The sequence below is a fragment of the Sphaeramia orbicularis genome, chromosome 5 (assembly GCF_902148855.1).
Source record: "Sphaeramia orbicularis chromosome 5, fSphaOr1.1, whole genome shotgun sequence".
NCBI lineage: Eukaryota > Metazoa > Chordata > Actinopteri > Kurtiformes > Apogonidae > Sphaeramia > Sphaeramia orbicularis.
In genome coordinates, this window is record NC_043961.1 from 50,410,066 (window position 1) to 50,553,439 (window position 143,374).

The 143,374-nt window shown below is 37.0% G+C and overlaps 7 protein-coding genes across 9 annotated transcripts; 5 read left to right on the forward strand and 2 right to left on the reverse strand.

The window, feature by feature from the left end:
- Positions 1-7,536: 7,536 nt before the first annotated feature.
- On the forward strand, positions 7,537-16,792 carry LOC115418810 (glycerol-3-phosphate dehydrogenase [NAD(+)], cytoplasmic). Its single transcript, XM_030133297.1, has 8 exons — positions 7,537-7,641; positions 10,712-10,889; positions 12,258-12,398; positions 12,523-12,661; positions 12,978-13,090; positions 15,730-15,966; positions 16,064-16,170; positions 16,333-16,792. Exons 1-8 carry the CDS (start codon positions 7,598-7,600, stop codon positions 16,427-16,429), a joined length of 1,056 nt encoding a protein of 351 aa, XP_029989157.1. The 5' UTR covers positions 7,537-7,597; the 3' UTR covers positions 16,430-16,792.
- Positions 16,793-19,121: 2,329 nt separating this feature from the next.
- On the forward strand, positions 19,122-60,570 carry cers5 (ceramide synthase 5). Its single transcript, XM_030134882.1, has 10 exons — positions 19,122-19,429; positions 35,889-35,994; positions 42,374-42,504; positions 42,761-42,818; positions 42,944-42,994; positions 44,705-44,797; positions 48,839-48,967; positions 49,165-49,271; positions 55,286-55,442; positions 59,339-60,570. Exons 1-10 carry the CDS (start codon positions 19,257-19,259, stop codon positions 59,507-59,509), a joined length of 1,176 nt encoding a protein of 391 aa, XP_029990742.1. The 5' UTR covers positions 19,122-19,256; the 3' UTR covers positions 59,510-60,570.
- On the reverse strand, positions 60,442-62,873 carry cox14 (cytochrome c oxidase assembly factor COX14). Of its 2 annotated transcripts, none has more exons than XM_030134884.1 (2): positions 62,765-62,873; positions 60,442-60,901 (listed from the first exon to the last, which is right to left on the reverse strand). In XM_030134884.1, the coding sequence occupies exon 2, from the start codon at positions 60,889-60,891 to the stop codon at positions 60,715-60,717; it is 177 nt and encodes a 58-aa protein (XP_029990744.1). In that variant the 5' UTR covers positions 60,892-60,901; positions 62,765-62,873; the 3' UTR covers positions 60,442-60,714. The 2 variants fall into 2 exon arrangements, with proteins under 2 accessions (XP_029990744.1, XP_029990745.1); XM_030134885.1 differs by having other exon boundaries at positions 62,755-62,867.
- A 1,981-nt stretch (positions 62,874-64,854) lies between these two features.
- bcdin3d (BCDIN3 domain containing) lies at positions 64,855-68,553 on the forward strand. Of its 2 annotated transcripts, XR_003935370.1 has the most exons (3): positions 64,855-65,094; positions 66,806-67,447; positions 68,255-68,553. XR_003935370.1 is itself a non-coding variant. In XM_030133466.1 (2 exons), exons 1-2 carry the CDS (start codon positions 64,891-64,893, stop codon positions 67,334-67,336), a joined length of 735 nt encoding a protein of 244 aa, XP_029989326.1. In that variant the 5' UTR covers positions 64,855-64,890; the 3' UTR covers positions 67,337-67,541. The 2 variants fall into 2 exon arrangements, 1 of the variants encoding a protein (XP_029989326.1); XM_030133466.1 differs by lacking the exon at positions 68,255-68,553 and having other exon boundaries at positions 66,806-67,541.
- A 4,681-nt stretch (positions 68,554-73,234) lies between these two features.
- ppp4r1l (protein phosphatase 4, regulatory subunit 1-like) lies at positions 73,235-92,849 on the reverse strand. The gene is made up of 20 exons (XM_030133680.1): positions 92,738-92,849; positions 90,963-91,007; positions 90,337-90,466; positions 88,580-88,686; positions 88,187-88,329; positions 87,890-88,036; positions 87,074-87,181; positions 86,526-86,591; positions 86,110-86,268; positions 85,506-85,630; positions 84,418-84,929; positions 83,149-83,447; positions 82,341-82,427; positions 82,009-82,194; positions 80,371-80,532; positions 80,027-80,127; positions 78,900-79,020; positions 78,031-78,165; positions 75,835-75,976; positions 73,235-75,008 (listed from the first exon to the last, which is right to left on the reverse strand). Exons 1-20 carry the CDS (start codon positions 92,742-92,744, stop codon positions 74,863-74,865), a joined length of 2,928 nt encoding a protein of 975 aa, XP_029989540.1. The 5' UTR covers positions 92,745-92,849; the 3' UTR covers positions 73,235-74,862.
- Positions 92,850-93,198: 349 nt separating this feature from the next.
- On the forward strand, positions 93,199-105,174 carry rab22a (RAB22A, member RAS oncogene family). The gene is made up of 7 exons (XM_030133681.1): positions 93,199-93,332; positions 94,511-94,590; positions 94,988-95,069; positions 98,809-98,880; positions 98,978-99,084; positions 100,515-100,624; positions 102,244-105,174. The coding sequence occupies exons 1-7, from the start codon at positions 93,297-93,299 to the stop codon at positions 102,339-102,341; spliced, it is 585 nt and encodes a 194-aa protein (XP_029989541.1). The 5' UTR covers positions 93,199-93,296; the 3' UTR covers positions 102,342-105,174.
- Positions 105,175-110,135: 4,961 nt separating this feature from the next.
- vapb (VAMP (vesicle-associated membrane protein)-associated protein B and C) lies at positions 110,136-131,413 on the forward strand. The gene is made up of 6 exons (XM_030134383.1): positions 110,136-110,387; positions 118,238-118,390; positions 124,068-124,171; positions 125,793-125,873; positions 126,697-126,873; positions 128,786-131,413. Exons 1-6 carry the CDS (start codon positions 110,330-110,332, stop codon positions 128,939-128,941), a joined length of 729 nt encoding a protein of 242 aa, XP_029990243.1. The 5' UTR covers positions 110,136-110,329; the 3' UTR covers positions 128,942-131,413.
- Positions 131,414-143,374: the final 11,961 nt, after the last annotated feature.

The window sequence follows — 143,374 nt, forward strand, 5'->3', positions numbered from 1 at the left end:
CCAAAACTAGGGCCCAGAACCAGCTGATCCAAAGTGCATTTACAGAAGACCACGTACTGACCCCAGTGAATATATGCATGATCTACTGGTACTGAGATTTATGTCTAGTTCAGATCAAGAACTTTATACAACACAGATACTACTGCTGTGGACCAGCAGGGTACGACTTTATTCTTACAATATTATGGCTTTATTGTCGGAATGTGATGACTTTGATCTCATAAACGAATGACATTTTTGTTAAATTATGAGGGTTTTTTTTATGACTACAACTTTATTCTCACTGTCGTAGCTTTATTCTCCAGTTCCCCCATATTTGAAAAACTAGGTTAGCCTCAGTTTAAGTTAGTTTACTAATCATGTAGGAGCACAAGGTTCAGAATCACAAAATGAAGACAAAAACCATGAAAGATCTGATCATGAAACCAAGAGCTTTACTAAGAAGTAACGTTAGCCAAAACAATACATCATTTAAAGTATGATTTTACCCAAAAAATGCAGCATAAATTAATGTTACCTGACACGAAACGGGATCCACAGATCTAGGTTTGGTTTCCTGGATTTGTGGATCCATCTACTTCTCTTTTCTTTGTCTTTCGGTGTCTGTAAAACGATAGCATCGACTGCTTTTCAAACCTGTTCATGCAATCAATTGCACAACAGCTCTTCCCCATTCTTTATTAAATATAGTTCTTCAGTTTAGACAGTATTGAAGCCAACACCGTCACTCATCTCCCTCTTTCTGTCACTCAGTGGGCGGAACCACAGTGACTTCCGCTAGCGGTGACATCATGTGCATACCCTCTATGGTCTCGTGGTGATTAGGTCATTTCCGTCGTCAGAGTGGTGATTAGGTCACTTACGGTCTCGGATCAGATCGTTTTCACACTGCAACGTACTGTACTGGAGTCCATGCAGTCCATACCCAGGACTACCTTCTCAGCTGGACTCAGGTACGGTACTCGAACACGGAACGTTTGCTTTCACATTGATAAAATTAAGCGGACTTTGGGGTCCAGGGTACTCAGATACCGACTCAGGTACGCAGTGTGAAAACAGCCTAAGGAGCCATGTTACAAACTGATACAGACTAGGAACAGAATGCTGACAGCTGATTGGCTGGAATCCTCTCACTTTACAGTGGCTTGCAAAAGTATTCATACCCCTTGACATTTTCCACATTTTGTCACGTTACAACCACAAACATAAATATATTTTTATTGGAATTTTATGTCAAAGACCAACACAAAGTGGCATACAATTGTAAAGCAGAAAGAAAATGATATATGATTTCAGTTTTTGTTTTTTTTTTTTTTTTAACAAATAAAAAAGTGTGGTGTGCAAAAGTATTCACCCCCCCCCCCCCCCCCCCCGAGTCAATACTTTGTGGAACCACCTTTTGCTGCAATTACAGCTGCAAGTCTTTTGGGGTATGTCTCTATCAGCTTCGCACATCTAGAGACTGAAATTTTTGCCCATTCTTCTTTGCAAAACAGTTCAAGTTCGGTCAGATTAGATGGAGAGCGTTTGTGAACCTCAGTTCTCAGATCTTGCCACAGATTCTCAATTGGATTTAGATCTGGACTTGGACTGGGCCATTCTAACACATGAATATGTTTTGTTTTAAACCATTCCATTGTAGCCCTGGCTTTATGTTTAGGGTCGTTGTCCTGCTGGAAGGTGAACCTCCGCCCCAGTCTCAAGTCTTTTGCAGACTCCAACAGGTTTTCTTCCAAGATTGCCTTGTATTTGGCTCCATCCATCTTCCTATCAACTCTGACCATTCTCCCTGTCCCTGCTGAGGAGAAGCCCCCCCAGAGCAGGATGCTGCCACCACCATGTGTGACAGTGGGGATGGTTTGTTCAGAGTGATGTGCAGTGTTAGTTTTCCACCACACGTAGCGTTTGGCATTTAGGCCAAAAAGTTCAATTTTGGACTCATCTGACCAGAGCACCTTCTTCCACATGTCTGCTGTGTCTCCCACATGGCTTCTGGCAAACTGCAAACAGGACTTCTCGTGGTTTTCTTTTAACAAAGGCTGTCTTCTTGCCACTTTTCCATAAAGACCAGATTAGTGCAGTGCATGAATAATAGTTGTCCTGTGAACAGATTCCCCCACCTGAGCTGTGGATCTGTGCAGTTCGTCCAGGGTCACCATGGGCCTCTTGGCTGCATCTCTGATCAGTACTCTGCTTGTTCGGGTGGACGGCTGTGTCTTTGGCAGATTTGCAGTTGTGCCATACTCTTTCCATTTCTGGAAGATGGATTGAACAGTGCTTTGTGAGATGTTCAAAGCTTGGGAAATCTTTTTATAGCCTAACCCTACTTTAAACTTCTCCACAACTTTATCCCTGACCTGTCTGGTGTGTTCCTTGGACTTCATGATGCTGTTTGCTTCCCAATATTCTCTTAACAAACTGAGGCCATCACAGAACAGCTGTATTTGTACTGAGATTAGATTACACATAGGTGGACTCTATTTACTCATTTAGTCAACATTTGATCATCAGGCAACTTCTGAAGGCAACTGGTTGCACTCAGAGAACAGGGGTTGAATACTTTTGTGCACTGCACTTTTCAGTTTTCTATTTGTAAAACAATATTAAAATCACATATATTTTCTTTCTACTTCACAATTGTATTCCACTTTGTGTTGGTCTTTCACATAAAATTCCAATAAAATATATTTATGTTTGTGGTCGTAGCCTGACAAAATGTGGAAAAGCTCAAGGGGTATGAATACTTTTGCAAGCTACTGTAACTTGCAGTGGAGAGGCTTGGCTTTTATATTAGAAAATCTAGAAACAACTCTTCATAACTTTCACATTTCTGGGATTCATGGCTGAAGTGGTTATTTTTTTGGATGATGGTATGATGTTTATCAGCCTTTTTATGTCATTTTTATTTTCAGTATTTCACACCTTGAGTGACAGTTGTAGTTCCAACAATGTCTTACCAGTTATCTGCATTCATAAGAAGTCTGTAATCCACTGTTTCCTGTTGTCAAAATTAAAGCGCCACCAGAGCTGATTTTCATATAGGCAGAATAAGTGTCCTACCCTTCTTTAATGTTACCCTGTTGTACATTTTTGCAACATCTAAAAGCTTAGTGAAGAAAACTTAAACTCTATGGTATTTTCAAAGTAAATGCTTATTAATGCAGAATCATGACCATGAAAAACTCTTCTGCCCTTCTATGACCAAATGCTTAACTGTTCATGCAGTTTCAATTTATTCAAACTGATTTTCTCTTACAGACACACACGCATACAGACACAGTAAGGATTTTCAAGATAAAAGCCTTATTAAATGCCTAAATCAGGGTTCTCAAACATGCGGCCCTTGGGATGAATTTGCAAAGTGCAAGAATTCCACCGTCAAGGCTGTCGAATTTATTTTTACTGAAGGTTCCACATACAGACCAATATGCTCTACAGTAAAATAATAGCATAATAACCTATAAAAAATAATGACTCCATATTTTCTTCTTGCTTTGATGTGAGAAAAATATTACATTATGCCTATAAATAATACAATCTTCAAATTTTTGTCTTTGTTTTGGTGCAAAAAAATAACATTAAATTATGGAACTATTTACATTTACAAACTATCCTGTAACAATAAAATGTGAATAACCTGAACAAATATGAACAACCTGAAATGTCTAAAGAAAATTAAGCACAAATTTAACAGTTTTCTGCCTGTTACTAAGTGTTTAGTGTCTTTGTAGATCTGATCCATAAAGCACACGTAGAAATGATCAGTTGAGGCAGAATATTGTTAAAATAGCACTACATTTTCTTAAGTTTTTTTTTAATTTAAATTTCATTTTTTTCAGGTTATTCACTTTTTTTTTTTTTTTTTTTTGATAGTTTATAAAAGTAAGTATTTTCATAATTTAATTGTTTTGTTTTTTTTTGCATTAAAACAAAAACAAAAATTTGGAGTTAACATTATTTCTAGGTTATTATACTATTATTTTTTCTGGTCCGGCCCACTTGAGATCAAATCGGGCTGAATGTGGCCCCTGAAAGAAAATGAGTTTGAGACCCCTGGCCTAAATGATGGTAATAATAGCCCCCCCACACCCCCACTTTTATGACATACTCAACTGTTTGCAAAATTCCAATTAATTTAAATTGATTCTCTCTCTCTCTCTCTCTCTCTCTCTCTCTCTCTCTCTCTCTCTCTCTCTCTCTCTCTCTCTCTGTCTCTCACACACACACACACACACAGAAATAAAAGCCTCATTATAAGGTAATGGTGGTTTCAGGAGAGGGGGAGCTGATGTTCTGGAGGGATGACAGGGGAGGGACATGAAAAGGTGGGGGCTGGAGCTGGGACAGAGAGGTGTGAGTGGAGCTGAGGTGTCGACGGTGACAGGAGGCAGAACCAGGCTGGAGAGCAAGGTCCCGCCCAATGCTGCTTGCAGCTTTAATTTCGTTTGTTTTTTGGGGTGCAGGTCCTTGTATCGAGTGCATTAAAGTATTTGTTGTAATTTACTGTTAATTTCCTTTCATGTGAGAACCACATGTCTCTAAAGAGCCAACATTTCTAGAACTCAGAATAATGGGCCTGTTTTCAACAATGTATAAAAAATTTCTTCAAAACTACAGAGTTAATTTGTTGCTCCTGACCTCAGACAGTTTGTAAGGTAGTCTAATACGTAATACACTGTCACTGCATTAGAATTCTATTCCAAAAAATTCTTGGACCGTTCAATTTAATCTGTAAAATCCCTGCAAATGGTGTTGGTAAACTCAAATATTTTCAGCTTGTATGACAACGAGGATCTTTAACAGTGGGTAAAGTAACTTAAGTCTGTTTCAGTTTTAACTGTAACAGATTGCACTGATTTGGATCACATGAACCCTGATACTTTTCACTATACCGTATGTCCCAAAAAAATTACAATAGGACTTTTGCAATGATAACTTTAAAAATAGTGAATCAATCAAAATACAATTTCAGGGCATGAAACTATAACTTATTACCTACATCTTGCAGAAAACCCCATTCCATTTGCTTCTGTGGTCACAGAGAAATGGGGACATACGTAAAGCATGTCAGAAGTCCCTTCCCTCCAAGTTTTGTAAGGAGACGCGTTGTCCATTGTGTTCACATCTTACAAATACAAAGTTGTTCATTGTGTTCTCGCACAAAAATATCTCTTTTGAAAAAGTGACGAAATGAATAATGAATTACATCAAAAAGGAAGCAGATTTCTGAGTTTTGCAAAAGTTGGTAAGGTGCAAAAATGAATGATTAAAGAAAGATATTAAATTATGGAAGACTGGATTGAGCTCTTCCTCCTTTTTGGCTTTCTGTTTTCTTTGTCTTTTTTCTCTCTTTTGTCATCAAGATGATCATGAACGATAATATTTACATTTTTACATATTTACACTGAACTCTTCCCTTAAAAACTAAAAATATTGGTTCTCTGTTAAAACAAAATAATATAAACGCTCAGCTTAGCACATTAATTAAAGTTAATCTTAACACTTGACAAAACTAAATTATTTCCTGGCAGACCTGCCCTCAACCTGATGGCCATCTAGCCGTATGCACGTCTATGCTCTTTCAACCATGTGAAACATGGCACGACAGACGAGAGATCAATACATCTTTCAACAACAAAACCTCACACGGTATACACTATGGATATAATGTTACGCACAGAATTTTAATTCATTTGTTAGTTGCCCTGTCAGTTGTGAGCAAAATATTTTCATTCATATGGATGCCAAGAGCATCCAAGTGCCAAACTTGGGACAAACAAACCCATGACATGCTTTAAAAAGATTCACATTTCTCCGTGACCACTGAACCAAATTAAATGGAGTTTTCTGCAAGATGTAGGCAACAAGTTATAGTTCAAAAATCTGTAAAAAAAAAAAAAAAAAAAAAAAACAGAAAATTTCTTTAAAGTGTGTGCAAACTTTATAGACATTATTCAAAGGAAGCATATTCATTCATTTATTTTCTGAACTCGCTTTATCCTCACTAGGGTCACGGGGGTCGTTGGAGCCTATCCCAGCTACTTATGGACAAAGGCGGGGTACACTCTGGACATGTCACCAGTTCATCGCAGGGCTGAAATATAGAGACAAACAATCACTCTCACATTCACACCTATGGACAATTTAGATCAGGGATCTCAAACTCATTTTCCTTTAGGGGCCACATTGAACACAATTTGGTCTCAAGTGGGCCAGACCAGTAAAGTAATAGCATGATAAGCTATAAATAATGACTTTGTTTTAGTACAAAAAAACCAAAACATTAAATTATGAAAATAGTCACTTTTATAAACTTTCCAAACCTGAAAAAAATTAAATTTCTTCAGAAAAATCAGTGCATGTTTAACAATATTATGCCTCAACTTATCATTTATACATGTGTATTATGAATCAGATCTACAAAGACACTAAACACTTAGTAACAGGCAGAAAAATTGTTAAAATTGTACTTAATTTTCTTTAGATATTTCAGGTTGTTCATATTTGTTCAGGTTATTCACATTTTATTGTTACAGGATAGTTTGAAAAGGTAAATATTTTCATAATTTAATGTTATTTTTTGCACTAAAACAAAGACAAAAATTTGAAGATTGTATTATTTATAGACTTAATGTAATAGTAGTTTTTTCACATTAAACCGAGAAGAATATATGGAGTCATTATTTTTTGTAGGTTGTTATGCTATTATATTTTACAGTAGATCATATTGGTCTGTATGTGGAACCTGAACTAAAATGAGTTCCACAGCCTTGACGGAGGAATTTTTTGCATTTTGCAAATTCATCCCACGGGCCGCATTGGAACCTTTGGCATTTGGCATTTGGCCCCCGGGCCACATGTTTGAGACCCCTGATTTAGATTAACCAACTAACCGATCAGTGCACGTCTTTGGACACTACATATAGAATTTGAAATAAATCCGACTTGTAGTTTTGTTTGAGAAGATGTTTGAAGAAATTGCTAACGAAGATGATGACAACGAAGATCATGCCAGACACAATGGCTTCACAATAGCTCATCAGCCGGTGAGCAAAAAAGTGCAGTAGACTGGCAAACACTCAAGAGTGAATATTTATGAGATTTAATCACTACATTCTGTTTTTATTTATATTTTACACAACATTTCAACTTTTTGGAATTGTACTATGAATCTGCAAAACACCTCCTAGGCCTAATTTAACAAAGGCTGTCAGACAAATGTAGTGGATGACCCAAATACAACATCTTCTGTCCTATTATGGTGTAAGTATCTGAGTGAATGTACCAGTCACATTGTACCACTGCTGTAACAGAGTGTATCACTTCTGCATCCATTTCCACTTGTATTTAAGTGTTCACTATAAACCAGCAGTAAGGCTGTGAAGGATCTGGTTTCTTGTATATGTGAGTGGCTATTTGACCCCGACAGAGGCAACAGGGAGGGTCAGCCCACAGAGGAGGAGGAGGAGGAGGAGGAGGAAGAAGAGGAGGGTGTGCCTCTGCTCTGCTCAGCAGCGTGTCGGGTATAAATAGGTTTAGTCCCAGGTTCAGTCGTCTTTGCACCGGCAACAGCTCCGTCTGGAAGGTCAGACACACGATGGCAGCTCCAAGGAAAGTCTGTGTGGTGGGCTCTGGTAACTGGTGAGTCCACGCCTTCTCCTGCATTCATGCACATGAAGCTGCTTCACATTTACAGTCTGAGTCTAGGCCTAGTAAGGTATCATAAACCTACTGGAGACATTTCTGTGGCTTGGATTTGCCTCCTCATTCCACTTGTTTCCCCAGTGAATGCAGTGTGAACGTTGGCAAACTTGAAAGTGAGATATTTTTCATAAAGGGGATAAAGTAGTCTTTCGTAACATAAGATAAATAATTCATGAAGTTCATAAACTCGCCTGCTGTTTTGCAATACTGCAGCAGAGTTTTCACTTTGCAGAATAGAGGTCCTCAGAGACAGGCTGTGACTGAGGAGCTTTGACCTTTTGACGGCTCAACAAAAGCTCAATGATGAAGAACGGCCAGTGCCTTTATTATTCTACAAACTGCACTGCTGCTGAATCATCATTCATGTAGTGTTGATGATCATCCACAGCCGGGATGACATTTTAATGTTGCTCTGTCAACTGACAGAGGATCTGCAAATAAAGGCCAACATACTAACACTTACAGTATCAGTCACTGTAGGAGGTGCATGGAAATAAACCAGCAGTTTAACTATATAACATAATATTTACAGTGATTTTGTTGTTCCATGTAACACGGTTAGTGGTTAGTATAGTGCAGGGGTGTCAAACTCATTTTGGTTCAGGGGCCATATTTAGCCCAATTTGGTCTCAAGCAGGCCAGACCAGTAAAGTAATGACTTAACCTATAAATAAATTACAACAAATCCAAGTTTTTCTTTTTGTTTTAGTACAAAAAAACCTCAATTAAATTATGAAAATATTTACATTTTTTACAAAAAAGATGTGAATAACCTGAAAAAACAGAAGTTTCATTTGAAAAATTAGTGCAATTTTAACAAAATTATACCTCCACTTATTATTTATGCATGTACGTTACACACAATGTTATATAAACATTTGGTAACAAACATAATATTGTTAAAATTTTGGAGTTTGGAACTAAAATTTGAACAATTTCTACAATATTACGTCTGTTAATATTAACACAACTCCAGATCACAGTGGCTCCATAAATGCACAAAACATTTAGTAAGAGGCAGAATATTGTTCAAATTGCACATTTCAGGTTGTTCATCTTTGTTTTTATTTATGTATTTATTTGCATTTTATTGTGAAAGAATAGTTTTGTAAATGTTAATATTTTCACAGTGTAATGTTATTTTTTTCACTTGAATTTTTCCACATAATTTTTCACAAAGAAAATTTGTCATTGTCATTATTTATGGGTTATTGTGTCGTTATTTTTACTGGAGATCACATTGGTCTGTATGTGGAACCTGAACCAAAATGATTTTTGACAACTTTGACTGTTCAGGTACATTTTTGCTCTTTCATCCTGTGGGCCGGAATGGACCCTTTGGCAGGCCAGATTTGGTCCCCGGGCCGCATGTTTGACACCTGTGGTATAGTGGTTCAGGTAACTTAAATATTTGCTATCTTCTGTGTAGTTACCCAGCTACTAAAAGTTCAGTTCACAGATTTTGGCTCAAAAAATGAATCATGGGGAACAAATCTCTAGGTCTAGTGCCCCATGTCATGAAATAAAGAATGCATTAACTTTAAGCAGCACTATTTAGTGACATACGTACAATGGCCAGAGGTGGAGACAAACCTCCAGGTTAATTTCAAAATTAACATGGAACATTTGAAACTAAAACTGACAGTATTGGCTACCTGTTGAGTTTACATGTAATAATAGTTGGTAATGATGATTTCATAATATGTTAATTAGAATAATATAATGAGGGAGACATTATGTACATGACAGAGATTATATTTTATCAAAATCCCAATAATGCTTGGTTGGACTATAAACAAAACAATGCACAATTACTACTGTGTGTCATTTAAATATTTTGTGTTCAACCAGTGACCCTTAGTTTCTGTGTTGTATTGTTTGTTGATAAAAACCAATAGAAATAAAGTATATAAAAAAATTCCAATAATGCTATAACTAATGGTTTTTTTCACTGTCAATTAATCTGGGGATTAGTATCTTCATTATCCTGTTAATATCTTGATATCTAAATTGATTAATGGTTATAAAATACTGATCAGTGTTTCCCCAACCTGTCACTCTGTCCTTAAATGTCTTGTTTGACCCAAAACCCCAAAGATATTCAGTTTACTGTCACAGAGGAGGGTGGAAACCAAAAAAAATTCACATTTAAGCAGCTGGAATCAGAGAATTTTCATGTGCCTTTACTTTGAATAATGGGCCAAATCATTAATCAAATAGTTGTCGACAACTAATGATTAATCGATTAATCACTACAGGTCTAAATGCTTTAGGCTGTTACCTGTGTTTTTATATTCCCAATCTGATCTGACTTTATGTTGTTTTCTTCACTGAGGCTTAGTAAATGAAACTACATTTCTTCCTTAGTGTAACTTTGGTCTAGTTCCACTTGTGTGAATTAGTCATAGCTGTGTTTTCAAGGTAGTTTCCTCTACTCTGTCCTTTATGGAACTTAAAGTGGAATGTCTCATCTTGGACTTGTACATACATAACCTGTGTTTAAACCTTTCGACCTCATTGTACAAAAATAGTCTGGTCAACTTGTTTTTGTTTTCACCTGTTATTCTTGTCCAAAACTATGCTAGTAATGTGACCCTAAATTTCTTTACTACAATCTAGAAGTATGTGAGAGGTGGGGAGAATCACAGGTCCAACAATTGATGTTCAATTCTAAGTACATCATTATATTTAATTGCTTAGATCGTCAAGAAATGTGTAACTGATTTATTTTTACATTCATATTTCTGAAACTGTGGTCCGTTTGTGCTGACTGTGGATCATTAGTGAGAATCACAAACTCAGCACTGGTTAAAAGTTACATTAAACTAAATCTAGTGTCACTCCTACAGTTCCATTAGATATTAACTGTGTGATCATCACTTCAGAGTATCACAGCAGGACCACAGCATTCACACTGAGACACTGAAACCTGCTCAGTCCCACATTAAATTCAGCTGTTTCTTATCCTGACACCAAAGTGATGATCTTCATGTCTCACTGTCCGCAGGGGCTCTGCCATTGCCAAAATTGTGGGTGCCAACGCTGCCAAATATGACAAGTTTGACACCACAGTAAACATGTGGGTGTTTGAGGAGATGGTGAATGGCCGTAAACTCACAGAAATCATCAACACAGACCACGAAAATGTCAAATATCTTCCTGGTCACAAGCTGCCCCCCAATGTGGTAAGAACAAAACCGCCCTTTGGTCTGGGGAGAATAACATTACAATACATGCATTTTAAAGACACTCATCTACTGACTGAACAAGTGACAGAGGAAATTTTGTTTTTACCCATAAAGACCCAGTGCTACTTTAGCAGCAATTCCAGAAATGATTTGTTCTGTCTATGTAGCCTTTCTTAAGTGATTTATCACCATTTATTATTACATTATCCTCTGCATTTTTAAAAAAAGTGAAAATCAGGTATTTTTTCCGTTTTTAATTTACTGATAATGTAGATCAGGGGTCTCAAACATGTGGCACGGGGGCCAAATGCGGCCCGCCAAAGGTTCCAATCTGACCCGTGAGATGAATTTGCAAAGTGCAAAAACCCCACAGATTCATTTTAGTTCAGGTTCCACATCCAGACCAATATGATTTCAAGTAAAATATCCTACAAAAAATAATGACTCTATATTTTCTTCTGGGTTTGATGTGAAAAAAATATTACATTATGTCTTGAAATAATGACAACTTCAAATTTTTGTCTTTGTTTTAGTGTAAAAAATACAATAGATTATGAAAATATTTACAAACTATCCTGTAACAATAAAATGTGAATCACCTGAAGTGTCTTAAGAAAATTAAGCACAGTTTTAACAGTTTTCTGCCTGTTATGAAGTGTTTAGTGTCTTTGTAGATCCGTTCCATAATGCACATGTAAAAATGTTAAGTTGAGGAATAATATTTTTAATATTGTGCTTATTTTTCTTGAGAAATTTCAGTTTTTTCAGGTTATTCATATCTTTTTTTGTTTGGATAGTTTATATAAGTAAGTATTTTCATAATTTAATTGGATTTTTTTTTGCACTAAAAAAAAGACAAAAATTTGGAGTTGTCTTATTTATCGGTTATTTTGTTATTATTTTACTGGTCCGGCCCACTGGAGATCAAATCGGGCCGAATGTGGCCCCTGAAAGAAAATGAGTTTGAGACCCCTGATGTAGATGTTCATTAAAGCTCAGATTAAAGTTGAAGGTTATTATGTCAGGAATAGCGAAAAGTAAAGAAAAAGTGACTTTTGCAGTAAAATCTATCATTAACTGAACATAAACCCAGTGTGTCCATCCACTGTCACTGATCTAACTCCATGGGTTTTACTGGTGAATCAATGTTGAAGAAGATGACGGTGTTTCCACGTTCAAATAGGTCATATCTGATAACCATAAAAACATGACAAACTGCATTTTACACCAATTACTTACATGCATTGATAGGTTTAGTGGATCAGAAGTTACTAAACATTTTAGACTGGTAGATGCTATTGGTCACCAGTGGCTGTTTGGGTCTTTATGGGTTAAATGTCACCATGGTTTCTGTGTCTTCCTCAGGTCGCCGTTCCAGACCTGACAGAGGCTGCGAAGGGAGCTGACATCCTGATCTTCGTCGTCCCTCACCAGTTCATTGTCAGAGTGTGCGATACCATCAAAGATCACATCAAGAAAGACGCTATAGGAATGTCTCTCATCAAGGTAGCGTTGTGTATTCATACAACACAGTAACAAAGGTGTCCCTGTGAGATCCCCTTCTGTTGATACACAGGTTTCAGGAGTGCTCTAATTATGCATGGGAACTGTGTGAACTTATCTCCTTTAGGGTGTCGATGCAAGTCCAGAGGGTCTAAAGCTGATCTCAGAGGTCATTCGAGCCAAACTGGGCATCACAATGACGGTCCTCATGGGAGCAAACATCGCCAACGAGGTCGCCGATGAGAAGTTCTGTGAAACAACCATCGGTATGCAGAAGAAACTGACATTTAAAGAGTTTAATTCTTAAATTAAATATGCATCATTTGGGGGGTATTTACCCTTTGAAGATGACATTTGTTGAGAAAGTGAAGCACAGGATGGATTCTGCACACAGCTATCTTTTAAAGATTAATTTTATGCTTTTTGAGTATTTACATAGTGATTAGGATGCAGAGTTTATCCGCAGAAAACAACATGACAAATAGATATGTGATATTTAATCAAAGCATATTTTGGATTCATTGAAAGAATTTGTGCTCTGCAGACACTGGCTCATTATTTTTGGTGTATGTTTGGACACAGGGTGCACAGACAAAGCACATGGGCCCATGTTAAAGGAGCTGATGCAGACCACCAACTTCCGTGTGACTGTGGTGGAAGAATCGGATGTTGTTGAAATCTGCGGAGCGCTCAAGGTTAGCTATTCACCTCAATGCAAACAATTACTCCTTTACTTTGAAAAGGTGTAATTCACATCAATATAAGCTTGTTTCTATGCTCTTGTAAATGCATTGTAGAGGTTATGCAGGTGATGCAACAGAAAGCTGAAACACACATTGAGTAGCAGGCAGGAAGTCTACACTGTAAAAAAAAAAATAATAATAAAAAAACTGTATTATTCCAGCAGCAGGGGTGCCAAAAAAATACTGTAACATAACAGAAAATAACCATCTCATAAAAATCTGGTAATTTTCCATATTTAAAATACAGTTTTTTGCCCTAACTTTACATGAGATTTTGCATGTTTTTTAAAACTTTTTAATGTTTAATAATTAATATTTTCATGTATTAAAACAATCAAATTACCTATGAATATATATATGTAAATAATTTTCAATGAGACTAAGTTGTACAATCTACTGGTAAAAACTGTATTTGGACAGTTTATCAGTGCTTATACATGTTATACAATCACAAAAATACATTTATTCAACATTTTTGTTGTGAAACCTCCTGTAATTACAAAAGATATTTCTCAATTAACAAACAAGTCTTGTTAAAATTACAGAACGAATACTTTTACAGTTAATTGTCAGTAATTTTATTTCATTTTTTTTTACAGTATTAAACTTTAAGTTAACAGTGTAATTTCATAAATAGAAAATAAGTATTTGTGAAATTACGAAACATTTGCAAATGTATTTTAACTGTATTTTTCTGTAAAAAAAGAAAAAAAAGAAAAGAATTCTTTTAAAAAATTTAAGTTTTATGGTTATTCTAAGTTCCAGTTTTTTTCATGTTATTTTACATTTGACATGTAAAATCACAGTCTATTTTTGTAATTTCATTGGTATTTTCCTGTCTCTTGAAAATACAGGAAAAATCTTTAAAATAAACAGTGAAAATTCTGTTAAATTACAGATTTTTTTTTTTTACAGTGTAATGTAAAGAGCAACAGCCCAAAAGCACAAAAAAAACACATCTAAAATGGTCAAGAGCCTCTGAGCTCCTGCAGAGAAATGCAAATATTGGGTCTGTTATACAGGGTGTATCCAAAAAAAAAAACAAACTATACATTTTGAAAAATTATCCCCAGTTTGATAATTTTTTGAATTTTCTTTTATGGACGTTGGTAGGTAGGGGATTGGTGGATATTTGTCCAAATTTACAGACCCAGGTTTTCATGCATGAGTGAGCATGGGCAAATTGCGCAATCCAAGTTAAAGCTGGTTTGCATGAAGTAGCGGTGGGATTTAAATTCAATCAAAGGTCATGGGAGGGGACAATGGGCATCCATCTTGTTTTCCACAAAATTGCCAGGTTACAGCATTAACACTTTGGCCACCATGTCAGTTTCATTTCTTTACCCATGACAGCTGTTCCTGCCTTTCAAAGTTAGTTCAACTTGTTTAAGCCTGAAAATGTCACTGAGGACAGACTTAGTTAGGGTTAGGGTTAATTACCTGGCAATTTTGTGGAAAACAAGATGGATGCCCATTGTCCCCTCCCATGACCTTTGATTGGATTTAAATCCCACCGCTACTTCGCCAAACCAGTTTTAACTTGGATTGCGCAATTTGCCCCTGCTCACTCATGCATGAAAACCTGAGTCTGTAAATTTGGACAAATATCCACCAATCCCCTACCTACCAACATCCATAAAAGAAAATTCCAAAAATTATCAAATGCATAACTGGGGTAATTTTTCAAAATGTATAGGGTTTTTTTTTTTGATACACCCTGTATAATTGAAATTACCTTCACATATTTACAAATGCTGTTTAATCGAACAATAAGCTAATAGCCTCATCATACATGTATTACATCACTATTGTTGCCTCAAAATACACACAAAGTAGTATTACTTTCTATGTTGTATTATTCCAAATTTATTTAATGTTGGAGGAAATGGTGGCCTACTGTCAAAGACTTTAAAAGGCTTCAGGCTCTGCTTTATGTATTTTCCTGCCTTTGAAATCAGGTTTATATTCCTAGTTACATGTAAATGTCCATACACAAGTGGTTCTTTTGTAAGTTGTAAGGATCACTGTCAACTCCAACTGCCAGTAATTTAAAAAGACAATCATTAATTTTATCCCCAGTTACATAGTTTGCTTGGCTAAAAGTTTTCATGTTGTAGCATGTTTTGCCTCACGGTCCAGGAAACGGGTGTGTGTTCTAGTCAGAATGTGACATCAGTGCAAACACTCTTTCACATGATGCATTAAAACATGTCAGGGTAAAAAGGTCAGCTGTCTGTGCATGTTTTTACTGGTCTTTTCTGCAAAGGTTAACAAGGTAAATAACAAAAAAAAAAAAAAAAAAAAAAAAGATGCCGAGCAGATATATTTGTTTTGAAATAAAGTTTTCAAATAGTAAATCAAAATGTAAAAATATTTTTTAATAATTACTGAAAAAAAATTCAACCAAGCATTTGCATCAGAAATACTTAATACAACTTCCTGTTTGTTCACAATGAGCATAGATCATTTGTTGAAAATCGATGCAATTGGACAAAATCTTTTTCTTTTCTAACCCACAACATTTGTCACAGCAGAAAATAAGAAAAGTGTAATAAAGTGACATCATCCTCTGCTCTGTACTATTATCACAGAATATTGTAGCAGTGGGTGCAGGTTTCTGTGATGGCCTGGGATTTGGCGACAACACCAAGGCAGCAGTGATTCGTCTCGGCCTGATGGAGATGATTGCTTTCGCCAAGGTTTTCTGCACCAACTGTCCCGTGTCTCCGGCCACTTTCCTGGAGAGCTGCGGCATCGCTGACCTCATCACAACCTGCTACGGTGGACGCAACCGTAAAATCGGGGAAGCGTTTGCCAAAACAGGAAAAGTATGTGGAACAGCTGCTCTTTCCCCTCTGTTTCCCTTTGATACCGTCAGTCAGTTTATCTTCATGAAAATATAATCTAAACTATCTTTCTGTTTAGACAATTGAACAGTTAGAGAATGAGCTGCTCAACGGTCAGAAACTCCAAGGTCCTGCAACAGCAAGTGAGGTCCATCAAGTCCTGACACAGAAAAACATGGTGGCAAAGTAAGTGTATTTCTTCTTTTATTTTATTTTCATTATAATTATGATAATTATCTTTGTGTGTAATCATAATGGCCCCGCAGAGTGGTTGATATGAATGTCATCTTGACATTTTAAGGAATTAATTTATTCTGATTATTCACAACTGTCTGTTCCTCTCTCCAGGTTTCCTCTTTTCACTGCTGTTTATGAGATCTGCTTTAACGGCCATCCAGTCACAGAGTTTATCAGCTGTTTGCAAAACCATCCAGAGCACTTGTAAAGGACTGACACGCAGGCTGATGAACACAATGACTGTTCACTGATTTAACTGTATACACACTAGATGAAAACAGACTGAATGGAGAAAATGAAAAAAACCTAGAGTGGAGTTTCTCTCCATCTTCTGGAGCTGCTGTTGCTGTATTACATGTACTACTGTAAAACCATACATGTATAGGTATTTATTTCTCAAAAACATTTTACTAATTTAAAGTAAACTTTCTTACACAAACCAAAGACCCTGTCAAGAATATGAATGTACAATGTACTGATAAAAGTGCCTTAATCTGCCTTTGGGCAGAGATATAGATACTTATATTACTGAGCAAGATTTATTTTGGAATAAAGGATTGAACTAATTGCTTTTGGGTCTAGTTTCATGCTTAATGTTTTGTGTTTTCTTTCAAAGTGCCTGCAGGACCTCTGCACTGCAGACACTTTGCTGCCCTCTCTGTAACCTGAGCTGAGCTTAATCAGACTGCCACTCTAAACTCTTCACCTTTACCATTTTCTTCACCGTTGACTTTAACCTTTCTTTAAGACCCCGTCCTCATTTAGTCACAGACCTCATAGGTGATGAACATGGGACTCAGAGTGGATTATGACTAATACATTAATTTCTCCATATTCAAATAATATTCTAAAATGGTTTGACTAACAGGTCTTGTAATCTGTTAATTTATTCAAAAACTATCTGTCTTTGTGGATTCTGACAGTGTGTTCATTAACAACCATCTGTCTGTCACCATATGCCAGTGCATCTCATTAATTCCCAGCCCCTGTGAGGAACCATAATTTAGATTGTCAATTAAATGCAGTATACATACCCTTCCCTATAAGAATAATAATCTCCAAAACCTGTTTGAGCAAGGAAGCGCTTCCTAAGTTGACTAGTGAACTGGAGTTACATCATTTGCCACTTGTTTAAAATTGGATTCCATGGCTGAAATCGCTTGCATAGTTATTGAGTCAACTGTCCTGTGAGATCTCTAATAATACCACACTCCAGAGGGGCAAATGTCTGTCTATAATTAGATACTGGAGTCCACTGCAGCTGCCTCATCCATGCAGATGGAGGGATGCCCCTACTGAAGACACTGTACACAAGCATTGTGACGCATCATAGTTTCTCATGTTTTACGCAAAATGTTTTGAAATATAGCCTAAATTATAAGATACAGAGTATGTATGATCCCTTAAAATAGACACATAAATACTTTGCAGCTTCTACTTTTACAGGTCAAGTTGTTGCATAATATTTAACGATTTGTAGTTGTAATAGACGTAATGGCCACTTGGCTGTGCCATTACATCAATCACATCAGCCTTGTCAGCTCTGTGTACCTTTGACATCCAAAGCCTGAAGCCCATCTGTGGAATTAAACAGATCATTTATTAAAGGTTGACACAGTTGAATAAATGACCTCTGCTGTTGGACTATGTGGCTCTGCTCCTCCAATAAACAAACAGTTAAGCTATGGAGATGGAGGTCATGCATGCATTACACCCATCCCTTCAGCGGGAAGGCGGGACTCCCCTCACTTCCTCAATTCCAGTTCCCACTCATCTGAGAACTGCAGCCAACAAGTGTCAAACACACTGTGACAGGCGAGGTGCACCGGAAAAGACAACTTCAATGTCAAAATAAAAACTTAAATCGGTGGTCCCCACTCCTTTGGCTGCGCTCCAACCGAGAGTTGATTGGGAGTTATTATTTATAAATAATGAATGCATTTTATTTAGTTATCATTTTAACCCTTTCATGCATGAATTATAAGAACCTTAGGCAAATAAAAAAAAATTCTTGAGTATTTTTATTCCTCCTTGGGCATGAAAAAAACCAATGCAATCGATTTTTTTTTTTTCATTGAGTTGCAAAAATGTCCGTGCATTACATTTTTGAAGTAAAGAAACGTGTTTAAATCCCAATATCAGAAAGTGATACGAAAACAATGAAATGAAAACATTTTTAATGCTGCTAATCTGATGTTTTCTCACATTTTAACATATTCTAATGTTAGTTATTACTCACTTCATGGAGATAATATGCAAAAAAAAAAAAAAATCCAACAATTGACAACTGATTCATACTTAAACATGTTAGTGCAGATCAGGTTTTATCAAGAACAGCAAAGTTACAGTAATGGAATGAATTGCAGTGTATGAGATGATGCATAAGTGTCTATTGTGTTGGCTGATATGGAACTAAAACATCAAAAACCCATGAATATACAACAGTTTGGAATAACTGTCCACTGTAGTGACCACTATGCATGAAAGGCTTAATGTAGCTGGAGAAGCATTTCTGTAATTTAATTCTGCGCAGTTGTCACATCAGCATAACAGGTAAAATGCATTAAAACACAAACAATTCTGCCAAATGCACACTTCACTTACACATAAAAATATTCTAAAACAAGGAAAACCATACGCACAGTGCTTTTTAATGGAATTCACTGCATTTCTTTTGCACAGGAAACACAAAGCAGCACATAATATATTCAGTCATTTTATAGCGCCAAACCAGACTCGTGTCTTAAAGTCTTAGCAGCACATAAAACTAATTAAAACGTATTCAATTTCAGAAATAGTGAAAAAATATCAAAATACTTCAAAGTTTCTCGAGTCTTATTTTGTAGGGGTAAACCGGAAGTGCCTCTCTGTGTTTTCGTTACTTTACGCTGTTGCGGTAAAGTTGAGTGTGCTAAGTTAGTCATCACAGAGTGGCCGAGGGTCAGAGGAGGCTTTCAATAAGTTATATACATCTTTTTTGTCTGGGTAATAAACGTATTTGTTGTGTCCGTCCGGGGACAGGAACTCTGTGAAACATGGCTGCTCTTTCAGCCTGGTTTTGGAACGAGAGATTTTGGCTGCCACACAACGTAACCTGGGCGGATCTGGCGGACCCAGCTCCCGGGGTGGAGTATCCTAAAGCTGGACACTTGTTTACTGCTTTACCGGTGGCTTTGGGAATTTTCGCCGTCCGGATATTCTTTGAGAGGTTCGTACTTCAAGTGTTTGTTTGTTTGTTTTTTTTCTTATAACGGGACAGAGTAATGTCCTTAAAGGAAGTTTAACGGACATTTTTTCCGCAGTAGTTCAGTGATGGGTAGCTAGCTGTGGGAGGACCAGAACCCTGTTGAGAACCCAAGACTTCACCCACTTTCCTCTTGTCGGAAACCCCCATTTCTTCACTGACAGCCTTTAACAAATGTTTATTATTTAGCTCTCCTTCACCCTATTTTTAAAGACAAATTATGCTATACTTACCAACTAGTTAGCTAAACTTTGTCTGTTTTAGGGCTAACTAACATAAGTAAAGTCAACTCTTTTCAAATGAAGCTAATCCTTCACCCTTATACTGAGGAATTTGGGGCTATTTCTTTCTATTTTTATACACGTTAAATATCTGTTATGTATGTCTTGTAATGTCCTTGAGTGATGTTGCCCTGCTCATGTGAAAATGTCACATCTCCTTCTGAGGATCTCCATCCACTCTCCCTGTAAAGGTTAACTTGTGCTTTTGTTCAGGCTGCAAAGGTGGAGAGGGTAATAATGTGGTGACATGGCATCCAACACACACTTTTACACTCCCAGACTTGGCACACACTTGGATGCCTGCCAGCTGCAGGCCTGGTAGCACAAACAGAGTGGAGATGTCCTCGAGGCATTCTACTTTTACAAACCAGATGAATGAGTTTTGATCATACCTCTGACTGTTGTTTCAGAGAAGTTATCGCCTTCCTGACCTGACCCTCTTCCTCAAATAATGATAAGACATGTCAGAACTTACTACTATAATGCTGATAAGAAAAGAAGTAGTGGGATTTCTTGTTCGCCAGTTGCAGTGTAGAGATAGGCTTTTGTACTTTAGGGATAGGAACTGATAAGATTTCATTGATACAACGTCATTGTTGAATCTGTTTGTTGTTCCATTTCTTTACCTATTCGTCAAATTCCTGTGTGAGCTGAAAAAATCAGCCTACGTGGATTTTAAGGATTCAGTAGTGGCATTTGTGCACAAGTGTGCCAAAAACAATTGCATTACAGGAATATAAGCCGATGTTGCATAGAAAGATTTGACCTGCTTCCCTGGGGAGGGTAAATGTCATATTGGATTTGATCATCCAGAAGCGTTTTTCCTGCAAAACAGTTAAAAACTGTTTTTGCCCCAACGCCGAAGACGAAACAGTTAAGGAGTTGTTGTTTTTTTTGTTCTTCTGTCTCATCTCTCCAGGAAGTTGCACATGCATCATAATTATGACTATTAACTCTATAATTTATTGTAGTTTGGTAAGCATTAATGCGTAAAACAACTTTCATTGTTGCAAGTAAAACATTGACTTCAAGCAAGTAGTGTTCTTGACCCACTAGCCACATGAAATTGAAAATTACTGTGAACCCCTCATATATTTCAGCATGTTACTGTGGTTTCGACATTACAGCCTGGTTTCCTATTCCTTCATTGTGAAATGATGCCATACAATGGACTGTTCTCTTCCGCTATGTTTCTTGACTCTGAGTTGCATGCACTAGCACTGAGTAATGAATTGAAATATTATAGAAACTGCAAAATGGCTTTAGGCGTTACATCCAAATGGCAAAAGCTGATTTTTTTATTTTTATTTTTTTCATAAAGTTAAATTGAGTCAAAACATAACAAAGCACTGTGATTTTTGGTGCCCAAAAATCAGTTCTCTAAATGTTCTCTAAAAACTTCTCAGCATCATTTTATCTATATCATCATTAAAGTTACCATTAAAAGCAACACATTTATATAGAATCAGTTTAATGTTATAGTTTTGAGCAACTGTTACAAACTCATGCTACTGCTGATGGAATCTATAACCTTGAAGGCATACAATTTCAGTGGAATCTGCTCTTAACTGGAATCTGTTCTCAGTTTGCACCCCTGGTTGGGTAACTCTGCAGTGTCACGTATGGTGGGTGTGGTGTGATGTGCCAATAAGTACTAGTTCCACTCATTTGTGTCCTGAGACAGATCTTTGTCGCTGAGTTTCAGTGTCTTATCTAGCCTGTTGGTCTCAGAAGAGGGGGAGGGAAGAGAACAAGTTTTACAAACCCTTAACTGAGGTCAAAACTCATTAACATTAAGATCACTGGGACCTTAGTAGTGGTGGGCGCATCAATTCTGCAGTATCAATATATCAATACTCACACACTATTCATTTGAGGATCGATTATGCTAATAAGGTATCGGTATTAATTAATAAATGCAAAATATAAGTGCCTGTGTGACATCTGAATCATATAGGGTAACTTATTCCATGTTTTGTACTGACACCCCACCCATCTCTGGCAGCATAAAATTGAATTAGTCCATCCATGTCATGTGACCAGAAGTGTGGCGATTCCAGGTAGCTGTTTTTAGCCTGTTAGCAACAGTTCAGTCTGCAGCTGCGCATGTCTGAAAAGAGAGCATGGCTGAGACAATGAGAGTGTGATGTGGGCATACTTTACACATCTGGATAAAACTATGGCAAAGTGTAGTCTGTGTAGTAAAAATGTACAACACCGCAGCAACACAAGCAACCTTTTTAAACACCTGAAAATTAGCCCAGTTCTGTCAGAATTGCAGTCAATTTTATGCTTTTCTAACTTTGTGTTGTTATAAAAATGCGAAATGTGTTAGGAAAAAAAAAGGTCTTTGGAGTTGTGACCATTTCATTGAATTCAATGAATAGCTATATTCAAATTATGTCATTTTTTATTCATGTGCGTTATTTCTTTATTTGTATGTAATTCAAATGTGTTATTTATTTATTATTTATGTATTTATTTTGACATTTTTATTTAATTCATATTTATATTTATTTGTGTTTTATTTTTATATTTTAATTAATCTTTATCTTAAATATTTATTATTTATGTGTTTTTCTGAATTTATTTCATTGCTTAAAAAAATGGCCACCAAAAGTTATGCACATTTATGCTGTTAAATGGACAGTATTTGTCATGTGAGATGTCTTTTAAGTGTAACATTTTCATTTGTAAAAAAAAATCACTGAAAGTATTGGTATCGGGTATCTAATATATATATGCCAATAAAGCAATCGGTATCATATTGAATCATAAAAGTGTGGTATCGCTCAGCACTAAACTAGGTCTCTCGCATGCATCTAAGTTGCCCACTGACACAGTAGCAAAACCACTTCCACTACTGAAACACTAAATATGGCAGTGTCACAGGTGCTATCACCATACACAGGCTTGACTCTAATCTTTCATCATCTCATAAGTCTCACGAACTTACATTGGTTCTTCTTCATATAATTTTGGTCATAAGTGATAGCAAATCTAATCTAGAGGACACCATAGAGGCCAATACATATCGCCTCTAATATCAAATTATCATTAAGATGAATTAAAGAAACAACCAAGAATAAAATTCTTTTGAAAATTAGATTGGTCAAACTTTCACTGCTTTCTCAAACTATAACCAGAGTTTATTGTTTGTAAAATACTGACACATTTTTGTGGTGGAGTATCAGTATGTTGGAAAGTATTCTGCGATACAATTGTTAGATTTTCTTTTGAAAATCTGTGATAAAATTGAGCAATGTGTGCAAAGGGCATTCTGTAGTGATCACACATAATCATGTACGAGGGACAACACTTTATGTAGCACAGAAGCAATGCAACAATGCTTTTATTTAAATATTACCGGTTTGAGTCCATGACCTAAATATTCCTGCAACTCTTAAGTGTTAATGTTGCAGCAGAGGGAGCGTTGGCACTTTGGTTTTAGATGTAATAACTACAGAGCAGCTTCAAACGCCAAATTAAGCACTGTTTGACTTGGATGTGGTCAACTGGGTGTAAATAAGAAAGCAATCAGATAATGGAGATGTTCACAGTGTCACTGAGGCATTGGATAAGATGCACACTGCCTGGGTCACCCGACGCAGGAGGCTGGCCTAGTGAGAGTCTGGCCTAAGCCAGAGCGATGTTATCACAGAGCGTCAGTAGTGGAAGCCTTCAGATCATTTATCTTCTAGGGAAAAGTATGGATACCACACTGGGGAAATGCATCACTTCAGATTCTGCGTTCAAAACTATACATAAGAGTATAGAAAGTGGAAGTAGTCATTGTGCAGTCAAATGGAACCTGCTACAGATGGTGAGCTCTTTTAGCCACTTTTTGTACCATTGGTAGTTTCAGCTACAGAAATGCAGAATTTTCTCAAAGATCTTTGCATGGATATAGAATTACTGTCCTGGAAGATCCTGTCAGTCAACATTTTATAAGCTCAGGAAAGAGGCTGTGTTTCAGCAGTGTGACATTTGTCGCATTTTCAATAAAATAGAAATACTCATGTAAAACACAAGTATGTCAAATGTGTACTTAAGTACAATAGTTGAGTAAAAGCACTACATTCCATTTCACCACTGGATAGCATTTGCTGCGTCACTGTCCAACACTTCAGCCAGCAGTCTGCTTCATTCATTTATTTATCAGGGAAAAAACATCACAGCTTGATTTCCTACTCAAGAACAACCCAAGCACAGACCATGCTGTTTGACACATGCACGCGCACACACACACACACACACACACACACACACACACACACACACACACACACACACACACACACACAGTTAACACTCTGATGACATTACATTTTTCTGTGAGTGTTTTTTTTGACACATCCTGCTACAATCTGGTTATGTTTCATCTCTTAATTGTTGTTGTATTCATCCATGGCTTCATTAGAAATTTGTGGTTGACTGAATTGGGTTTTTATAATGGCCAATGCAATATGTAGTGACTTGATGGCAATGTATAAATTAAATTTTATGTATTTATTTTGCATCTGATAATTCATCAACAATAATAATAATAGTTCAGTAATTCACTTCAATAATAATGATAATATATGAGACGAAATGCTGAACTTAACTGACACGTAACAGCATTATCTGGTCATTGTTTCTGTTAAGACAGATCTATTTTCCCTTCTGTATACGCTTACTACTTTTTAAAAAGAAATATAGCAGCATCATTGACCGATGTTTTACATCAGAATAATGAAATTAACCCAAGTGGAGCACCAGCATGGTTGAATAGCAGCCCCACTGACAACACTGCCTTCCGTGGTATATACAGCCTGTTTTTCTGATGCGTCTGTGTTCATCGTCTGTACTGGCATTTAATTGGCGTAATTAATCTGTTTGCCGCACTACCTTTCAGAAGCTGCACAATTAATCAAGTTGCAGTGAATTAAATGAAAACATGTGAATGTGATAACCTGTTCACTGTTTGCAATCTGTTTATTACCTCCGCCTGCAACAAATAAATGACTAATCAGTCACTGTTCGCTCAGTGAGGCGTGTGCAGTGTCTGGCCACATGACCATCTGCTGTGTAGACTGGGTGAAATGGATGCCAATGAGCACACTAATGCTGAACTGGTGGCCAAAAAGAAAAACACAACCATAGAGTGAGATGTTTGGATTCAATGACACTGACCTTGATAACGGAATGAGTTGACGTATGATAGGGGGGGATACAGTGTCAGAAAGAATAGTGGCTGGTCCGGTAAAGTCTTGCAGCTGATACTTATACGAACATTTTTTCTTAAAGCTGCAGGATGTAAAAGTCTGGAGGCAAAAACACTAGAATTTCATGATGCAAACCTTCCCTCTGCAGCTCAGTCCTCTCTGTCCAAATCCTCACACTAAATATTAAGACAGATGACCTGACACTTTTTCACTCCTCTGTGGAAAAGTGAATCCAAAACATGAAGGTTATAAGAGTCACCATGTTGCTTCTGTGACAGACCCAGAAATTGGTAATTTAAGATGTCAATCACATATTGAACACCCTACAACAGTGATTAGTCATCTACCCCCTCATTATCTGTCACAGTCATTTTTCTGTTGCCTGTAAACAGAGTCAAGAGGAGGTGCAGAATTCTTGTTTCTTCTCTGACTACTTCAATCATAATATAATAAAAGGTAACTATGGATTTTCTTAAATCCCAAATAATCTAGAAACTCTACCATGTACTAGGGGTTTAACCTCACTTTATTGCCTTATATCACAATTGAATTATGACTCCTGTGTCATGATAGGTATTATGTTGCTTTAGAAATGATCACATTTTGTGCAGGGTTCTTCATTTACCTGCAGGCAAACATCTCTCTGCATAATATGAATGCTGTCCTCAGTCCAACCAGGCTTAGTTTAGACCAGTTTCTTCTTGTTTGATCATAATCATTACTTTGCTGTTGGCAGTGCCTTTGCAGGCTGTTGTGGTGTGTGTGCAAGCCTAGGCCTTTCTAAGCCGTGTCATGGGTTTGAGCAGTGTTCACTACAAACTGAGATGTGCATGAGATTTAAAGCAGCCACAGTTGAATTATGATCTGTTGTTGCTCTCTTTGAATGTTTTCTACTTAAAGGACTGGGGACACTGCCTGTCAAAGGAAGGAAGTTGGGCTAGACACCGTAAAGAAAATGTTGATAGGTCACCCTAAACATCCTCCCTCATGTGCACTGTCTCTGTTTATTCCCCACATAATTTGCCATTGTCTCTGGTCACGTTTCTTCTGTTTTGCTGTCAGTTCCTTTTTTGTTTTGTGTTGAAACATACTGTAGCTTAACAAAATCAAATGAGCACCACAATTATTTCCAGCACTGTGCTATGAATAGAACAGTGCCTGTGCCTCAGCTCATAGGCCTCGGTACTGGGAAGTTTTCCCCCTTTGAGGTTGTAACTTGCCTTCACGTCCATCTGAGCCACTACAGCGTAGTCTGGTACTCAGCCCATACTGAGGGTGTCTCGTAGTAACAGATTGTGTGTAGGTTGTATCAGTGGGGGTCTGAGAAGGAACAGGCATGTTTTGACGTTTGACTTTAAATAGATTAGTTTGCATATCTTACTTTTCTCCCTTGTTTCTCCCTTGCTGCTGTCTATCAGTTAGCACTACAGGCTCAGGCTTGCGTGGGCTATTTTGGGTCACTTCATCCTGTCGTTGTCAGAAATGTGAAAGGCCCATGCTTACACGATAACACAAACTGTTGCTTTTATCAGGGATGAATTATCTTTCATCTAATGTGGATGTAATGCAGGTACTTCAGTGGTTCCTCTCTACCTTCAGTACAGCTGTGGTGATTTGAATAGCAATTCTTGCTGTTTGCAGCTTAGTTTAAAGCTTAGATTATTATGTTAAAATCTTATTATATATAATTACTTTGTAAAAAGTAGTTGTAAAACATCTGGATTACACTGAGTTTATATATAGTTATAGAGCTAAATTACAATGCTTGCATGTGTTTGTGGTAGTGGTAATTTCCTTGCTTTAGAAACACTGGAGTCAGCTTCAAGTTTGTTTTTTTTAAATCGCGAACATTTTATGCAATAATGCCCAGAATGCTTCACAGGAAGATTAAAACAGCACAAACAAGGAGATAAGAATTAATCTACTTCTACGAGACAACAAGTCAGTGAAGTAAAAGGAAAGGATTCCAAAATATGCCAGCTAATGATTGAAACCAAACTAAACTAAACAACAAAAGAGGAAGCACTTTAATTAAAAGCCAAGTAAAAACTTATATAACTTAAGTTTCTTTTGAATTGTACTTGTGGAATTAATTCATTCTGAGCCAGGCTTCACATTCAGCAGTGGCGTCCTTGAATTTTTAAGTGATCAAATTGTTAAACACTGAATTCTGAATGTTGCCTTTGCTTGTAAAAGTGTTCTATGCTCAAAGTGCACTTAAACTGTTAAAATGAGGAGTTATGTCGATTGTCTTGAGTAATGTTTAACACCATAGTTTTACATAAAACTAATCTCTTCAGTCTATCTTCTCTGCAGAATATGTTATAATGTGTTGCACTTGAACTTGCACCTGAGAGCCACAAAGTCAAGAGTCTAATGCAGTTTTGGACTCTTTCAGTCATGACGTACAATATTCCAAGTGTCTCACAGTTTGGAAAAACTAAGTATATAAAATGAGTAGATCCAGATTTAAATGGAAGCAGAGCTCTGTTGCACAATTAGTAGTGTTTGTTTACCAAATCCAAATTTATGTGATGACATAAACTAAAATGAAACACAGTTTAGTCATAATAGAGAGAGAGAGAATAGGTTTATTGTCATTTGACAACACAGTACAATGTACAGTACGTCAAACGAAATTAAGATCGATGTAGGGCATCGAGCCGCTGCAACCTAGTGCGTCGCCACAGACCCCCTTCTTCGAAGATTACAGTGAAAGAACAGAGAGGATAATGCAAGCACAAACATAAGACATCATACATTATAAACACAGTACATGTGGTCACATGGTGGAACTTTTTCACTGGATTTGGTGGGAGTTGGGGAGGGGGACAGGAGGAAAGAAATAGGATGAGGGCAGACGGGATGGGAGGGGGGAACATGCATGTGTGTTTATGTGAGTCCTTGGAATAGAGATGCTTGTGACGAAAAGGGCTAAAGCACTTGTGTACGCCTTCACAATAAAACATTAGGCTTGTTCAACTTGAGCCAAATGTGCGTCTATCCCATAATCAAACAGCTGATTGGTTCAGAGGTCAGACAGAAACATGACGAACTGTACAAAGTCCACACTGGTTCTGTCAGTGTTTATTTTTATTACAAACAAATTTTGTGTGTTTAACAAAAACTGTTTCCAAGCAGAAAATGAGAAAATCTGTATTAGAAGAAATGAGGACATTCATGTAAATCTTCTGGAATTACACCAAAACTTTGCCTGTAGATTGAATTTTAATTTCTGTAGGAAGTGAATATATTTGGATGATACTCCCTGTTACACAACTCTTGACAAACTGAGTAAATTAACAGGGAGCTTCAGAGTAAAAATGAATGAATAGATGGATAAAAAAGTGAGGTTTTCCAGGCATAGTCTGTCAGGGCAGGGGTGTCAAACATCAGGTCTGTGAGCCAAAACTGGCCCACCAAAGGGTCTGATCCGGCCCATGGGATGAATTTGTGAAATGCAAAAATTACACTGAAGATTTTAACAATCAATGGTGTCAAAATCATTTTAGTTCAGGTTCCACAAACAGACCAGTATGATCTCAAGTGGGTGAAAAAAAAAAAAAAAGCATAATTACCTTTAATCCTGGCTTTATTTTACCCACTTTATCCACCTTATTCAAGCAATCACATGTTTTTTAAAAATTGTACACAGTTGCTCTTTTTATTACTATTTTTTTTTCTTTTTTACTTTAATACTTTACTCTTTTATACTTTTACTTTAACTGTATTTAATTTTTTAAAAATCTATTTCTTGAGTTGTATTAAAGCACCGTACTGCTTACATATGCCCTTACATTGCCCCTGGGGTCTAATAAAGTTTTTTTGAATTTAATTGAACTGAATTGCCTTTTACTAAATGCTTTTTGTAATAATAATACACGTGTAAATAATAAATTGAGGCATAATATTGCTAAATGTGCTTTTTTTTCTTAAGAAATTTCAGGTTGTTGTGCTTACTCATTGTTTGTTAAAGGGTATTTTGTAAATGTAAATATTTTCATTATTTAATTTAACTTTTTTGCACCGAAACAAAGAGGAAAATTTGCAATTGTCATTATTTATTATAGACTCTTATGCTAATGTTTTACTGGTCTGGCCCACTTGAGATCAAATTGGCCTGAATGTGGCCCCTGAACTAAAATAAATTTGACACTCCTGGTCAATGTGATCTAGGACTGTGAATCTCAGGGTATGTCACGATACGATACACGACACGATATGCGATACATGGCTCACATCTCATATCTCAATATGGCGATATTGTGATTATGATATATTGCTCTTAATAACCTACAATATATTTGTGTGTTTATAGGGGTGAAACAAAAAAACAAAACTAAATAAATTTCATAGTTTATATTTTGCAGCATAATTTAACTAGAGTACAAACAGCAGTAGTGTAAAAACACTGACACTGTTTAAGTGCAACATAACTGTAAATAGGATTTTCTTGAGGTGTCTGACAAACAGTGACACTATTTTAAAGTAATTCAGAAAACACATCTCATGTTTCTCAAGTGTGCATGTTTGTCATGCCACCTGTGTATTGTATTTTTGTGTGACAGTTCTTGCATACTGCAAAGTCCTTTTCCAGCTTTGTTCCATCCACACTATAAAAGCCAAAGTGAGTCCATACTTTTGAATTAAATGAACTGGTGCATCTTTCAGTTTAACTTCACTGCTCAAATCTGCCATATTGGCACCATTGTTTGTTTTTTCTTCTTCTCTGACTTCTGCCCATTTGGATGACATGTAAAACAGTGATTCGACTCACTAAGGAGGAACAATGAAAGAAGTTTATAGTGGCTATATTTTGATAATAATTTTAAAAAAGCATACATGTAAGATTAAATATCACGGTAGTTCGCCATATCAATATTTTGTCACACTCCTAATGTGAGCTGTAAGCTATGTCTAACTTAAGTTAATCATAATTTTTAGATTTTTATGAAGAAAAATATGAAGGTGCAGCTTAATTTGAAGTTAAACCATGATTAAATCAGGTTTTAAAATGAATCTCATTTGTTGTAGTCCAGCCTTAATACACTAAGTCAGGAGACATCTGGAGAAATATTGCCAAAGGAAATGGGCTCTAAGCATATTCTCTTTTAGGTTTTAAAAGCATCATTGTCTTTTCTAAACTTGAGAAGTTTAATTTAGATGCAGACGTTGACTCAAATGTTGTGTAAGATTCCCACACAGTCTCTTTAATCTACATACCTGCCATTTCTCTAAACAAAATGTTACCTCAGGACAAGAAGAACTAAGAGCTGAGCTGTAAAGCAGGTTCTTTAAGCGAGAGTAGAAAAAACAAAAAAAAAACAGGGAGTGTAAGGAGTGTAAGTGGTTTTGCCCCAGACAAAAGGTGTTTTTTTGCTGATAATAATGAAACACAATGGCTGTTTCGTGTTGAGTGTCAGATTCCCACCACGAGGAACCCTCTCCTCGAACATGACATTTCATCACGTAGAGGATCTGACATGGTTCAGTGCAGGTCGGTTTTGTTCCCACTGAAAACATGTTTATATCCCAGCCAAGTTGAAAATGGCAAAAATGACACAAAAAAACCTCCCTTAAGGTTTTTGTTCTTTGGTTTCTGATGCTTTAGAATCAGAATCAGTTTAATATCAGCTGTACTTCCAGTATTAATATAGCAGGAATGATTTGTGTTTTTTTCCCATGGTAATTTGGCATTTACCCAGTTAATACAAGGAAATGATAATATATTTGCCTCAGTGATCACTTGTCGTCATATTTTCTTCCTCAAAGGTTAATTCATCTGTCATTTTAATAACAGGTGTAATTACCACTCAGTCAGCTCGTAAACCAACTGTAAGCATTAAAGTATTGAAGCATTTCTGACATGGATGAAAGCCAGTTTGTGCCTGTCACTTTTTCCTTCCTCGTTTATTTTTAGACTAACAACTTTGAAAATGTTATTAAAATCGGCTGTGTCACATTTGATCGAGGTTTTCTGAAAATGTGCTGATGTGCAGAAGAAAAACTGCACATTGTATACTGGGATTCAAGGTACTGTTTTCCGCTCCACTCGGGCTAAAAGTGGTCAGTCTGATTATCATTTGTCAGATTTGCCTGAAAACAAGTCATCTGTTAACACTGTTTCATAGATATACATACTGTTTTCATAGATAATACATACTGTTAATATTGTTAATGTCAGTCATAGATATACATACTGTCACATACTGTTAATACTGTAAATTGTGTCAGTTCATATTTTGTCCATCTTTATTTTTTATTCTACTGAGCTCTATTCTTATGTCACTTTGTAAAATTGATTCTATTTTTATATCTTATTTTTAGTCTTTGAAATTTTATATTTACTCTATTCTTATAATAGCTATTCTATTCTATTCTATTCTATTCTATTCTATTCTATTCTATTCTATTCTACTCTATTCTATTCTTCATTGAAGTATTTTAGTAGACCTGACACCAAGTGTAGGCTTGCATTTAAAACTGTATCTGTTTCATTTAAAGCATTATACAGAACATTCCTGCAGCTGCCATGCTGCAGTATATTCTTAGACCAGTGTGACATGCTCATATAATTCTGTGACATTTCAAATTGTAGGTGGGTGTTTTTTCTCACCGGTGTCTGACTCACTTGTCATAAAGTTCCTCAACTAGTCTACTCTCTACTCAGATCCATGAACAATGTTGACATTCCTTGTTAACACTGACACTTCACCCCACACTTCAGTCTAGTGGATATTAAGTCAGCAGGGCAGTTCATGAATTTCATGGAATAAATTTGGAAATGTAGCCAGAATTGTGGCCCAGAATATTCTAATATTGAAATGCACATCCTGTGAGGAATTTTTCTTGGTTGTGTAGCAACAGTCTGCCTTTGAAAGTGAAGTAACATCTGGGTTTTATTAGTCTCTTGCATTGGTTTATTGCTTTAGCTTTGTGTAGTGAAAGCGTAAATATCTGTCTCTAAATCAGTGACATAGCAAAAACTTATCTACTCTAATGAAAATAACTTGTGATTTGGACTTGTAGATGCCAAACCAACTTTGTCTGAAATGTTTTTATTTTATTAAAGCAATTTAAAGCCTGATCCAGAAGAGACGTTTACCACATCAATGCGATCAATCCTAGCACTACTGTGTTTGTGAAGTCGTCTTTCCATTTTTTTAAAATCAGACAAGTCCATGAGTCTGAATTTCACAGCTCAAGGCAAAAAATGTGTTTTTTTAACATGTTCTGTCGAGGTCCCTGCGAAGGTGCACAACTGTGTAAATGATTGATCTGACATTTTTATTCTACCTGCCAATAAAACCAACATTTAAGGAGACAGCTCAGATGGTCTCAACATGAGTTTCACCAGTAGTAATATCACTTTATATACATCAGCTTCAGCATGATAAAGTTGTGGTTGATGTGAGGAAAATCTTTGATATTCAATACTATGATGACAATATGATTTGCAATAAACAAATGGGTTCACATCAGCTATTACAGACAGATCAATGAACTGTCATTAAAAGGATGTTTTTAACAACTATCATATCAGTAGAATGTGGTTAGTGGCTGATGGCTAATATTGCTATAGCTGTCCCACTGATATTGCTTAGTTTGATGAAAAATAATAGCAAAAAAGCTAAAAAATAAACCAAGTCTTAACAATCAGTTTCGTGGTTCTCCCCACCATTATAAGGCTTAGGTGTAGGTGTGGCACCCAAAGCAAATTTTATTGTGTCTGTGTGTGTGTGTGTGCATGTGTATAGATATAGATATATATTTGATGTATGCATATACAGTATCTCACAAAAGTGAGTACACCCCTCACATTTCTGCAAATATTTATCTTTTCATGGGACAACGCTGAGGAAATGACGCTTTGATACAATGTAAAGTAGTCAGTGTACAGCTTGTATAACAGTGTAAATTTACTGTCCCCTCAAAATAACTCAACACACAGCCATTAATGTCTAAAAAGCTTGCAACAAAAGTGAGTACACCCCTAATTGAAAATGTCCAAATTGGGCCCAAAGTGTTAATATTTTGTGTGGCCACCATTATTTTCCTGCACTGCCATAACCCTTTTGGGCCACCAGAGCTTCACAGGTTGCCACAGGAATCCTCTTCCACTCCTTCATGATGACATTACAGAGCTGGTGGGCGGTAGAGTCCTTGCGTACTTCCACTTTCCGTTTGAGGATGCCCCACAGATGCTCAATAGGGTTTAGGTCTGGAGACATTGGGCTATACAAATAAAATTGAATTGAACTGAATTGAATTGGAGACATGCTTGGCCACTCCATCACCTTTACCAACAGCTTCTTTAGCAAGGCAGTGGTCATCTTGGAGGTGTGTTTGGGGTCATTATCATGTTGGAATACTGCCCTGTGGCCCAGTTTCCAAAGGGAGGGGATCGTGTTTTGCTGCAGTATGTCACAGTACATGTTGGCATTCATGGTTCCCTCAATGAACTGTAGCTCCCCGGTGCCAGCAGTACTCATGCAGCCCTAGACCATGACACTTCCACCACTATGCTTGACTGAAGGGAAGACACACTTGTCTTTGTACTCCTCACCTGGTTTCCACCACACAAGCTTGACACCATCTTAACCAAAGATGATGCTTAAGAAAGCCCGCAAACAGTTTGCTAAAGACAAGCATATTAAGGACATGGATTACTGGAACCATGTCCTGTGGTCTGATGAGACCTAGATAAACTTATTTGGTTCAGATGATGTGAAACGTGTGGCAGCAACCACCATAATGGAATTTCTATGACCCTGTCTGTCAAAATGATGTGTGTGTGTGTGTGTGTGTGTGTGTGTGTGTATATATATATATATATATGTTTGTATATTTAGAGCTTCATATATTTTTCTTTTTCTGTTGTATTGCTACTTTTTATTATACTTCAATGGAACGACTGTAAGACCCAATAATTTCCCCCTGGGATTAATAAAGTATTCTGATTCTGATGATTGAAATTAATATAATGTCAGTTTGGAGAATATCAAAACTAATTAAATGAGGTTTTCCAGTTGCAGTTTGTACAGACTGGACTTCTTGTCATAACAATAGTCCAAATGTAGTGGAACTATATTTTACTTTTTTGAAGAACTATTCTTGCAGATAGACCCCCATAACCCTTTACCAAATTACCCACCTTTACCGTAGACTTGGGAAAAGTGGTTTAACTGAGACTTCTAATGGCACTGAAAACCTGAGCTCAACCCTGGAGCTACTGATTAATTTGAGCTTCATGTTCATTTAAGCAGATACTCATTTTCTAATGAAGGTAGTTTATAAAGATAGTTTATTTCCAACACTACTGATTTTTTGGGAAGGATGAAAGTATGACCATATTGGCCAGTTAATCGTCTTTTTCCTCCAAACTGTTTTCATAATATTGACCCTAAAAACCCATAATTGTTCAATCTCTACCAGGTTTACAGATCCAGTGTCTTTCTGCTAAACAGCCTCCACCCACTGAATAACAAAATTAAACTATTCCAACCATGCTTTTATTGGACAAATTGAACTTGAATACCTAACCCATTAAATGGATTACATTTCTACAGTCCATGTCCATGCATGTGATAGTTCGAGCATGTGAGCGTATGGCATGTGTAAATCAAATGAGTTGACTTATTCATCAGGCAGCCTTTATCGTTTATATTCATACAGAGGTGGTGATGAAAATCTGATTTGTCAGCACTAAAGTGTTTGGAGATGTTTAACCAGAGGACTTATTGGTCAGACTCAGAACAACAGCACACCAGATGGTATCATTATGTACAAGCAGCATTATGTGCAATCCATTTTTTAACCTTCCTCTAGATCACCTTTCTTTCTGCTGATTCACTCTCCTGTCACACATCTTGGTAACTAGAGCTATGTTGGCCAGCCAATTATCATGCACTAAGGACAATTGTTCCACCCTGGCAATTTGGAATATGTTATATGAAGAGACCTAGACCTAGTTTACACTTACAGATGTAACACAAGCCTGACGGGGCTTAATCATGTAAATACAGTAGTGCTGTAGAGAGACATGGTATATGATCATTACCAGACTTATTAAGGCAGGGGTGTCAAATATGCAACCCGTGGGCCAAAACCGGGTCAACGAATGTTCAGTCTGGCCTGTGGGATGAATTGCAAAGTGGAAAAATTACACTAAAGATATTACCAGTCAATGGTGTCGAACTCGTTATAGCTCAGGATCTCAAGTAAAATAATAGCATAATAACCTATACATAATGACAAATCCAAATTTTCTTCTTGGTTTAATGTGAAAAAAATAATACTACATTATGAAAATATTTACATTTATAAATTATCCTTTAACAAGAAAACGTGAAAAACCTAAATAAAAACAATCTGAGATATCTAAAGGAAAGAAAGTAATTTTAACAATATTCTGCCTGTTACTAAAAAATTCGTGCTTTTGTAGTTCTGTTGTAGTTCTGATCCATAAAACACAAGTATAAGATGAGGTATAATATTGTTAAAATTGAAAAGAAATATAATTTTTTTTCAAGGTATTGACATTTTTTGTGAAAGGATAGTTTGCAAATGTAAATATTTTCATAATTTGCAAGTTATTAAGTTATTCATATGTATTTTTTTTTTTTTTTTTTACACAAGAACAAAGAAAAATTTGGACTTGTCATCATTTATAGGCTATTATGCTATTATTTTAGTGGTCTGACCCACTTGAGATCAAATTGGGCCGAATGAGTTTAATACCCATGTATAAAGCCCTTTGTGTTTTATGATTATTTTTTCTTCACAAGTTCATGACAGCTCATGAGTCATTCAAGATCTTGAAAAAGTAAGATTGTTGTCTTAAAAAAAGACCCAAGTGGTTTGAAATGTCTTTTTTTTAAACCACATTTCAGCTAAGACTGACCATCATGTATCCCATCTTCACCTCTGATACAGATTTATTGCCAGTACCTGTGCCCGGAGTCTCCACATTCAGCCAGATATTGGAAGAAGAGCTCAACCCAATGCAGTGCTGGAGAAAGTGTTTACATCCATCACAAAGGTTTGGGGCATTTCATAACCTAGTATCTTTTTTTTAAAAATCTTTCTTTAAAAATGTGTGTCTTAGGGCCGTTTCATAGTCAATGCAAGGGCATGCAGACGCGAACACATTGCGAAGCATCGAGACGCATTGACCGCCATGATGCATGTTTGCGTCTCAAAATGTGTTGTTCTTTTTTTTTTTTTTTTATACATGATGTAGCGAACGGTTTAATACCATACGTCACGGGCGGGGGCAATACGCGAGCAATGTAGTTTAATTCAACACATTGTTATATTTACAGAAGAAGATGACGGTGATTCACTGAAGTCTCCGGCAGAAAGCGAGCCACTCAAGCCAGCATTCGAAAATATTGGAAATGCCTCTCCCCGTCTAGAATTCGCGTAGACCTAACAAGAGATTGGAATTCCCTGTCCTGAGTCCGTCTCTGCTGCAGTTCAGAGGCCGGACATACCACCGTCTATATATGGCATGTTTTTTTTGTGCCACCGATTCAAAATCAACATTGTTACGTATTACAGCCTGTCATATATTCTTTGCGCTCTTAAACTGAAGGGTCAAACAGGATGTTTACTAATAAAAAGTGACATGGGCTCAGTCAGGTCCGGTCGAACGTTACCGATGGCTGTGTATGTGATTATTCTCCCTTCAGTTAGGCGAGTTACCATGGTATTCCTACCCTTAAAATGTCCAGTGCAACAAACATCAGAATACTCTCTTCTTCAGTAGCCATTTTGATTTGAATATCACCCGGTTTGACACCTGGTCTGGACTCAGAGCTACCCCCTATTGCACGAGTGATGTGTTTCATTTTTTGCGTCGCTCGGCCCGCTTGTGTTCAATGTGTGGACTATGAAAGGAAATGCACGCATTAACTATGTAGACAGTCTTATAGCTATAACAGCTGCTTCCACAATTCACTCAGTCCCAACACTCTGTCTCTTTTGATACATGATCCAACTGTCCTTTGAGGCAAACATGGAAGCTGTTTTTAAAAAGTCACATCAGTGCACGTACTTTTATCGGAAACTCCAGCATTTTAATGTGGACAGGAATTTTATGAAGATTTTTTATTGTTATTTTATTGAGTCAGTTTTAACCTTTTCTTTTCGAGATTCCAGAATTTTTATTGACATAATGTGTACCAATAACGAAATTAAGGCAGGTAGATCTCAGCTAAGGTGCAAGTTAAATACAAAAAAGCAAGATGAAATATCACTCACTATAACAGGGGTCTCAAACATGCAGCCCGCCAAAGGTTCCAGTCCAGCCCCTGGGATGAATTTGCAAAGTGCAAAAATTCCACAGTCAAGGCTGTTGAGCTAATTTTAGTTCAGGTTCCACATACAGACCAATGTGATCTACAGTAAAATAGCATAATAATCTACAAAAAATAATGAATCCATATTTACTTACATTATGTCTGTAACTAGTGACAGCTTCAAATTTTTGTCTTTGTTTTAGTGCAAAAAATAACATTAAATTATAAAAATATTTACATTTACAAACTATCCTTTAACAATAAAACGTGAATAACCTGAACAAATATGAACAACCTGAAAGAAAGAAAGAAAATTAAGCACAATTTTAACTATTTCCTGCCTGTTACTAAGTGTTTAGTGACTTTGTAGACCCGATCCATAATGCATATGTATAAATGATAAGTTGAGGCATAATGTTGTTAAAATTGCACTTATTTTTCTAAGGAAATTTCAGTTTTTTCAGGTTATTAACATCTTTTTTGTTTGGATAGTTTATAAAAGTAAGTATTTTCAGAATGTAATGTTTTTTTCTTTTGCACTAAAACAAAGACAAAAATTTGGAGTTGTCATTATTTACTATAGGTTATTATGCTATTATTTTACTGGTCCGGCCCACTTGAGATCAAATCAGGCTGAATGTGGCCCCTGAAAGAAAATGAGTTTGAGACCCCTGCACTATAATATATATACATCGTGTATATTAAAAAGAAACAAAAAAGTAAAATTCTATGGACAGTGGTAAAAACAGTATGAACAGTATCTGCTGGTTTGGTCTACTTACTATCAAAGATAAAAGCAGACTTCAGGGTATTGTGAAGGTGTGCAGCAGAATCACAGGAGTGACTTTAGATGACCTGACACACAAGGTCAGAACCTTGAAGGCCCGGCCGGTCCTGAATGACCCCACCCTCTATAGTCGGAGTTCACGCTGCTTCAGTCTGGTTGCAGACCCACCCAACCATGTAGCAGAACCAATAGGCACAAGAACTCTTTTATTCCTGCTGCTATCAGGCTTCTGAATAGTGAATAGTGTGTGATTTGTGTTTTTGTATTGTATCTGTCATTTGTTTTTGATGTGTGTACTGCTAGCTGTACAATAATTTGCCCCTAGGGGATAAAAAAGTACCTTTAGGGTGCCTGCGCAGGTCTTGAAAGTCTTAAAAAGTATGGAATTTTGAAACGCTTTTCCCAGACCTTGAAATGTGTGGAATTTTGTGTGTAAGTTTTAATGAAGTATGGAAAAAAGTTTCTCTCACAGTTGAATTTTAGAGTATGTACAAAGGCACATAATCTTGTATGATAATAAATACATGAGGAAAGCGTATAAAAAACTTTTTCACTAACTGGTCGGTACTGGAATGTTTATAGTGAAACTTGTTTGTGTGATATTCATGCACTTTTGTGATCTCGATAGGTTTTGAAAACATCTCTGTCAGTAAAACATAATTTACTGTGAATTATGTGTTAATTCATTCATTCGTTCATACATTTATTAAAAGGAACATTTCTACTACACACAACAGATGCAATATCAACCAAAAAAGTAGGCACACAAGTATAAAAGTACATAAAGGCAAGGTCTTGGGGGGGAAAAAAAATAGCAGGTTTTAAAAAGTCTGGAATTTTTATTTGGATAAAGAGCAAACACCCTGACCCTGAACCTTGACCTTTGATAGAGTAAGTGAAATTGTTGCGATCTCAGATGTTTCCAGAGATTAGTACCTTGTCCAAGTGTCCTGAGAACAGCATAACGGCAGTGCAGGATCCACTGCAAAAATACCAAGGATGTGAAACATGCAGGACTAAAACCAATCTATTTTATTAAACATTCTGAGTAATACTTATTAGTATCAGTATTGTAACTTTTCTAGATTTAATCAGTTCATGCTTTTTCTGTATTTTCAGTAATTAAAGAAAAGAGAAGTGCTTTTTACTAAATAGAGTAAAATATCTCATTATAGTAGACAAGACCAAGAAAAAAGCCCCACTTGTAAGAGTTCAAATGCATTAGTAAAGGGGAAACTACTGTCCTGTAACTTTTGCTGATCCTGAATTAGTTTTTTGGCTCGACTGTATGGAAGACAAAGGCTTTGGGGTGTCTGGCATGTGACTCAGATGGGCCGGATCCTGGCAGTTTATAAATCAACTCATTGTAATTGGCAACCTGATGAAAAGAAAAAGTCACATGAATTTGGTTCTGCAGACTGAAATTCCACTAAAAGAACTGAACATGGGCATGGAAGTCTGTGACGAAGCAATTACACAAGTGCACATTTTTGTCCCAATTATCATTCTGAGACTAGGGCTGTGTATCAGCAAGAATCTGGCGATACAATTCAAATCACAATACTAGGATCACAATACAATAATATCACGATATATCATGATAGTGTTAAAATGGCAATTTTTTTAATTTTTCTTTTTTTTTAAATGATAATTTCCTTGAAGAATTGAATTACACCATAAATCTCCACAAATACTAAACACATTTTTATTTGATCTGAACAGGATCTAATGCTATATCACAAACTTTTCCTGTGTTCAAACTGAAATTCTGTTTTACAGACATTACAGTTTAAGATCCTGTTCAAATGTTCATATTCTATTAGTTCAGAACTAACATCAGAACATTATTTTAGTTCAATCCCAACAAAGGAACTAACATTATTTAATAAGAGAGTGTTAAATAATAATAAATAAAATATAAACAAAAGAAAAGGAACCTCCACAAAATCTGAATAAATACCTAAAAATATCGATACAGTACTTTTTAATATCGATATAGTATTGTGAAATGAAATATTGCGATAAATTGCAGAATCGATGTTTTCTTACACCCCTGTCTGAGACAGTGTTTCACTTCACTTCTGCTGTGGCCTACTGTTTGGACTGAAACACTGAGTGTAGATGTGATCAAGATCTGATGTCTTTATTTCCTGGCTTATATCCGCTTGTTGAGTAAGGCTACATTCAGACACCAGGTCTTAATGCACAATTCAGATTTTTTGGTGAAATCCCACTTTTTTGTGTGCTTGTTCATATTATGCATTAAATTTGAGTGCTGTCGGTTTTGAGTATGAACTGAATGCAACCCTGAAGTGACCCGCATGCACAAAAGAGGTCCTGATGTACTACGTGACCACACAGGCACGCATTGTGTTTACGAAAGTAAATATATTTTTCCCGCCACTCCTCCTCCTGGGATGGAGAATTGTGATGTTTGTCGGTTAAATGCGACCTGACTGTTCAGACTGAAGTCGCATTGGAAAATATCAAATACATATTGGTTTTAGGACCACATATGAAAGTGACCTGGGTCAGATTTGAAAAAAATGGATTTGTGCTGTTCAAACTGTCTTTAACAGATTGTATTCAAATCACATATGGGCAAAAAAAAAATCAGATTTGGGCCACATTTGCCTGTCATCTGAACATAGTTTATTCGTTATTGAAATATGAGTCATCTGGGTGGTTATTAAGGAAGAGGTGCAGATGTCTGATCATTTTGATGTGTATTTTTAGACTCAAACATACTAATATGAACGAGTATAAAAACATACAAGAACTTCTATATCTTTGTGCACAGCGTCAGTGTTTCAGTTGCAGCCTTTTTGCTAATATATAACTGCACCCACTGACAATGCAAATGCTTTTCATTTCAATATGTAATTCTAGGAGAAGTCATAAAAGAACCACAACAATGATATGTAACCAGCAAAATTATATTATTATCAAAATTATGTATATAAAATATTATGCAAAGGTAATGATGAAGGTCTTAGCTGTTTTTTAGTCCAACACTCACATTGAAATTATTTTAACCTTGATTCACTAATCACAAAAGGATCTGATGAATTATTGATATCAGTTGTCGTCCATCTGTTGTCTGTAAACAATTTTTCAAGAATCTTCTCCTCTGAAACCGTCAGTCAGAATGACTTAATATTTGTTGTGGAACATCTTTGGGGCAAGGTCTACCGAGTTTGTTCAAAGAATTGAGAAATATAGATTTTTAAATTTTTTATGAATTTTTGAAATGTTAAAAATCCCCATTGGTTTATAATTGGACACATTTCAAAGTGCTATAACTTGAAAACAGTGTAAGATATTGTTATAATTACTATTGGCAATAGATAGGAAGTCACATATGGGCTTTCATTTGGTGCCATGACCTTTTGACCTTGAGTGACCTTGACAGGTCAAACAAATGTCAATTAATGTATTTAAATATGCCATTGGACTACAGGACCCTTGGTCATATTTTTAAATTTTTAGCTCACCGGCTGATAAACCATGAGCTGTTGTGAAGGCACTGTTGTCGGCAGCGTCTTTGTAGCAATTTTTCCAAACATCTTCTCTGACAAAACTGCTGGTTGAGCTCATTTCAAATTTTACATATAGCTTCCTTGGGACAGTGACTTCAAAGTTTGTTCACTATTTTGAGATATTTAGATTTTTGAAGAATTTTTTAAATAGCAAAAATTTGCCTTTACTGATAATGGGCCATATTTTCTTGGTTTATAACATGGAAATGGTCAGAGATGTCTGTAGTTACTATTGAGCACTGATAGTAAGTCATGTATGGACTTTAATTTGGGTCCATGACCTTTGACCTTGAAGGGTCAAAGTCAAGGTCACCAACGTCTACATTTCAACAATCTTCTTCTCCAAAACTACTGGTCAGATTTATTTCAAATTTTACATGTAGCTTACTTGGGACAATGTCTACAAAGTTTCTTCACAGTTTTGAAAAATTTTGATTTTTGAATATTCGAAATATTAAACATTTGCCTTTACCTATAATGGGCCATATTTTGATGGTTTATAAAATGGAAATGGTTACAGATATCAATATAGTTACTGTTAAGCACTGATAGGAAGTCATATATGGACTTTTATTTAATTAGTTGAGTTCTCCTCCAGTGGAAGTACCACCCACTTCTACTGGGAGATTGATCTCCTGCATCAAGACCACAGAACTCTAACATAGCAGCAGAACCTGAAAACCTTACAAATTCAAGTTATTGATTCTTTATAGAACATGGTGGTGAGATACAGGGCCATTGGTCCTATTGTTAACTGTTAACATGTTTTCTGCATCTTGTGTCTTCTCACAGAATCCAGACTCTCGCCATCTGGATGGTCTCTCTAAGCAGCTGGACTGGGAGGTGCGAAAGGTCCAGCGCTGGTTCAGACATCGCAGGAACCAGGATAAACCAAGCACACACACTAAATTCTGCGAAAGCATGTAGGTTTATTTCTGCTATGTTCACCTTAGGCTTCTATGCAGGCTTAAGAACGCGCCGGCTGCATAGTTATGTGTGTGTAGATTTATATCTACATGTTTGATTGATTGTTGTTTCTTCGGAACGTGTTATTGTCAGATAAAGTACTGAGGAGGAATTTGTAGTTCATAGTCAGGTCATTCCATTCTGTCGTAACACATTGTTGCACTTCCAGTTTGGAATTTTCTCATAATTCTTGGACTTTTTGTTTGTTTCTAGGTGGAGGTTTACATTTTATTTGTGCATTTTTACCTATGGGTTCCGTTTTCTCTGGCAGGTGAGCAATGATTTTTCATATTTTTGTGGCCTCAATAGTATTATTATTTCCATAGAGAACAGTCATGCTGTTTTTTTTTTTTTTGTTTGTTAACGTGTAGTTTGTTCTTGTTGGTGTATTTGTAGTCACCTTGGATGTGGGATACACGGCGTTGCTGGTATGGCTACCCCTATCAGGTATGATCCATATTTTGTTAATATAATCTAAATATTAACTATAAACTAAGAAATGACCTCAAAAATAAAAAGAAACAGCGCATCAGCACCTGGTCTCTTTTTACAAGCAAAACACCTGTGCAGAAAAGTGAACTGTGAGTTATTTTCCTCTCCAACCTAACAGTGGTTTAACTGGCTCAGTGCCTCGAGAAACCTCGTCCGTTTGCTTTTACTTCACCTTTTCCCTGTTCTTGTGTAAATACTGATGTGCCATAAAAAAGCAATTTACCATGTACCCATATTGCATAAACATCCTTGTGTTGCAGCTGTTGTCTTACATTGTTGCAGTGTTAAATCATTTAGCATATGTTTCATTTATATGCTCTGTTCAGATTGATAAGGGGGAATTTAAAATATGTTATAATATGTCATCTTCTAGCATAACAATTATCCATCAACCATTGCTGAAAATACTACTAAAGAAACTATCTGTTAATATATAACTGAGTTGTTGCTTGGTGACCTTCTAGTTGTGTTAGTTGTGTTGAGTTAGTAATAGAATAAATCAAAATGGCACATACTATCATCAGTTACAAACCATATTGTATTTGGCAGTAATCACAGTCACTTTACATTCATATGCATCTAGACCAGGGGTGTCAAACTTATCTAATTTCAGGGGCCACATACAGCCCAGTGTGATCTCAAGTGGGACAGACCAGTAAAATATTAACCTATAAATAATAATTCAGATTTTTCTCCTTGTTTTAGTTCAATTACATTATAAAAATGTGAATTACCTGAACAACCACGTACACCCTGAAATAACTTTAAAAAAAAAAAAAAAAAAAAAGAAGAAGTGCAATTTCAACAATATTATGTCTCAGCTTATTATTAACGCAGTGGATCTACAAATGCAGAAAACAACATTTAGTAACAGGTATAATATTGTTAAAATTGCACTTGGGTTTCAGATTCTTCATATTTGTTCAGGTTATTCAAACTTTATTGTGACAGGATAATTTGTAAATGTAAATATTTTCATAATGGAATTTAACTTTTTTCATATTAGACCAAGGAAACAATTTGGAGGTGTCAATATTTATAGGTTATGTTATTATTTTACTTGAGATAAGATAAGATACAATGAGCTATTCCTTTATTAGTCCCTCAAGGGGAAATTCCAAATTTACAGCAGCAAGAGTGGAGTACAACAAAGCACACAAGAGTAAAAGATCACACTGACTTGTATGAACACCCTTAACTGTTAATATTGTCAGTGTAATTTTTGCACTTCGCAAATTCATCCCCGCGGGCCGGGTCGAATGATTTGGTAGGCCAGTTTTGGCCTGCGGGCCTTATGTTTAACACCCCTGATCTAGACTGAAGATGTAAAAGATGTAAAATGTGAATACAATCATAAAGGATTCATCTGGTCTAATGCTCATGTAGATTAAACATGACTGGATGCAGACTTTTATGGTTTTGTAAAATATTTGATTGTGTAGACTTGAGTCTGACTCAGATCAGTGTTTTATCTCACATAGTCAGAAGTGTGGGTTTTTACACACTATTGCTTCATTAACTGTCGACAGGACCATGATTCATTTAAAGAGGAAGTGATATCACAGCACAGTAATGATCACATGGAATCTTTTTACTCATCACAAAAAACTGTATATTGAATCAGATTTTTGTCAGCTGTGTTGAACCTTTCTTTGACCCCTTCAGGTGATGACTCCAGGTCTTTACCACTACTACATATCAGAACTGGCTTTCTACTGGTCACTCATGTTCTCCCAGTTCACCGACATTAAAAGAAAGGTGAGGTTAAAAACACTTTCACTCTCTCAGATGCCACTCCCTGTTTAGCATATGTTAAAGTATGTTTTGTTGCAGTGTGTTTCTGGCAGTGTGTGTATATTTGTGCTTTTGTACAGCTCTGGCTCAGATGCAAATTGTATGAAGTCATTAAATCAACTCGTATGTTTCCTTTGTTTCTCTTCAAGTCGTGTTGTGTTGGACGGTCACATGTTTTTGTTTTTAGAGGAGAGGCGGGGCACGGCTGCAGCTCAGTCAGTGAATGCCTTATATTCTCAGCATGAGGGCACCCGTTGTCATGTGATTGCAGGATGGAACAGGCCTAACTCTATTAGAATTACACAAATTCCTCAGTATGCCAGAGTATTGCAGATGGAGTTAGTTGCAGCCACAGACACTCGCCTTTTTATGTTTTACATGTTTTATGTTGTAAATGTGACCTGGATCAATTAGGCCAGAGCTACTTGTTTGGAATTAATGTTTGTCACAGTCCAAATCAATTTCAAGAAGCATCTATAGTCTGATTTTTCTTCTTCATTTATTTGGTTTCATTCTTCTTTTTAATGATACAAGTTCAGATAAAGCAGTTGAGACTTGTCCACCGCTGATTGTTTCAGGAGATTTAAAGGCCTTTATTGACAGAGGAAATTGCAGCGGGTATTTCTCATTCGCATAGTTTCATTGTGATTCTCTTTCTGCTTGCTCTAAACCACAATGTCTGTATATATATATATATGTACAAAAGTTTTATGATCTCTTTCCAAATGGGTCAAAATTCTCCACATTCTAGTAAGTTCTTGTTATTTTCATATGCAACTGGTCGGTAAGAATAATTGCCAAGCTTCAAGATGTTCCAGGGAGATTTTTTATAAAGGTGGACATTGATCTTTGCTGGCTTCTGCAAACTCTGTTTATTTTAGGTAGAAATTCAGTTTTAGTTAATACCCCACATTCAGCTGGTCAGATCCTTGTGTAAAAATATAGAAACTCTGTAATTATTGCTGTCTTTAAGGTCTACTGTGGTTTTATTGTTTCTATTTTCTAGTTTGAACAAAGTAATTCTTATGAAACACCTTACCCTGTGAAAATAATTTTACCAAATAAACTTTACTTACTTACCTATTCCATTTTACATGCACATAAATGGCCCTGAGTTTACAACAGACCATTAAACCTGTTGAATATTATTCAAACGTGTTAATGTTAAACAAGACAAAGGCTGAGACATTACCAGCCCAACCTCAACTGAGGTATTTAACAAAACACAGGCAGTGGATTTTTGACCAAATCTGTTGTTGACCTGATTCTGTTTGCAGTCTGTTTGTCTGTCCAGCTCTGTATTGTGCTGCTGTCAGTCCAGGTGACTTGCCTGTCAGCTGCACATGTTCTGTTCCACTCTTTGTCTTTGCTGGTTCATTAGAGGTCTGGCTGTACTGTTAATCTTTCACCTATATCCTCTTCCTCTGTCAGAGGCTGCATTAATTGAACACCTCCGTTGAGTCATATATTTTTTTTTAGTGTAGTTCAGTTCTCAGCCCATTTCCTCAGAAGTGAACACTGTTAAGATAGAAGTTGTGTTGAAATGTAGTGCAGTTTTTGCAGGGCTCTGCGCTGTCTATTAAGTGTGTATTTGTTTCACTTTCTCTATTTTTGTGTGTAATCCTGACAGTTTGTCTGAATGCATAACTTTGCTATGAATAATGATGTGATCTGCAGGATGGAGAAAGTCTTTTTTTTCCTTCTGTGGCATCGCTGCCAATAGGATGCATGGTCTTCTTTCTAACAGAGCTGTTCACCTCTCTGTTTAGGCCAGAATGTTGTAACCAGACACTCATAAACACACATTACGCAGCACATTTTTATGCTTTTATCCAAACAAAACATGTGCCACGGACTCTGACGTTTACAACGTTTACAAGCTGAGTTCAGTTCAGAGTCAAGATGAATGAGGTTAAGGTTTAGCCTTCATAAAAAACGCCCCCGTCTTTCACTGTGGCTTCTTTTAAATCACAACCTTAAGAGGAATTACTTGTATAAACTAGTATTGCAGGAGACGTTTCTCCCTTTGAGCTGCTGCAGTCTATTATTTAGACAGTCAATCTGCATGCATGCACTTGTATCGTCTTCCAGTTTTTAATTATATTTGGCTCTTCTTTGGTATCTACTATTTACATTCTCTGTGTACTCAGATAAGATGTTGGCCAGATATTATTTTGTGTACTTTTGTAATTTCTTTAGAATCTTGTATCTTTTTACTGTAAGGTGTTTAACAACTATCTTTTTAAGTGCCATGTTCTGATGATTGACTGTCTGTGTGTAATCAGGCTTTTTTTGGCTGTGTCTAACAGTGTAAACACACACAGGAAATATTAATAAAATACTCTTTACCAGAGTATGAAACTAAGTATATTAGGATTCTTAAACATCTTGCGTGTCTTCTTATAATGTTCTCTTTTTGTGTCAGTTACATCATTTTCTTCTTGTTAGTTCACACTCATCTTGATATCTTATTTTGTTCAGGCCTGGTTTTTGTCTTTTGTGTCGTTTCACTCTCGTTACATCTTGTTCTGTTGTTTTCATCTAATTGTGTCTCATTCTTGTTAAGCAATTTTCATGTTATCTTTTATGTCATGTTTGTCTTCTTACATGCTTTTGTTTCATTTTCATCTTGTTATAGTGTTTTCATATTGTGTATGATATGAATTAATGGATACAGAAAAGGCGCAGCTATTTTGGTGTATTACAGTCCCATTCTTTTTGGTTGACTTTAGCGTTGATCAGCCAATTCTGCAAAGTAAAACTAATCAATAATTCCCTTCAGATGCATTAAAACTAAGGTTTGTTTTAAAATGTTGAGTACAAAGCAAAGTACAAATAACTGAAAGCTCTACTAAAGTGAAGTAACGGTAAGCCTGTTTACATGCACAACAATACTCCAATCAGAATAATCATAATCCGATGTCTTTAGCTGTCAGATTATTTAAGTGATAATATAAACGGGATAATCTCATGTTTTATCAGATAACGGCAGCAATCTGATAATGAGAAATCGGATTAACACACCTGGATTTATACACCTCCCCAACACTCCAATGTCTTCCACGGGTTAAGATGATTTATTTTGTTTTTTATGTCTGCGTATGTGTAAACACAATTAAAATCATAAAGAATGGAAGTTACGTAATCAAATGTGAGCAGAAGACAATAACAGGAAGTTTAAGTCTACCATCACTACACACATATATAATCAGAAAGAAATCCGATAATGGACCAGTGTCTAAACCAGGGTTTTTGAACCCATAAAGACCCAAATATACACCAGTGTCCAGAAGCATCTACTGAGCTGAAATGTTTAATAACTTTGGACCCACTAATCCTATCAATACATGTAAATAATCAGTGTAAAATGAAGTTTGTCATCTTTTCATGGTCATCAGATATGACCCATTTGAACGTTCAGAGGCTCGGTAGTGAACGTGGAAACACTGTCTTCCTCTACAACACTGATTCACCAGTAAAACTCATAGAGTTTGATAAATGACTGTGAATGGAGACACTTGGTTTATGTTCAGTTAATGATATATTTTACTGAAAATGTCACTTTTTCTCAAGTTTTCTCTGTTTTTGGTATGATAACCCTCAAATGTAATCTCAGAATGATGATTAAAGTGCATGATCAGTAAAATAAATATAGAAAAACATGGGATTTTCATTGAAAAAAATCTAAAATGGAGAAGATAATATTATGATAAATGTTGATAAATCACTTAAGAAAGGTTAAATAGAGAGAAAAAAATATTTGGGAACTGTCACAAAAGTAGCACTGGGTCTTCATGGGTTAATTATCACATTTCCTAAGTGTATGTAAATGTGTTAGATGTGACTATTACAGTTATTCGATTACTCCCAGATACCGGACTTTTATGGTCATGTAAACAGGCTCAGTGTATTTGTGCCTAGTTTCCTCCTACCTCTGTACAAGACACATTTCTAGGTCAGTAGTAGGCAGTAAACCCTAACCAGTCGCTGTCATTTTAATTGCAGGACTTTCTGATCATGTTCATCCATCACCTCGCCACAGTCGGTCTCATCAGCTTTTCTTATGTCAACAACATGGCGCGAGTGGGAAGCCTGGTGCTATGTGTCCATGATGCTTCTGACTTTCTGCTGGAGGTCAGTAAAACCCAGCGGTGACTGGAAACTCCTGTTCTCACAGTCCCACCTCACAAGCCAACACAAAACACACACTTGGCTCCCACCCATACACATTAGAATAACCAGCTCTGAGAAGGCTTGTGTGTAGCGATAGAAAAGTCTGATCTTTAGAACACTTCTCAATGTGCCATTTGTTTGCTTCTCTCATTCCACAGGCGGCCAAGCTGGCCAACTATGCCAAGTATCAGCGATTGTGTGACTTCCTCTTCATCGTGTTTAGTGTGGTATTCTTCATCACTCGACTTGTTATATATCCAGTATGGTAAGTTGTCAACAACAGCTGTGTTACTAAAATAAAGATGACAAATACTCTAGCTTGTTTTGTTAGTAATGGGAAGACTGCAGAGTTAAAATGTTGTACTTGAATACACCATATTATTGTGTCTTAAACTCTTAAGTGCTGAGGGCATTTTACTGAACAGCAGTCGTCAAAATCAGTGATTTTACAAGTATAATTGCAGAATGTAGTTCAGGGGTGTCAAACTCATTTCAGTTCAGTGGCCACATTCAGCCTAATATGATCTAAAGTGGGCCAGACCAGAGAAATAATATAAATAATAGGATAAGAACTTATAAATAATGTCAACTCCAAAGTTTTCAGTATGTTTTTGAGTGAAAAAAGTAAAATTCCATAATGAAAATGTTTACACCTACGAACTGTACTTTAACATAACATGAACAAATATGAACAACCTGAAAGTTCTTCAGAAAAAGAGTGCAATGTTACCAATATTACGCCTAAATTGATAATTTATACATGTGCATCACAACTTAAAGATTTAGTAAAAGGCAGAATATAGTTAAAATTCCACATACTTCTCTTAAGACATTTCAGATTGTTCCTATTTGTTCAGGATATTCATATTTTTTGTAAAAAGGATAGTCTGTAAATGTAACTTTTTTTTTTCCTACTTTTACTTTTTTTATTCTAAAACAAAGAGGAAAATTTGCAGTTTTCATTATTTATAGGTTATCATGATAATATTTTACTAGTCTGATCCACTTTAGATTGAATTGACCTAAAATTATTTCAACATCCTTGATTATTAATATCTTCAGTGTAATTTTTGTATTTCACAAATTCATCCCAGGGGCTGGATTGAACCCTTTGGCGGGCCAGATTTGGCCCCCGGGCCGCATGTTTGACACCTGTGATGTAGTTCATTAATGGGAGATATGAGTTGTATTCACCTGGTGTTGGATACATGATAATAAACTGACAGATGATGGATTCAAGACTTTTAGTGCCTATATTTAGGTTGAAATCATCCATCTGATTTGTTTTAGGATTACTTAAATACATGCTACATAGTCTAAATAATGACATATTTTTAGTGAGTGAGACAGATGTGAGCCAGTGGCCCACCATAAACCACCAACAGTGGGAGAATGAAGCAGATGAATGAAGTATGTTTCAGTTTGTGCTGCATTGTTCATTAATATCTTGAATTCCTTTTCATGTTATGTTCATTTCATGTAATGGGATTACCTTTTTACTGCCAGTTTTAGTTTTAGTCTTCATCTTTGTTAACAGTAATAGCCCTGTCAGGGACATGTCGAGGCCTCTCATGTGACTTATATTTGTGAATAGACTCAAGTAGAGCTGCAGTTTTCAATTGTTTTTGTAATTGATTAATCTGTCAATTATTGTCCTCAATTCAATTTGATTTAACCATTGTTCGAATAGGTGAAAAATAGTAAAGATGTGAAAAAGACTTGTCTGAAAATGATAAACAACTTGTCCTTTATTCCAGAACTAGATGAAACAACCACAAAAAGTATAGAAGTCAAAGGATATATATAAAAAATATCTGTAGATCTACTAACAGTATGTGAACTACAGTCTTCAACACATTTGTATAAAACGTATTTCAGATGTTACCAACATACAACTTAAAAAAATTAAGACAAATATTTTTTATGCTAAAGCTTAAAAGTTTAAATTTGTAAGTGATGGTTACAATGAAGAAAAAAATGACTTTTTCTGCCTTTTTGTCCTCGTCTCTTCTGAGCGAAATTCCATGTTGTTTGTGTTGATCCTGGGGTCATGTGCGTCACAATAAGTGTCCGTGTGAAACACAACAGCAGAACCAATGTTTAGCGGCAGCGAAATTAAGGAAACGAAGCTTCAATTCAGGAAAATTGTAATTGAATAATTTTGTTGATTAATTGTTTTGGTTCTAGATTCAAGTCCCATCCAGGGATCTGTGTTAGTAATGTAATACTTTTGCATTATCAGGATTAAAACATGTCCTTTCGTTCATGCTAAATTTACTTGACACAAACAGAGGCCTGATTTTCCACCCACATACTTTGGATATTAGATACAAAAAGCCTCAGATCAGACGCCAATTTTGGTGCCTGCTCCCCTGAGTGATGCTTACTGTGTGTGAAAAGATATGTTCTGAGAAATGCGCCAAAGCATCACAGCCCCCTGGAGATAACTAACAGCTTAAACACTGGACTTGTCTGAGAGTCCAAATCCTCAAGTGTGAAATGTGTTCTGCTGCTGCAATGATAGCAGTGATGACCTGCAGCCAACGAGGGCACAAACCCCTCCGCCATCATCCACAGAAGCTCCATGAACCCACTCTCATCATGAGTACAAATAGACTTATGATGAGAGAGAGAGGGGGAGCACACAAATGGCTTCTTTCAGAGTAAATATAAGATAGATAGATAGATAGATAGATAGATAGATAGATAGATAGATAGATAGATAGATAGATAGATAGATAGATAGATAGATAGATAGATAGATAGATAGATAGATAGATACATAGATAGATAGATAGATAGATAGATAGATAGATACTTTATTAATCCTGAGGGAAATTCAAGTATTCAGCAGCTTTACATACAGCACAAGAAAACAAAAAACAGACAGACCAAAACACAACACAACAGCGGGTTAGTAGCCAGGTTGACATTAAGGTTAGTGTATATACTCTAAAAGACACTTGCTAAATAACTAAAGAACTACCTCTAAAAGAGCTTCCTGTACAATACTGTAAATAAAGACTTTTGGTTGTATTTACACATTTCAGGGCAGTGATATAATGTGAGACAGTGATATAAAGTGAATCAGTGATGTAAGTGTAACAGTTATTTAAGTGATCTACGGTGGTTTGAAAAGTAGGTGTAGACCAACTACATAAGGTGCTTGGATATTTTAAAGTCTCTTCGTATCAGTCCTGATGTGGTCATGTCTGAGACTGAGACCGAGACCCCCCCTGACCACTCAGTGATGAGTTGTACAGTCTGATGGCCAGGGGTAGAATAGAATAGAATAGAATAGGTCTTTATTGTCACTGTCACAGGAACGATGAAAATCAGTTTAGCAGCTCTGTTCTATTTAGCAGCAAAAACACATAGTCCAAAAAGGACTGTATAAAAATATCAAAGAAAATGCTGAAGAAAATGTAGGCATGTGCAAAGGCTCCAGAATAAAATATTAAACACACATGCTGCTACAGTACTACTAGAACTACTGAAATATACAAAATGTAACTCTAAAATCTAATGAGAAATATGTACAACAAATAAGGATATATGCAGGGAAAATAGGATATGTACAAGGTAGATTAAGAAAAACAAGGTGCATATGTTGTGGCTATTGCACTGAGGTATGGTGAGTATTATATCCATCAATATAGACAGATGGATGGACTTTATTTATCCCAAACTGGGAAACTACAGTGTAGCAGCAGCATGACACACATACAATAAAAATAGAGAACCTCAGCATGCACGAGTAAAAAAAGAAATACAACACAAGAGCAAACACTACACAGTGTTGTAGTCAAAATCGACTAGACCGAGACCAAGACAAGACCGAGACCAAATGAGTTGAGTCCGTGACAAGACCGTGACCACAAAAAATAGGTCTTGAAACCAAGACCAGTCTTGAGACCAACATCATTAGTGGACTGTGGAGGGCTGGCATTGTCTGTTGAGAAAATTTATACAATGTAACATGTTTTTAGAATAGATGCCTCTGACTGGTTGCATTTGAAGAGTGTGTGTAGTAAATAATGATACTATTCTGTGACGATGCGGTTTTTGTACAAATCCCATTGAGACCGCTATGTCTGAGACCAAGACAAGGCAGAGACCAAATGAGTTGAGTCTGTGACAAGACCAGGACCACAAAAATTTGGCCTTGAGACCAACATTGGTCTTGAGAACTACATCACTACGACATACTGTACATAATAAATTCAAAGTATAAAAAGATCTGGGTAGAATCTGAATCAATCAATCAGTCAAATTTTATTTAAATAGCACCAAATCAAAACAAAAGTCATCACATGACACTTTAAGAGCTGGTTGAAACCAGACTCTCAAATAATAATGGATAGTAACTGTAACAGTAATCTGCTACATAAAACTGTAATGTGCAAATGAAGCTGTAGTATTCAGAATGAGAAGGATAAGAAATATGCATACATATGAACTAAAGGAAATAAAACACACATTTTAGTGTGAAATTACAGGACACACAACAACAGGACTACCTGTATTCATAGTGAAGTTATTTATTGACCTCCTCATACAGTCTTTACTCTTGTGTTTTTACTTGACATGCAAAGAAGACAGACCCTTTTTTTGCAGGGTTTTATTTCCCACATCACTTTATGTGTGTTTTGTTCTTAAATGTACTTCAATACAACAGAGCTGTCACGGTCAATTAGTATATTCTATTGAAAATTCTTGTAATGTGTGACACCTTGTCACTAACCGCTTGTGTAATGTGCAAACCATTACACCTTCAAAATACCCTGTCGTAGTTCACAGCAGTACAGAAATCTGAAGTCATAAAGGATGGAGGTGTCCTTAACGCTACAGTAGACTGAAATCATAGAAGAAAGAGCAGAGTTTCATTATATACATCCACCTCTATCTTAAGACCTAAACTGTATATGAACTGTGAGGCAGGTTCATGCTGCTATAGAAAAGTGAAGCCAAAATTAAAAGTTCAATAAGGTAGATTTTCATGTCCTTGTGTGTTTATGAGTTGTTGCTGCTGGTCTTCTTTTTTTTCTTTTAGATTAGTTAACTGCGTTTCTATGTTTCTAGTTTTGCGGTCTGTTGTAGAGGAGCAGAAGGGAGGCAAAGAAGAACAAGGGGGCAAGGGTGATGACTTTCCAACCTGAAACAATTGAGATCATTGTTCTCTTAGGAATTGAGTTAGGAAATATACAAAAAGCACATGAGTGTGAATTACGGTGACTTTTACATGTACCAGCTTTGGTATTTGATTTCCTGGTTTTCTTAACCCTGAAAGCAGAGCCAAGAGGAGGCTCGGGGGTTTCATTTCCTCTCAGAATTACAAGATGCTGAAAGGCGATTATGGAATTTCATTCCCTGCCAAAAAATATTGCCTTCTGAAGCTTTAATGAAGGTCATTTGAGATCTGCTCTGATTGTAAAATGTGACCATAACAAATGTTTTGAGCTTTGATTTGTTTTTATTTTTTTAAGCTGCAAAGCAGTGTAACAGAAAATTGAATCCATCATTTTTACTTTGTGGCATTTTAGTGCATATATTATCACCACAGTCATTAATTCACATTGATTTGCCGCCTGCTGTCTGCTCTCTCTAAATGTATTCCTTCATGCTCTGTGTAATATGATGCAACACTGACCAGTTTGTAACTCAGATGAGGCAACTTCACTCCCGCCTTCCAATGTGACTCACAGATTCATCATCCTCTTTATGCCGAGAGCATTAAGTTCTCTCCGCTGATGTTTAGATAGCAACAGTTTAGATAGCAACTGCTCCTCGACAGAGACCTGGACGATGAAGCGCAACCTCTAGTGAGAAGGACAATAGGGAACCTATGACTGGCAAAAGTAACCTGAGCAGCTATATTCAGTGTCTTGGTGTGGATGAGTGATAAAGCTAGTGTTGCCAGTACAGGTGCCTGGACTGAAATCTATACCTCTGCTGGGGGAGGTGGGTCCGTTGACAAACTCCTGTCACTCACCTGCATTTACAGGAAGACGTGACCTCAGCAGCCGCTCACCTAAAATTACGCAACCTGCATGATACATACCGACCCGCCACCGGCATCCAGGGGGTCATGAGGGAATTACAATCTGTGCTTTTCCAGTAGTCCTCATTAAAACTCTACCTCTCAACAATCTGATCCAAATAACACTTTACTCCCCTCTGGGACAAATGTTTGTGTGCACACAAGTACTGATTGCACTGACAATAAACTGAGTCATTCTGTGCCTTCACATGTATCTACTTGCCCGTGTCATTTTTCAGGATCTTGAACTCCACTATGTTTGAGAGCTGGGCCATAGTGGGGCCGTTCCCCTCCTGGTGGCTCTTCAACTTCCTACTGCTGGTTCTCCAAGTTCTACATGTCATCTGGTCCTACCTCATAGCCCGGATAGCTGTGAAAGCAATGCTACGGGGAAAGGTGGGTCACAGCCCACACAGCTGGACGGTTTTAGATCCTACTTACATGGCTTTTTCTGACAAAAGAGAAGTGATATCTTTCAGCCGTTTTAACATGGCAAATATATTTTCCTACACGGTCTAGATTTGTAGTAACTACACCTGCTAGTTTCAGGTTTACATTTGCATAAACCACTAGTGACTAGTTTCATATTTAGGTACTGTTGGTTTCATTCATTCAGCAGTACATTACACGAGTAATAATGAATAGTAAATAAGTAGTAACAGTTAATTTATATTTCAATTTAGTCTCTGGTTTATGTTTTAATTTTTAATTTTACAAGTACAATAGTAGGTTTTTCAGGTATTTGGAAGGAAAGTCATGATTTATTGAAGATGAAAAAGTTAGTATTATGAATGACTGACATCACATAATTATTTAAAAATGGGGTTAGCTTTTTACTGCTGTTTTTAGTCTTTGTTAACAGTAATAACCCTGTCAGTGACATGTCAAGGCCTGTCATGTGACTTGTATCTATGGATAGATTCAAGTCCCACGTAGGGATCTGTGTACAGCCACAGAATGTTTACTGAAATGTACAACATAACACTGAAGCTATTTTTGGTGATGGATGTGCTGCCTCTAGACGTTTTTCCCATCTGTCCCTGACTCTTTCTCATTCTCTCTGCAGACGCTGTGTGTTTCCTCTCGCTCTGGAATGAGAGAGGGCGACCCTGTGTTTCTGTCTGTCTTTGTCCACTGATCCCTCCTCCACTACTCTGTCCCTTCTCTCCATCTCTTTCCGCTTGACAACTTTACCTTCCCTTGTTTTTTCGCTGTAAGTTTCTTCATTCTTTGAATCCTGTCTGTTGTGATTCCTTTCACACATTTGCTGATTTTTCCTTCCCTGTCCTGTTTCCAAGATTCACTGTAGCTGCAGTATAAGTTATTGGACAACTGTTGCAATAAATTAACACTGAGATTGAATCCAGCTTCGAAAAACAGCAGCAGTGAATGATGAATAATGTTGTAATAGTGTCATGAATGTCAGGTATGTCCAACTGTTTTGCATTAGTATGGGAACGTGTTCACAACGTCCCACAACACCACCCTGTGGTTATGATGAACAGAGGTGATTTGCATGAGTAGTGGGAGATGGTTTCTTTCACACAGCTATTTGGTTTATAAATATGAGCAAGTTCTGCACTTTCTCCTAATTTTACCTTGTATACTACAGTTACACTTACATCACTCTCTGTTAGTGTACAGTAGAGCCACACAGAATGTAGAAAAGAAAGAAAGGTAACGCCTGCACACTCTAAACTGTAAAGTTTACCAGTGGGCATGTTTCAGAGCTACCAGAGCCTTTATTAGGTCAGAATGTTTGAAAAATGGAAAACACACCTATGTTTATAGATCATATACACCAACACGCACACAAATTTGATGAGGGGGGGTGTGGTTCATAAAACTCCTGTAGCACTTAAAAATCCAATATAGTGCATAAAAGAAAGTACATAAAACACAGTAATGCAGTGTTTTTCATCATTGGGGTTGGAACCCCACATGGGGTCACCTGGAATTCCAGTGGGGTTGCCTGAAATTTCTAGTAATTGATAAAAAAAAAATTTTAAATTACTAACAAAAAATATATAGCAAAAGACATGACAAACTCTGAAGCTGAAACTGAAGCACTGTGGTACTGCTTATCTTTCAAATGTTCATTATGGTTGGTTTATGCAGCTCTTTCATAATTCATAGTTTGAGTTCTTGTTTGTTCAGTATTAATTGTCAGCCTTGTGAATACAAGCTGGACTGACTGTACATATTCTGACCAAGGAAAATAAAATTCTCACTTTGTGCAGTAATCTACATCTGGCTTTTCTGCCTCCGTTCATAATAATATACATTATATAGACTAATTGTTATCAAAAATTAATGTTTATTTGCAACATAGTATAGCAAACTATTGTATGATCAAAAATAAATTCATTTTAGCAAAAAAAAAAAAAAAAAAAAAGCTCCGTTTTGAATGTCTGGGGTCGCCAGAAATTTTCGATGTTAAAATGGGGTCAGGAGCCAAAAAAGGTTGGGAACCACTGCAGTAATGCAACAGCTAAACATTTACATCTTATATGTCAGACAGTCATTAAACATTCATGGTCATATATTCATGTACAGTATCAACATCTGTCAATCAATCAATCAACCAATCAGATTTTATTTATATAGCACCAAATCATAACAAAACCTATCTCATGACACTTATATTTAGAGCTGGTCTAAACCATCACCTACTTTCTAATGTACAGTTTTCTGTTGGCAGTTTAATACTGACAATTTTAGCACAGAATAAAGATCCCAATTCCAATGTGATAACATGGGTTGAATTTTTATTTATTTTTGGTATTTTGCAAAGGTCGCACCTCAAAAAATAGACCTCGAGAGCTGTAGAATTTGTTTTTTTTAAATGAAAGTTGACAGACATTAATTAGCACAGACTAGATAAAAACAACAGCATATTCTTAACTTCAGTGGAGTTTAGCACAATGTTTATAGCTGAACAAAAAATCTTTATTATGCAGCACAACTGTGGTTAAAATCACTGCATATTAAAAAAGTCTTTATATTCAGCAAATTTGGATACATTTGCAAAAATGCGTAACAGGAACTTGTTGTGAATCGTTTTCTCCATGAAGCCAGTGTGATAGCAGGGGAGGTCGTTGTTGCAGGGAAATTCTGGTGTCATGTTGGGGTTTTGTTCCGAGAGCGTTCTAGTTTTCGATGTACATTTAACAGCCACACCCGCCGTCCCTGGACCACATGGTGTAGACATACGGGTGTGTTTTCCATTTTTCAAACAGTCTGACCTGATAAACATCCCAGCAGAACCAAAACACTGGCACTTTTACACTGTAATGGATTTGTGGATGTGCAGATGTTACCTTTTTAATGTATTTTGTGCGGCTCAAAAATAACTGATGGTGATGTAACTGTAATTAAACCTGGCATTTTAATGGCACAAATGGTAGATGGACTCTAGTAACAAGATGCTTACTTTATTTGTGTGGCTTGGAGTGAAAATGTAGACGTTACATTTTTTCCACAGATGCTGTTTTGGATAAATACTAAATACATATGGATATTTAGTACTACAACTCAATTTGCAACTGAAACCACGAAACATGACACATTTTGTTTTGGATCATCCACCTACAGAGCATTTTTAACATTTCAGCCAGTTATTAGTGGACCTTCAACAATTGGGCTGGTTTGTTTTGCCTGTATGTGAACTATCAAACTACTATGGCTAATGTTTGATGAGATACATTTTTATTGCCCCACACAGCGCAAGAGAGAAGGCACTCAACAATAAAAATCTATGCAACAATAAGAACAGAACACAGTCTACACCGAATAAAATCAATATGTGCAAAATAAATAAATACAGTGTGTAATAGTTTCTTGGGGATGGCCCACTGTCAATAGAAAAGCACCTAGTCATATCCGAACTTACTATGTTTATTAATTAGGCCTATTGTAAAAACTTGACAGTGGCTTTGGCTCCCTTTCATGCATGAATTACGAGATTTTTTTAAAGATTGTTTTTCTTAAAATCAGTGTTCACACTGAAACACATTTTAACCTAAACTAAATGCCAAAGTAGAAGTTGAATATAAGCTCTCTGTAGGCAGACTATGCAAATAAAGTCTTGTCAAGTAATCTAAAAATTTAGTGGAAAATGCTCAGAACTCATAGTTCTGTATTAACAATCATAAACACAGCTGCAGGAGTATAAAACTCAGGACTTTGAAACACTGGTTTGTGGTTGCTGTTACTCATCTCATCTCCGTTTGCTATTAAAAGAACTGTATGTTACAGGTTCTTATCAGTATTTCCTCTCATCTTCTTTGTAGGTGTGTAATGACGTCCGCAGCGACATTGAAAGCAGCTCAGAAGACGAGGTTGACGCACCCACAGAAGGCCACAAGGCCTCTTCTCATTCCACTAAAACAGGAGAAAACGGCACCAACGGACACTGCGCCTCCATCGCCAAACCTCGAGTGCAAAACCACAGCAGCTGGTGACACGGAGGCTGACGCCGGTAGCACCCTGCACTTCATCCGTCTGTCACGTCTCCAAGAGCTGTCTGTCTTATGACGTTCCCCTTGATGTACAAGGCTCACGCCCACATACACACACACACACACATACACACACACACACATACAAACACAGTTGTCACATTTTACACTGACAGTGACTGTGCACAGATTCTTACGTTGGTGAACTGATGATGCAAATGCAGACACTGACAATGGATACAGAAGCTCCAGGAGCTCTGGGAGTAATGACGCATACAACTCGAGGTGACACGAAAACAGAAATGATCTGAAAATCAGTTGAAGAAAGTGATTTGCATAACCTTATTTACAGACAATGGGATTTATTTTGTGCTGAGTTTGGCTGCAGATACTGATTGGTTTCAATGTTCTCTCCCAGTTTTATTGGTCAGATGAACTTGATTTTTTTTTGTGTTTTATTTTGTAAGGACTAATCCACACTATATCACACAGAGCGAGAGGTGCTACTGGGGTGGGTTCAAACCTGCGTATATGTTGCACCTGAGACTGCATCCCAATTATATATATCAGAATTAAATAACTGTATTCTATCAGAATTATTAAAAGTATGTATGTGTGGTCAGAAGTGCAGTAAGCTTTAATTTTCACAAAGCAGCACTTCTTGCTCTTTGCAATTTATTGTGGATTTACTCTTTAACATTGTTTGGCTACTTTGTTTAGTTCTGTTTTACCATTTTTTTTTTACTACTCCTGAGACCAAATGTTTATGAAACTTTGTCACTGTCTATAGTGGAATCCAGGTATAAGGACTATACTAAATGTCTGGCATCACGTTCTCACTTGAGTGCCTTGTAAAAATGCATTTCCAAATATATTCCTTCATTGAAATACATCCTCTTTCTTATAGTCGTGTACATAAACCTCACATTACACTATGTGGTTAAAGGCATTTAATATAATACAAACAATTCCAGCTGTGATCACCAAAGACAAGATGTGGCTCACAACACTGTCGTGACCCAAATCATGGATGCAAATAAGGTTTTTTCTCAGTTTGCTTCATATGCAAAACATTTTCCACCCTCACAATCAAACCCAACGGACTGCCATGGGAAAATAAACATCCTCACAATTTATCAACAGACAACAAAGCAAGTCTGAGAAATGTCCACGAGTGTGCAAAAGGAGAACAGTCCATCTCTCCAATGTCAGTCTTTAATGGCCTCAGGGTCCTGGTTTTCTGCTGCCAGTTTCAGTTGTTTTTGCTTTTCCATGTAGCGATATCCTCGCAACACACACAGGTAACCTCCATAAACCGTCAGCAGCATCATGGACGCAGAAAAAGCTCGATATCCTATGTCAGCCAGACGCTTTCCAGTCACCATGGTGAGGATCCTGAAAGAACCACAACAGTCAGTCAGTTAATCAGAAAAATGGAAATGCAAATATGAAAGTAGCAGGATGTTTTTATGGTCATATTGGCAATAGTGGAGTGAAAATATTATTTGTCAAGTAATATACCCCAGTGTTTCCATTTCACTCCACTAGTTAAAATTTGACAGCCGTTATTCCATTTCAGATTTTTTTTTTTTTTTTTAATAGCCTTCTAGTTCGATTAAAACTAAGCATCTCAAAATGTGTTTATTTTGAATATCTGTGGTAATCAGGTGATTTTTAACTGGTAAAAGTTTAAGTGTTCCTTTATGGCACTGGTGTCAAACATCCGGCCCCTGGGATGAATTTGTGCAAAAATGCAAAAATTACACTAAGATATTAACAATCCTTCTAGTTCAGGTTCCACATTCAGACCAATTCAATCTCAAGTGGGCAGGATTCAGTCAAATACTATCATATAAATAATGACAACTCCCAATTTTTTCTCTTTGTAAATGTAAATATTTTCATGTATTTACACTAAAACAAAGTATAATTACGCAAAAAATGTGAATAACCTGAACAAATATGAACCTGAGATTTTTTTTTTAAGAAAAGCAAGTACAATTTTAACAAGATTCTGCCTGTTACTAAATGTTTTGTGTCTTTGTAGATCCACTGTGATCTGTAAGTTCTAATGTACATGTGTAAATGATAAACTGAGGCAGAATATTGTTAAAATTACACTTATTTTTTCAGTTTGTTCATGTTATTCACATCTTTTGAAAGGATAGTTTGTAGATGTAAACCTTTTCATAATGTGAATTTACTTCTTTCGCTCTAAAACATAGAGAAAAGTTTGGAGTTGACATTATTTACATATTATTATGTTATTATTTTACTGGTTCGGCCCACTTCAGATCAAATTTAGCTGAATGTGGCCCCTGAACTAAAATGAGTTTGACACCCCTGCTTTATGGGAACATATAATCCTGAAGAACCTTCTTGGATTAGCAGGAAATGAGCCATAACAGGGCTGTATTTTTAACAAATATAGGATGATCTAGGAGAATATGATAATAATTTAAAAAAAAATCATCAACAGAATACACAGTAGTTCTGATTAGAAATGAGCCCAATATTAAACAAGCACAGAAGAACAAAATGCAACACACATTAATGTAATATCAGTTGTAAGATTCCAAAAACATCAAAAGTAATAGGGAAACACTGACTGATTTATTGCACGTCTACTTTGTTCTTTCTCATGTTTACGTAAGGTTTGAAATTCACATTACTTTTACGTCTCCCTGAGTATTTTTATAGTGTTTATTAGTACTTTTATTCAGGCAAAAGATTAAACAGTAATTCCATCACTGCTCTATTTAATACTGTTGAACTACGACTGTAATGATAACGATTTCGTCTATAAAACGCTTTCTTTTTTAAGTCTATTCATTCGTATAAAAACAGATACTTTCCAAAACCAAGGTCTGCAGAATGCAAATCCAAAACGCAAATTATACTTCATATCTTGCCATGTACAATACAGATGAAAAGTTAAAACTGGGAGGGGGGACATTTCGTGAAAAAGATATAACATTATACGTCTGTAATGGGTTAATAGTTTATTTTAAAGTCATCGTATGATCCAATGTTTACATTATTTAACTCTGTCTTCTAACGCCGTCAGCTGAATGTGATTTAATATGTAAAAAAAAACAGCCTTTATGAAATTCTACACAAGCGTCCCCTTCACTATGAACTCCACCACATTAGACGGTCGGTTAACTACGAAATGACATGTTAGTCTCTAAATCTGATCATCTTCTAAACGGATACAGTCCGTTACAAACCATCTCCAAATTTTAATCCTTATTTTACCTTGTATTTTTTAAATGCGTCAGATCCTGAATGATGTAGAGTCCAATGTCAGCAGCAGACCAATGTGTGAAGCTAGCAGTTAAGCTAATTCACCTTTGGTTTCGTAAAGTACGGCATCTCAGAAGGGTCAATTTATTTGTATCGACTAACGATTGCAGAGCGCCTACTACTGGCCCGGAGGGAGAATGCATTCATTAGTGAATTATTATTATTATTATTATTATTTTAATTACTACTAAGATGTCTAAGAGGACTAAGATGTGGTGGCCCAGAGGTACAACAGCCCAAAAAATTATTCACTATAAGAAAAAAAGAGAACAGCCCAAAAAATTATCCACTATAAGAAAAAAAAGAGAACAACCTGAAAAATTATCCACTATAAAAAAGAGAGAGCAGCCCAAAAAATGATCCACTATAAGAAAAAAAGAGAACCTGAAAAATTATCCACTATAAGAAAAAAAGAGAGCAGCCCAAAAAATTATGCACTATAAGAAAAAAAAAGAGAACCTGAAGAATTATCCATTATAAGAAAAAAAAAGAGAGCAGGCCAAAAAAAATTATCCACTATAAGAAAAAGAAAGAGAACAGCTCGCAAAATTATCCACTATTTAAAAAAGAGAGAGAGAACAGCCCGAAAAATTATCCACTGGGCCAAAAAATTATCCACTATCAGAAAAAAAGAGAACAGCCCAAAAAATTATCCACTATAAGACAAAAAAAAAGAACCGTCCAAAAAACTATCCACTATACTTTTTTCTTATGGTGGTAAATTTTTTGGGCTGTTCTCTTTTTTTCTTATAGTGGATAATTTTTTGGACCAGTGGATAATTTTTGTGCTGTTCTCTTTTTTTCTTATAGTGGATAATTTTTTGGCCTGGTGCATACTTTTTTGGCTGTTCTCTTTTTTTTTCTTATAATGGATAATTTTTTGGGCTGTTCTCTTTTTTTTTTTCTTATAATTGATAATTTTTTTGGCTGTTCTCTTTTTTTCTTATAATGGATAATTTTTTGGGCTGTTCTCTTTTTTTCTTATAGTGGATAATTTTCTGGGCTAGTGGATAATTTTTTTGGCTGTTCTTTTTTTTTCTTACAGTGGGTAATTTTTTGGGCTGTTCTCTTTTCTTCTTATAATGGATAATTTTTTGGGCTGTTCTCCTTTTTTCTTATAGTGGATAATTTTCTGGGCTAGTGGATAATTTTTTTGGCTGTTGTCTTTTTTTTCTTACAGTGGGTAATTTTTTGGGCTGTTCTCTTTTCTTCTTATAATGGATAATTTTTTAGGCTTTTCTCTTTTTTTCTTATAGTGGATAATTTTTTGGGCTGTTCTCTTTTTTGCTTATAGTGGATAATTTTTTGGGCTGTTCTCCTTTTTTCTTATAGTGGATAATTTTCTGGGCTAGTGGATAATTTTTTTGGCTGTTCTCTTTTTTTTCTTAGAATGGATAATTTTTTTTGGGCTGTTCTCTTTTTTTCTTATAGTGGATAATTTTCTGGGCTAGTGGATAAATTTTTTTGGCTGTTCTCTTTTTTTTCTTACAGTGGGTAATTTTTTTTTGGCTGTTCTCTTTTCTTCTTATAATGGATAATTTTTTGGGCTGTTCTCTTTTTTTCTTATAGTGGATAATTTTTTGGGCTGTTCTTTTTTCTTATAGTGGATAATTTTCTGGGCTAGTGGATAATTTTTTTGGCTGTTCTCTTTTTTTTTTTTTTTTTTTTTTTTCTTACAGTTGATAATTTTTTGGCTGTTCTCTTTTTATCTCATAGTGGATAATTTTCTGGGCTGTTGCACCTCTGGGCCACCATACTAAGAACTAAGCACATAAATTAATTTGTCTTTAACCACCATCTTAAACTGTTCACTTTCTGTAGGGTTTGCAACATGTTAAAAGTCAATTTATTTAATCACTGTCAAAGCACTGTAGTGATATTATTTTATATTTGGCTTTTTTGTGTATTTAAAGCTGAGTAAAAATAGCTGTTTGGCCATCGAGTACATACTAGCAATATAGCGTAATGGAAACAGGAAGACAGAAGATTTAATACTGTTTATAAAATCACCAACAAACTTAGACGGATCTAAAATGCTAGTTTCTACCCGGAACCACTTTGAAGGTGCACGCGGTACAATGGCAACATGTTCGACGAACAGTGAAACTGTTAATGAAATAAACGATCCCGGTGCTGCTCCTTATGGCAATTTTATCAACTATTACACCTTCAATCCTCCGGAAAACCGTTTAAGTCTGATTCCAGTCACTCTGCTTCAGGATTTAGGTTATAACGACCATCACCAGACCACACTCCTGCTGGACGTGGGGTGTAATTCAGGGGTATGTCACTCCTTAAACTGTTGTAAATGATTTGAGGAACACTCGCCAGGTTTTTAACTTTACCAAAGATGGAATGCGACGAAGTTTTTTTTTTTTTTTTTTTTTGGCCATGTATTGCATTTGTTTTTTTGTTAGCTTATTAAAGTATCCCCTAAAGAATTTACTAAACTCTTTACTTACTAAATTTCTATCCTTCTGAGACCCAGCAGTGCATGTCATTTTTGTCTTCTGGATGGGGACAAGAGTTTCAGTTTTACAAAAAAAAAAAAAAAAAAAGCTGTCCACTTCTAAGGAGATTCCATTAAAATTATGTATTTGAAAAACTGTAGTATCATGCTGTTTCCAATCAAGGCAATTGTTTAATGTAAACAGAAGCCCAAACTTGTACTTTTCTGGGTCTCAGGAGGATATTTATAGGAATCAAAGTATAATAACATTTTACTGCACTTTGACTTTTTTTTTTTTTTTTTACTTGAGTTATATTTTGGTGTTGAATAAAGATACAAAACATTAACTTGTAATGGATTCTTTTAACACTTTTTTATACTGAACTATAGGATCATAATATTTCTCTCACTATTGGACATAATACAGTAAAACTTACAACGGCTAAAATTTGCTTACCTTAAGAGGTCTTATTTATGTCTTTGTGCATAAGAAATCAATATAAGTGAGTCCCCAAAGGAACTTTGTGTTGGTAAATGCAAGTTATGCAAATTTACAGAATTTCATTTCTGTTACATGTTGATGGTCATATGAACTATGTTTTCAGGTCAAAAATGTCCAATTTCATCACAATTAATGCTATATTTTCATGTCACAAATGGCCAAGTTATATTTTAACTGAATTTACCTGAAAAACATGTATTCTATTCTTTTAGATTCCCCAATTTTTCTTACAATATTATATACTACATATCACGTTTTATTTTTACAGGTTGCAATATGGAGTATGGTGCTGATCCATCCTGCTTATGTTATGCAAATACATACATTAAGAATGTCACGCGTCACTTTTTAAATCAACAGTTTTCTAATAATAAGCATTTTTATAAAGAAATAACAATTCTATATTGTTATTTACTCTTATTATAATGATAAACTATACAATAAATAATTCTGATCCTAGTTTTTGCACAGGGATCATTTGTGGAAATGGTGACATGGCTGCCGAGCATCAGTATGATGGGATCTGTAACAACCATGTCACATCAACAACACTGCCACATTTTGTGTTTTTGTGTCAGCTGTTATTGTTTTAGATCCACAACACTAACATTTATGAATAAGAGGAGAATTAGCAATAGTAAGTCTATAAGTTTATTACTAATAAAGTACTGGTACTGACCAGATCATCATGGGTAATGTCACGTCCGTCCACCAGTAAAAGTTTTCACATACACGTGCTATTCAAAATCTAATATTTCTGAAAATATAGCTTCCATTGTCAAATAATATCAGTAGTCTGTGCACAAATGTATTAGCATTATTTCAACACAGATCTATGCATTTCTTACAACTTTTTTTTTTTTTTTTTTGACAAAAATGGCCACTCATTTGAACCCCTAAGTAAATTTTAGCCAACAAACATATAAGCTCTTAGTTCAGACTTATCCTTTTTATATGTTTACAGACTAACCTATATGAGCATTTCAGAGTAGGACTGAAGAGGATTACGCAAGTGAATGTTTCCCCTTTCCTCCGACTGCAGGAGCTGAGTGTGGCCTTTTATAAACACCTGGTTCCTTCAGACCTGAGGACAGTTCACCTTCTGGGGTTCGACTTGGATGAGAGTCTGATTGAGCGCGCTCAGCAGACCAACCCTCTGCCCGGCAGCATCTCCTTCATCCCTCTGGACATCACCGCAGACACTCGTCAGCTGCAGGATTACCTCCGTCACCACGGCTGCTCCCACTTCCACTTGTGCCTGTGTCTGGCCGTCACCATGTGGGTCCACCTAAACCACGGAGACTCGGGGCTGCTGCAGCTGCTCTCTCACCTGGCCTCCATCAGCGACCACCTTCTGCTGGAGGCTCAGCCCTGGAAGTGCTACCGCTCCGCAGCCCGCCGCCTCAGGAAGCTGGGCCGCTCAGACTTTGACCACTTTAAGACCCTGAAGATCCGAGGTGACATGGCAGAACACGCCAGGGAGCACCTGGAGAGACACTGTGACATGGAGCTGATCCAGAGCTTCGGTAGCACCACATGGGACCGTAAACTGCTGCTTTTCAGAAGGAGATGAGACAGTTGGACTGTGGCGTTAACGTTCATCTGCCTCAGACACTGACATTCTGTGAAGAACTGAGAAGTCTATAGTGTTGGACTGAACCAGATTAAACAGATTAGACCACAGGTGTCAAACATGCGGTCCAGGGGCCAAATCTGGCCCACCAAAGGTTCCATTCCGGCCCGCTGGATGAAAGTGCAAAAATTAACCTCAACAGTTCAGGTTGTCCAAATCATTTTGTTTCAGGTTCTACATACAGACCAATGTGATCTACAGTAAAAGTAACAACACAATAAATCCATTAATAATGACAACTACAAATTTTCTTTGTGAAAAATTTAAGTGAAAAAAATAACATTACACTGTGAAAATATTTACATTTACAAAACTATTTTTTCACAATAAAATGCAAATAAATACATAAATAAAAACAAAGATGAACAACCTGAAATGTGCAATTTGAACAACATTCTGCCTGTTACTAAATGTTTTGTGCATTTATGGATCCACTGTGATCTGTAGTTGTGTTCATAATAATAGATGGAATATTGTAGAAATTGTTCAAATTTTAGTTCCAAACTCCAAAATTTTAACAATATTCTGCCTGTTACCAAATGTTTATGGAACACTGTGTGTAAATGTACATGTGTAAATAATAAGTCGAGGCATAATATTGTTAAAATTGCACAAATTTTTCAAGTGAAATTTCTGTTTTTTTCAGGTTATTCACATCTTTTTTCGTAAAATGTAAATATTTTCATAATTTAATTGGGGTTTTTTTTGTTGTAAAACAAAATGAAAAACTTGGATTTGTCATTATTTATAGGTTATTAAGTCATTATTTACTGGTCTGGCCCACTTGAGATCAAATTGGGCTAAATATGGCCCCTGAACCAAAATGAGTTTGACACCCTTGGATTAGACAATCTACAGAGATTTAACACAATCAGATTCTCACAAACATGTTAAATGAACATAAAACAAATAACCAGATCCAAGAATTTGTGTCTTTGCTTTTGACATTTTCGAAAGAAGCTAATAATGGAAGAGTCCTTGATCTTTTTCAACTGTGTCTAAAGAAATAAAGTGTTTTTATCATTTCTTTAAATGTAATTTTCTGCCTCCTTTGTGATTGTTTCTTAAGATGCTTTGCACCTTCAAAGATGCATTTATTTAAATAGAAATTATGGATAAAATTGACTTTTTCAGATCAAACTCAAGACTGTTGAGCCAAAACCGGAATAATAAATAATGGATTATTTATTTATTGTATTTATTGTTGGTTTGTTGTCCGTGTGAAACTGCTGGCTGTAGAACAAATTGCCTCTCGGGGATAATAAAGTTTACCTTGACCTTGAAACCACTTCGATCTGTGAACCTGAAATTGAAATTGAGCCGTTACCAGGGGGATGTTTTACTTTACTCCATCAGGTTGCATGAGCAGAACCATCTGCATCTTAACATGATGAAGACCAAAGAGCTGATGGTGGACTTCAGGAGGTCCAGGACATCTGTCACTCCTGTTTCCATCCATGGGGTCGATGTGGAAATAGTGGACGATTACAAATACCTGCGAGTAAACACTGACAAAAAACTGAACTGGACAAAGAACACAGCAGTACTCTTCAAGGACCATAATCGTCTCTACTTCCTGAGGTCATTCAACATCTACCGGACAATGCTCAGGATCTTCTGTGAGTCTGTCGTGGCCAGTTCCATCCTCGATACTGTTGCATGCTGGGATAGCAGGCTGAGGGTTGCCGATGCCAACAGACTCAATAAGCCGATCCACAAGGCCAGTAATGTTGTGGAGCTGGAACTGGATTCTGTGATGGTGGTGTCAGAGAGGTGGATGTTGTCCGAGATTAGGACACTATTGGACAACTCCACTCAACCACTCCATGACGTACTGGTCAGTCACAGGAGTACGTTCAGTGCAAGGTGATTATCGTTAACGAAAACTAACGAAATGATGAAAACTAGAATTGTAAAAACATTTTCGTCAACTGAAATAAGTAAAAACTATAATTAAAAGAAAAAAAACAATAATTGAAAGTGTGTTGTGTGTTTACAAAACTAACAAACGTATATCCCATTATCACCATGCTTACTTCTGCTTAATGATGACTCTACCTTAGAACTTTCTCGTCAGCAAAGGCGTATATTATGGGCTGCCCTCACTGTAGCCAAGAAAATGCTGGCATTGAGATGGCAGCCACCTCATACTTTATCACGGCAACAATGGATCTATCATTTTCTAGATATAGGTATGATGGAGAGGTCAGTGGCCTGGATGCATGCAGCCAGTCGAAAAACGCTTAGTATGTGGGATGGTGTTTATGTTATGATTAAAGAAAGAGTGCAACGTAATTGTCTATGACTTTCCTGATCACTATTCTGTTTATATCTGTAAATTATATTCTCTTTCATCTACAGGATGGGGAAGCAAAATTTACAATATTTTGATGCAGGGATTGAAAGACAGTGTATGACCAATTAGTTTATTGAAAGTCATGAGAATTTATTTGCCACAAGAAAATTGACATAATAGAAAATGTTTTTATTCTATGTGTCCTCCTTCTTTCTCAATAACTGCCTTCACACGCTTCCTGAAACTTGCGCAAGTGTTCCTCAAATATTCAGGTGACAACTTCTCCCATTCTTCTTTAATAGTATCTTCCAGACTTTCTCGTAATAGTTTTGCTCATAGTCATTCTCTTCTTTCCATTATAAACAGTCTTTATGGACACTCCAACTATTTTTGAAATCTCCTTTGGTGTGACGAGTGCATTCAGCAAATCACACACTCTTTGACGTTTGCTTTCCTGATTACTCATATGGGCAAAAGTTTCTGAAAAGGTATGGATAATAGTGTTAGGTATGATTATGACATCAATATATGTTTGGTTTCAAAACAATTGATGCTGCTGCCTGCTGAGAAAAAACAACTAAATGTTGATTGTAAATTTTGCTTCCCCACCCTGTATATACATGTATTTGTCTTTATTAGTTGGTTTTCGTATTCTGAGATCCAGATTAGGTTGACATAGGGGTTGACACTGGTTCTGGCGGGGTGGGGTTTATACTTTGTGTGTCACAGAATCTTGTATTACAAAATGTGAATTTCTTTCTTTTTCTTTTGTATTGTACTTCTGAGATGTACAATGAAAACAAATAAAAAACTGATTAAAAAAAAACTAAACTAACTAAAACATATAAAAATTCTGGATAAAATTCCCTTCGTTTTCGTCTTTGTCAATGTCGGATTGAAATAAAACTGATTTATTTCCCTCCAGCAATTTTAGCTGCTGACACCATATGATATTTAACGGTCCGTCACTTCTTGTCACTTTTCATTTTGGTGTCTTCTGGTCCCCACTCTACCTGGAAACATGGAGACTAAAGTTGGGAGAAAGCAGCAGAGTCCTGTCTGGGATTTATTTGAATTCGGGGGTGAAAAAGATAAAAGATATAAAGAAACTAAAACTAAACTAAAACTAAGCATTTAGAAAATAACGAAAACTAATAAAAACTTGCAAACCTGCTCTAAAAACTAATTAAAAGTAACTGAATTAGAGAAAAAAAGTCAAAACTAAATAAAACTAAACTATAATGAAAAATCCAAAACTACACTCAAGGGAAAAAGAAACGCACCATTTTCATTTTCTCGATTTTTTCAGAAATATGACAGTTATTGCAAAATTGCAAACTACAGTGAGTTCAGTACTATTCTGAGTCAAAATGAAATGGTTGTTTTCCTGGTTCCAGTTGATTGATTTTGATTAGCAATAAGAACTGTATTTCTGTATTCCTCACCCATGTCTGCTCATGAGTGAAACTCACAGATGAATTGGACCTCTCCTCAATTGTGCACAACCATTCCCTATAGAGAGAGATGGGGCCATTGGCATGCTTCAAGCTGGATGAAGCAGACGGGCCATAGCCAGGGTGTTTGGACTCCACCACTCTACCATTGTACGCATTGCTGAGCGTTACCACACCACCGGCTCCTCCAATGACCGTCCCAGATCTGGTCGACCGCGTGTTACAACCGCTGCACAGGACCATCACAATTGGCTGTCACATCTCTGTGACAGGTTTCGGCCGGCAATGGCCCAATCTCTCTCTGGTTGCAGTAGTTGTGGCATTGTGGACAAATGTGTTTTTGCTCCAGTTTGGTGTCTTTTTTATAGGGAATGGTTGTGCACAATTAAGGAGAGGTCCAATTCATCTGTGAGTTTCACTCATGAGCAGACATGGGTGAGGAGTACAGAAATACAGTTCTTCTTGCTAATCAAAATCAATCAACCGGAACCAGGAAAACAATCATTTCATTTTGACTCAGAATAGTACTGAACTCATTGCAGTTTGCAATTTTGCAATAACTGTCGTATTTCTGAAAAAATCGAGAAAATGAAAGTGGTGTGTTTCTTTTTTCCTTGAGTGTATTAGAACCTTGGTTCAGTGAGAGACTGATTCCACTCAGATGCACCACTGAACCACACAGGACATCATTCCTGCCTGCGGCCATCAGACTGTTTAACTCCACCTGATGACCTCAGAATTTTAATAACACAATTTTTGCACTTATTTGTGTATATTTCTTTTAATTATCATTTTGATAATATATTTAGTGCGTATTGCTGTTCTTTTCTTACCACTTTTTTATCATACCTGAATGCAACAACTGTAACATATGATTTCCCCCTAGGATTAATAAAGTATTTTGATTTTAATTTACTAAGCAAACAATCCTTGAAGAGAATTAAAGGAGTGAGTTTTGTGATGCTGTTGAGTTTCTCTCCATAGAAACTGTTCTGGAGCTGAACAGGACTGGGCAAAACTGTCAAACATGGTGATGAATAACACAGTTGTATCACTAACAGTCCAACTGCTGCTGGTGAGATTTTATGCAATTAGATATTTACAGATTTCCAGCTCTAACTAGGTTCAGTACTTCTGCTACTTATTTAAACGTTTCACTAAAGTCTGAGTAAAATTAATTTTACTTTTATTAACACTTTCATGCATGAATTTTCCTGAGTGTGTTTATTCCTCTTTAGGCATGAAAAAAAAAACAATGTGACTTTTTAATGGAGCTGCAAAAATGTCCACTCAGCTGGACATCATGCATTTAATTTTTAAAGCAAAGAAACATGTATTTACTAATTTACTGTGTGAAAACTATGAAATACATTTTTTAAATGCTGCTAATCTGATGTTTTGTCAGATTTGAACATACTCTAGTATTAGTTATTACTCACTTTATGGAGATAATATGCAAAAAACAAAAAACAACTTTTAGTTTAAGTTGATTACAATCTAATAACAATAACAAGCATTGATTTACACTCAAACATGTTAGTGCAGATCAGGTTTATAAAGAACAGCACAGTTATAGTAATGGTATGAATGTCAGTGTATGGGATGCTGTGTTGGCTGATCTGGAACTGAAACAATAAAACCCATGAATATACAAGAGAACAGCTTTGAATAGCTGTCCACTGGAGTGACCACCATGCATGAAAGGGTTAATTTATGAATCCTCTTGGTCCTGAACCGCAGAGCACAAAAAGGCCACACAAAAGCGCACCATTGTAATTTTCATCATTTTAATTACAGAATACTAAAAATAACATTACATAAAATGTCTTTTTAAAAGAAACCATTGAATATTACAAAGGTTGTAAATTTTGTAAAGTTAGGATATAAAATCTTTGAACAGTGGTGCATAATTGAAAAGAAAAATAATTTTCATAAAATGTATATATTAACTGTTCTACTACATAAAAAATGAGATGGACACAAAATTGCAGACAGACGAGATGAGTAGACACCGCCATTACCGCAGTGAGCTCTCCTTTCGAAGTAAGAAAGACTTGAGATGCACAGCACACACCACAATCAGCTTAAGTTCTGTCTCAAGTTATGTCTATGTTCCAAAAAAAAAAAAAAAAAAAAAAAGGGTTACCATTTACAACAGAGGAAAACAAACAAGCTCAAAAGACTACAAAAAGTGACTTGGTGACTGCTCCCAATATTCACACACATCTCGATGGGTAAGAACCCTACTAAACTGGCCTTGGTTCCATAAAAACGCATACCATTTCCACAGGTTTAAGCTGTACAAAGAGTCGCAACATTTTGAGAAAACTCATACTTTAATCATCCCACCGAGACAGGGACACAACCATCAGCGGTCTTTCAGTCTCGAGCTCTGGGCTGTTTCCTATGTCCTACTGTACAACTGGTCAGTCAGATCCACTGAAAGCTACCATGGTCACATAATTCAACATCAGGAGGTCAACCTTAAGGAACTGGAATTAGACTATACACAAAGGGGAGGGAGGGAGGGAGGGAGGGGGGGCATGCATATTCCAACAGTGTGCTTGCTTTCTTCCTCTTCTCTGAGTTTTACGTCACCCTGTGTCACTCTGTCATGAGGCCTTGTTAAGATGTTTTTAGTCAACGCCACAAAATCAAACGTTCATAAAAACCAAATGGAGGACAATCAGAGCCTGTCCCTCTTCCATGTATGACACACTGGCCAGTCAGGTCCAAGCAGAGGTATTTCATGAGTCTCCTTCTGTCTGGGAGACATGTTGGGTCACATTTTTGGTAAAAACAGACACAAGGAGAAGGAAGGGGAGCAATCAACAGTTCATTGATGTCATCTTTCAGAGGTGTTTACATATGGTTTAAAATCACGCTGTTTCGTCTGTGCAGCAGTAGTGGTTTCAGAAGCCCCGGTGGGCCGGGTGGAGGAAACGCAGAGAAAAAGAGTGAACAGGAGAAAGGAGAGAGAAAGGGGGATGGGGGGTGGGCAGACGATAACCCAGAGGACATCTCCGAGGACATAGACGTCGAGGAGGGAAATGAGGCGAGAGACACCAGCAGAGCTACGTGGTTTTGGCTGGTCTGTTGCTCAGACAGCTGGTTTTTGTCACCGTGGTCCAGGAGCTGCTGCTTATCATGTGGTAAGCTAATGCTGTTTAGGTTCAGATGAGTCCCCCTGAGTTAGTGCACACATGTCAGAGTCTTGCGGGCCTTGCCCACTTGTTTGTTAAGAAATCCACAAAAAAAGAAACATTAAGAAAAAAAAAAATCTTCAGCAATTTTATATCAAGCTTACAATTAGCTTTGGAGAGAAGTCCATTGTAGTTTTAAAAGTCTGATTTGGGGAAATTTTGAGTTTGTTAGTGTGGAGGAGAAAAAGTTCAAGCGAAAAAATAACGGCAGCTCCACACTGTGGTGAAGCTCCCCTCTGAGTCCTGCTCATTTTCAGAAAACTACCTGTCTACCTTTTGTGTTGTGAATGTAATGTGCGTTATGTAGTGCCCTGTCGTTGGAGCATGTTTGGATACGTTAATGCGAACGTCTGACGTGATAGGTGAGCGGTCGCTGCTGCAGGTCTGCCCAGCGGGGGCAGGAGGCTGGGAGATGTGTTCAGGTGCTGGTGTTGCGCTTACGCCGACTGAGCGTCAGTCAGACAGATGAGTTAGACAGGCAGGTGGGCAGCAGCCGGGGTCTGGGGGCTGAGGCTAGATCAAGGGAGCCGTGTCCATCAGGCCTTTGTTGGGGTCCAAGCTCGCAAAGAAGCGCACGTCCCGGTCCTTGTCGGACTGTAAAGCCATTACAGTCTCCTCCAGCTCATCAGAGTAGGCACAGCTGGGCTCCTTGAAGTACGCTTGTGAAAAACAAAAGGAGCAACTTAAGGAAAGACCACCACTGACAAGGATAGTGACAGGATCTGGTGGACCACGGGTTGTTTCAAGTAGCAACGCTGGTATGATAGCAGGTGTGTTAGAGTCGGTTTATAGTGCAGAGTCTATCTGTACTCAGTGTTTGGTTTGTTCATGTTGAAATGTACATGTTTGTACCATGTGTTCTACTGGCGTTACCAAGTTATAATGACTGAACATTAGTTTGACCATCTGACTGTACAGTGATTCTTATCTTTCATAGATTCTGAATTGAGAAAGTGCTGAAGTGAAAAAGTGCTTTGAGTGCCTAGAAAAGTACTATATATAGTAAATCCAATCCATTATTGTTATTCTTTACTGAAGGAACGGCTCCAAACACAGCATTAGAGATGCATTATGCCATTAAAAGAGATTTTCATGTTTATACTCATTTCTGTTCATTACTATAATGACCTAATCTGTTGTGACTGTCCCACTTTGTCATTAAAGGGAAACATTAGGCTGCTTTGTAGTCGCTCTGAGACATTTGTCACATCTGCCAGTGATGTTAAGGAACTGCTAGATTTATGCATCTGTATTTCAAGTATCTTTACATTTTCAACCATGCTGCTCAAAGTACTACTCATAGTTCTTGGTCTTGAAACCATTTCCATAGCTCCCAAAAACATCTGCCAAAATAATTCAACTACAGTGGTACTTGTGTAATGTCCAGTCGACTGATGACTGGAGCTAATGACTACTGTTTGGATGGGACGATTTTTTGTGCAGTACAGGGTAAGGATTTTCAGTCCTCCCTTCACTGTGGTTTACCTTTCTCCATGACACTCTGTCGTAGTGCCTTGGCCACCAGAACACGGACGTTGGCCACCGGGTCTGAGGAGAGGCTGAGCAGACTGGGCAGGAGGTGCTGGCTGAACTGCTCCATGGGCATGCAGTCCTCCTCCACGACAGCCTGACGACAAACAGAAAGATAAAGTATGCATTAAAAACATGCCGACTGAGCGGGTTTGAAAGACAACCCAACCACATATTAGAAGAAGTGAGTCATGAGGCATTGGAGAGAATGAAGAATGAACAGGTCAACCGCAGAGCACCTGATCAGATAGAAAAGTTGACTAACAGGCTCACGAGTAAAGAGCCACTGACAATGATATTAGAGAAAGATAATGATGGTTAAAACTGTCATCAGGTCGACAAACATGAACTTCACAGAACAGCCTAACAACAGCAAAGGACACTGCTGCAAACAATTAACCCTGAGCTTATGAACACAATATATAACTGAAAGAAACAGTAAAAGCGATCACAGCCAGGACTAGAAATTGATTCATGGAAAATAATATGAACCAGGGCTGCATGATTTTGACCAAAAATAAAATTTCAATTTTTTTCTCTAAAAACTCCATCCATCTGTCCATCCATTTTCTTCCGCTTATCTGGGCCAGGTCATGGAGGCAACAGTCTAAGCAGGGATGCCCAGACTTCCCTCTCCCCAGACACCTCCTCTAGCTCCTCCAGGGGGATCCCGAGGCGTTCCCAGACCAGCCGAGACATGGTCTCTACAGCATGTCCTAGGTCTTCCCCGAGGCCTCCTCCTGGCGGGACATGCCTGGAACACCTCCCCAGGGAGGCATCCAGGAGGCATTCGAAACAGATGCCCGAGCCACCTCCACTGGCCCCTCTCAATGAAGAGGAGCAGCAGCTCTACTCCGAACTCCGCCCTGGTGACTGAGCTCCTCAACCTATCTCTAAGGGTGCACCCAGCCACCCTATGGAGGAAACTCATTTCGACCGCTTGTATCTGGGATCTTGTCCTTTCGGTCATGATCCAAAGCTAATGACCATAGGTGAGAGTAGGAACGTAGATTGACCGGTAAATTGAGGGCTTCGCTTTTCAGCTCAGCTCCCTCTTTACCACGACAAACCGATACAATGACCACATCACTGCAGCCGCCTGTCAGTCTCACATTCTGTTGTTCCGTCAGTCTCACGTTCCATCCTTCCCTCACTCATGAACTCTAAAATCACTCTAAAAACTCGATTTTCTATTCTATTTTTCTATTTTCTGGTGTTTTGGCCGGCATGTCATATTTATGTGCAGCCCGCAACGCAACGCGCTGCTCCTGCTCTGGCATGTGATGAAGTTTGAGGTGCTGAAATAAGTTGGTTGCGCTGCTGTCTTTGACTGATACCGCCTTCAGGCTGAGTTTACAGCGAGGAATGGTTTGGTATTCATTGGAAACTTTGAAGCCGTACCAATTCCACACAACGACTTGCTCTCACTATTTTCAGCCACAAACTTCTCACCCTCCTTAGAAAACGCCATTTGTGTACCGGTGTGTGGAGACCAAAGACTGTGGAGACCGCTCTCACAGTTATGAGGAGAAGTCTACAGTAGCCCAGAGGCACGTGGCCCGGAAACACGAGAGATGAAATTTGATTTAACGGTTACACTTTTTAAAACACTGTCCTAATTAAATAATCCAATTTTGATTTAAAATCGATTAATCATGTAGCCCTAATGCAAACAATAATATAAGTAAAAAAGTAAGCAGAGGTTACAAATCCCCCCACTCATTCGCACAACACTTTGCCCCTCCTACTCACTGACACCCTGCCTACACAGGGATTCATTTTGAGTCTTAACTTTCAAGCTTTGTAAAAAAAAAAAAAAAAAAAAAAAAAAAAAATCAAATTCAACTATTAAACTATGAATCAGGTAAATAGTTCAAAAATTGGTAAAACAAATCCAAGAATTGAAATTCAGCCATCAAATTGTGGACTGCACCTCTACTAGTGATAAAAAACATGTAAATTTTTAAAAGCATCGGGTGAATAGTATCTGAGAAATGGGATGGACAAAAGTCTCGGAAGGACAGATGGTCAGAATTCCTGGTATATCAGTATACATTTATTGTTCATTATTATAGCCCCGCCCGCCCATAAACTCAGCATTGGAGTAAACAGCTTTTAACAGAACACTGCTGTGAGTTAAACGGCACCGACCTGGCAGATGAAGGCGAAGGCCTGCCGTCCCACCCATTTGGGACAGTGACAGAACCTGACGGTGAGCTCATTGATGAAGTTCACACCCAGGTCATCAGCACCACATGTATACAGTTTCTGGAGGATCTCAACAACCTGACAACACAGTATGCAACAACACACTTACAACCAAAGACTCTCAGAACAGACCCAGCAACATTGCAAGAGAATGCGAAATTGCATTGAAAATTTCTAACACGTTCTCCTTAATGAACATGAGCAAAAAACATGTTTTTAGTAGTAATACTGATATAAACACCACTCAGATTCAAGTATATGGCACCTTTTATACAAACGTGAAGACCAAACAGCAAAAGAAAAAAAAACAAGACAATTCTAAATCAAAGCGAAAATGAAGGAAAAAAAAAAAACAGATTAAAAACTAAATAGATTAACAGAAGGGCTAAAAATTCTATATGATAGTGAGTAAAATTTCACACTTATATTAAACACCAGCTACCATACACTTTACTTTCAATTGAAGAAAACCCTGCAACATCATAACCCTTAAATTCTTAACCTTAAATCATTTTTGTTTGGCTTTGTTACATTTGATCATATCAATCTCCACCATATTTACAGATGAGCTAATATGTACAAATACAAGCAAATCGCTAATATGTACAAATACAAGTAAACCCCCATCAGTCTGTCACCTTATTTCCCACAGTGCACACAGCTCACTGACATCATCCATCCCAGTGACTCATTTCCCTTTTATTTGACATTTTCCAGTATTTCTGCTGACCCAAACCACCTGTCGTGAGCTGCCAGTGTTTCCCCTCACCACTAATTCACTCTAAATATTAAACGGACCGCCGCAGACTCACCAATTTGTACGAGATCCACCTGACTTCTGACACTTTGTCGGAGCACAGAGTGAGCGCTATCTGTCTGAGGTAGTCATACACGTCGTAGTGGCTGTACAACTCAATGATCAAAATCAGCTGCCTATGGGGAGAGAGAGAGAGCAGATATGTCAGACAATGACGAACAGCAGACAAGTAGAGCCCTGCTGATGTCTCTACTAATGTTAGGGACTAGAAATGTCCAATATCAATGCATCAACCAGGATATTTTACAGTTTGACAAGTAACTTTATCCAAAATGTGCCCAATACGGAGCATGGAAAAGTAAACGTCCCTTCACTACAAATAAAAATATCTATGAAACAAAACAGCATAACTTTAATTAATTGAATCTGTCAAAGATGGCTGGGGGATAAAATTATAATTATTGCAATATAACTTCAACTAATCATGATTAACAATATTTAACAATATTTTAACTTTATACAGTTTTTTGTTTTGTTTTCAGGTAAAACACAAAATGTTTTGTTGCTCCACCACATTTTATTCTTGTGCATTTTATACTGAACAAACATGGTGTCATTATAGTAATTTTAAATGTCCTTCCACTAAATTTCTGAAATGTTCTGGTACTTGGAAAGCGTTTGTCATGTTCTCACTATAAATGGAAAAAGAATAAAGATAAATAGGATAAAACATAAACAATGGTTTAAAAGCACAAATAATCTGTTAATTTTCATCAGGACCAAAAAACAGCTTTCTTTGGATTTTGTGTTTATTAGCAAAAATGAAAGGGGATGTCATCACGATAAAGAAAAAAAACATTTTTAAAAAAATCTCATTATCATCCTGTCATTTAATAGATACTGAAAACATATGCTGATACTGACAAATCTGATTAATTTATTAGTCAGGCTTGAATAAAAACAGATGATTAAATAAAATATAATCCATAATAACTTTGGGTTAAGTAGAAAAAATAAGTTGTAGGTGATGTTAATGGCAACTGTCCATCTCATCTACTCTTGACCAAAGAGAACAGCACAGACTGCAGCCCGATTACACTGATTAGGAGACAGTCTGAATTTATCCAACGTGCTGACACTTAATATTCAACTTCTCAACTGGAAAATGAAAAGGAGACGTACTCTGCAAGCTCATATCTGAATCTCCAATTGCGACTGTTGTCCGTCACCATAAACTCCTGCAGCTGGTAGAGATATTCTCTCCTCTTGTCTGCATGTAGCAGCTGCAAAAAGAAGATACGGATTAGTTATCTAATGCTGCCTGCACAAATTCCAATTTTCTTCTTTAAATGGAAACCTAAAGAAAACATACAACACACACACACAGTGCACTTCACTTCTATCAGTTCTTCTCATTATTGCCTTCACTACAACAGTGAACGATTTATTAGGAACTCAGCATTTGCTCTTGAAAACAGAGGGGACAGACGAGATGTGGACCAGCACTAGATGAATAACAGACTTACTTTGAGGAAGTCATAGAGGTGTTTGAGAACACCGATGCGGACCTCATCCAGGTCTTTGAGGAACCCGTTAAAAATGGGCACCAGGTCAGCCGCCGTCAGCTGGTCACCGAGGATAACCGCCAACTCATGGATGGAGAACGCCAGAGTACGACGCACCTTCCACTGCAAAGCAAATGCACAATTACTACCAGAGGAGGAACCAGCTAGCAAAATCCCTCCAAGTCACTTTGAATACATAGAAAGACCGATTTTATTTACTTATAATGAGTGATGTCACAAAATGTAAACTTATTAACTGGATCTGTATCCACTTGTGAAGCCACAAAGTCATACTTATTGTGGGTTCAATCCTCTACATTTAATCTGCAGCAGTAGTTGTTAAAAAACAACCCCCCCCCAAAAAAAAACGATATATGTAAACAGGGCCCCATTTAGGACACGGTTGACCATGAAGTAAAAAAAAAAAAAAAAAAGAAATACAAAAATAAATCAGTGTTACTTTAACTGTATTCAGATTTTCATGGTTTTATTCAGTAGTAAATCTACTGTGTCTGTCTATTAAATGTATCCCTGCAGACTGATCTATTGCAGGTAAAACATGATTATGGAAAATTGGCAAATCTCACTAACCTCTGTATTTGAGATAAATAAATGAATTTAGCCTCTTCTGAACCCTGACTGGTGCCTCACTAGAGAAAGAACTTATCGTAAACAAGCATACAGATGCCACCATTGTTGATTGTTTGGCCCCAGAAATGAGTTTTACTGCTCTGACGTCAGACTTAACAAGCATATTGTGGTGAAATGTACATCTTCAGTCAAACAAGCACTTGTAGTGCTCCAGTGACTGAATGCTGCTTTACTATCTCTTAATGACAGCCCCTAAAGAACACAGCAGATGCTGGCTGTTTTCTACTTTAACTTTACTTCTAGCTGTTCTTGTTCTGTCAATTCATTCACCTTATTTTTCAATTGTTTCAGTTACTTTCACCACTTATGGTTTTGTTTTACTGCAGTGTTTTTATTGTGATTCATTAAACTATGCTTAAGGATTTATTGCTTACTGAATTGCCAGTTTATTGCTTTTTTAAAATCACCACTGTCCAAGTACTGCTGAGCTGTAATGTAAATTTTATCTCGTATGTTCTGAGATAAAATAAAGGTGGAAGAAGACTGGCGTCAGTCTGAAATGCTGCTGTTGGAAATGAAGCAACAAGCCTGTGTCCATTTCCTTTTCTTGCTCACATCCTCAAGTAAAGCATTTGCATCACAAGTATCAGGTGACTCAACTCAAATCAAGGACAAACCTCTTTTGTTCAGTGATGGCACAAACCTCTCCCACTGCTGAATCATTCTGAAACATTTAAAGCTATCAGAAAAATCTTTACACCCATTGGTTTGGCTATAATTTCCATCAAAACAGAATTTCCAAATATCCAATTACGACTTAGTGCTACCTCAGGTTACAGTAAAAATCTTCTCAGGCAAGGGATTCTGCAACTATAAAAATCCAAACCACATCTCACAGCTATGACCTGAAGTGGATTCATACTGTGATCTCCATTTTTCATTTAGTTTCTCTCTCCTTTTGTAACGAATACAAACTTAATCCCACACTGCACTGACGTCTCTGCCTACCTGCACATCAGTAGCGAGGGTTTCATATGTATCCTTGAGGCAGTGCCAGTTCTGTCGGCCCAGAGTAAGAGCCACCCCGGGCAGGCTGAAGGCACAGTGTTTTGCGATCTCTGTATCCACCGTCTGGGCTCGTGCTGGGTCCGTCATGGAGAGGTACTGATCCAGCAGCTGCTGCGGTATAACATTCTGCAGACACATAGTGAGAGGTGAAACACTGAGGTAATCAAAGAGAAATATGGGTGCCCGGTAAGATCCATGTCGGTCCAGATCAATACCAACTGTAGGAGGTGAAATCAATAGGAGCTGCATGAGGAATAGTCACGCTCACTGACCTGGATCTTAGGTTTATCCTCAGACACCGGGCTATGGGCCGAGTCTTCTTTTCCCTCTTCTTCCACACTCTCGATTAGTTCTGACTCCTGAGGAAATGTGTTCAAATGGATAACTATAATAATAGTTAGGCAAGGAGCAGGCACACAACCCATGAAACAATATATGCATGGCCTTTACCTAAGGCTACATCCACACTAGTACAGCTTCATTAAAAAAATTAAATTAAATGCATTAGACATCTATATGTTTTATTGATGTCTCAGAAATAATTTGTCCTTCCTAATAGTCTTAAATGTATACTAAATGACCAGAGGAGATGATGTCAGAAGACACAGGAATTGTCACAAACTGTTCAAATATAAACTTGCTTCCTCTATAGATGCCAGTATCATGGTGAAATACAGCTAACGGAGACTACAAAAACAGAAACGCCTGTGATTCAGTATCCCTGTTGTGTTAACAGCCAGTAGTCAAGGATGAAGTCTTGTTTTGTTGTGGAAAGGCTGGCATTACAGAGGTAAGGCAAATGAGGGAAGGACACGTAGTGGCTGATAAGACCCAACCACACAGCGAATACAGGCGTCTGCAACAGCATCTCCAAAAGCCTCCACATTAATATAAAACCACCAACAAAAACAGGGTCCAATGCCAGTCTCTCTTCTGGGTAGGAGACCTGAGCAGTGTGAATGTTATTACGCATTTTAAAGAATCAGTGTGGACAGCCAGAGTCCTGTCTATGTACCTGCCTGGTAGCTTTTCAGTCCTATAGTATAAATAAACTATGGCGAGATAAAGAAAATCCCTTACTAGAACTGGAGAGTCGGGTGGAGACTGTTCCTGATACTCTACAGGCTCGGTCTGCGTCTCTTCATCTCCTTGCTCTTGAACTGGACATGTTTCTGAGGCCGGAGGAGACTCCATGATTTGCTCCTCTTCTGTGGGACTGTCTTCGCTCTCGGACTGAACCTCCATAGATTTGCTCTCCACAGAGGGGCTGTCAGCATCGCTCTCCGGTTGCACCACTGGTTGGGTTTCTGTCGGGCTGTTGTCTGACGGACTGTCGAGCTGGGCTGCCTTGAGAGCTGCTGACAATACCTGCACTTGAGCTGGAGGAAATGAACAGAGACACCACTCAATACACATACCACTGTTAGCAAACTCCAAGTTTATGTAATTTCAATTTAAGGCAATTTTGAACCCAATTTAAGACTCATTTCACATCCTCTTGCTGTGTGTCCTGGACATCTCTGATGTTTGTACAGACTCACAGTGGGTGATGACAGGAGTTTGGTGCTTGCCGTCTAAGCAGTGAGTTTTTCAGACTTCCCATGGCACTCTAATGACTTCATACCAAAACTATGAATTTGAGCATTTCAGGCTTCAAAGTCATTATTTTTTAAATCAAGCTCTAAATCTGCTGTTCTCAGGCAAAATCTTATTGAACTCATATATTAGGTGAAAGTAGAGTAAGGGTACATTCACACGCACCCTGTTTAATCTAACTAACTTAGTTCTAATGCTCTGAAAGTCCAGTTCATTTGGGGAGGTTCGAATGTGCAATCTCACTCTGATGTGCATCAAAGGAGCCAGCTCTGGTCTATCTAAAAGCGTAGGTCTCTGCTTCAAGTCAACTAAATGCAGGAAACAGATTACAACACAGGGCGTTGTGGGTAAAAACAATCTCAATGTTTTGTTTTCTTGTAGCGGACAACCAATGGATGAGCGAAATTTCTTTTTCACTGTTCATTTTTTTCTTCTCCTTCAGTAATTCTTGATGTGGCGCCACCACAGGTGAGGAGGGGAATACGTTCTTCAAAAGGTTTGGTTCACTTCACAAAGTGCAGAGTGAAAGGAAACTCGGACCAGTTGAATGTTGCAACCAGACTATTAGGTGGGAAAATGACTTAAACAGTAAAAAACGATGAATGCTTCATTCAACATTAATTCTGAATGCAACATTATTGATTGCCGATTTTTAGCTCTTTGTTTTTGTTGCTGTTAATGTGTGAATTCAAGTAAAAACAGTGGTTTTCAATCACTTTCGAGTTCATCATTATTCTGGGTCTTTATGCTCACCTTGTACATCAGGATCATCCATATGTGGCTGCAAACAGTCCAAGACCTTCTGGATCTGATCGCTAGTAGATTTACCAGGGCTGGACTTGGCATCAGGACAATTATCATCAGGCTCTTCTTCTTGCTTTTCTTCTGTGTCTTTCACTTCCTCTGTCATTTGACAATTTAGCATCTCAAGTTCCCCACTAATATCAGGTAAAGGAGACCTCCAGTAGTGGAAAGAATTAAAGTTCTCATCTGTCTGCTCTGTTTCTGTTGTGTTCTTAGCGTTGTTTGTAGTCGTGGGGCTGACATTGCTGTTTAGGATGGGGCGGCTGAAACCTCTGTGCGTCTCTCCAGTAACAGATGTGTGGCTGTCATCGAAGTTGTGCATTTCCTCACTGTCAGCTGTCAACGCATATTCTGGGGACGGTGTAGCACGGCCGTCCTGGTTTGGAGGTGTGTGAGTGATGGTTCTTTCAGTGTAGTGAGGGCTAATTTCAGAGCAGTTCAGGGAGTTTAGGGAGCAGTCGCTGAAATGAGGAAAACAAATGTATAGAAATAAATCAGACGCTTAGGAAGATACTGTGTTGTTATTAGGCTCCTATTAATAAAAACATTGTTAACATTGTAGAGCCTTGAACAGAAACAAACAGTAGTCCCTTGTTCAGCCTAGTCAAAATGGTGGATTTCAATGTTTATTAGTCAATTTCTATGAATAAATTTTATAATATGTATTTTAATTGTTGATCATAATAGTTTTATTTCACGGACACCCAAAAATGGAATCAAATAAACCAGTTGGTCTGGATAAAATACAGTGAACTTATGACTATCATTGTCAAAAGCTCACAAGAAGAAATTAAACAAAATATTAAAATGTATCTGTACCAACACAAACCTATATTTATGCACAGCTTTATTAGCATCGCATTTGGACAAGTCATGCCTAAACAAAGGACTTCTACCAAAATATGCCCCTCTAAGAAAAAAAGATAAGGAGCATACTAAAACCTATTTATTTTGAACCAGGCAGAGAAGGAGCAAGTCACTGATGAAAGCAGTGAGAAATTAAATAGTACTGAAGGTAGACGGTCTGGTGGTCTTACCTGTCCGATGTACACCTGGGGACCTCTAGCAGGGCTCCATCCTCTCTGAAGTGGAGGCCTGTGCTGGAGGGGTTGGCAAAGGTGGAGATGAAACGGCCCAAAGACTGAAAGGCAGCCTGACGCACCTAAAGGGAAAACACAGAAAGTCTTATGAGCTTGACTGAGACAATAAAATGAAAAATTACTCTTACTAACTTTTTGGATATTTGCTTGGGTGTCTACGTTGAGCTCACAATCTAAATCAAAAACATACCTTTGAGAGTCACAGTTATGGTCTGCTAAACCGTTACAAATAAAACACTGACCAGTGTATATACACAGTGGCAGATTTAAGAGGAAATAATACAGCATGAACTATTAATGTGTGAATGACCCATTAAGAATCTGTCTTTATAAAGAAAAAGGTCAGTGTCTTATTTTAAGTTTAAAAAGGGGAATTGAGGTTCAAACTGAACATGAAGTTCATGTGTCAAAATCAGCAACATGATGCCGATGATGTAGTAAGAGAAAATGATTATTTTGTCACTGAACACAAGGAAGTTACACATAAATGTGCTTTGAATCATGCGCAATCATAGAAATTACAGTGCTGTGAGCATCTTACCCAGCGGGACTGGTCACTGATAAGACTGATGAACAAAGGGGACAGCTTTACACGCCGCACCTCTGGTGAGGTGGAATTAGAGACCATCATGAAACACTCTGCACAGGCTTTTCTGATGCCCCACAAGCTGTCAGAGCACAGATCGAAGAACTTGGGCATCTGCATTAAAAGTAAAACAAAAATCACGAAGACTTAAAAGTAGGAGTAGAGATCTATCAACAGGAGGGATGTAAACACTGACACAAAGACCACTGACAAAAATGCATAACTGCACTCTGTCCCTGTAATCCAACGCACTGGATGCCCAGTTGCAGGTCTTGATTCAGAAAATGCTCTGAGGTAAACAACAATCACATTATGTAATGAGAAAGTCAATATAGCTGCAACAACAAGAAAAGACTCTCAAAGCCTCTTACCAATAGTTTTTCTGTGGCCTCCTGACCCACAATTGAGCAAAACTCTCCAAAATTGGCTGCACAGACCTGAAAGAAAAAAGAATGTGTCCCAAAACATTATGATTAGTTTTGAAGACACAAACTGTAACTGAATCACAAATAGGACATATGTTTGATGCTTTCTGTGTGTTATATGTGGTTGTGTATTAGCCTTTGACTGAAAATCATCACTATTAAATCAGTGGGTTTGTCAGGAAGCAAGATCAAACTGAAGTATAGAAAATCACAACGTTTGGCCACCTTTGTGATTCCAACATACCTTTCCCCAGCTGGCACCAGTTACACAGGGAATTAACATTCCACAAAGAAACAACAGAGTAGTATAGGACAAATTGATGCAAAAACAGGATTAAAGCTGACTAACCAATATTGAATTCATCCCAAACCCAATGGAACTGTGGCTAAAATACATCATGCCCTATTGTGACTGCTGGGTTATACACAACATCTTGTGGAAAAATAGCAAATGTCCAACTTTAAGAGAAGATACAAATGGTTTTGGAGATTACCTTACGGACTTGAAAGAGTCTGGCGTCACTGCACAGGTCACAGAACCGAGGCAGAAGGAGATGTTCCACTGTGTCTTTACTCAACATTGTGACAACTTTACACATAATCTGAAAGAACAGATTTAGGAAGACCCCTTAAAGCCATAACTCTCCTTATCTGTGAAGATTTTTAATAACTAAAGTACATACTAATAAATAAAATCATACAGAACATTCTAAATGAATACTTAAAATGAATGAATAAATGCACCTTCATAATAAGAAGGTACTGAAGACGCAAGTTTGAATTTGGAAAAGTGAATAGATGACCAACACAAATAAAACTGCAACAAAATAGAATTAATAATCATAGCTAACTTGTTTTAAATTAAAAATGACATGTCTGAATTGTTATGCATTTAGTCATTCAACAGATATGTTTGATAGGCTCTGACAGTTCAGTAATGCACATCAGATTACAATTTTATTAAATGTAAAAAACAATCTTTCTGGCCATCAATCACTTATGGAAAAAAATAGATGGGCGATTGGATTAGATAAAGGAGCTGACAGCTATATTAAACTAATTAAGAAAAAAACACACTATGTGCCAAGCCACACTGAACGTACACTATAAACACTATAGCTGGGCCACCAAATACCAGCTACATATCAGCTACCACAACTGTTGTTACTGTTCAAGTAGCGCAGGATTTGCAGCTCTACGCCACTCTAAAGCATCCTCTTATAAAGAAAAAAAAAAAAAGGGGGATGCCTATTTAATTTAAAATCAGTACATTCAAGATATGAATGAATACTATAAGTGGATTTTCTTACAGCAACTGCCTCGATTTTGTAGTCATCATCACTACTGGGTTCTGTGAGATCGAGCAGGACTGGACAAACTTTGGTCTCCATGTCGGCTTTAGAAATAAGGCCCTGCTCCAAAAGGACAAGCAGCGCTGCTTGGCTGGTTTTCCGCACCTGCAAAAGATGGAGGAAGATGAGAACCCATTTTAAATATCACAGAAACGACACAAATCCAAATGCCACTGCTTGGCCAGTATAACCAATGTTGATGACTACAATTTTTCAATGAAAAATTCAGGAAATATTCATGAATTAAAAACCTACCTGGTTATTTGGATCTGTCAGATACCGGACTACAATCGGTACCAGGTATCTTGAAAAAGCTGCTGGAAAGTTGGGCCGACTCTCATGCAGGAACATGGCTATGTTAGGGACCTGCTCCATCAATTCAGCTCGCACTGTGGGCTCTGAGGAAACATATTATAATATAGGCTTAATGTACGAACATAAAATATGTGTCATTTACAGTAAAACATATGTTAGGTGCATGCAACAATGTTAAAAGTTCCAAATGAAATGAAATATATTCTATAAAAAATGTTATAATAAGGCACATTGAATGTGCCCTAAAGCAACAGGAAAATTGAATACATAAACTGCCATGGTAGATTTATTTAAAGAAATTACAATTTAACAGTAAAATAGAAATGTATCTACCTCCATCTTCTGACATTCTGGCAACTGTTTCCATGACACTGATAAAGTCATTTTCATTGTCACTGAACTCTCGAAGCACATCTAGCAGGCCACGCGCCACGATTTGCCTAAAAAGCAACAGGAGCTTGAAGTTAGTCGAGAGCCTGCCAATGCCTACAAGTGCTGAGTGCACACAGCGTTAACACAGCACTGACAGAGCTGTCAAGTACATTACACACATATGCACTTGGAAATGACAGGAGGGAATTAACCCTGCAAGGCTGAGTATGAAAAGCATGAAGACATGAGCTTAATATAATTTTGTGGGAGCAGTGTTAAATATTTGTGGCAGCCTCGTGATATTATTCAAAATGCACATCCTGAGGATGATACCACATCAAAAAAGTAGCACTACATCACATATCCAAAACAAATCTCTATAAAGGAATACATCTTTTACAGATATGATAAACTGGAAAGACTACTTTCAAACCTAATGCCGTGTTCAGACAGATACTATCCACCCATGGCTCTAGTCTAAGTCTCTTTGCATTCCTGCACTACAGAGTTAGTGCAGGTATGTGGTTAGTAAATACACAGGAATGCAGACAGTCACCCAGAAGACTATGGAAAAAAATCTAGAAATGATTTGAGATGAGACAGCTTTCCTTACATTTCATTGTGTCACCTGGGATTGTGATACGTAAGGAGGGAAAATGGTCATTCAGCAATCTTTAAACAGAGCCGATAAATCTAATAATCTAGCTTGCAAAAAGTCAAATAAGATGCACTGTATATTTACTGAATTGTTCAAAATAGAAACAACACCACACCAAAATGAAAGAGAATTTAGTAAAAAAACAAACAAAAAAAAAAACCTTAACTTTTTTCCTTTAAAATGAGATTAAACATTTGTGTGACTATCTGACTTCACTTTCTCATTAGTTATTCTCTAAGGTGACAACTGTTTCCCATCTACCAGATGTTTCCTTGTTACTATGATTCAACAGAGCCCAGATGTATCCTTGTTGCCAAGTCCCACCAGAGGATGCATAATACTAAAACACAAATTGTCAGCAAAACACTATGTTTACACTATTGCAGATTTTTTACTCAGCTACATTTATTTGCACAAAATATCACAGCTGTTGCCCCTATTCTAAATGACAAAATTCCTACCAAGCTTTTAACACAGTTAATTAAAATGAATATTCTACAGACATTCATGAAATTATGCGTACTCAAGATTAACAGCAGGATTTTTTTCAAATTTTCCACTGCTGGCACAGTTGGATTGAGCAAACACAGCCTCCCTCTTTGATTCCTGTGTTGTGATCCAAGGCTACTGGTATTCATCTTTGTCATAAATATACAAAAGCAGTCATGTTCCTCCTTCCACCAGGAATATGGGCATTTCTTTTGGGGCATACAACTTGCATACTGTTGCACAGTGTATCTGCGTATAACACACAGAGCTGACCATAAACAGGTAAGAGGTCATGTGTCACAAAATGCTGATTCAGAATAGTTATGTTTGTAATAATTGTGGATTATCAGTAGTATATAGAGATCGTTTACAGATATCCTGGCTTTTTTACTTATGTCTCCTCCCCCAAAAAATAGTATTGCTTGCAGGTGGCAAAATCAGTCAAAACATTACTTGAATTCCTACGTTACATAATGTATGTATGTAAAGCACTATTATTCATGAAAACAAATAATATTCTCTGATAATTATTTTATCTGATTTTGGGATCACAGGACAAAGTTCATCTTACCTGTTAAAGACATTCTCACTGAAGGCATACTTCTCTAGCCTACCAAGAGGAGTTAGGTTGTCTTGTCCTGCATCCAGGAAGGCTGTGATTCGGATGCCGTCACACTCTGAACCATAGTCATCAAATCCAACTGTGAGACAGTAAAAAAAATGTCAGTGACGGTCACATGATCTATAACTCAACATAAATGACAGGCAAGGAGTATCATAATAGTCACAGTGTCATGTTGATGGTAACAAGTTGAATGTGAGGTATGAGGTACCATTAATGTGTGGATAAAGAAGAAAAATTCAAGTCAAAACGATTGTTCCATTTAATGTTCCAACTGCAGATACGCACAGAATTTGCAGTTGGATCTAAATACTGTTTCACCACCCTGACTAATGCAGACAAACAAGGACTATGAAACTGCTAATAATAGCATGGCGTAAACCTTGAAATACTGTTGACAGCTTTAAATTTCACATGTGCAAAAGGAGTTATAGGGAAAGATGACACTTCCATATAGTTTGCTGCTGAAGGGAGGGAAAACAGCTCCCTTTATACAGTATATAAGAAATTAATTATGCAACACGTAGCTATTATTTAATGTTTTGTTTGTGAGTGCAAATATCTGGAGTACTCACAGTCATCCAAATCATCATGGCCATCTTCAAAATATAAAGATAGACCTGCAAATATAAACACAGGGCATTTGTTGTGGCAAACATATCATCAACATACCAGCATGTTATACACCCCCTCCCCACAAAAAGGCTGATAGATTTACAAGCTGAGAGTTTCTGTGTAGGGACAAAGGCGGCTTTGATAAACCCAATAAATCATTCTTGTCCTGTCTCACTGATTAATAACAAAAGCAAAAGTACATGCAGAAGAAAAACATTTATGTAAAGAATCTGTTGCCTCTAGCCAAAAGAATATCTAAATAAGTAAGGATTGACAATTTTTTAAGCCAGCCGACTACCTCAGTTCACAGAACTTTGTATTTATTCATTTACTCAACCCCAACTCATTTCTTGCCCTAAAGTCGCTAGAGTTCCTTCAAACAGATTTTTTTCCCTGAACTTTTATTTAAACACCTTCAGTGTATCCTGTCTCAATGTGATATGATGCGCTTTTCTATAATGCACTCCTTTTAATAATATAGTTCTGCCCACATATTGCAAAAATAAATAAAGGCAAAGCATTTTCAGGTCAAGGTGAACTGTCTGCATAGTAACGTGTAAGAGAAAAACATGGAAATTACTCAGAAAATATGAAGCAGTGTTAATCCGGGATACACTCCAAGTGACAGTTTAAAGTTGCTTATTTTAGTGACTGCATATTTCATACACACAATAATATTTCTATAGACAGGAAGCTAGATGTCATAGACTCCACTGAAAAACATGATTTAAGTCGATTCAAATACACAAGAGGACTGACTGAGGGTAAAATGAGGATTATTTCAGTACCGGTGGTTTTAAGATGCTTTTCATGAGTTCCAGACAGTTCTATGAATGTGCAAATAAAAAATACGTAATGGACAAGTCGTAACGTTGAACCCGTAGAGAGGTGACGTCCACTGACTTTACTGCCGTACTATTACATATTGACACAAGCAACCAGAGTTTCTGACTGCCATCTCTGATTTTTTTAGCCTCACTACCATGACAAGGAGGAAGATTTAATGCTAAGACGGTAACTCTTGGCAAATCAGTTAAACGAACAGCCCAGAAAAAGTCCGTAAAGCAGCAGCATGTGGTGGGACGGCTAATGCCTGTGTTTACAGCTGGGCGAGCAAGTCAATGTGCTTTTATTAAAATCACATCTCAATCCTCAAAATATTCGTTGAATACGTTGTTTCATTTGTGGATTAAATGAGGCCAGGGTTGTTTTTCTAAATCGCCCCCCAAACCACGTTGGCAAAGAAAAACATCTCCCCTTTGTTTTGGTATAAAGGAGGATTTGATCAGCTTATGGCTGAAATGACTTTAGCAGCTAGGCTACCGTTAGCACGGTCAACTCGCTAGCCTTTCCTTTAACTACAGTTCGATGATATACACAACTCTAGGATCAAGATGTAGATTTCCTATAAAAGCCAATGGTGATTTAAGCAATAGTGGGCAGGTACTGCTTAGTTATAAGTCTAAATTTCGCCCCAGAGCCCCAAATTTCGATACGCCTGAGAAGCTTGTGTTAGCTAGCTGGCTAGCGGTGCTAAGTTTGCTAATACAGCTTGTCCAGCCCTTTCGCTTGACTTGACTCGCCTTAGCTAGGACTTCGCTTGGTTTTTACACAAATGCAGTAAATGCAGGGCCATGATCTTTACTGTTTCTACTATTAAGATCTAAAACAAAACGAAAACATCTAGCATAGCGTCAAAACGCGATAGCAAACACTATTAAAAAAGTAACATTACCTGCCATCTTGAGTGTCGGCTCGGCTCTGCGGGCTGCCGTCCCGTGTGGGCTGTCACCAAGGCACAGCTGTCACTCAAACAAGGCAGCAAACTACTTCCTGAAAGTACTTCCTGATGCTGGTATACGCCGCTCTTTTATCCTTTAAACAGCGATTCTGGTGACCGTTTGTCAGCTTTGGCACAAACTCGACATAACTGAGCATAAATACAGCCTATAGGCTTTGTGTATCTCCTCCAAACGAAAAAAGCCGACACGGTCACGTGACCGTATGCCGTAGTTCAAGATGGAGACTGAGCGACTTGGTGGCTTCACTGTTAGCTAGTTAGCTGTTTACAATATCCACAGTATGGCAAATACCACGGACGGCCGGAGGTTTTAACGCTCATAGTAAGAATTCTAAATTAACCTGAGATGTGAATGCTGTCGCTTTTGGCCACAATGAAGTAAAGTTGCTTGTAAACACCGACCACCTGAAGAATATTCCAAATAAGAGGTAGACAAGGGAAAAACTGTCAATGGTCTTCATCACTAACTAATTTTGAAAGAGTGGAGATCGATATGTCACTGAGAGAGTTAAAAGTTTGTCTCCTGGGGGTAAGTCAGTATCTGTTTTTATCTATAACACGTTTGTCTAGTCCACATTACACTGTTATACTCATAGAGGCTACTTCTCCATCAGGTTTAATCATTAGCAAGAAATTCTGTTCATATATATTATGGTCATGTGTAAAGTATTATATTTGTGAATAGCATTGATTGGGTTTTCTGTCACTATTTTTAAAATAGCTAGCATAGCATAACACAAAAGCTATAATTTTCTCTTTCAGAATGGTGTGATCTCCTGCTTTCAATCTTTTACTGATAAATTAAAATAGAGAAATGTACTTACTTTACTTTCAAATAAAATGATGGTAAAAACTATTAGTTGGGCACTTATTTGAAATATTATTGAAATCACAGTGTGGCTAAGAGAAATACACCACCTGACCTGGAGGTTTTTGATAAAGCTAAAATGTGTCATAACATACTGTTACAAATGAAGCATTGTGATGCGAGAGGTGCCTCAGCCTTCAAATTAAATTCTCCAGATGTGAATGCTGATGTTTGTTTCGTGCAGATTCCAGCCAAAATCACAACATGTTGTTTGCAATGTGATCAGTTTCATCACATATTGTTCTTGTATTTTTGAGATGCAGACATTGTCATTCACGTTGAAATTATGACTTTCAAGGTGATTTTTTTTATTGTTCGAGTTCTAGTTGGTATTTAACAGCTCTTCTTCTTTACCATGTTGAACACCACTAAATGTTTTTGAAAAATTTGGAGTGATGTGCTCTACCCCTCTATCATGGAAACACCAAATGAGGGAATATCTTTAGTTAGAATTGTGTTCATACTTCTTCCTCTTGGAGATCTCAGAGATGAAATCAAAGCCAAATTACATCTGGAGATGCATGGTGGCCCAGTGCTATACTGGTGTTTCCTTTATTTTCCTAATTTGTCACCTATTTCTTATGTAATCCAAAATTATCTACCAATGTCCCACCATTTCATCCACTACATCATCTCTACAGTTTTTTTTAAAATGATGAAGAATGTTGAAATGTTACCACTTCCAATAAGTTACAAGAAGAACAGGAAAAAGGAAGATGCCACAGAATAATACAATAATATCCAGGCATGCAGCAGGAGAATTAGATTTTCAGGTGATTATACTTGTACTAATTGTTCGACTGTGTTTAATAAGCATTTTCTTAATTTTATCTCTGCAGGATACTGGCGTTGGAAAGTCAAGTATTGTTTGGAGATTTGTAGAGGACAGTTTTGACCCAAATATCAACCCCACAATTGGGTATGTTTGTGCTCTCTTTCACTTTAGTCCTTCCATGTGCATTTTGTGCAACATTAGCAGTTCTACTCTTGCATTCAGTCTCTAGATTAATCCCTCACTTTTCAGGTAAAAAAACAAGAGATATACAGTTCTAACTGTTCCTCAAATTAAAAGATTAACATTCTTTACTCTGGTTTATATTGTTATTGGTGAAATACATAACAATAAACCTCTAACAAACCGTTTTTAGACATTACTACTTTGGGCTGTATTAACTCATGACAAGCATTCAAAATAGTTTTTGATGGTTTTTAGGCACACAAGTTTTTTTAAGAGAAACTAAATTTGTGCTGACTAAAACTGTGTGATATTACTGCCATTTGACATGTTATATCATAAAGTCTTTTCTCTTCACAAGGGCATCCTTCATGACCAAGACAGTACAATATCAGAATGAGCTGCACAAGTTCTTGATTTGGGACACAGCAGGACAGGAGCGGGTTAGTAATGTTATACTTTTGGTATAAGATTCAAATGTGATGTCGTTTTTTTACAACCCTACAATTGTGCCGCTACTGGTTCTTATTTGTGACTCACTGCCACTTTAAGCCTGAGTCCCTTTTTTTCCCTTTGTGTTTCAATATACAGTTTTAATATTGTCATCTATCAGAACACAGACTCTATTCAGAACATCTATTCATTAGGCCTATGTGGTCATAAAAGCATGTAGAGGGCTTCATGTATGTACTTCTCCTTGAACCAGTCTAGGGGAAAGTGAATAGTGCAGTTATTCATTATCTCTGATAGGGGGCAACATTTACCTTAATATAGGTGGAGTTTGTTCCCCAACCAGTAACCTACTTCTTCCACTGGTCTTGTTTTAGGAGAGTTGAACGTGGTATAGTGAATTATTTTTGGTGGGAACATCAGGTAGCCACGATTTGAACCTTTCTTCACCTTTACTCTCGGTCCCACCTCTCCTATGTTTCTCACTAATGGCATTCATTCCTTCTTCCTTGTAGCATTTGGGCATTTTAGAGGTAAATGAGAGTCATTGTCCATCCTTAGGTTATTTTATGTTTCATACACCTCTTACTGGTGCAAAATATTGTGTCATAGTGGGGATTTTTTATGTAAAGTACACTCCTGCGTTCATTTAAAATGAATCGCATCCTAATAAATTATTAGGGATAACCAGGTTATTATAGTTAACAAAAACAATTGAAATAAAAAAGGAGAGTTTTCAGACGTGAAATTTAGAAGTGGTATGAACTAAAACGAAGTAAAATTACAGGTAAAACCAGTTTTGTTCTTTTAAAAATTGTCACAATGTACAGGAATAAAATGGGTTTGCACAATATGGGGCCTTTAATAAACAGCGAATTTGTAAATGGTATTTGACACCATGCAATTTTTTAATTCTACATAAATAAATGCTTTTGTCACAAAACATTAAAACTAAAGCTAAAACAGGATGCAAATTAAACTATGTTAAATTTTAACTAGTCAGTTCCTTTAAAAAAAGAAAAAAAAAAAAGAAAAAAAGAAACATTCTTGTGCACTCCTAAGAGTCTAACAGTAAATCCAAAGTGAAAAACTAACAAAAACCAGTCATTAGACTGAATATGTAATTACCCTCATGGTTAAAGGATCAGAATTGATCACAGTTTTAGGACTTATGTATATGTTATATTATGTAGTATGTTAAAAAGCACTCAAACAACACTAAGCCCTAGATGGTGACATTTAGGAACTACTTTCTCTTTTGACTCAACTGAGCCTCACTCTGCTTCCCACATTTCTCTGCTTTAGCTTTACACATCACTTCCTATTTTCTGGACATGCCCTTCTCCTTTCCTCATGCACAATCTCCTGGTTTATCCCTGCTCCTGTCCTCTCCAGAGAGGTGAGATAAGATGCCGCTTGTCTTTTATCCTCCTCCCCTCGGGGCTCGGCTTCTTCGTGGCCTTGAGGGGACATAAATGCAGCCCAGTTTAAGATAAGATGAGAGGATGAAACCCAAGCTGCCTCAGCCCAGTGGCGTGTGCCACTACTGGTTCTTATCTGAGACTCACTGCCACTCCAAGCCAGAATGTCCCCTTTTTTCCTTTGTGATTGCTCCTTGGTGAGATCTCTTCGAATTTGTTTCTTTTTAACAGTCACTATCTGTATTACTCTTTTGCTCATTTACATTTTCTCTTCCTCCTCACTATCTTTTTCAGTCCAATCTGGTTTCTCGTACCCCCCAGTTCATTCACATTTGTGAGGGAGAGAAAAAAAGTAGCAACATTCCTTCAGTAGGTTTTTGCATCCGGGTGTGTTTCCATATGAAACTGCTGTTGTATTTTGAACCCTTTCATGCCTGATTTCTAACCTCTGTGGCACTTTGGCCTATCAAACTCTTTTGAGTTGAGAAAAGGGAACACAGAGCCAATGCACATGGGAGTGGGAGACAAGGGCAGATGGAAAAGCTTTGTGATTTCCACAATACCCAATCCATATCTTTAGACTGGATGAGGCCCTCCGAGTACAGCTGAGCCCAGCTGTCAACAGCCCATCTAGGTTTCCCTCTCTGACTGAAAACAAGCAAGAGTAACCTTACATCCTACTGGAATATGATGGTTCTTTTTATTAAGTACCCAACTTGTGGTTTCAGCAATTAATCAGCACTCATTGGGCATCACTGGGGCTTTCCTCCAGACTGCTGTGTGGCCAGACATCTGGCTTCACTGTGATTGCTCTCTGGGTTAAGACTGAGATAGACCACACAGGACTGGCGGTTGTAAAGCCCAACACTAGCCAATGAAACAGACAGTACTCTTCCCAGAGTCTTTGCCAAATATCCCAAGTTGGATTCCCTTTAGTGAACTTGGGGCCAGTAACAACTATAATTATGTGGAATGTGTGCTTTTCTGAGGTAACAGTGTCACTCTAAGATGGATAGTTTATTCCATCATACTGTAAAGGAAAATAGAGTTGGCAGGAAAGCAGGGTTATTCCAAGTGAAGGTCTTTTTGAGACGTGTTTCTTTTAAAATAAATATCATTAGTTAATGCATGACACATGGGTTTACACATCTGTTAATATCTCGTACAAGAAGCCTCAGACTAGTGCATTTTGTGGAGGTGTAGGAATCTCCTGAAACACTGGCGTCGAGATCAAGAGCTAGTTGTTTGTTTCAGCTATAATATAATGTAAACAGTCTGAGGGAATAAACAAATCATTAACCTTTTGTTATTATGGCTGAAATAATCCGTTTGTTGCTTTGTTGAAGTTTTCTCAAAGACTGCAGAGAAACTGATATTTACAAGGGTTTAGCCTCAACATTCCCTTCACATGGGTGAAAAAAAATCACTAATTGTTGAAGCCAGGTTTCACTTTGCTTTGGAAAGTATTTTACCAGAAACATTACAAAACCTGTGTAAAATATGAACTGCCAGCCTCCCAGCTATGGATTTTGAAATTTGCACATGTTGTTTTGATTATGTGGAGCTTTGTGATGTATTGGGTTAAGATCAAATGTATAGTCTGCCATAAATATCAAAACGCTAACAGCTTTTGACACATTCTGCTCATCTTTCTCCTGATGGCTACCACATGTGTGAGGTCTTGGTGGAAAGATTCGCCATACTTCTATTTAAAAAAAAAAAAAAGACCCTTTGGCTTATGGGCTCAGAACACTGGGCTGTATAAAATGGCACTTGCTGTCTTTTCTGTTTATTTTTACACACTGTTTGTTACAGTTAGAGTTATTAAGTCATATGAAACACTGAGTGATGTAACCACTATGGTCTGCGCCTGTATAATCGATTCGCTATCGTCTGTGAAAAACCTAGCCACTGTTTGTTGTTCTACCGCCTGTGAAAGTATATAATAGCACAATTATACTGTAGACATTTTTTTATTACCATTTTCATTTGCAATAGTAGAATTTGGAAGAAAATCTGGGTCAAAAGACTTCAAAGATGAGTCAGAGTGGATTGTCTCTGAATAAAATCTTGTAAACCCTTGGTATTTATTCTTATTATGTTCAATTTCATGTTTTCTTGGGTGATGCAGAGTTAATGATACCATTACATCATATAAACTTTGTCTAGGGCAGAGATAATAATGTAGTTAAAGGCTTTAGACTTGCAAGCTATATTCAGTGGATATCTGTTTTGTTTTGATGTACTGCAGGGCATTACTTATCATTATCTCTTTTAATACTCTTTTTAATTCTGTATTTTTCCCCCATAGTTCAGAGCTCTGGCACCTATGTATTACAGAGGTTCAGCAGCAGCCATCATTGTTTACGACATTACTAAAGAGGTATTGCTTATTTTCTACACTTCATGAGTTTTATTATTTGTAATGAATGCATGCTGATATAACACATTTCTTACATGTTGCTCACCTGTAACATCAGGAGTCCTTCCAAACACTGAAGAATTGGGTGAAGGAGCTGCGTCAACACGGCCCTCCAAATATTGTTGTAGCTATTGCTGGCAACAAATGTGACCTGTCAGACGCCAGGTGAGCGTGAATATTGGAATTATACCTGTCTTTTATGTGTGTTTACATTAATTTATTCCCTTATTTAAACAAGTAGGTTCATTCCAATCAGGATTTTGTTTTCAATAGACTTGTGTGCAAAAATAAATACAGACAAGACAACCAGATGAAATTATCCATTTACCTATTTAAGAAAAACATTTGCAAGTGTGATTGCACATGCATAATTTAGCCTTTAAAATGTTCAAATGAAATATGAGAATGTAGTGTAATTATTTTTGGAGCTCATTCCATTTCTATACAGCATAGTATTTTAACGAAGGATTTTCAAATTCAGGAGGTGTGATTAATGTATAAATGTTCTGTGACCTGACATTGTAAGTATTATCTTTTAATTGTAACCACAGGGTATATGTTACAAGACAGATTTTCCAGGACAGCCTCACAGATGAACATATATTGCTCTCCTTTCTTGAAGATCACTATTTCACCTTTTCATATAGTGTACAGTGGATTGTGGAAAATCTGTGATGATGCCTGGCACAGTGTGATTAACAAATGCTAAGAGAAGGCTTTAAGGTTGCAGAAGAAGCATGTGTATATACAATATCATAATAATTTATCATTGACCGTTTTGTTTTTGCAGGGTTTCTTTCCTTTTTATAAGGCTGAGGTGAAACATCCAAACCATTTTGGGTAAAACTTAAGCCAAGTGTGTGAGGAGCATCAAAACTAAAATGACTTTTCCCAGATTTAATGATTACAGTTTGTCATCACTGCACATCAGCAAATATTGTTTTTAAGTTTTTTTTGATGTTTTGGATGCTTTTCCATTTTTTATTTTTCCACAAACACTGTATAATGATATACATATGATATACAGTATCTATATATCTTATTGAAAAATATAACATTTTCCTACAAAAGGACTGCCACACCCACACACCTAAGTCTTCCACAAATATATGGAAAATGCTATAACCCAGATACCATCTCCATCTAATGCAAACCACAGGAAACCCTGGTATATTGCACCACAAAAGAGAAACGTAATTTTAATGAACAACGCTGCTCAATTTTATAATCATGCCTCCTCAGAGGCAGCATGAATTGAGATGTTTGCTATAGATTCCTGATTTAAATTACATTTTCAATAGAAAGCCCTTGTAAGTGAATATTATTATAGAGCTTACATATCTTCTGCTTTGTGAAAAACACAGCAGGCTTCACTGATCAGTATTCAGTTTAAAAGGACCACCTGGCTTGATCTTTGCTCATCTTTTCAGTTATGGGACTGGTTTGTTTTTTTCTAAGGTGAAACTATTTTAAATCTCTCTGATATTAACAACAGGTGGTCTAATCCCTACATTTATAACTGCAAACATACTTGTGGTCGTTATCAGATCACACACGATTTCATAATAATTTTGACAGACCTCTTGTTTTAACAGGGAAGTTCTAGAGAAGGATGCCAAGGACTATGCTGATTCCATCCATGCCATCTTTGTAGAAACCAGCGCCAAGAATGCCATTAACATCAACGAGGTGTTTATAGAGATAAGTGAGTGTTTTCAAGGATTTGGACCCACTGGTCTACAGATCCCCAGGTTCCTATTACAAAGCTGTGTAATGCTTTTAGAAATTAAGCAACACAACAGCCTTTTTTGCAATGGTTTTAAAAGCAAGCACGCCAAATTTAGAACATGTTGTTTTAGAGGTGGAAAATAGTTCTGTGTTACAATTAATAAGCGGTTTTATTACATAAATCAGCGAATGTGAGAAGAGCAAAAGACTGTGACTTCTTAAAAGTTCATTTTGAAAGACAGATTTTAGCCTTATATCCTTGATTATGGTATCTCAAAACTTTATTTTTAAACATTTATTTAGACAGAGACACGGGTTGGTGGTAGTTTATTAAGTTTCAAGTTGCTAGAGTGTACTTTCTATTTAGGAATAGAGACAGATTAATTACTTGATTTGGCTCTGACACTGGCTGATTGTTAATATTGGGCTTTCTAACCAGGGTAGGGAGAATTCCAGTTCCATATTTATTGATTAATTACTGTGAGTAGTCAGATTTACAAACATATTGATGTAATGTGTTACTTTGACTTAACCATGTCTGTAAATCAGTGCAAGTCCTTCATTGTGGGAAGGTGAAGCCCCTTTTCGAAGTTTGTGTTGAGTAGAGCTTTAGAATTACATCCAGGTTGCTTCTTACAGAGTCTGATCACAGGTAGGGGTTGACGTATTTAACCCCCAGCCTATTTGAAAACATTTGTGATTGGCCTAAATCTACATCACAGGGTGGATTTTCTAAACCCTGAAAACACAGAGTAGATGCAAAAGTTGTGGGTCTTCTCAAACTACTTGAGTTACAATATGACAAAGGTAATTATGGAATTTGACCCACTGACACTAAAAGAAAATATCAAGCCCTGCAGGTTTTAACATTTGATCACTGAAAGCCACCCACTATAAACCAGAAAAAAAGAGGAGGAAGTGTGTCCTGAGCTACTATAGACATAAGGGGTGGTCACATGATGGACTCCTTCCTCTGTAGATATAGACAGCTCATTCTTTGGTAAGGCATAACAATTCATGCCATACTATGCTAATAAGACAATGTCAAGCTTATATTCTATTAATGCAATTATGCTATGCTCCTGAATCCTTGTAAATCTTACACTCATTGGTTATCAGCTTTGACCTGCTCCAGACTGTCAGTATTAAATTAGCCTTTAAATCACGGCATAGCAAGACCTCCTCAACCTGAAAATCAGGCAAATATGTGGTTAGAGCTTGGAATGAAGCGACAGTTGAATTTCATGAATTTTGCCTGAATCTGCTGGGTCGCACGCAGTGGAGTGCCCCCTCCTGTACAAATGCAGAAGGATCCTTTTGAATATGAGTTATGGTGTTTTCAGACATTACACCTTGGAAAAGTAGGTTGCAAAATAGGTCAAGGTCACTCATTTCAGAACTTGTCCAAGCTCTATACATGATGCATGTATGGTAAAAAATGTTAAGGTTCCAGCAGTTTTGTTTTTTTTTTCTTTTTCCCAGAGTTAGAGTGTTTACAAGCTGTGTCACAGACGGACAGACAGACATGATGACGACAATAAAAACTATGACCTGTTGGCTGGATGTCAGTGTAAATATGTGCTTTCCTTCTCACAGGTAAGCGCATCCCTGTCGCAGATGCAGCTGGAGGAACTTCAGGGAAAGGCTTCAAACTGGGACGGCAGGCGTCAGAGTCTCGGAGGACGTGCTGCTGATGATGCCGGTCCCTGACTTCATGTAACCTGTGACCTGACCTTACTTAACCCCCCTCCCTCACCTGCTTGAACTTACAGTTAGCCCACGCCTTCAGTCAGCCTGCCGCCACTGAACGCTGGGTGCAAAATAGTACTCAATAACAGAAAGTCAATATGCATTGTCTGAAATTGCTGGCAAGAGACATGCGTTTCTGAGCATTGAAGGAAGTGCTTGCCTAAAAGTGTTAATATGTTCGACCCCCACACAAACATATATATGTAGCCTGTGTTCGGTGTATAACAGCCCTATCTCAGGCCACTTTCAGTCACAAATTCTTGAATTCAAATAATTTTTACTTGTAAATTTGTACATGTTTATGATATTTCACCCATAAAATAATGGGTTAAATCTTCACAAATATTTTGATACAGTAGTAGTTAAGTTATTTCGTTTTTTTTTTTAAGATAACTAAACATTTTTCAGTTTCTTGAAGGAAATGCTTCCACAGTTAATGTGCACAGATGCAGATGTTGATTAAACAGATCATCTTAGTCATTGTTTATACAACTGTCTCATCTCAGTGTTTGCTCCTTGGAAGTATATTTGGAAAGATGTTCTACACTTGAAGAGGATTGTACACACTAAATTTACAATCTTCTTATGCAATTACTATTTTCATTAAGATTTTTGAGTAAATGGGTGTTTTAAAGTAAAATAGAGTCGCACAGTATAAAATGCAGAGTAGAAAAAGCCTCCTTTATTTTGTATGAGTCATGACTTTGACTTTGTTTTCATCTGTCTTTGGCTTGCAAAGGAATTCTGATTGTCTGTAGCCTCAGAGGATGATAAATCGTCGTAATATCTCATCTCTGTGATGAGAGGAACCTGACAGTCCACATCTGTATGATGCTTTAATCAGGACTGAAAATGCTGAATTTGCTTGTAACTTCAAGTTTCATCACAGTTCCAGCTTCTCACACATGTTCCACATTTCCACTTGTAATTGCTTTAAAAGTATTAACAGAATCCTGTATATGAAAGCCACCTTGCCAGTTGTTTCACAAAATTACATTTGCTTTTTTTCCTCTAATCTCATTTTAAGTGTTTGCTGGCGAGCCTGTCTGTCTTTAATCTATTTTGCTGCTACTTTACAACACTTTTACAGGGGGTGGTGATTTTTGTGAGAGGTTGCCAACTCTTTACTTGTCCCATAAACATTTTTTCAACTTTCCTTTTTTTAACACAATCAGCACTGGCTTGCTCACCCAATGTTGTTTTACTGTCTGGCCTATGATGAAAACAATGAGATGTGGAAACTAGACCTCATTCGGAGGAAACTTGAAGAACTTAAACCCACCGTTAGCAGAGGGCTACAGACACAGAATCAGATGTGGCATTGTGTTGACACGTTGACCCCTTAATGAACCTTTAGTCTCCATTCTGCTCTACACTACTGGATGTGTTTTGTTCCATGATCTGCTCTCCAGTTTTCCTTTGTTTCATTTTTGTTCTGCTTCATTCCTATAAACTCTAGACCCCCACTGTCAGGCCAGCCTTTATTTTATTTCAAACAAGTGAAACACAGGATCTTTGGCTTTTAGCTACCCTATCATCATGTTTTATGCGATACAATCAATTTATTTGCCTCTTATATTGGCCTTGACTCATGATTCCCCACACTTTACTCTGTGGAATTTCATGCTCATCTCCAACTCTTTGGCTTCAAACCTCTTTTCAAATTTGCCAAAAAAAAAAAAAAAGATATATGTTAAGTTAGACTGTATTTGCACATCACAAATCATATAATTTCTGCACTTTTCTGTCAGCGCAGATGACTTTATATGCCTTGAAGCATCTTAAATGTAGCTGTAAAGAGATGTGCTACCTATATTTCAGGATTTGTCAGTACAGTGCAATAGTTGATGACAAAGTTAAAATGTGACCTAATCCAAGGATTATTGAGCGTTACTGCATATTCACATATTCTGGATATACAATCCTAACACAGATGATCGTAACAGTTTTCTATGGACCTCATTTTATGCTGATTTGATGGCATGTCAGCTCATTGATGTCAAATGACAGTGCCATTCAGGGTCAAAACCTAAAGTTGTGATTAGCTTTTGATTAACTTCCCTATGAGGCCTGCACTACATCAGGATGCTAGCTTCACCTACAATAATATATACTATAGCTAAAGCAATTCTGTTAAAAGGGAATCGCTCTGGTACCTTAAAAGCTGCACTTTGACTGATTGTTTGTATTAACTAGCCCACAGTACTAACACTCTCTCCTGTCTGCCATTATCTGTGTGAAATCACACATGAAATATTTTTAATGACCCTTGCTGTTATTTAGGTCTTGACTGTTTGCTCAGTTCTTATTACTGTGAAGAACACGGTGCCAAATAATGTCAGTCAGTTTATTACACCTCGCATAATTACCTTTTTTTTTTTTTTTATTGTTTATGTATAAGTTAAATTCCTAATCACCTAATTGCTTAAAAATGTTGAGGCTTGATGATAATGACATGTTTTCCCATATTTGGAAATGTAAGGCAGAAGTAGAAATGGTTTGCCAGATTTGCATTGAAAATTACAAACAGTCTTGGGCTGGCCCTGGGAATGTGATTAATCTATATTATGTATATTTTTCAGTGTAAATATCTATACACCATCAGTTTGCACACAAATCAGTTACTATATTCTAATCCATTTGTGTGACCACAAATAGACTTAGATTTTGCAGTAATACCATTATCAACAGCACTATAGTTAACCATATTTAGCTTTTTATTATGTTTCATATTGATTGTAACAAATGCTTGAAAACACGTGTTGCAGTGTGTTTCCAATGTGTAAAAAGGGACTTGTCAATTTGTTTACTAATAAAAGATTGACAAAATAAAAAACATGATGTTGACTGTGCGTGTGTGTGTAAAGCTTCCCTTAAATTACACTATAAGACCGATGTGTGCATTACGTGGTTCCTTTAGAATACACATAGTGTTGTTAGTGATCAGTTGTGTAGTACAACCTGCAGTCAATTGCATAGCTATATATATATATAAAGTTGACACTTGAGATACATATTTGGCATAGGCAGAGGGCTTTTCACTTCACTTATAGTGCTAAGACTGCAGACTAGTCTCAGTTACTTCACATACAACACTAGCTTCACACTTGACCCAATTTCTACTGTAAGTTATTCAGTAGTTTAGTCTGACTTTCCATGTTGAACTTTAAAAGTCACACACCTTTATGAAACATATTCGATGCTTTACAGTTAATGGGAAAGTGAGATATCTTGATCAATTAAGGATCCCGCTGAAAATAAAACAAATTAATCTGTTTTATGGTATTCATTTATCTTAACACAATAGTTCCAGTAATGTATATCTTCTATCTACTTTTCAATCCAGAAAATATATGTGTTGTATCACGATATCTTTCATCACCCTTTGCCATAACGTTATTTTATTTTTTAAGGGAGATCATATTGTTTATTTCAGGTATATGTACCATTGTCTAGGTTTTGTGTATAGTAGGTTGTTTCATGGGTGGAAAATGTGTTCAGACCATTTTAGTAAGAAATAGAAACAAGTCACAGTGAAAATGTTCTTTAACGCTACCACTAAAACTTGTGATTTCAAAAGCTTATACAAAATGTATTACAGTAATGAAAAGTACAGTAATCATTGTGCAATAATGTTTCACTATTATATGTGATGTGTTTTTTTTTTTTTTAAATTCATATTATGGCTGTAATAATGTGTATATTGAATGTTGCTGGTATAAGTTTTACCACATTTCAACTTTGAGAAATGCATCATATTCTATAAAGTCATGTTTGTGTCACTGTCCTGCGAATCATGTATTTCTACAAAAGTTTTCCTGAGCTTAGAAAACAGATTTGTTTTCTCCTCTGTGTTGCGATAATGCATTTTACAGCTAATTCAGATAAGATGAGATAATGCCTTTATTGACCCACAAAGGAGAGTTTTGCATTGTTGCAACAGCAGCACAGTACAGAGCAGAATAAAGTGCACTTGCAGCAAACGATAAATAGAATAATCAATAAGTAAATAAAAAATAAACAATAAATTTAAAATCTCAAGTCAATTATTTACACTATGCATGGAAAGAGTGGATGTGAATGGGTGAATAAGTGGCCTAGTTGACAGTGCTGATTGTACAGTCTGACTGGAACAGGAAGGAAAGATCGGTAAAAATCTGTCTGTCACACACTGAGGATGGAAGAGGCTGTCACTGATGCTGCTCTTTAGTGCAGACAGGGTCCTGATCAGCCCTGCAGTGGACAGACCGATCGTTTAGGTTGGATGCCAGCAGTGCCAGATTGAGGTACAAGCTAAATAAACTACAGTTTAAGGCCTCACAATCTGCAGGGGCCTTAAAAAAATTCCAGAATTTTTTTTTTTTTACTCAATGTGTTGTCTTAAAATTACATTTTTGCAAATCATCTATAATTGCCTTGACTAGCTTGCAGAATTATAAGTGATATGTAATATTTAGTATTAATATTCCGTATGTAAATAGCCTATAGATAATTCATCAAATTATAGTGTATATAATTGTCTTTAACCCCTAAGCCTAAAATCATCTGCCTGGACTTTTTGTCTTATTTGGAGCATAAAAAGGTAAAAAAAAAATGCTGTAAGTCATTTTGCCGATCTTTCCAGAATGAAATCATCTTTCTACACAAGATTCATTTAGTTTTCCCTAATGTGGAAGCAATATTATGACTATTTCTAAGCCTGATGGCAACAAATTGTTCCGGAGAAAGATCATTTTCACAGCTAAAGAGAATAAAAAATGAACTAAGAGTAATTGTGTCTCAAGAAAAATTGTCTGCGCTTAGCATCATGTGCATAGATATCTTTTGATGACATAATCAATGATTTTGCTTTTCAAGATAGAAAATGTTTTAAGTTGTAACTTAGAGGATTCTGTAATTTTTGCGATTTTTGCAGCACAATCTTTATAATAATAATGATGGATTAGATTTCTATAGCACTTTTCATGGGACCCAAAGCACTTTACATTATTGGTCCATTAATCATTCGCTCTCACATTCACACTCTGGTGGTGGTAAACTATGTTTGTTTCCACAGCTGCCCTGGGGCAGACTGTTGGAAGCATGGCCGTCAGTTTGCACCAAACGGCCCCTCCGACCATCAACAAACATTCATACGCATTCATACACCAGTGTGAGTGACACTGGAGGCAAGGTGGGTGAAGTGTCTTGCCAAGGACACAATGGCACATGACTAGGACAGAGCAGGATTCAAACCGCCAACCCTTCAGTTATTGAACAACCTATGGGCTCTACCTGAGCCATGGCCGCCCATTAATTATTGAATATTATTAATAAAAATTAAAAGGCAATGTATTTTCAATTTTTCATATCATTAAAAGGCATATATATTTAAAGCTTTTGAGATCAGCTGGTGTATTATAAATGGGGTCGGGGCCTCAGGGTTTTATATAGTTTAGGGTCTCACCAAGTCTAAATCCGGTCCTGGATACCAGCTTTGCCAGGATCCTTCTGCCCCACAGAGTCCAAAGAACAGCCCAGGACAGAGCTGGACTTCCTGATGACTTTATCCAGCTTCTTCCTCTCATTCTCCATGATGCTACTGACCACAACATAGAAGATGTATGATGCCACTATAGAGTTGTAGTGGGTCCTCAGGAGTGCCCCCTTTACTCCAAAAGTCCACAGTCTCCTCAGGAGGTAGAGCCTGGTCTCATTCATATGTCATGTAGTGTTTTAAAGAGTTTATGTTAGGAAGATGTAGAATTTTCTCAGACTTTCAAAATCAACACATTTGGTCATCTGTGGTTAGAGGATAAAAGAATGTTATCAGCAGACTAAAGCAGAACAATACCTCTGAGACATAGGAAAAGAAAGATACAACACCACATAAAGAGGAAATACACTAGTAAGATATATGCCAAAAAATTCAGATTCAGGCTACTTTATTTATCCCAGGGGAAATTGAGTACAGTTACTCCAGGCAAGTATAAGAAAAAATAGCAGGGAACAAGTTGGAACAAGCGATGTGTACAATATATACTAGACAAAATTATTAATATGATAAGTAAAAGAAATATACACAAATACCAGTTACCCTCTGTACGGATGAGTGCGAAATATTGTGTGTAATTACATGATTATAAGGAGGAATTATACAGTCTGATGGCCACTGGCAGGAACGATTTCCTGTGCTGTATGGTACAGTATTATCATATTATTTGATATCTTCATTTAATTTTTTTTTATTTTTTATTTTTTTAAAAATAATTATCATTTTTTTGTTGTTTTTACCTTTAAAAATTAGTTTGAAGTACCTTTCTGGGTATTTTAGGTAAACAACCAGGTCAATATATAGCTGAGAGACTTTTTGAGTTACCTCTACAGGGTAACAGTTGATAGGTATAGTTGACATTTTTGCTGTTTTCAGGCCTAAAATCAACATAAACATAACACTACATGGCATTTTTACAGAAAGATTCTTTTAAATTGAGTAAAATTGAAATTGAAAGATATTTATAACGATATTGTAGTAACACTTTTGACATAAGAGTACGATAAATACACACTTGACTCACACACTACTTTACATTAAATAACTAAGAAAGAGGAGAAAGAACATATCTTTGAGTCTTGCCAGTCGCTTCTTCAGGAGGAAATGACATCATGAGGAGCAGGTCATGTGATTTGGAATTAGCACACTTCCTCCAGAAGTGTTTTTGTAATGGGTAACTTAGTTGAAAGTGTTTTCTCGGACACAGATACAATTTGTTATTTTCCATATAAAATTTGATATATTGCCAAAAAAGAAATATCTGTCATGATTATTTCAACTTAATAAAAAGAACACAATCAAAACAATTTTTGAATAAGCTCATTTTATTATTGTTTAGCTAATTAGAAGGTGGTTGTTATTGAATTCGGACGGTTATTTAGTTGACATTTTAGTTGGTCTAGTTATTAATGAATTATTTATTAATCGTTTATTGATAAGCGGTTATTTCCGTAATTAAATAATTATTGAACTTTTAAAGACATGGTCATAGTGAACATAAAAAAACATTATTGTTATTAATATTATTATTATTACTTTTAATAAAGATGTATGCAAGATATAGCCCATGGACTTCAAGTCCCTCAGTTATATATTGACCCAACCATTACATCCCTCTAGAATTGTTGCAGTGCTACACCGTTATGTATAAACAGTATAATGTAACTTTAATTAAATCTATATTTAACGATCCAGATGTTTCAGAAGTAGTAATTGATTGCATTAAATATTTACTCTTTTTTTTTTTTTTTTTTTTTAAACATTATAACCTTAACTTTAAGCATAGCAACGACCCCAAACAGCAACAGATGTGCGCCAAAACTGGAAATAGAAACTAGAAATATCCCCCCAAGGCACCACAGCTGGATCTAAACAACTTTTATGAGTTGCATACGGTGTAGTTTCACCGACACAGGTAGAAACATAATATATGATAGTAAAACATGATAGGGACCACTTTATTGCAGAATGACGGCTTTCACTTTTCATACTTATTTTGCATGGCAAGCATTTGGACGCAGAGCTCATCCTTGTGTGGTAGTATTTTGACAGGTTGTGTAAGTTTTCCTTCAGTAAAGAACCTGAAGACTTCCTTGGTGGTCCTTCAGCCCTGGATGCGCCCCGGTCTCACCCTGGTGTCACCCATCACCCTGACACCCTCCCCGCTGGGTGGCTATGCAGAGGCAGTGACGTCACCAGCCTGTCTCTCACTCCCTTCCTGCTGCATCACAACAGCCGTTAGTAGCTCGCGTAGCACTAGTGACCGGGGGCCAGTATACCCACTGCTAATTCTCTGAGTAAATAACTATATTGACATTGCAATACTCAACAACATCCGAACACGGGGGTAAACGACAGGAACTGGTTGCAGTGCGATAACCCCGCTCCAGCTGTTGGGATATGGCCAGGCCGGAACAGGTTCTGCTCTTGGAGCCTCAGCACGAACTGAAATTCAGAGGTAAGAGAGGAGGGAGGGCCCGGCTCGGACGGGAGGGGGGAGCTGCTTCTGCCAGCGGGGTTAGAAAGGGGGGGGCGGCAGACAAATGTTACGGTAACTAAACCGTGGAGAGGCTGCAGTACACATTTTTACTAAAAGCACCACAGGAAAGGAATAAGGCTGCTCTTTAAGGACGGCAGGTCAACTGACAGCTAGCTAGCGAGTTAGCTAGCTGGATTAGCTTCCGACGGCTAAGCTAGTCCGGCCCTGTTGTACATATCTGCTGCAGCAGCTGTTCATCAAGCATTTACAACTGCAAGACGCGAAGCTTGTATACACTAGGAAACAGCAGGCACTGCAAATATGTGACAACACAATTGCCTTCCAAATTTATAACCTTCTGTATTACACATAAGCTGCAACATCTTTGGCAGGTCTAGCTGCTAGCTAACATTAGCTCGCTCTCTGATTGGCTGTCTCGCTCTGCTGGCTAGCCAGCTGTCATTTAATAACTTGACAGCTCACAGGACGGAGGAGCTGGACAACCTCTGCTACTTAATATGTTTTAGCTACAGGTCATCAGCATACCCACAGCCCCCTTTGGTCGCTAACAGACATTTGAGAGGAGATCGGCATTTGGCTGCAGGATGTCACGTTGCTTTAGGGCCTGATAATGTTACATAAACACATATGGTATTATTGTGTCTGTTTTGCAACAGATTATACAGAGATCATGCCACGTGTTAAAATCTTGCACCTTGTACTCTGGAATTAAATCCTAGCCAGTGGTATTTTGGTTTGTGATTTTTCCAGACACTCAAAATACGCTTTAAATAATCAGCAGCATTGTAACAAAAATGCCTCTGTTTGCCACAGAACATATTGAGTTTCATTACAGTCAGTATAATGAGCAACCCAACAGCTCCAGACTCCAACAACCTACACCAAAAACAGAAAGACGACAAGCCAGAAGTATTATAAACTGTGAGTTTACAATAGCACTAAACCTACGGTACTTGTAAAAATACCATTACAAAGAGCTTTACAACAATTACATAAAACACAATGATAAAATAGGCAGTTGTGTATTAAAAAACACACAAGCGAATGGAATAAAAACAATGGTACTTCAAACAAAACAGGATTAAAAACCATAAATAAAGCACAATGTATATAATATAAAAGACAGGTGTTTTATAACTTGAAATGCAAATGAAGGGTCAAGTACTGACCAGCTCAATAATTAAGGAGAAAGGAAAGCATAATTAAAAGTGTATTCAGTTAGTATAAGGCTGCACATCTGATGCTCAAATGTACAAATAAGGAAATGCCTGTTTAACTTGTAATATTTACACTGATGCATGTCCCATAGCATGCACTAACACAGAGTACACAATGATACACAGGGTTGCAGTGTCAGATGCATCATCGGTTAAATGCATAACATATGATATGTGGAAAATAATGGACAGGTCCTGAGGTGAAAAGTTCATGATACTCTTTTTATTTTCTTTTTTTTTTCCCAAGTTTTCTTTTTTTTCACCACCTTGACATACAGAATGTACTATGCCCAAAACAAGAAACAAAGAATATGTGTTCCATCTGTGGGTTAGGGCTGAACATTAAACTATCTCAAAATCACAATATTGGCAAGTGCAATACCTGAATCGCAGGGTCTGCAATTTTTTGATAAAGGGACACTCCATTTTAAGTCATGCATTGTAGTAGTACAGAGAGGCTGTGTCCTACAATTTTTAATCTCCAGACGTAGGGGAATATTATTATAGAAATCGCATCAGTATTTATTTATTCATTTATTTATTTTTCAATGAAAATGAAATCCAAATAATCTCAATATTATCATTTTGATACGATTAAAATTAAAAGTCATTTTTATATTTTACTTATTGTCAATAAGTCCCACCAAAACCAAAATTGATCTTTGACAAGTGTGAGGGCGAATCTCAGTTTGATATTAATGTATGCTACATTTCACACAGTAGTTTATAGATTTGTCACAAAATGTAATTCTGTAGTTGAGTGGAATTCCAGAGCCTTGAATTTTGATCATCGGATTTAACTGTGACAAAACAAAAAATGTTTACCAGTTTTAACATTTGACTGGTAACTAAACATGAAGCAGAAGCACTGTTTCTATGGGCATATGTAGATTGATATATGCTGTCCACTGATTTTAAATAGCGATGAAACATTTGAGGTTTTCTGTTAAACAGTTCAAACAGATCAGTACCAACCAGCTAAGAACACCTGTGGACATATGCAAATTGTTTTATGCAAACATATGCAAATGTGTTACGTTAATCGAACAACAAAGCCTCCTCAGTACTTGGAATTCAGCAATACCCAAATCACATGCCTGTACTCAGGCCCAAAGTAATATGTAGGCATGCAATGTGGACTGTCAGAAACTGTGTCTGGCAATAGCAACTAGTTAGGCCTACACTCAGACCATCTGTCAACCATATTGTCTAAAATGTGAGGGACTGGACTTTTTCATTTATAATTAATTTGCTCCTTCTTCTGGGGTAATATTGAATAACCTTTACAAAGCACCAGCTCCCTTTTCTGTCTGCTTTTTATAATGTATAGCCTTGAAAGATGACCGCCTCAAACATCAGCCCTTCATAATAGTTTTTAACTGTAGTTTGTGGTTTTCTTGAGTTGGACGCAATCCTGAAAAACTTTCAGGAAGTAGTAGATCAGGTGTACAGTAGCCAGTGGCGTGAGTTCTTTTCATTAAAAGCCTTTAGAGTCAAGCCAAGTTTGTGAGGGTCTGAATTTCCTCTCTGTCTTTGCTCAACGGGGAAAGGAAGTGTCAGTTGCTCTGGATGTTTGCTGAGCCGAAACTTTATCTTGAATCTGGTATATGTGCTAATTCTAAAATAGTTCTATGTTTTCAAGTGTAGTGAGCATGCCTCTTTCAGCTACCAATGTTATGCTCACCATAACAGCTACTGCAATTACCTAGATGGATTTTGATATATTAGCATTATGTTACTCTTTCAGTTGTGACTTGGAAGTTGATTGAAACTTCATTGGGTCAGACATCAAAATTGTGACTCTTCCTTAAATATTTTCACTTGTGAGCATCTTGGAAAAACATCACAAGACTTTTGATCTTTCATAGTGGTTATCAACCAGTATACTTTAGATTAGATATGATGAATGTAGTTTCAGCCATTTATTTGGTTCAGCTACATTTTGGTCTCTCTTGATGGACCACAAAAGTTTTCTAAATGTCTAAAGGAATTATTTAATGTAATTTTAAACATTATTTTGAAATGTTCTAAATGAAAATTGTATTTCATTTATGTGGCTGATTTAGTAGTTAGTGAGTAAGTTATGTGGGTATTGGCATTGTATCCAGTAGATTCGGGAAGTCATGCGTCATTTATATATTACTATAACTTAGCGCTGGTCACTGAAAAAAACTCATAAGTGACTAACACTTGCCAGTAAACTCTCTGGATACATTTCTTTATGGAATTTCTGGAGCTAGAGCAGTTTTTTCAGAGCTTCATAAACCGCAAGTCTCTCTGGTACAGGAGCAGAGAATGGATGTGTTTGAAATTATTTTCACCCCTGCCAAGGGCTGTGACATCAACTCATGACCAATTGACACTAACTAACAAATCACAACTAAGACTTTTCTTTCCCCGTGGCAATCCATATCTACATTAAGCAGTTTGTAGTTTATTGTACTACAAGTTGATGTTTATAGTACAAGAAGACTAGTGGACTTTTGGTGTTGTCAGAGGTCTGTGTTTTCTGAATGCACCTCTAATGCTTTTATCTCTAGAGCTTGAGTTCAGATCAACAACCCCGGTGGACTGTATAATTTCACGTTGTAGCAATCTGGCTCATTTTCTTGCCGAATCTGTGAGAAACCTCTTTTGCTTGGTCACCATGCCCATAGTGCACTTCATGACAAAATTGCCGAAGAGGCCAGAGTGACATTTCGGTTTGTTAAGTAAAAACACAGACTGTGTTTATGATGGAGACATCGGGTTTTACAAATTTAGATAAAAAATTGGATGAAAGTTATAAACTGCTTTAATATCAGCGTGTATATATAGCTTTATATAGACACATACATATGAATACTTTGAGAGAATACTTTTTTTATGTTCATGATCTTGGTGTTAAAGTCTTTAATGCACCAGAGTTAAGTCATTCTAAGCAATTCACTGCTTTTATTTATATACACATCAAGAAAAAATACAGAGGTCCAGACAACGGGGACCTCAATGGTGTGTACATCCATGCTACTGCCCAATGCTGCATTTTAATCAGTTTATTTATTTATTATTGGGCAGTTATTTTATACAAATGAAGCACTACAGATCGATTAGCAGTTTAATTAGATATTTGTTTCTCTTGTTACTTTGTCATCAGAGTGTTTTTTTGTATTTTTGTTACAAACAATTGCAGCTCTTGAGGTCCCACCCCCCTTGGTGAGAACCACTGTTTCAGCTAACTTAAATGTAAAAATATGTTATGTACAACAAACACAAAAGCTTCATCCATGTCTGATATGGTGACAGTTTTATTTTGCCTTTAATCCTCAATCAATACAAAAATCTAGTTTCTTCCTCTTATGTTAATCCCCTCTTCTCACTTCCTAGTATGGACTACCTTGGTTCCTTTCCCCTGTTTCCTCTAGTCCAGTGGTTCCCAACCTTTTTTGGCTTCTGACCCCATTTTAACGTCACAAATTTCTGGTGACCTCAGACATTCAAAATGGAGACCTTTTTTTTTTTGCTAAAATTAATTTGTTATTGACCATGTAAGAGTTAGCTATACTATGTGGCAAATAAACATTAATTTTAGATGACATTTAGGCTATATAATGTATGCTATTATGGATGGAGGCAGAAAGCCAGGTTGAGATTACTGCACAAAGTGAGAATTTTATTTTCCTTGGTCAGAATATGTACAGTCAGTCCAGCTTATATTTACAAGGCTGCAAATTAATACTGAACAAACAATAAGTCAAAGTATGAATTATGAAAGAGCTGCAGCATCTTAAACCGGGCCACAATGAACATTTGTAAGATAAACAGTACCACAGTGCTTCAGTTTCAGCTTCACAGTTTGTCATGTCTTTTATGTATTGCGACTGTCTCTCTCAACTCACCCTATATTTTTTATTAGTAAGTTTTTCTTAATTTTTTATAAATTACTAGAAATTTCAGGTGACCCCATTTGAATTCCAGGTGACCCCACATGGGGTCCTGACCCCAAGGTTGAAAAACACTGGGTTAGAAAACAAAAGAACAGTTTCACAAGATAACAAAAGAATCATATGAATGTTTTTTTCAGCAGAAAGACAATGACATTTCCGCCTGTGTTAGACCTACAGTCTGATGCACTGATCGATAATGGGTACTCCTTGAGCTGACATTTTCAGCTTTAATCAGTTGCTACAGTTGTCAAGGGGCCATCTTTGCGTGCTGGCTTGGCACTGTCAGTCACTGATAATCAGGAGGAAATAAGGAGAATCTAATTTTCATTTTCTTGTCATAATTGTTCTTTTTTCTCACCTCAAGATAACAAAAAATCATGGTAATATATAGATAATGATGTAAAATAATCCATTATAGTTAAATAATCCATTATCACCAGAAAACAAATTTTGTTGTCTGGAAATAATGGAATAATCAACTTTTGATCTGAGATAACTGAAAGCATGGCAGTTCTCAGCTTCCATGCGCAAGAAATTTACCCTATGCAGTGATCCTGTCAAAAGTGGTCCACAGACAGTAAATTACTATTTCTTAAATATTTGATGTTGGGGTTTAGTGGTAGTTTTTTTCAGGGCCAATTGCCATTCGAAATAGTAATAATCATATAGAACAATTACTAGGATTATGAAAAGATATACCAGTGTGATAAAAATGAAACATTTTAGTGTTAGTTGTGAGAATAACTAGACTTCGTTGAGTTGGCTATTTCAGGTGAAAGTAACCAATCAGATGAACCATGCTGGACAGAGCTCAACAACAACAAAAAAACGAAGCTGCTGCATCATAGCCAAAGTGGAGCATTTTGAAATTTCTTTATTTAATCAGTTCTTGGCTTAAAATAATACCAAAAAAGATCAGAATTGATCTTTCTGTATTTATTTTTTGACAGTTGATAGTAGATCCACAAGAGGAGAAATAGATGTCATGACACAGTAATGGCTCATCTATGCTCTATGTTGGATACACATGGAGCCACCCATCTGTCTTTTGCATCCATTTTTGCACACTTCTGCCCATTTTCAGAGACCTTATGGATGCATACCCAAACAGAGCAAATGGAGCAGTACTGCCAGAAATCATGGGGGCTGTGTTGAAAACTTCAAATTTCTCTCATTGGTAATGCCAATGAAAATTATTGACCGTTGACATGCCTCAAGGTGTTTAACAGCCTCACAGACCACCACCGCCTGTAACATTACCTCCAAATGTGCCTCTTTCTCAGTATCAGCATTAGTAACGCCTCCTCTGCTGCTGCTGTGTTTAGTATCCTTAACTTTCTTCTTTTTCTCTCAATACACTCTACCCTTCTTATTGGTATTTGGCCAGTATGTTAATTCAGAACAGCGCCTCTGGTGGATTGATTGCCAAAGGCTTATTTCAATGCAATGGATGCATGGAAGTATAAATGCAGTAATGTTTACATCATTTGAAATGCATGCATCTATTTTCATAGGTACATAGAGCATAAATGAGCCCTAAAGTTCTCTATGAGGAACATGATTGGTAGCCTTAACTGCTTGACTAGAGGCCAAAACAATGACAAACATGCCTATGCTGACTGCAGTAGTGTCAAGTGGGGTGATCCAACAAATCCATGTAACCGCTCTGGTTAGTCCCATGTGTCCCCCACCTTCTCTTTCATATCTTCATCTTTTTAAGGTCCCTCATCCTCAACCCTTTGCTGTGGCATTTGCCATAAGCCTCATCTGCATTATTGACATACTGTATCTGTGCAGCTTAATGCATCTGGCCAAGTGAAAGAGAGATGTGGTCTGCGTTAACAGTGAGGGCTGTAAATAGTTGAAGCCAACTCCAGGATACGTGTTGATCTTGTGCATTAACAGAAGATTTTTGGATTTGCTCACTGTTTTTGACATTGATATGAAATGTTTTTCCTTTTTTTTGTGGAAACAGTGAATATCAGTAACAGCCGTCCTGTTGTAATTTAAAGGATGATGCTGTGATGCCCAGTAGTCCACTTCTAACAGATGTGAGCTACTGAAGTGCAGTATTTGGGCCTGTAATGCAAGAAGCAGATTTGATTTATTTTTCTTGAGGACAACTTCCAGTCAAATGTATTAAAAAACCTGCATTTGTTGAATTGGCAGTAAACCCAGTTTATCCAAGTGTCTGTTCAAATGAGGAAAAATGTGGCAGAAGCTCCAACTTGTGGGTAATAGATTAAGTATATTATAATTAAAGTCACATCCACTTAAACTTTAATAGACCACATTTAAATGTGTTAGCATACATGTCACATTTTAATAGGCTTTGCCCACTGGTTTTTCAATTTGTCTTAGAGTCTGACAGACCTCTGTGTAGTATGATTTTTCATATATATTATTTAAAAGCAGTGTTATATATTGATCACACATTGTAAAATTTGGTGTTTTATTGTGACAAGGAGAGTCACTTTTAATGATAATTAAACAAGGTTTAAAAGACATTTGCGTGCACTTGCTTGATTTAATGGTATGTTAATTTGAAGACTGTGGTATGGTGTTTGCCAGTGGCTTCTCCATCTGTGTGAGAGTGATAATGTCTTGTCTTGTAACTTTATAAATATGTTGTTTTCATTGTCCACCTCTTTGCTTGTCTTCACAGGTCCGTTTTCAGACGTGGTCACCACAAATCTCAAGCTCGCCAACCCAACAGACAGGAATGTGTGCTTCAAAGTGAAGACAACAGCGCCGCGCCGGTACTGTGTGCGGCCAAACAGTGGCATCATTGATGCAGGCACTTCAATTAATGTCTCAGGTAAACGGCAAGGTTTATTTGTTCATAAGGATATATGAAGATGTTTTTTTGTGATGAAACCAGGGTTAATTCATTTCCTCACACTGCAGATTGTTACCTCCTGAGTATCCTGAAGGGGTGATTTTTTTTTTTTTTTTTTTAATAAATAGGCAGTACTCCTGTCGTGTTTTGGAGTATTTTCTCGTACTCCTGCTTCTGTTCTGGCACACCTCATACCCAGCCATGCACTATGAGGGAGACAGGTACAGGCTAGTGTTTCCAGACTGTGCCACCTCTGCCATTTACAGCCACAGACTCATTTTACAGTCTACCCTATCTGGTGTCAACAACTGCAAACTGTGTCAGTGGGGCCTGCAGTCAGCAGTGAATGACAAATCAGCACAGTCCACTTTTTCCGATGCAATAATTTTTCACCCTTATTAGACTGAATAAAAGTCACAAGTTTGAGTCTTGTGATGACTGCTGCTTTTCTGAGAATGTAGTCACTACAGACAAACACTGTAGTATTACCAAAGCAGTGCATTTAACAGGATAAAATGTAGCTGTGGATTGATATCTTTCAAGTAGTGTAGGCATTATCTTCTTTTAAATGTGCAGTCATGTTTGCTTCTCCAGATACTGTAACTCACCGTGGCTTTATGTAATTCCTACTCGAGCTCTGACCACTTTCCACCTAAACAGAGACGTATCAGCCCAAATTAAGGTTTGAAAGGGCATTTTTAGGAGCCTTTCCTGAGTATATCAGCAGCACATTCTAGAAATTCTTATTGTTGTGATGCAATGTTGTAATTTTACACAAATTCATTTATCTGGCTGCTTTAGAGTAAATTTTTTGTACTCTTTTTGCATATCTTAAAATTATTTTATTTTTTTTAATTTTGTTTTTTTTTTTCTTATTTTGTTATTTGTGATAAACTGAACAATTAAGCACTCTCTTATGTGTTAAGTTTAAAATTCTCCCCCTTCTTAAGGTAAATAAATTCTTTAAAAGCCTCTTGGATTAACTGGACAATGCATTTTCACATAGCTGAAAACAGGCCTGTATTTCTGAACTCATGAAAAGTTGACCTTGTAAAGATACTGTACATGGTTCTCACAGGACACTGGTGCTACAGACATATGCTCAACCATAAACATAAATTATAAACAGCAGTAACATGAGTCCAAAACATCATCCAAGTTTTATGACACGCTGAGAGCTTTGACTTGTCACACTTAAAGTACATTTTGTTGATAATACTTGAATGCAGAGCGTACAGAACAGTACTTTTTTATTTCAGCAAAATATGAGAAAACTTCTTCCACAGCTGAACTTTTGTTATTGTCATGTAGATTATTTTTTTGCTTTAGTTTAAATAAGTGCCTTGTAGCACATTTTTATTTGTCTTTGAACACTTAAGGCTGTGAAAACTGCTGCTTGCTAAATATATTGTAATTTTGTCCACTAAACTCTAGCCTCCATCTGAAAATTTAGCCAGTGATTTTTAGCTTTTTGCAGCTCTGCTCATCTATTATCACATTTCGGGCAGTGAAAAGGTTCACATGAACGTTCACTTCCATTAGAGCAAAAGGGAACAGTCTGCCACAGGATACCTTACAAACTCATGATGTGTCATTTGCTGGCTTAGCTGAGGATAGATTCTGCTTTTGAAGCTAAACCCAGCTGAAACTGTATATGTTCAATGTAACCATGACCACGGGAATGTTGCTGAACTGAATTGGTGTTGCATAGCATCCAGTGGAAAAATATGTGGCGAGAATGTTTCAAAAATCATTGTGTCCACAAATCTTGAGCTTCTTTGCCAGTATGTGAAAAGTCTTGCTGACATACACTGGACAGGTTAACCTCTGAAGAAGGCAGAGAGCGAAATACTACACCGTAAAAAAGAAATAACAGTTTTGTTGGAGCTTATTTTAATATTTGTTATGACCTTATATTGACGGGACTTTGTTATTACAGTGGGGATTTTGCTGTCCCAAGTGACATTTGTGTCTGCATGAATAGACATTAATGTTCATATGACACGCATGTTGTCTAGACCAATATACAAGAACTTTACTCTTTACCTCTGGACAGATTTTTAGGACTGCTCTTGAGCTCTACCATGGTTTTTGATTTCTCTTGTAAACGTCAGGTGAACTGTCTTGGTGGTTTTGGGATTATTTTCCATCCTGAATCAGTCTTGCAGGTGAACAGTCAGTATTTTTCTTCCTTTTGAATGATATTAAACTAGATGTACCTCAGAGAGAACAGTCAGGAGTGTGTGAACCTGCTGCCTTGAGAAGCCTGAATATCAACACGTTTTATGACAGTTTCCATGTTGATGAGTTTTCCCTCCAGACTGGTATCTCAACCCTGGTTGACTTCACCCTGTTCCCCCCTCCCTACCAGTGTTGTCTCAGTACATTTGCTGATCTTTGATCAGGGTTTTGGATTGAGTAACAATGAACAATGGTCAGGGTGTACCTATTACATGTGAAGTGCTGAACACTGCAGCGCTTTTAGACCTGTTCCAAATTTTCATCTGTTCACATAAGTATCCACTTGAAACAATTCAGAAAATGGTTCAAGAAATGTGCTTATTACTTAAAGCTGAAGAACATTATGAAAACTTAAGCCATGTCCCTGAGCCAGTTTCATTAGTACCATAGGATGTTGTCATGTCAAATCCTTGTGGGTTTGTATTATGAGCAAAACTGACCATTGAGTCGGTCAGGGATGTCAAACTCATTTTAGTTCAGGGGCCACATTCACCCCAATATGATCTCAAGTGGGCCGGACCAGTAAAATAATACCAGTGAAAAAAGTAAAATTACATTATGATAATGTTTATATCTTATATCCTTAAAAATCTGAATAACGTAAACAACTTGAAATGTCTTAAGAAAAATAAGTGCAGTTTTAACAATATTCTGCCTCAGTTTATCAGTTTATCATTTACACATGTGCATTACAACTTACATAACAATTACAAATACACAAAACATTTATTAACAGGTATAATATTGATGAAATTGCATTGACTTTTCGGAAGACATTTCCCATTGTTTATATTTCTTCAGGTTATTCGCATTTTTTGTAAAAGGTTAGTTTGTTAATGTAAACATTTTCCTGTAATTTTACTTTTTTACACTAAAACAAAGATAAAATCTGCAGTTGTCATTATTTATAGGTTATTATGACAGTATTTTTCTGGTCTGACCCAAATGAGATCTACTTGGTTTATATGTGTATGTATGGAACCTGAAATAACATAATTTTTACACTATTGATTAATATCTTCAGTGTAATTTTTGCATTTCACAAATTCATCCTACGGGCCAGATTGGACCTTTTGGTGGGCCGGATTTGGCCCCTGGGCCACATGTTTGAAACCTGTGGAGTAGGTGAACAAAAAGATTTAGGTGTGTAAAACAATGAAAAACTCAGCAGTTTAGTCCAACAATCATTTCACTACAGCTGCAACTATGCTTACTTATGTAGTATTTTTCATGTAAAAATACATTTAAAAGTGCTTCACACAGTAAGATGTGAGCAAGATTAAAACAGCGCACATGCCAGAAGGTAGGAGACAAATTATTCAAGGATTTTTTGTAATAACCAATTGTGTAGTTGGAGTTCCTTGTAATGGAAATGTCTTCAGTTTATTTCTTTTTTTTTGTATTAATAATTTCAGTAAATATCTATTATTATTATTATTATTATTATTATTATTATTATTATTGTTCAGTCAAAACAAGACATTTGCAGTTTGAGAATTTATTTAAAACAATTCTCAGCAACATTTCTTACCAAAACATAAATAATTCAAGCAAATAACAGATTTTTACAACAATTGAATTTATTTTGAATAGACCATTTATTGCAGCCTCACATTTAAAGCCATGTAACTGTTTTTATTATGTGTTATTATTATGTTAGAACAGGGAGTAAAGACTGACCTCTGTAAGCACTTGAAGGTAAATAGTTAGTGGTAATTCTAATGGGAGCATCTTGTCTCATGAGACACCATTAATTAGCAACAGGAAAGGAAAGTTTTCTTACCTCCCTCTCTCACCCATCTAATGGTTCCATTCATCATCAACAAGCAGGCAGCCGATTACCATCCTGCTTGACCATGTTGACTACAATTAGCCTCTGTGAGTGTTATAAATGATTGCCCACTGTGAAGTACAAATACTAAATCATGCCATTATCGTTATTATTATCATGCCAAGTAGCCTTTGTTAAAAAAAAATGTGTTTAGAGGCTGTAGATCAAAGATGATATATAAATCATTTTTTCTCCTACTGTGACTGTTTTTTTTCCAAATCTGGCATTGGTTCAGGACTTTTTTACGTTATTTATGCAGCTCAAAGAACTTCCATGCTTTCCTGCCTCCATTCTCTGGTATTGTCCCCTTGGACCTGAAGTAGATGGCCATGCAAATTGGGTCTGACTGAAACAGGACGTTCTCAATCTGTTCATGCCGTCTGTTTCTGGTTTGCGATATTGAACTGCCCTGATTGCTGTAATGGTGCACTACATCTCTGAGGTTTTCCACTCCAGGGAGAACTGGCATGTGCCATATATGAAAACCATCCTGATAGCTACAACACTGGCTTTGAAATTAGAAGGTAATTTATTTCTAATGGAAGCTGAGGAATCAGGCAGGCTTTGCATATACATAGTTTGGACTGGTGTCAGAGTATGCCTTTGATTTTCCCTCAGCGAAGTCAATGGATCAAAAGATCATTCATCAATAGACCTTTTAATCCCCTTTACATGACCAGCACCCATGCAAACATAAGAAAATGATCAGTCTTAGAGGGTACAAATCATGGTTACAGCTTTAAAATACCTTTTCAGTCATTGGAATGACATCAAATAACACACTGCTGACTGAGAGCAGTGATGTGGTGATGTGTTTAAGCACTATTCCAAACCAACACCTGCTTTCTGTTAGGGTGATATGTAATGTTAAGATGAAAAACAACAGGGTTGGAAGCTGTTACAACGATTACCCCCTGGGGTATTTGTAAATCCGTCAGTGTTTCGCCGTCATGGTAACACGGACCTAGAAATAAATCATATACACCACTTTTTCCAAGTGGCAACGGTAAGCTGAGAGGATCAGATCCTAGTTTACTGTTTGACAAATCCATGTGTATTTGATACTCACTAATTCCTCTTTAATCCTTGCAGTGAGCACATTTGAAAAAAGGGGAGAAAAAGATGGAAAATTGCTCACAAAGAGATTTTACTGGTATTTCATAGCTGTTTGTATTTGGAGCTAATTTTTCATTGCTGAATTTCACCCACAAATTTGGGTTCCTTCCTGTCCACTGTATTTTGGATGACACTAAACACAAAACACTTTTTTGATACGTTCTCCTCAGACAGGGAGTGAGACTGAGGTTAAAAAAGAGGAGGAGGAAAAAGGAGGGAGTCATAACACTCTAAAACGAAATGATAGGACTTCCTTTTTACAACTTTCGTAACTGCCAATTTATGAGATTATTTATGACTTCCCTTTAGATTTATCCCATGTTTTTTGTGTATTATTCACCCACATTAAATAAATAATGATGAGGAAAAATATTTATCTATACACACTTGAGCCTACAGTTTTGCTGGAGTTTCAATGTAACAACTGAGAAAAGTCATCATGTAATCCTGTCCTTTTCTGTCTTACAGTTATGCTGCAGCCATTTGACTATGACCCAAATGAGAAGAGCAAACACAAGTTCATGGTGCAGTCCATGCTAGCACCTCCTGACATGACCGACATGGAGGGAGTGGTGAGTATATACCGACCTTTCAAACCCATTTGTCACACTTCATCCATTTTCAGTTTTAGCAGCACTTACAGAATATTTGGAAATGTTTGACTTAAAAAAAAAAAAGCGTCATAGTGTCTCAGTCAGACCCAGCCCTTAATACAGCAAGAAATACAAATCATCCAATGTGTCTGTAAGGAAAGAGGCAACTCCCAGCTTGGATGAGAGCCTGTGTCACAATTCCTACACAAAACAATAAAGAACACAATGAGAACAGTTACGTCATAACAGTGTGTGTGGTCTCAGAGTCATCCTTGCTATCTCACATTAACATAAAGTGACTCATAATTAAAATGACAAGAAGTATGTGGAGTATTTATGATATTATGACAAATACGCACCATGAAGCATATATTCACATGTACAGTCAACTTGAATGATGGTTAAAAGAGAGATGCTGCTCTGAGGCACAGCCTGAACTCCAGTGGGGTATTGCACAAGCCTGTGATTAAATAGGGGGTTAGCAGACTTGAGGGCAGATTTTTGAGGTGGGGATGTAAGAGGAGCACAATGGTGGGAGACAACGCAATCCTGTTCCTAAACATTTTTTTTTTTCCATTGTTGTGGACATGTGGACTCTCAACAATGCACAGAGCAGATCTCCTTGATAATAGTGTAGTTGTTGATAAAAATTTTAAAAATGCAAGTTGACTAAGAGTACTATTGTTCAAGTGCATCATGATTTAATTAGTTTCTGGTAAATTAGTGGAACACAGTGGTTCTCACACATACACTGTCATACCTGGCTATTCTGAGAAATATGTTCTGTAGTAGTTTGACCTGACCAAACATGGTATTGGCCATGACTCAAGAATTCATTCACTAGTTTTTAATAAATTTCACAGAAAAGTGAAAAAGAAATGATAATATGATGGAATTGTGACATTAAGTGTCGTTAAGAGTCGACTTTGCTGAGACATCAGAATGATCTAATAACTTCCATTTCACCAACAAACAGACTTAACACCTTTTACTGAATTACCTCAAGGTGTTAACTACATGTATAAGTCTGGACAGACATATGAAATGCAACTTCAAGGTTTTTCCCCAGCAGCATTTTTTCCACAGCATCTTAGCCAAATGAAAAGGAAACAAAAGTAACCTGAATGTTTTCTGACATGTTTTGCTGTCATGTATGGTCACACTAGGTATATTATTTATTTTCCTATTTACTAATATTTATTAATCCAATGAGATATTATTTGTATGAAATTACTTTGCCGTTGTAAACTTTACTGTTTGTGCTCTAGAGTGAGCATAGCCTTTTCATGTGTTCCTTGCCAATATCTTAAGTTTATTGTGAAAATCTGAAATCTGTTATTAATAAATACTTAAATAAAAATGAGTACAAAATTTGTTGGAGGATGCCCATGCGCCATAATCTCTCTGCTGCGATCAACACAATGGAGCCCATGAAAAACCTTTGGAAAACACTGAATTTGGTGCAATCTACTTATTTTTTTCAGTATTTTTTGTTCAAGAAGCACCATGCTGTCATTTAGTTTGGCTGCCAAATGAATCCCTTGTCTTGACGACAGTGGGCCATGAAGCGTTTTTCCATATTATTTTTCTGTCTCTCCAGTGGAAGGAGGCAAAGCCAGAAGAGCTGATGGACTCAAAGCTGAGGTGTGTTTTTGAGATGCCAGTGGAGAATGAAAAAACGGTAAGCACATGCTCTTCCTTCCAATTTAATTTTACTTCACCATTTAAGATTTCACAGGGCATGGAATAAGGAATGTTTGGTCTCATTACTTCCTTCCAGCATTTTCAGCATTACACTAATTGGTCTAAGCAGGGTGCCACCATGCATTTTTAATGGTCAGTTTAGCTTTCAACATACACAATGCTGCTGGTTTTTCTGTTTGTCGCATTTAATCACCTCTTCATCCCTTTTTCCATCTTATCCTACTTTCTCGCAGCTACAGTTGTCTTTCTCTTCATCAGCTGTTGTGCATCAGCAGCCTATCAGAGGGCCACTTTCGCTCTCACATGTCTGTTATTTTTGTTGTGGTACTTCCAAGACCCCACACAGCTGTAGAGACATTATCTGGTCAAGACACAAGCAGAGGCTAGTGGCTTTGAGATCAGTGGGGGGTAGAAGGACCTGTGGTAGTTGTTTTCACTTCATTATGAGATGTGGGATACATACACACAGGGCCCAGTCAGCACTGTGCACCACAGAGTCCGATACACAGAGATAATGCTGATAGAAACCAGCTTGATCCACTTATGAAAGGCACCCCTGGATGAACTTACTCTCAAAAGTAGAGATAGGAGCTTGTGTGGAAGCTCTGTGTTTCTGCATAACTCTGTGTGTGTATATGTGCATACTGTACTCTATATAAAAGTCTGCAGAGCTCCCAAAAGTAAAAATCAAAAACCACCTGTGTCCCAGCCAGGCTATTGGTCACAATTGCCATGGAAACTTTTAGTAGAAACAGTCTACCCAGTGTGTCGTAACTTGTCCCCTTGTAACCCACTTACAGCACGACATGGAGTCCAACAAGATGTCATCCAGCTTGCTGAAGTCAGACTCCTCTGTGTTGCCTCCGAAGTCAATGAGCTCCACCCTTGATGATGGCGAGGTAAAGAAGATCATGGAGGAGTGTAAGCGGCTGCAAATGGAGGCCCAGCGGCTACGGGAAGAAAACAAACAGATCAGGGTGAGTTAGATGATGAGAGGACTGAAGGTTGCCTTTTTTCATTTTCTTCATGTCATTAGTGGTTCGTGAATCCACAGCTCATTAAAGAATCACTGTGTGATTCGCAGTGGAGTTACAGTGTTACTGGTCTTCACCATGAGTTAGTTTAAGACCACGATAAATTATACACTTGATACAAATCACACATCAGTTTATCGAGCCGTCAGTCACAGGTGTCCCACAGATTCTTGAAAAGTCTTAATTGAACTAATTAGTCTAAGCATAAGACCTTGATTGGCCTTAAAACTTTCAGAAGTTGTAATGTAAAGATATGGAGAATAGGCTTTAAGAGTCTTCTTTTTTCTTGAAATTACACACAAAGTGCACACAAAACACCTGTGTCTTTATTAAAACTTGCCTTATTCAGGGTGTAAGTGCAGTTTGGAGGTTGTTTTCTTAGACATAAGGAGCAGGACTGAAAAAGTAATGATCCATCCACGGTGGAAGGAAGGAAGGCTTTCCGCTACGTGATTTAAATATTAACCTTTACTCCAGGAGTGTACTTCCAGTGAGTCAGTCTATCTCAGTGAGTTAACTGAGCACTCAGTGTGCTGTTAGAGGCCCTAAGTTTGCTCTCTCTCCCTAACCCATACACAACCTATCATATCTCTTTCATAAAGGAGTACTGCAAGTGGAACAGGTATGGTTTTCAGCATCTTGGCTTGTACATCTGACAGGTGTCATGAAAACTAATCAGTGTGGAGGAAATCATTGTAGTTATGTTGTTGTTTTTGTATTTTTTAGTCTAACTGGTATCAGGAAACTAAAATGGTTTTTATTGTTGCATTAACATTAAGCTCAGTTGCCGGTGTGCCGTTTTAAAGTGGTTAAAATCAAAGTAATCCTAAATAACTGGTTGAATTTTTCCCCCTCAGTTTTGATTATTGGATAGCTGGTCTTTAATTTAATTCCGGGTAGCATTAAAAAGCATTTATAACTCTTTAATCAAACTTCATGAACCCTGCAGTCAGCCATATGAAACCCATACATTAAAACTTTATTTTAGTCTTGGCCACATCTAGCTCCAGGCTTAAAACAAAGACAGAGGGAATTAGTTATTCCACTGAATGAAGGATGACATTTTTTTATCTTATCAAAACGAACTTATGAGATCACTGAACACACAAAGTCAGATTTGTGTCTTATGATTGGTTTTCTACTGATTAATGTTTACAGTCAAGATAAGCAAATTAAATGGAAATTTGAGTCATAAAGCTGTACTTCCAGATGGCATTGTGGTGTCCCCCGCCCTTGGACATATTTCTTTAAACAGAGACACTAACTCAGGATTAAAGTTTGCAATAAGTGTCTCATATTCATAATCAGCTACAGATCTCAAGGTTCAAAGCTCATAAGGCAATTGTGCAAATTAACGAGTGTGCAATCAATCAAGGCAATCACTGAGGTAGGGTTTATTTAGTGTTTTGTAAAGGTTTGGTTGAAATTGAGTCACACACAGTCAAAAGAGAATCCTGCTCCCCTGAAACACCGCCACCTCCCCTTCAAGTTCTTGCCAGAAGCAGAAAGACTGTTTGGCTGCTCCTGCAGCTGAGATTAAACTAACAGAGAGCCCCCCACCCGCTGCTGGGAAATGAAGTGTGTTAAAGCCTGGCGCCTTTTGCAGTCCTCAGGGGTTTGGGTCAGATGAAGATTTAAACAGATCCTCTTTCTTTGAGCTAATAAATAAATGCTGCCTTATCTTATTGACTGATGTGATCACCATGTTGTCTTCATTTTTCTTTTCTCGTCCACTTCTACATTCCTTTATTTCACCATCCACACACCTCACCTCCACACTTTCCTCTTTAATCATGTCTTTTTGTTTTTCTTTTACCTTCCCGCTATCCCCACTCCCTTCCTATCCCCACTTTAGGAGGATGACGGTTTCCGGATGAGAAAGAGCAATGTGATGTCATCTCAGCACGCATCAGTTGGCATGAAGAAAGAGGAGGGGTTGAGCGCTCGCACAGTGGCGCTCATCGTGCTGTTCTTCGTGGTGGGCGTCATTGTGGGCAAATTGGTCTTGTAGAGTGCAGCGCAGATTGGGTTGGCCGCAGCATGCTTTCGGGGGATGAAACAAACACAGGATCTGGGATTTTGGATCAGAAATGCCATATCCACTGGGCGGGGGGTGGTACTAGTTTTGATTCAATTTCATTTATGTAAAAAAAAAAAAAAAATCAAAGGTAATGTATGAGAAAAAAGAAAACCGATTCTTCATCTTATGAACAAACCTACCGTTACAGGTCTTGCCTCTAAGTAATCATCACATAATCATTCTGGCCCTCTTCCCAAAGTTTAATGTATACAGGTGAGCGGTTCTATGGGTTTGGGTAATGGAAAATTAATGATTTAATGCTAGTGATTCCTACCAATGGATTTTCTAACACCGGTGAGGTAGTGGTGCGACTGAGTCAGTTTGCAATTGTGCGAATGTCATTTTAGTGTACTGTTGTTTCTTTTTCTAAATGACGGAGGCCAGAGTCTATGTATATGTATACGTAAAGCCCCCACTGTACAGTATATCCAGGTATTCCTTCCAGCTAAACCCCCTTTAAGGAAGGGATTTACCAGAGAGATGATCCAAACAGTCGGGGTTACACACAGGGCTATCAAACTGACTCCTCCAATCAGAGGCTTTGTAAAATCGGCTTGTCTTTGATTGTAGAACAACTTTGATCAGTGTATGAAACACTATACCATAGGTATTTTCTTTCCTTGTGTCCTTTTTTTCCACTCTACCTTATTACCATCACCTGTCACTCAATGCTCACTGCATCCCCGGTTGTCAGAGGGGGATGTTTTATTGCATGCATTCACAGAGAGTGTTGCATCTGGACTTTTAAATCTAATTTAATTGCTTTTATAATGGTGATAGTAATGTCATTTGGCTGTAGGTTTGCACAACTACATTTTCTGATTTTATTTCTTTGTGTTTTATTGCATTTTTATGATTTTAAGTATTTTTTCTTGTTAGGGTTTAAGCATTTAAGAAAATTGCAGCTACCTGAAATGAGCTCCAGACGTAACATTAGATCAATGTTCTCCAAATGAAAGCCTTGCCTTGTGACCTATTTGGGTAAGTTATTCTCAGGCCAAGATGGAGGTATATAGATAGAGGACACTGACTTGCATCACACATAAACACAAAGCATAGTAAGGAACCACAAATTGACAGAATTTGCATGTATAGACAAATGGTTTTGTGTTTGAATATAACAGTCCTGTTGGACAAACAGAGGGCCTTGGCCTTTCCTGCTCTTTTTTTGTTTTCTCATATTTTCCTACTGAGCCATACATTTGTTAACATTATCTTTTGTTTTGTTGAGGCAAATGTATGTCAGAGAACAACTGAGTGTTTTAAGAGTGTTTCAGCTGCCTGCTCTCCATTTACCCACTGTTCGGTGTCCAGTTTTGGTGTTTGTTCAGCATTTATCCATTGCTTTTTAATGTTATATCCTCACTGCATTTGAAGTTGTGTTAATTTAAATGCACTTACGTTAAGAGTGTCACTGTCTCCCTGAAGCATACGTTATTTTATTTTATTTTATTTTCTCATGCAAAGGAAAAGGAAAGCTTACAGTATAGCTATAGCCTCAAGGGACCACATTATGACACTGTACTGTTCCAGAGATGCTGATTTTTTTTTTTTTTTTAAATTAAAGTAAAACAAAACAACTCTCAAATGGTTTAATCTCCAAATGTTCATACTGTGGACAATTAATTACAAAGCATGGGAAGGTGTCATTCTACTTATTATCTTAATTGAGAGAAATTATTTGGTTATGTTTCCAACTTTCTCCACTTAATAAGTGAGTAGACAAGAGGCGCATATTCATTTTGTTAAAGCAAAAGACAAGAACAGTGAGATTCACTGTCATTAAGTGAAATGTAAAGCAGTGGATTTGACTGGTAGGTAAAGACGTATGGATATGAGCGTTTGTTTCCACTGTATCTCTGTCAAGTTGTTGGGTTGAGGATGACTTGCTGCTTAGAGGGAGGGCAGAGCAGACCTGAGCTACAGTCCCATCCAGGGTTATCAAACCTGGGTCATGTAGTACTTGCAAACAATTATTCTTGTTCACTAAATGCTGGTTGGAGTATCATGAGGTTTTACACACGGGAAATATGTTAGATTACCATATTTTACCGTTGAAGAGAATTTAATGTATCACTGTCCTGCCTTGATGCAGTGGAGCCCACCAGTTTGATACTCCAGGTAGGATTAAATAAACAACTATAGTTACATGTAAATACTAACTGATTCAGGCCCGGTTTTAAAACACACTGCACTGACCTGTCATGGAGTCTCTGACCATCACCGTGATCAATGTAAGCAGTCGGGAAACTGTTTTGTATGTATATAAATAAATAAATAAATAAATAAGTCTATCTGAGAAGAAGATTAATATTCCTAGTCTAGTAGTCTCTGGTGTATAAAAACAACCCAACCTGGTTGGACTATGTAGCATCTTAATAAATTAAATGAATAAAGCCCCTATTTAACTGTGTGAAGTCATTTCCTGGTGTGCACACAGGCAACACAGGGTTTCTGTGGGTCCTCTGAAAGTCGAAAAATGCAGTCTGAATTTTATGCTTCAAATGTCATAAATAGGATTTGGGCAGCAATTAATGATTACTTTGTTTTTTGTTTTTTTTAAATTTATCTTTTTTTTTTTTTTTTTCAAATTGTTGGTCTATAAAATGTCAGAAAATAGTGACAACTGTTAAGTGAAGCCTAAGATTATGCCCTCAAATGTTGTATTTCACCCACAACCCAAAGGTGTTCAGTTTTTCAGTTCAATTTATTTTTTATCAGAGATGAGTAAAGACACGAAAAAAGAAAACTTAAGAAGCTGGAATTAGAGAATATAGATTTTATAAGATGTGTTTCTCTATAAGGATGTGTGTGTGTTGGTCAGCTCCGTTATATTTAACATGTATCTTAAATGGTTTGAAAAGAATGGTGCACATTTTGGCACGAATGTTTAAAAGGATTCAATGATAAACTGATCCAAGGTCCAAGTCGCTGTGACCTTGTGTCTGCTTGTTCCTATTAATACATAATTTGGCACAAATGTTCATGTGGACTCGAGGCCCTCCTGATTACGTTTTGCGGCCAAAGGTTAAATTCAGTGTGACCTAACAAAACTAAACATTTCTGGTCATAACTTCTAGCGACTGGAGAGACAGATTATGATACAAGAATAGTAGCAACATCTGAATGAACTTACAGTCGCAGAAAAAATTATTAGACCATCAGAAGTCATCAAAAACAATAGTTATGTAATCAAGTACTAACTCCTGTGTGTATCATGTGACTAAAACAGGCAGAAAAGACAACATGGAATGCCTAAAAGCACTGTTTTTGACAGTACAATGCCATAGCTATTGATGTAAGAACTGAATTGATTTTGGTTATTATGGAGAAAACATGGAAAATGGCTAGATATCAGCTCTGAAATTAAACTTTTATGAGCTATTTTTTGTTGTGATCTTTATTTTTGTCCAAATAAATGTACCTTTAGTTGTATCAGGCATTAAAATTAAGACATTAAAGAAAACAAGGGTGGTCTAATAATTTTTTCTGCAACTGTATGATTCTTTTAAAAAACAAGGTGACATTTAAGCATTTATGAAACTACTTGCCCATTAATATAATAGCAGACATACAAGCAACTGTTGAAACTCTTGATATGATTTGACAGGTCTTAAATATTGATTCAGAGTAGTATTTAGCTGAAGCCTAGTGAGGATGAATTTTAGGCTGAGCATCATGGGAAGTCAGCATCCAAGACTGTTCTGTTTTTGCATTGAGAGCACCGCTAAAGTCCAATTCTAGCACAGATATTCATGAAATATGTGTGTTAAAGTCCATTAGTAATGACCAGAAAAGATCTTTTTAAGTCTGAACTTGTTGAAACCTGCAGAAACCCTATGCACAGTTTTCTCAGCAGCTTGTTAGAGTAAGTTTTTTAGTTTGTCAACAGATATCACATTCCCCATTGGAAAAACAACCCAGCACCCTGTAGCTTTTACAGTTTTTGTACAGGAAACTGATGCCTTGTATGATTCCTATTCATCAGACATCCACAGTCACACTGGGTTCTTAGTTGCTACCGCTTTGCTTGATTTGGCCGTCCTGCAATGTACACTGGGATTAGAGTGTTAAAATTGATAGCTGCAACAAATTTAATCACCCATTGGATTATGTTTGCAGCAGTTGTGGCGCTGAGTAAAATCCTGGTGATCCATTCAGTTGTATCGTATTAGTAACAACCAGGCGGTGTTTCTGTCTGCACCTTGTAACGGAGGCAGTCGAGCAAGGGTTGTTTCGGAAACCCCCCTGGTGTGCATCTGGGCCCAGTAGCTCTTCAGCTGTTTGACTTGGCCGCTGCAAAACACAGCTGCATACATAATAATGGACTCCAACCAATATTAATTTCCATTTTTACATCCAGGTGGGAAATTATCCATTTTTAAGGAATGTGATACTGAGAGAGTGTAAAGGAACCTGAAGGGCCTGGGGTGTGTTACTAACCTGAAGAAGAGGAGGTCAAAGGGGCAGCAGCTGACATGAAAGATTTTCTTCAAAGTCCAATCCACTCAAAAACATTTTCCTTCTAGTGGCTGTGCTGTTAGAATGTCACTGTGCAGACTGATTTAACCCTTTGATGCATGAACTTCCCAGGCTGTTTTTATTCCTCTTTAGGCATGAAAAAAACAATGTGATTGAATTTTTTTTAATGAAGCTATTTTTTATGGAGTTACAAAAATGTCCACTCAGCTGGACACCGTGCATTTAATTTTTGAAGCAAAGAAACCTGTATTTAAAACGATATTTCAAAAAGTGATATACTGTGTGAAAACTATGAAATTAAAAACATTTTTAATGCAGCTAATCTGATGTTTTATCCCAATTTAACATACACTAATTCTAGTTATTACTCACTTCATGGAGATAATGTGCAAAAAAAAAAAAAAAAAAAATCCATTTTGTCGAACCCTCTGGTATCCCGTCCAGCAAGGCCCTTACTAAGCACCAAGTGTACCATTTTGGCACAAGTGGAATAATGTCAAAAAAAATTTCATACAGTTTGTTTTTAATTCTTTTACACTTTTTTCTGTTTCATCAACTTGAGCCATAAATAAAAATACCAAATACTCAATAATTGTCATATATTTTAACCCTTTAAATGCCGTGTTTGTAATGTAAACAAATCATTTTTTTTTTTATGCAAAAAAACACACACAAAAAAAATATTTTTTCAATACACTACATAAAAAGTGGATCACAAATTATTTGATTTTTGCAGCCTGGCATATGTCAGTGATTAACTCCAACACTGGTTAATTTGCATGATTATTTTTAGCGCTAGGTCAAATGTTCAAAAATACTAGCATCTGTCACCAAGTGTGCGTAAAATGCACACCTATAAATCAAACTGTTAAATATTATATACTGATTTATTTTTCTGCTCAAATTTGATTTTATTTTTGTAAATCAAGGTCAGCCCTAATCATACATATCAAATAATCATTAATTTTAGATTCTTTTAACCCTTTAAATGATCTCTTTTGATCATGATGTCACTACATTTTTTGATGCAAAAAACACAAAATAGGATTTTTTTTTTTTTTCATAATACTACATAAAAACTAGATTTCATATTATTTGATTTTTGCAGCCTGGCATATGTCAATGATTAACTCCAACATTAACAACGTTAATAAATTAATTTCGGCCCTCACCTCTCAAATGAAGCTCAGATATCAGCAAAAGCATGAGTTATGCCTTAATGGCTTTGGGATCAAAAACAGTGGTTATAATGGAAGAAATAGTGCATTTTAGGCACACTTGGGAGACAGATGCTAGTCTTGTAATTTTCTTTTGTTTACAATGTGCAAATTTTAGTTGGTGGCCAGAATTTTAAAGATCATGCAAAAATGAACAACTTTTGAATTCTAACCTTATTTAAATTGTGAAAAATAATATGAAGTTTTTTAACACGAAGTGCAAAGTGTGCCTAAAAAGCGCACCCGGATACCGGAGGGTTAAGAAAACTGTTAATTACAAACTGTTAACAACTGGGAATTGATTTACACTCAAACATGTCAGTGCAGATCAGGTCCATCAAGAACAGCAAAGTTACAGTAATGGTATAAATTACAGTGTATGGGATGGTGCATAAGCGTCCACTATGTTGGCTGATATGCAAATAAAACAACTCGTGAATATACAAGAGAACAGCTGTAGAATAACTGTCCACTATAGTGACCACTATGCATGAAAGGGTTAAATGCAGCACATGGACAGGTTGGTAGGTTGTCTTCACATTCATCTTTTAAAGCAGAAAGGAGTTATCTCCATGTGGAATTTGTGTGACATGAAATATTTATTGAAGTCCCCCATAATATTATTTCCACTGTAAGTGGTTCATTTTGGGAAGAATTTTTAAATTATTTGACATTTATGTGGAAAAACCAGGCACAAATCATTCAAAACTGAACATTTTTTAATATGTGCCATATCACTTGTTTTATTTATAGAAAATTATGGTTAAGACAAACATCTGTGATTGATGTGACTGGGTCTTTGCTGTCATGCACACTAGGGAGTCAGACCCTCGAGGGTTTCCAATATATCAGAAACATCACTGCAGCGGTCAGAACTCTTTGTTGCATTTAATTTGAAATTCATTACTTCCTTTACAGCACAATCACAAACAAAATACTCCATCTTCTCTGTCCCATGTTGAAGCACAAACACACTCTTTCATAACGATCCAGCAATAAAAAAAAACAAAAAAAAACTTTCCTGCAACATGTTCAGTCGGTGAAAATGAAACGTATCACATCTGTCAGTATGTTTAAGTCACAAGTTTTACATCCTGCCAGACAGTTATAGGAAGGGTAGTGGTCAGCACCAAACTGTGTTTTGGACAAGAGACCTGATGTGAACAAGTGGATATTGTTAACTTTATGCTGCTCGACACTGAGCTCATGGTTCTTATTATGCACATTGACCACATCAGACTGTGATCTCTGACCTGTGCACTGGATGCTTTCTAGAGACCACAGATTTTTCTAATCGTCTGTCCAGAGGCTGTGATTGATCTATGTGTCACTCCCACCCAGTCTCAATGAATCTGGTCTTCATTGAGGTCTGTACAATAAGCTCGATGTCTGGCTTCACTTGGACGCTGGAAAACATATAAAGCACCACAGCCTTAGTTTGCCGCATTAAAGCCCGATTAAACATGCTTATTCTTGATATGAACTGTGTGCCATAATTACATAGGGCTACACCACAGTTATTGTTTTAGCCTTTTATTAAACTACACAGAAAAAAATCGACCTCCTGCCAAATCAACAGGTTTTGAATATTTGGCAAATGTGCATATAAAAATAACTCCTTTATTTATTTTCCTTCTCAAAGTTGCACAAGTGTAACAGAATATGTTTCATGGTGTAATTGTTTGGCACAAAGATGAGCCAAATTTTATGCACATTTTCTTCTTACCCCATGTGCCTAGTCAGGCCAAGAGGTCCATGTAAGAGTTTCAGGGCCATAACTATTTGAATAAGACTTGCAATGTGCCAGAAAGGTTGGAGGGAGGACAACTGGCAGACAGTGGTGCAGTCTGGAAGGGTAGATCTCTCCAGCAATAACCTTTTCAATCATTTTTGTGATCTTAACCTTAGAACAGAAACATGACCTTATTTAAGACCCACCAGATCTGACGGCTCGGTCTTGTAGGGATGTTTCAGTGAAAAGAAGCCCCAAAAGAATGTTTGTCTGCTGGATGCTACAGGTTACTGTCCATTTGTAATGTTATTTATGTGTCTTTAACCCTTTCATGCATGAATCAGGAGAACCATAGTCAAGATTTTTTCCTCTTTAGGCATGAAAAAAAAAAAACAACGCAATAGAATTTTTTTAATGAACCTATTTTTCATGGAGTTACAAAAATGTCCACTTAGCTGCACACCATGTGTTATGTGTCATTTGTTGAAGCAAAGAAAAGTGTATTAAAATGCAATATCAGAAAGTGATATACTGTGTGAAAACTATGAAATAATATTTTTAATGCAGCAGATCTGATGTTTTCTCAAATTTCATCATACTCTAATACTAGTTATTACTCACTTCATGGAGATAATATATATATAAAAAAAACCTTTTTGTTTAAGTAACCTGTTAATTACAGTCTAGAAACTGAAAATTGATTTTCAGTTCATTGTTACACTCAATTCATACACGAATTTTACGAGTTGAGTAATACCCTTTCACGTATGAATTGCGGGAGCCTTGAACAACAGTGTTTTTATTCCTCTTTAGGCATTAAAAAAACAATGCGATTGAAAAACTTTTTATGAACCTATTTTTCTTTTTTTTTTTTTTTTCAGTTGCAGCTGGACACCATGCATTTAATTTTTGAAGCAAAGAAACATGTATTTACTGATATACTGTGTGAAATCTATGAAATAAGCACATTTTTGATGCTGCTAATTTGATGTTTTCTTACATTTTAACATATTCTAATACTGGTCACTATTCACTTCATGGAGATAATATGCAAAAAAAAAAAAAAAAAACCCTACTTTTGTGTATAAAAACCCTGTTAATTGCAGTCTAATAACAATAACAAGTATTTGATTTACACTCAAATGCGTTAGTACAGATCAGGTTTATCAAGAACAGCAAAGTTACAGTAATGGTATGAATGTCAGTGTATGGGATGGTGCTTAAGTGCCCACTGTGTTGGCTGATATGGAACTTAAAAAAAAAATCCATGCAACGTGATATCATGACTTTGCGTCAATATGCATGTCACTTTTGATGGTAAATTGGCGTGTTATCTGTACGACATTATAAGCTTTTCGCGTGTATATTGACCCATGAGTATACAAGAGAACAGCTGTAGAATAGCTGTCCACTGTAGTGACCACTATGCATGAAAGAGTTAAAGAGACACTCATAAATAACCTTTATGTGTGTTTTTAGAATGAGAGGCATCCTAATGGATTTGATTTTTTTTTTTTTTTTTTTTTAAATTTAGAAATGGTTTAAAAAATATAATCACAAACTGTAATGTGGTGTTGGATGGGTGGGACCTGTTCAGTAGTTGAGCATATAAGCATGAGGTCATGACAGAAATGAGCCCGTTTTTGTTTGGCATGAGATCAAGCAGGAAAAGTGCAGTCACTGCTCGGTGCTGCAGCTTTGTAGGCAACACACAACACTTGGTTCATTTGTCCCATAGCCAAGAAGACAGATTTTTCAATAGACACTCATTTGTTGGTTCAACTTATGGCTGATGTTATCTTTTATAGAGCAGCTGCAGCTCATATTCTTATAGAAATAATGGGATTTTCTTAACAGAGCCTGAAATTTGAATGAGTTCGAGAAGGAGAAGGTGCCAGGTTGGAAGTTATCCATACTACTGCAGTGATGTCATCTGAATAATGTGTGTGTGCGCGCATTTACTGCATATGCAAGATTTTTTTATGGGAAGGCTGGAGAATTGGAGAAAAAAAAAAATGACAGAGGAGAAAAAAAACATACCTCTGCTGTATTTTCTATTGAGTCTGTGTCCAAAGGCAGCACTGTGTCTTTCTTTTACCAGAACATTTGTCAGACTAAACCACCAAACTGTTTGTGGTTTGGAAACTTGGTTTAACTGAAAGGAAACTCCTTAGGCCTTGTTTTGTTTTCCTTTTTTCAGTCTATAGGAACATTCTCCTGGAGTTATAGAAAAAAAAAAAGTTTTGGTCCTACTTCACAGAGCAACAGAATTTTAGACAACAAATTCAGGAGATTTATTTTCTTAAAAAGTGTGAAGTGATATTCAGCGCAATGTGAGCAATGTGAGCTGCACAGGGGGACAACTTGAACATTTTTGCTGTGTTTCTTATGGCCCTCTGGTGTTTGAGTTTGTACATTCTATTTGTTGCTGGATTGACACAATTTTGGACGTGAAGTCACCTTCTCTGGAAGAGCTCAAGCGCTTGTTCGCTGATGGAATCTTGGCCGATTTTTGCTCATGTTCAGCATGAAATCCGTGTCCCTTAATTCTTATGTTGCTTTTGGTAACAACTTAGTTTGCTATTAAAATATTAACTAATGTAAGGTTTCATTCAGTGGTGCAACATTTTTTTAAACTCTAACTGAGCTCCAAGAATTATACACTGATTAACGTGGTGTCAGGAGCTGAACTCAACGCAGAAATCTCCTCCTGTGTGTTTACATTTACTCGGAAATGTGACAATATTTCAACCAGACAATAATTATTTCATACAAGGCAGGAATTTCATTGGTTATATATTTATTCTTTTTTTTTCCATCTAGTGGAAAATTTTTATTTTGACTAAATATAAATTCATTATTAACCCTTTCATGCATAGCGGTCACTCAAGTGTACAGTTATTCTACAGCTGTTCTCTTGTATATTCACAGGTTTTGTTGTTTTAGTTCCATATCAGCCAACACAGTGGACACTTATACACCATCTAATACACTGACATTCATACCATTACTGTAACTTTGCTGTTCTAGATAAACCTGATCTGCACTAACGTGTTTGAGTATAAATCAATTGCTAGTTTTTATTAGACTGTAAATAACAGTTTTCTTAAACAAATATATATATATATTTTTTTTGCATATTATCTCCACGAAGTAATAACTAGCATAGGTGTATGCTAAAATGTGAGAAAGCATCAGATTAGCTGCATGAAAAATGCTTTTATTTCATAGTTTTCACACAGTATATCACTTTCTATTATTGTGTTTTAAGTACACGTTTCTTTGCTTCAAAAATTAAACGCAGTGTCCAGCTGAGTGGACATTAAACTCTATAAAAAAATAGGTATATTAAAAAAATTTAAATCACATTGTTTTTTTCATGCCTAAAGAGGAATAAAAACACTCAGGAAAAAAAAAATCTTGACCAAGGTTCTTCTAATTCATGCATGAAAGGGTTAATAACCTATACAGTGGCACGGTTCCCAGCAGTGTTTTAGTATTATACTTTTTACTATTAAGTTCGATGTCATGCAATTCATCATATTCGACATGTTTGCGGTACAGCTAATCTGACCTCAGGCTCGTTTCCACTTTTATGACAGTGTATTTTCCAATGAATAAGGAGTTTATTCAATTTGCTTATGTCTTGAAGACACAGCTAATCCTTATTATCACAAAGACTCAAAATACAATACAAACTGTAATCTGAGCAGTAATTATCTGTAGTATGAAGCTGTATCAAATGGAGATATTCAAGTACATGTACCTCAGATGAAGTTAAAGTATTTGGGTACATTCCTTGACTACCTTATATAATGCTTTGCACAATGTTAGCATGCTGGCTTAAAGTATGTATATTTACCCACTAAATCAGGTCTGTGTTGTATCTTTTCCCTCTTTTCCTGTTGTTGAATGGATGTATTCAATAAGCCATTGGGCCTGATTACTAACAGGTTGGCCCAGCGCTCCTCTGTGCCTTGACAGTCTTTTTACTTTTTGGCGTGCTGCAGAAACCGCAAACAGACGATGAAAAACAGCGCTGCCCCCGGCTCTCCTCTCAGTCATCATCACCACCCAACCATCTCCGAGCACAACCTGGGTGGATCCATGTGGTTGTTGCTGGATTCGCTTATGTATTTATCTGGGTTTCGAGCAGCCTACTGTACATTCAGTGACAGATTCTGCACATTATTATGCTGATAAATGCCACTCATTCACCCTCAATACGCTCAAACAGGCTTTTTTGTGTTGGCTTGGGGTTACAGACCTATATTCTCCATCCAAGCCTGAAGGATGACCTCATGGGGCTAACAGCCGCCATCACCATCCTCACAGGAGTTAATAGGAACAGTATGTCGCCTCTGGAAAGGTCTTTCTTTTTCTTTCTTTCTTTCTTTGTCCATATTATTTCAATCCTACAGAGTACCAATTAACATAATTTTGTTTTCATCATTCTTTTCTCAGAAACCAAATCTGTTCTCTCCCATGATATTGTATTTTTAAAGGATTTTAAAGCTGCTCTTGTGTGCTCGTGTGAAGGTTTTGTTCAGATGGTTGTTTCTTGATGTTTGCTGCTACAAATGAGCATAAGAGAGACGCTGAAGAACTCAGCAATGAAAATAAAGGTTTTAGCAGAAAAAAAAAACAGCCCAATCCTTGACACATAAGTCAATGTATTGTTCTGTAATGTTCTGTATTGTTTTGTATTGGTGTAGCGAAATGTTGTGATGGGTTGTGTGGTGTGAGGGGTTGGAATTTTAAAAGCAATGCTTCTTCCATCCCCTTTTCAAACCATGTGTGTATCGGCTGTCCAGTTGTCGTCTGTTAAGTGTTTAACTGTGGTAGCAGGTTTGAAATAAACATGCGAATGACTGAATGAATGAATGTAGAAGCTACACTCACAGTCAATGAAAACTTTGAGACCATATTTTTCGACATAATTTTTATTTTGAAACCCTAAACTGGAATTTTTTCATATGACTCATTTGTTTAGGATATTGGCATACAGAAACAAAAATCTAAAGTTTCAAGAATAATTTCAAAACAAAAAAACTTAACAAAAGAAAATGGCACCTGCCAAACACAAAGTCACAACAGTAGCGGTCCTGGTCAGGAGTTGTCACTCTCTCTCGCCCTGGAAGTGGTCTATGGTCAACAGAGCCTGTGGTGTTGTGGCGTTCAACCAGGTTTCTGATTGTGGGTTGGGAACAGCCCATACATACGCCTGGCTATATCACTGTAGCTCAAACTGGCCTCCACCATACCCAGTGCCTGGAGACGTTGTTCACGTGATAGATGTGGCATGATGCCGTTCACTGGACTAACAATGGTGGCCTTTTTTTTGGGCCTTTATATAGGCCTTCAAAACCAATCCTCAAATTGTGCAGATACCCACTATTGCTCCTTGTGTATTTGGCCCAATTTTGCAAAGAGACCAACCCATGTGCAATGAACCGTGACAACATGACAGCTCATCATTATCTCAACTACTCGAGCACTAAGTCATCAATAAATCCACAATGAATAATTACAACCCCCCTACAAGTAGAAATATGCAGACATTTCTACCTCAAAGTTTCTATTGACTGTCAGTATACTATCTCTGATGTAGGCAACCAGGAAAACCAGTAACTTTGGCATGGAATCAGCAGACATCTACAGAAACAAAAGCAAAAACACACTCTAACCAAGGAGTAGCGACTGAAAATGAAATGAATGAACTGACATGATCTTGAAGTATAAGAACTAATGGCTGTTTCATGCCTGGTTCCCATAGACTTCCAGACCAGCCACCAACAGGCAAAGGCAGAACACACTCTGGACGTGTTGCCAGCTCATCACAATATTATGCTATGACTTTAAAAGATAGTTTAAGAATGACTGAAAGAGGTGAAATATGCTAATGGACATTTTGGTGTTGGTGACCTGTAATCACATCCAATGAAAGATTCACTGAACTGTTTTTCTTTGACTGTCTTGATTTGTAAAATGATTCAACATCATATATGTAAATAACACCACAATTCAATCAGGATCAAGAAATAATCTCTGTCGCCACTGGCTCCCTGTCATATTTTTTTCCAATGTTGGCAGAACTCCATTTCTCTACCAACTATACACTTACTAGGTAATAATACTATACATATTATAAAAGGGAAGTGGACCCTGTCTGTGTGTGTATCTCGGGCATCACACAAACTCCGGAAAGAGCTGCCTGTTGCAGTTTGGCATATTTATGTATTTTTGGTCAAGGAAGAGACTAGCAAAAATGGCAAGTTGATAGGACCAATATTTTGGGAGATATTAGTAATTATGGACTACAATAGCCTTACAAGCCTTGCCTAGAATCATAGAATCATCACTGAAGTGTGTTACCTAGCAACAGATAAACAACAGAGCCATGTTGCCATGGTGTCAAATTCCATGTGCAGAAACAGACATGCCAGCTGAGAGGTTATTGAATTATTGAATGCCAGTGGAATTTACCAAGAAAGCAAATAAAGTAAAGGAAGGAACTGTTTCAGAGGATCTACAAGCCATGGTTCCCCATGGGTCAACACGCTAGTTTTTTATAAATGTGTAAATTATTTCTCTGTTAATGAGATTTAAGGTCTAATAAAAGTCTTGGATGTCTGCAGTATCGGTCCAAACAGGAGAGCCAAATATTTTTGTTATGTAAGTGACTTTAAACGTAAAACTTAACTGTTTTTGACCAGCTAGAACATTAGTTCATCTATTACACCTAAAGCCCCCAGTGCTTCTCCCTTCTGTCCAAATGTGCTGGCTTCTGATTTCATAATACCAAGATGCAGATTGTCAAGTGCCAAACTTGAGGTTAACTGCCAACAGCGCACTGAAGTCCAAACCTGTTTTAATAATGCCATCATTTACACATGTTTGTCAAGAGAGAATAAACTTGAAAGTTGTTGGTAA

Coding starts and splice junctions, on each gene's coding strand:
- LOC115418810 (XM_030133297.1), top strand. CDS start 7,598: ATGGCAGCTCCAAGGAAAGTCTGTGTGGTGGGCTCTGGTAACTG. Junction 15,967..16,063: donor CGTTTGCCAAAACAGGAAAA/GTATGTGGAACA, acceptor CTTTCTGTTTAG/ACAATTGAACAGTTAGAGAA. Junction 16,171..16,332: donor CAGAAAAACATGGTGGCAAA/GTAAGTGTATTT, acceptor TCCTCTCTCCAG/GTTTCCTCTTTTCACTGCTG.
- cers5 (XM_030134882.1), top strand. CDS start 19,257: ATGGCTGCTCTTTCAGCCTGGTTTTGGAACGAGAGATTTTGGCTGCCA. Junction 42,819..42,943: donor GGTTCCGTTTTCTCTGGCAG/GTGAGCAATGAT, acceptor GTGTATTTGTAG/TCACCTTGGATGTGGGATAC. Junction 55,443..59,338: donor AAGCAATGCTACGGGGAAAG/GTGGGTCACAGC, acceptor TCTTCTTTGTAG/GTGTGTAATGACGTCCGCAG.
- cox14 (XM_030134884.1), bottom strand. CDS start 60,891: ATGGTGACTGGAAAGCGTCTGGCTGACATAGGATATCGAGCTTTTTCT.
- bcdin3d (XM_030133466.1), top strand. CDS start 64,891: ATGGCAACATGTTCGACGAACAGTGAAACTGTTAATGAAATAAACGAT. Junction 65,095..66,805: donor ACGTGGGGTGTAATTCAGGG/GTATGTCACTCC, acceptor CTCCGACTGCAG/GAGCTGAGTGTGGCCTTTTA.
- ppp4r1l (XM_030133680.1), bottom strand. Junction 82,428..83,148: donor CACCCGACTCTCCAGTTCTA/GTAAGGGATTTT, acceptor ACATTTCCTCAG/GAGTCAGAACTAATCGAGAG. Junction 78,166..78,899: donor GGTGGATCTCGTACAAATTG/GTGAGTCTGCGG, acceptor CTGTGTTGTCAG/GTTGTTGAGATCCTCCAGAA.
- rab22a (XM_030133681.1), top strand. CDS start 93,297: ATGTCACTGAGAGAGTTAAAAGTTTGTCTCCTGGGG. Junction 94,591..94,987: donor AATATCAACCCCACAATTGG/GTATGTTTGTGC, acceptor TCTCTTCACAAG/GGCATCCTTCATGACCAAGA. Junction 100,625..102,243: donor CGAGGTGTTTATAGAGATAA/GTGAGTGTTTTC, acceptor TCCTTCTCACAG/GTAAGCGCATCCCTGTCGCA.
- vapb (XM_030134383.1), top strand. CDS start 110,330: ATGGCCAGGCCGGAACAGGTTCTGCTCTTGGAGCCTCAGCACGAACTG. Junction 124,172..125,792: donor TGACCGACATGGAGGGAGTG/GTGAGTATATAC, acceptor CTGTCTCTCCAG/TGGAAGGAGGCAAAGCCAGA. Junction 126,874..128,785: donor AAGAAAACAAACAGATCAGG/GTGAGTTAGATG, acceptor TCCCCACTTTAG/GAGGATGACGGTTTCCGGAT.